A 144,179-nucleotide genomic window follows, 5' to 3' on the forward strand; every position below is an offset into this window, starting at 1 on the left:
GATTATCTTTTCCAGAATCTTCCCAGGTATTGAGGTCAGGCTGATAGGTCTGTAGTTTCCTGGATCTATTTTTTCCCCTTTTTTGAAGATGGGAACTACATCAGCTCTTTTCCAGTCCTCTGGTAGTTCCCCAGTGCTCCAGGATCTTTGAAAAATATAGTTCAGTGGTTCTGGGATCATGTCTGCCAGTTTCTTGAGAACTTTGGGGTGTAATCCATCTGGTCCTGGTGATTTGGACTTGTCTAGGCTGGACAGGTGTTCACTTACCATTTTTTGCCTATCTTAACTTGCATTTCTATTCTGTTTTTTATGGCACTGGTTTTGGTAGGTTGGACTGTGTTTTCTCTTTGTGTAAAGACAGATGCAAAAAACGAGTTAAATAGTTCTGCTTTCTCCCTATTGCTTGTCACCTTCTTGCCACTTTCCCCCACTAATGGACCAATCATTTCCTTAACTTTTTTCTTGTTTCTTATATGTTGAAAGAAGCATTTTTTGTTATTTTTGACTTTGGTCGCAAGCCTTAGTTCATTTTGAGCCTTACCTTTCCTCACTTCATCTTTGCAGGCACGGGCTATTTGCTGATATTCTGACTTAGTTATGTGCCCCTCTTTCCACTTTTTATAGTCCTTTTTATCTTTCGATTTATCAGAGAGTTCTTTATGCAGCCATGCTGGTTTCTTTTGAGAGCTGTTATTTTTCTTCTTCATTGATATTGTGCTAGGCTGGGCTTTTATAAACTCACCTTTCAAAATTTCCCAAGTTTCTTGAGTTGCTTTCTCCTTAAGGATTCTCATCCATGGAATCCTTCCCAAGCTCTCTTTAAGTTTATTGAAATTAGCTCTCTTAAAGTCCAAGACTCTAGCTTGACTATGTTGTATTGCTTGTGCTTGCATAATATTGAATTCCAGTATTGCATGATCACTCCCTCCCCACCCAAGGTTCCTGTGGCTTCACAACTTCTATCATTTCATCTCTGTTAGTGAGAATTAAGTCCAATATGGCTGATCCCCTAGTTCCCTTCTCTTATTGGGAGACAATGTTCTCCGCTAGGTTTGTCAGGAATCTGTTTGATCTTCCACTTGGTGCAGAGTTTGTCTCCCAGATGATGTCAGGGTAATTAAAGTCTATTTTATTCTGCCCTGTGAACCGCCCTGAGTCCTCAGGGAGAAGGGCGGTATATAAATATTATTAAATTAAATTAAATTAAAGTCCCCCATTGCTATTGTGATGTGCTTCCTATATACCTTAGCTAAACGACTAGCAAAAAGCTCATCCATTTCCTCGGTTTGGTTGGGTGGCCTATAGTATACACCTACCATGCTTCCCAAAGGAACAGCTTCGTTCTGCAAGACATTCTGGCCTGCATTTTGCAGTCAGGCCTTTCCAGAAGGCCTATGCAGCCGAGTACTGACTATGGATTCAATCCATAGATCGGTCCTTGGCTGCAGATGCCTTCTGGAAAGGCCTGAGACTGAGAAATGTAAGCCTGGCTGCAAAGCACGCCTCAGAAGGAGAAGGCTGGCTGTCAGGTAAGTGGTGCGGGGTACATGAGGCAGATCTATCCCCCCACCCCCACCCTAGCTTGATTTTTAAGTGTGCCTTGCTCTAAAACTAGGGCTTATTTTGGGGGTAGGGCTTATATTAGGCCCATCCCCAAAATCAAGCTAGGGCTTATTTTTGGGGTAGGCCTTACTTTCGGGAAAACACGGTATGGCAATATTATTTTCCCCCCCTTTTATATCGACCGAAATGCATTCAAGACAGTTTTCATCATTGTTGTGCTCTATTTCTGTAGAGATGTAATTATTTCTTATATAGAGAGAAGCTCCACCTCCTCTTTAATTTGCTGTTTCTTTTAAATAATTTAAAGCCCTCTAGCTGTGTATTCCATTTATGGGTTTCATCCCACCAGGTTTCTGTAATGGCAACAATATCATATCCGTCCTCATTTACCTGAATTTCTAATTCACCCTGTTTATTGCTCATACTCTGTGCGTTAGTGTATAAACATTTGAATCCTTTACGACTGACCCTATAACCTGTGTAGCAGCAGTGCTTAGAAATGGCGAAGATCACAATTAGTCTTGTCTCTCCAAAATCTAAAGTGGGCAATTGAAATGTTCTAAAAAAATAGATAATACCAATTCATATTCCTGATATGCATTTTCTCCCTTTGTTCATAAATAGCTCTGTACCTTTACTTGCAGCACTATCGCAGAATGAAGGTCAAAACAGCCATCACAGTCAAAGTCCTCCCCTTCTCTATGTGTATGTGATATTGATGAAGGTACAAGAGGGATGGGCTTTTGATATAACTGAAATAATTCTAGATTATATTTTTTTTTCACCAACAATCTGCCACCCTGAATAAAATAAGACAATGTTAACAACTAGTAGTTAAAGACAATCTTGTATTTATTGCACAAAGTTCCCCTAAAACTGGGAAGTTATTATAATACAAGTGCACATCTTCAGATATGTATGTACATTTGTGTATGTATGTGTGTGTGTGCATATATATATACACACACACGCACACATATATACACATATATATGTTTACACACACACATATGTATATGTATATGTATATATTACAGAAAACACAAAAGATAACAATTATGTACATTTTATCCAGCATATAACACATACCACCATTTACATAATTTAGAGAAGACTGAAAACAAGACAGTTAAAACCATTTTAAAAATATCTGTTATAACTCATAGATTTTTAAAAGGCTACATTGAAAAATCATGTTTCAGATTCCCCTTTCCCTTTGTTTTTAACAACCTTGCATTTGCAAGTTATCAGTGGAAATAAATTTGTTAGCATTTATGTGCAATATACTTAAATATTTTCAGCCTTAAAATTAAGACATATCAATGGGCATTAGAAATATTGCAAAAATCAAGATTAGTCTTGTATGTACATTGTTCTGAACAGCATGATATGAGGTCAATGCTACAGTGCTGTTATACTTCCCTTAGAAAAAGAATTAAAATCCAGATATATCTATGCAGTACCTTGATATTTCATGTACCATATACAAGTTATCAGTCACAAGAAAGCATGCTCTCATGCCATACTTTTTGCACAGTAACTATTCCCGTTATATAATTCAAATGAGTAACAAAATTATAAAAATAAACCAATTCAACCAAATGCTTGAAATTATCTAAGGATTTTGGAGAAATTCACCAATGGTAACACAGAGGAAATTACTTGAGGAAATTACCAAGGTTTCTTGTTAATCCAGTGTTTCAACCATAGTAGCTTGAAAAAGTGTGGAATTCAACTTCCAAAATGGCAGGTGAATTTTGGGAGTTAAAGTCCACGTCTTCAAGCTGCCAAGGTTGAGAAGCATTGGCAATACAATTCTTTAAAATTGCCGGTGAGTATATAGTTCACTACTGCAGTGGAAAAACTTCCCATTTAGAGGCCCTGCTTAGAGTTCACCCAGGAAGCAGCTTCAATGGATGCCTCCAAATCACCAATAGCCAACATCAAGAAACATAACACAATAACTACATACGCAGTTGTCACACAATACAGAAACAGAGAGGGAACAAATAAGCAAATTCTTTGCTCCAACAAGATTTCCTGTATTTCACAACATGAAAATACCGTAGCAGGATATTTTAAATCCACATGTACTCTACAGAACACTTTTGCAGCTAAGAACAGAAACCCTAAGAGGAACAGGAGAGTTGTAAGGCCAGGCAATAAAGTTGCAATCAACAGCTTAATTTCTTGATACCTCAGGAGGAAAACTAAGATGGGACATTGTTTCTAGTTTTAATTTAGAAATTAGAAGACAAATTGTTAAAGGCCAATCTATATGTGGCAAGAGCAGACTATCCTAGCTTTACATGTGAATCACACAGGACCACTTATATATATGCAAATGATTGCTTGTCTTCTACCATTTTTGAGTATTTACGACCTTTACTTTGGAATAATGGAGAAAAGAAAATTGACTGGAGATAACAAAAGCTTACGGTATAAACTGTTCTATCCTTTTGGAAAAAACTGTAATCACAGAATCTGGCATGAAGCTGCAGTGTGGAAACCCCTGTGGGACTTAACATTTGTTAAAATTATGCCTTTCAGTAATGCAGACTTTTATCAGCACGCCCAACACATTCATCACTTTTTTCAATGTGGAAATCCTTGAGACCTGCAGTTTCTTTACTAAACACGTTCAAGGTGATTGTCTGCAAGATATATTGGAGGTGAGCCGGTGGGAGACAGATTTATGTTCCAACTGGAATGCAAATTATTTCTCAACTGGGGAAGAACCGTAGAAAATATCAATCAGGTATCCTTGACTATTGAAAAGCCCTTTTCCCTTTCATAGTTGTAGCTTCTGTTTTTAGGCAGGCTTTAGATCCCATTGTTAAAAAATTTAATTGTAACAAAATTATAACATCAACTCTAGCCACTTGATGAGAATCGCCTAAAAACCTAACCATACCTAACCAATTTCTTTTAAAATTCTTTGAAAAAATATATGAGAAACAGTTGAGCCCGTGTTTGCTGTTCACTGGGGCTACTTTAATGACCAGTCCAAGCCTGATTAATTTTAACTACAATAGGCAAATCTATGTCCACTTAATTGTGTTAGTGCAGCCATTTGTGCCCTTGGACTGCAAGGCGATCAAACCGGTCAGTCCTAGAGGAGATCAACCCTGACTGCTCTTTAGAAGGCCAGATCCTGAAGTTGAAACTCAAATACTTTGGCCACCTAATGAGAAGGAAGGACTCACTGGAGAAGAGCCTAATGCTGGGAAAGATTGAGGGCAATAGAAGAAGGGGACGACAGAGAATGAGGTGGCTGGATGGAGTCACTGAAGCAGTAGGGGTGAGCCTAAATGGACTCCAGAAGATGGTAGGAGGAACGTTGTCCATGGGGTCGCGATGGGTCAGACACGACTTCTCAACTAACAACAACGACAAGCCATTTGTGAGTGACATCTGTATTAAAATCAACCTGAACTCTCAGTGTTCACATTATGCTTACTGGAGAGACAGCCTGATTTGCAAAACTTCTTATCTTTCAATTTGTTCTGAAGTAAAACAATGGCTCAACATTTTAAATGCTAAACCCACCCACTTGCATCTACCACTGCAAAGGCCCAGCAGACTGAATGCCAAATTATGATTACACTGTTAGCTAATGTGCAGGTGTAGGGATGAATTTTTATACTAAAAAAAACCTCTTGCTAGAATTTTTAAATGTTTGGAAAGCTTAGAGGATGTGTAAATGTAACAGGTAGGTGAAAGGGAAGGCCACATTTATTTGTGTGCTCCAATGGAAACTGAATATTGTTTTATATGGATTTCTATTCACTTCTTCAGTATGCTACTAGAACTGTTCCTTGACTGTCAAGCATATGTAGCATAGCAGAATAGTCTGCACATATTATTGTGACTTGCTTTATAATAAAATCTATTAAAATAATAAAAACTAAATTGTTATTCATTTTAACAAAGAGTTGTTTCTGTAATATTAGCCCCAATCCTGTCTATTGTGGCAAGCATCCAAATATAACAGAGTTAAAAAATAATTGAAAATGAAAAATAAAATAAAATGGAGAAGTCTTGCTGCTGTGTAAGGTAGTGATCTTGTCCAATTTAAAAAAAAACAACAAATGCTGGAGAGGTAATCAAGTAGTAAGAAGTGGGGAAGCAGGCATCCTTAAACTTTACTACCAAAGTTAGTTGTAGGCTCTGTCCAATTATTTTTTAAAATTTTAATAGGCAACACAGGCCACTGTGCAATAAAATACAGTAAATGATTATTTGTAAAGCTGCCCTATACCTTCTCCAGTTGGAACGGTTTTAAAGTTCTCAGATGAACCTAAGTTTTCCTCCTATTATTATTGATGTCACTGACCTAATACAGTCATAGTATATAGCAACAGTGTTATCAAAATAGGACCAGAAGAACTGTTTACTATGGACAAGGGCAATGTAGATATATTTTGTGGTATGCTTTCCAGCAAAGGCAAGGAGAAACAACTCTAGCAATCTCCAAAAACAGACTAAAAAGAAAAAAACCTCAACAACTGAAAGGCTTCATGAGTGTATGAATTAGGAAAAAATGTGTTTTGATTTCAGCTGAATCAAAATATCACAGAATAAAGCAATTCACTATGTTGTTGATGCTTGACTAGATACAGGGGAAAGTATTAAATGTTTTTAATGCCATTTCCCCTTATTTAACTTGAGGTAGTAAAAATGATTCAAAATAATATCATCATCCTCAAATTAAAAACCACTACGTTTTGAACTACAACTCCCAAAAATCAAATGTTGGTTGAGAATTCTTGGAATTATAGCTGCAAGACATCTAGAGGGCTCTTCAGATTGATTTACAATATATATGTTTATAACTTACAGGTCCCATACCAGAATTCTTTATTACTTAATCATGACAAAAATGATAGCATAGGATGAAAGGGGATGGCACAATTGCTTTTTCTTTTCCATAAATCCACTCCATATTTCCAGATCTTCTCCCAAAGAGTGTAAGTGGGCACAGAGTGGTTGCCAGAGGCCACAATTGGATAGAACTTGTAAATCCCATTAAACTCCCTGGGACCTACTTTGAAGCAAACACGCATAGGATTAAATTATAAACCAGTTCTTAATAAACAGGTTAGAAAAGTGGTCTCGTCTGAATACCCTAATAATTAATACAATGCAAACAAATTGAGTTTTAAAGCTTAAAATTTGTCTGGATAGCTAAAGAATTATTTTCCAACATTCTAACTCTGTATTATAGAAATTATTTAGGTATAAGGTATAAATTCTCAGAAAAATACACTGAAATTAATGGAACACCAATATGTAATAAAGCTCTTACAACATCCTCTTTTTTAAAAAAAATAGCTTTAAGAGCAACTAGTTTTTCTTTACAGCATCCCAAATGAAGCATGATCAAGGGGAAGAAATTCTTGTTAAAAAAACTAATAAAATATTATAGAACATTTGTTCAGCTTCTTCCTTTTTTATATAAAAAGCAAGTATTTGTTTTCTGAAGTCTTTAAACAGTAGTATCAACATCAGAACATCAACAAACATGTCAATTTTGCACTCATATATATATATTCATATTCATTCATTCTCAATCAATATCAAGCATTCATACAAATATTACACCCAGGCCTTCTCTGGAAATTAATTGCACACTACCTTCCCAACTCCTACTTGCCATTAACGAATTAATTTCTACACTTCTAACACAGTTGAATTGGTTGCAATCCTACCTGCCTTTAACAAATAAACATTTTATTGTAGTTCTAATGAAGTTGAATTGGTTATAAAAAGAGCTTCATCATTATGCATTGTAAATATACTATTAATTGGCTTCAAACATTAGCTGGTTCCAATCCCTTGTACAAGCATCAACAGCACTTTGCAGGCCACAAAGGAGTTCTTCATTCTGGTGATTCTGTAATTCAACAGTCTGCAGTTACAATCATTTTGGCAATCCTTGTCCAAACCATGTACAGTACTCCAAAATCTAGTGTCTTCTTTAGTAATCTGAATCTCTGTTCTATTGGTTGGTTGGTTGATTTTTAAATGAATAGGCAAGCAAAGAAAGGGAACATGTTTGTACATTTATGTGTTCACTTGCAGAGGCACATTATCAAGCTGGCAGGTTGTTCAATTCACTTGCCTGCAAGCAAGGAGTCTGGAAAATGGAAGTTCACGTCTGTTTCCTTGTCTTCCGTTTTATAAAAATAAAATTATTGTTTTTGCCCTTTTGGTGTTTTAGAGAAGAATCTGGGCAACATATGGAGAGTGGGTGCTTGCTACAGCTGCCAATAAAGGGAGATCACTGGATTCAATCCTATAAGACAAAGAAATATCATCAACAACCATTGTGGCTTGAAAAGTTCTGAAGCTCATTATAATTTTCTCATGTAAAAACACTTATAGTTAGCTTATTAAAACATAAACAGCTTGTGTATATGAACTGTCAATGTACTTTAAATATATTACAGCAACCTCTGAATATTTCTGTAATTGAAGAATGCAAACACTTATTTCATAAATACATATAATGGGACTGATGGTCACAAGAAGCAATTCCCCCAGGACCAGTCTGACAACAGATTTGCTTTGCTAAAGATTTAATTGTTTCAGCTATCTTGGAAATCAAAAGTGGATGGATGCAATTCAGAATATTCTCAAGCACACAATTTTTGATCACTGGGTTTAAATTTGGAGTGCTTTCTTAAAATTAGAGATGAATAAATAGGAACCAAAGAAAAGAAAATATATCCTTTGTATTGGCCTGATTTTATATGCTGCCTACAATATAGCTTTAAGGACTGGTCTTATAGTAGATTCTTATACTATGTAAGAACAACATATTGAAATATACCGTACATACAAACGTTTGTCCTTCCAAAAATTACCCTTTAATTTACCAAGAGTCGGCTCTAATTGCTGCCTTTAGATAGATTTTTTTGTCTAAAGTTATCTTTGTTTCTTATAGTAGTTAATAGTCAAGCAGCTGATAATCCTGAAACCTATCTTTCCTTCTCCAAGTAGGTTATAATTTAAACTCTGCAACTCAGTACAGATGCTTTCCTAGTAAAAAGTTCAGTGTGAAAGCAAATGAGATCCAGATTGCAGGTCAAGTCAGTCAGTAATGCTGTTCCTGACTATGAAACATTTGTTGCAAATAGCCCTACAAGTTGTGTATTCAAAATAAACAAGTAAACAGGACCAAGAATTGGATAAAAAGCATACCCCAGTACTACTCCCAGCTCCTTCACATGAACCCGCATTTGGCCTTTGAGATATTCCGACAACATTTTGCTCTTAAAATACAGCTCCTGCAACCGATCTTCTAGGTGCATGATACACTAGGGACAAATGTATTTATTTTAGACACATAGACACTGAATCTGCTTACATGTTGTAGTCATTATAATTGGTAAAGATATTAGACATTAATAGCATTAGGTAAAGTAAAGGTAAAGGTTCCCCCACACATGCGTGCTAGTCGTTTCCAATTCTACGGGCCGGTGCTCATCTCCGTTTCAAAGCCGAAGAGCCAGCTCTTGTCCGAGGATGTCTCCGTGGTCATGTGGCCGGCATGACTAGACGCCAAAGGCACACGGAACGCTGTTACCTTCCCACTGTAGTGGTCCCTATTTTTCTACTTGCATTTTACGTGCTTTCGAACTGCTAGGTTGGCAGAAGCTGGGACAAGTAACAGGTGTTCACTCTGTTACGTGGCACTCGGGATTCGACCCGCCAAACTGCTGACCTTCTGATCGACAAGCTCAGCATCCTAACCCACTGAGCCACCGCGTCCCTTTTAATAGCATTAACTCTTAATAATTGTCTAAGTTTGATAGTTAATTTAACCAAAGTTAAGTTTACCAAACAAGATTCTTGTACAACTTTCATTAAGTAAGCTTATTGAGTGAGGAAGGACAGGGTACAGTGTCGGGGGAGGATTATTACTCCCCTATCAGAGGGCGACAAACCGTGGTTCATTTGATGCATGGTGAACATCAAAGAAAGAAATCCAAGGCATATTCCCTAATTCTTTATTAGCAATTTGAATAATTTACACAAATAATGAACTGTCGTAAGTTGTGACTATAGCCTGCAGATAGCCTTGGGTTAGGCTGAAACAGGAAAGAAGATTTAACCAGCAAGGTATTCAAAAGTCTTGACAAATACTTCACACACACACACACACACATGTATGCATGTATGTATGTATGTATGTATGTATGTATAAAACTAGTGATAATCTCAAACAAGGAGGAAGATGCTCAATGGAAAGCTTTCCCGCTATAAAATCATCCTGCTCCCTATCCACAAGTATTTCTGAAATAAAGCAAAAAAAAAATGCAGTGAGGAATTATTCCCTCTGATTTAGTTTCATGAAGATAATTTTAACTGATTTTTTACATTATCATCAGTTTTCAAAATAGTCTCTGATTGGATGCATGCCATTCATACTCTTTAAATTTTCAAAATCTAGAATGTTGTAGGAAAAGTGGGAGTGTATGTGAAAGGCAGAGGAAGAAATAATGGAAAAGAGACAAGCAATGAATAAATATTGAATTGTTCTAAAGCAGGGGTGTCAAACTGCCAGCCCGTGGGCCGGAAGTGTCATCAGGAAACTGCGTCCACCCCATTGACAGCAATGGAGAAAAAGCTCCAATACATTGTGCGACGTCACATGACATCGAGAGTTTGACATGTCTGTTCTAAAGTGACTAGTTGTTGTTAAAGGGGAGTTAAAGCACATTATGAATTTGGTTAATTGTATATTATGTATAATTTTTATTTAGAATATGATTATTATAACTATAATCCTGTATTTAGCTCTGGGAAGGGGGGGGAAGTGGGCGGGTTTGGGGTGTGGGGGATTTGGGGATATATTGTAAAATCTTGTTTTTGTAAAACTCTTTAATAAATGAAATAAAATAAAATAAAGTGACTAGTTGTGTCCTATGGTGGATTTTGTAACATGTTTTCAGTCATTGGGGTTATAAATTCAAATATGCAAGCTAAATAATCTGCAGTCTGCAATTTCCTGTTTATTCAACATAAGAAACAAAAATTGAAAGTGGGAGCTCTGGATGTACTGGGAATCACATTTTTAGACTATAATCGCCATCCACTTCTGCTGTTCTGTTTGGAAACATCAGTCTTGGGAAACAAACAGAAGTTGAAGAATTGCTAAGTTTGCCGGGAAGTTTCAAAGTTTGCATGAATAAGTAGAGTTCACATAAAAAATAAATTCAGCTGAAGTCAAAGGAACTAAAAACATTTTGCTTTTTCTGGGAGAGGGCAAATACAGTAATGTAGCACAGTGTCAGAAACTGCAGGATTCCATTCAAAGTTCAACTGCCCAAGTACTTACGAAATTTGGAGATAAATTATGCTTATAAAGTTGAAGAGTGGAATGAAGCAGGTTAGAGACAAGGTTAGAGACTAGCACATCTTTCCCAAGTTTGTTGTCAATGATTCGTCTCTGGCTACTGGCCACTTGCACTGTCCATTTATCAGTATCTGCGATAATGCAGACAGCTTCTGCAATTGGTTCGTCCAGAACAGGATGCTACAAGGCAAAGAGATACATGCCATTTAACAAATGTGACTTTGGTATTAAAGATATTATAGCCATCCACCAATGGTGTAAGAGAACTTTTTGTCAGTAAACTTGATTTGAGAATGAAAATCTCAAAATAATTTAGCATCAGAGGTCAAACAATGTATCAGTAACAATAGAGATGCAGCGTTTTGGGGAAAGCTGCAATGCCAAGAAAGGCAATATATAATCTAATCAAACAAACAAACTCTTAGTGTATTCACTGTAGTCAAGACATAGGACATTGGTGGCGAACATATGGCACTCGGAGCCCTCTCTTTGGGCATGCATGCCGTTGCCCCAGCCCTGCCTCCCCCCACAGCCCCCTCCTCACCAGCAGCCCCCACTGGAGAGTTACTCCCGGGTGCGGCCCATGCAGAGCAGCGCAGCCAAGCACATGGCAGCTGGGCAGCAGATGATGCTGCAGGGCACAGGCAGAGGGCGTGGCCACCATGGCGCTGCAGGGCCGCCTGGGCGATCTGCAGTGGGCCATGGATGACCCTGAGGGTGGGCGGGGTGAAGGCAGGGGTGGGTGGGTGGAGCGGAGTGGGGGCGGGGTGGGGGCAGGGCGGTTTTTGGGCACTCGGTCTCTAAAAGGTTCGCCATCACTGACATAGGATAGCCCGTAACCAACTACAAAAATCAGTCTACACGTTTGAAGAACAGGTGGTGATATGGCAGAGGATCACATGCAAGCTCTGCAACTTATTTAAGTTTCTCTTTCTCTTCCTTTCTACTTTTGTGCAAGAGTGATTCAGTTTACATCCACTAAATTGACGTAAATCAAAGCACCTTAGAAAGGTTCCATCTTTTTTAAATTTTTCAAATGGAGTTGCCTAAGGATGTCATCTTCCAATTCATATTGAGAAATTGTGAAGTTGTAGCCACAAGCCTACCTTAGGCACAAACACCAGCAGAGGGAGCAAAAGAGAAGCACTTGTAAAATAATGAGTTTGAAGTAGTTCTGAAGCAGATCAAATGTATCCCAAGTTGTTTACGTTTGAACCAGAAAAGGCTAAATGATTGAGGCCCTCAAATCACCAATATTATATCCGCTCTCTCTCACAGCCAGTGTTATGTATGGAAATATATGTCAATGTATATGGGGTCTATATACAGCATATTGTCTCATCACCCTTTGATGTTGGAAATTATAAAGGTAGTCCTCAACTTACAACAGTTTGTTTAGTGACTGTTCAAAGTTGCAACGGCTCTGAAAAAAGTGATTTGGCTTGACTTGACTTTTCACACTTACAACCACTGCAGCATCCCCATGGTCACATGATCAGAATTCAGACACTTAGCAATTTACTCATATTTATGACGGCTGCAGAGTCCTGGGGGTCATGTGATCCCCTTTTCTGACCTTCTGACAAGCAAAGTCAATGGCGAAGCCAGATTCACTTAACAACTGGTTCGGTAACTTAACAACTGTAGTGATTCCCTTAACAACTGTGCAAGATAGGTTGTAAAATGGGGGAAAATTCACTTAACAACTGTCTCACTTAACAACAGAAATTTTGGGCTCAATTGTGGTCATGAGCCGAGGACTACCTGTAGTCTGAGAAAAAAAAGTATTCTTTTTTTTGTTTGAAAATAAATAGAAAACATCCATTTCAAATCACAAGCCAGAGGAGAAAATGATGAGTTATACTTCCTGGTTAATTTTAATCTTTAGGCCACGACTGCACAGGAAGTTGTTGGACAAAAATACAACCAGCTGCTAACCTTACAAAGCCAAGGCACATGTAAAGTTAATTTTAAGGTCTTATTTAATGTATATGTTCTTGTTCATAGTTCATTATTACTTGTCTACATTAGTAACAGCAACACCCTGTTACACTTTTTAGTGCTGATAAGAAGTGGAAAAACTTAAATAATAATTAAAAACATAAATGTTCCCTTTGTAGATCAGATTATGAATCCTATTCATGTAGAATTCAGATGCCTCTAAAAACCTTCCAAGCAGGATATGAAGATGAGTTCTTTACCACTCATACCTATTACTCAAACATAAACATTTTAATCAATGGTTACATAAATATTATCACTAAATAGTGAATGAAATAAGATGAGCCTCAAATTTGAGAATTAAATGTGACCTCAAGCAAGAGAACATCCAAAGACTCTTAGCCAAAGCTGAGCAGGTCTTTCATTTTTCTGTGAAATGATAAGAATCTTTTCTGAATGAGATCGTGAAAATTGAAAAAAAAAAAAAACCAACCTCCATGCCTGCTCTAGCAAGCTTTAGAAATATTTCTTTTTTGTTGGCTATTGAGATATATTTCATCTGTTGAATATAGTTTCAATTACCTGCACAGCATGCGACAAATCTGACATCAAACAGTGTCTCAGTTTCTCATCATTTCCTAGTCCTTGCAAAACAAAGTCAGGTACGTAAGATGGACAGTAGCCACCTAGCAAGGACCTTCCAAAATTGGCAATACTGGGCTGGACAGAGTTCACTTCAATTAATTTTGACCTGAAAAAAAGGTATAACATGGGCATATATACTATAACTAGCACTGATTTCTCTCTACTTCACCAAAACACTATAGTGGGCAACTCTTGCATTAATGCCACCAAAATTTCAGTGGGACTTACTTATATATAAGCTCCTATACAGCTCATGTCCTGTTATCCTATACTCTCTCTAAGGATACTAGGACCCACCTTCTAACACCTTACCTGGAAAAACACCTGGAAAATTCTGATCATTTTTTATGCAGTTAAGATTATTACATTTTAATAATGACTGTGTTTCCTTGAACATAGCCAAATTTCATAGCCTGTAAAATTAGAATAAGAATGTTACATGGTGGAGGATTCATTGATAGACAGTTGGAGTATAACTGTAACTGTAACCATGTAACATTCTTATTCTGTTTTGTATTTTAATCTTACTTTTAACATCTTTGTTTGCAACTGTGGTCTGTGACCATAATAAAGTCATGTACAAGCATACGATGATTTTTAGTGCAAATTGGGTCATCTTCACTGTTGATCAAGGTTAGAATATGGATTAAAGAAACTTCCAGTTGGATCACAGAATAGACATGAAGAAGCTATATAAACTACTGCTGGTTAATAATGGTCATACGGTACTATTTTTTAAACAACCATCTTTCTTTAAATAACCTATCCTAAATTAGGGTTATACTACATACTACATATACTACACGAAGTAAGAAAAGTAATTAGATACTCTTTTAAATTGCAGCCTCAGTGAAATAAATATTATTTGCATTACTGCATTTCTTAAAGAAATATCAGGAAAGAAACCCAGTTAAAATAATTAAATATATAATATTTTCTCCATAGCGTATGTGTTTAACCATTACACACATACACCTACAAGTCTGGCTACTATCTTCAAGACCACTATTTGGGAGGAATGTAGCAAATCATGGAATAGGGAAGAGGGAATGGCCTTGAGGAAAAGGAGGAAAAGTCACTACCATGACAATAGTCAGATAAAAGAGGGTCGAGTCCAAGACAGATAGTAACTTGAGGAGACATCTCAGACAAGACTCTCCCTAGTTCCCCCAAAGATAAAAGGAAGGGAGGGACGGGGCAGCACATTCAGATTTGCAAGATTCTGTTATTATTATCTATACAATAAAAATATTGGCCTACAAGACTTTGGTTTCCTCGTTTGGTCTACTTTGAAGGGCTGACAATCATTCAGATTTAAGAAAATGTAAGTTGCTACCAGAAACACGTACCCAGGAAATGGTATGTCCTCTTCTTCTGCCCATTCTTCTTGCTCTGCCCCATAATAATTGCTGCTTGTCCTTGCAGCATCATGAGCTGCATCTTCACTTTCACTGTCACCGAGAGCACTATCAGAACTCTCATTTCTTGGAATGTCCCAATCCACACCTGGATCAGATTTTTTTTCTAAGTTCTCTCTTTCCCCATGGGGGATAAACATGGAGAGTTTTTCTCTTTGGTCCTGCTCTGCAAAACAGTTTTTACAAGTCTCTTGATGAACAGATTCCATAAACTTACAAAATTCACTAGGGGATTTATTATTCTTTGTACTCAAAGTTTTGGGTGGAAATTCTAAGCTACTATTAGAGTCTAGAATGTCTCTTGCTGTTTTCACTGGAATATCATCTATAGTCCCGGTTGCAACAGAACCTTCTTCAGTAAAATATTCGGTAAGCAAATTTGCACTTTCCACTCTGTAAGGATTCCAATTCTGGACCTCAATGGCAACCTGAGGGAACTTTTCGGGCATATTCTGATCTCTTTTTTGGTCCTCAAGGGTTTGTTTTTCACAGTTCTGCTCAGCAGTTGTTCCTTCTTCAATCTCCATATGGCTGCTGTGCCTGGTCATTTGTTCTTCAGCCACTTGACTTCGCACCTCAATATCTGAATCAGGAGACATAGAATCTCCAATGAGGAAAGTCACCTTTGTTTGAACTTCAGCCACACTACAAGGAATTGCATGAGATGACATTTTATCAGGTGGTTTCTTCTCTACCATTGTATTTGTTGATCTCAACAGTTCAACAGGCTGATTGTCAGAATCTATCAATTCTCTATTCTGCCGTAATCCACCAGCTGGTTCCAATCTGGATTCTGGCAACACACATGTTTCCACGGAAGCCGATCCTGTGAAGACTTCTCTTTCTAACTTTATTCCTGCACAAGGCATTGGTGTTTCTTTGCACTTAACTTCAACAGACTTTTCTTGAGAATTAGAAGGCTCCACACTGCTTTCACATGAAGCAGCTTTATGCATTTTTGGGGTGTTCTGTGAATCTTCTTTCTCCAGTCCTGAAACAGTATCTGCACTTTGACTAGCATTAACAGGGCATTTGCAATATTTACAACTGCAATCAGAAGTTCTCAATTCTTCAGACTCTTGAAAGGATAGGTTGCTTCTGTTCTTGTGCATTGTGACGAGCACGTATTCAGATTCCTCCACCTCTCCTTTTGCTAGTGTGGTGGTGATGACTGTACCAGGCATTACTATGGCTTCATCCTCACCATTTTCCAAAAGATGAGTCTCTTGCAACTCAGAGCATCTTATGAAGTAAGTAAGGAAATAAAGTAAGCGTTGCACAAGATCTTGCCTTTTGCCAACCACAACTGTTTTTGATAGTCTCACAGGTGATCCAATGGCTCCATACAGATCTCCTGTGAAGCAGAATATAAAAAGAATATAAAAGCAGAATATAAAAGGAGAGAGAAAGAGAGAGAGAGAGAGAGAGAGATCTTTATCTCCCAATTTTTAGCTTACTGTTAAGGGACACTATCATTGTTTAAATTTATGAGAAGGCGGAATATCTTTCTATTTTTCAACACTTAGAACAGAAATAGCCATCTGGAGAAGAACCAGTGTGTATGAGAAAAAAAGCAAAAAAACAACGTGGCTTTCCTATCATGAATTTAACAGTGCAATTAAGAGAGAGACAGACAGGAAAAAATCCCCACCAAACCAAATTCTAGGGCTGGGCAAATCATACAAAGTCACTCCTTGAAGCCTGATATAGCATTTCTGAGATTATTTATACATGTCTGGGCATTCATAAAAAAATTGATTAATGGAGGCTACCTCACAGAAGAGTTTGCAGAGAACCCTGGTTGTATTGACTTGTTATATCTCAAATTGTTACTATCAGATCAATCTGTTCTACCTCGATAGCCAAATATTGTTCCACAGTATGTACAATATGTCATGACTTCTCTTCAAACACCTTTTAGACATTCTCTGTTTGGAACTATTTCAGATGCAGCTGTTCATCTGGTTAGTACTCTATGACAATGTACTATGGCCTTACTGTCAACTGATTCTTACTCCTATCTTTTTTCATTAATAGTTGGCAGAATCATTTTAAAAATAATCATTAAAACTGGACTCTAATTTTTAGTTTCTAAAACAATCACTCCTTATGCATTATTCTCCTTTATACACTATATCATTACATTTAACTAGATATAATATTACATTTTCTCTATGGATTCTAATAGAGTCTATTTTTGCAAAAAGAGTGGCTATACAAATTTGATAAATAATTAATACTTCTGTACTTTAGGTCAATAATTTTGTTATTATTTTATTATTATTATTCTATAAAATCATTTAATTGCTTTATTCCAATTGTATAATGCCTTACAATATTATTTTTTGCACCCAAACTTAAATTTATAATGCTAATAAATCTGATATATGTAATAATAATTTATTAACCTGACTCCCAGTGTCTCTATTACTTGCTTTATTCTAGTCAGTTTCCATGGTGTAAAGGCTGCATTTGCCTCAAGAACAAGAATACCAAAACATAATACCGAACACAGCATAAACTTTGAAATACAGGAGCTCATTTTGACAATCACTACAGATATGGCCCAGGCATAATAATAATAAAAAATGGGCAGCTGTGTTGATACTTTGTATATAAAAATCTCACAGAGCATGAATTGCTTAATGCATAACAATGCCCAATCCATTAGGATCCGCTGGATAAAATTCCAGGCTTTTGCACTCCAGAATTCCGAATTTACCATACTGCTATTTCTGAATAAATATGAATAGAATCAGGCTGTAAGAACCTTGAGTAACAAACTTGGAAGTAGAATTATACCATAAATTAAACTTCATTTTAGAGCAGGGGTGTCAAACTCAATTTCATTGAGGGCCGCATCAGCATTGCAGTTGCCCTCAAGGGGCCGGGTGGGTATGGCCAGGGTGGGCGTGGCCTACTGGGTGGGCGTGGCTAGAGTGCATATGGCCTACTGGGTGGGCATGGCCAGCTCTACATCGTTCGCATCAAGGATCCCTATGGGGGCCTGGGCAGGAGTGGGACAGATCTGAGGGTCTCTGGCAGAAGGAGGGTCTCTGGGCCAAGGCAGTGGGGGCCGTTCCCTCACTGTTTCCAGGATGGCTTCACGGGCCACATGAAACCACTTTGCGGACCGGATCCGGCCCCCGGGCCTTGTGTTTGACATGTCTGTTTTAGAGGAACACGAAGGAAATAAGTGGTAACACGGGGGAGGTGGAGAAAAACAACTATTAATTGAAAGTTTTAATATATTTTGTTTTATCTAACTGATAATTGTTATACTGTCTTTTTCTTTTAAAAAATACAGTTTTATGTTTTTAGCAATCAGGAATTAAACACCTTAGCAAATGGATATTTTGTTCATGAAAGAAATATACTGAGTGTTGTGATTCAGCGTCAGCCTGTGGTATCGGCAGCTGAGTCTGATGATTCTGAAGAGGAGGAGCGGGGGTTTGGAGAGCCTTTGGTGTCAGAGGGAGGCTCTGATGCACTGCAGGACTCTCAGCCTGTTCCTCATCAGACTCAGCCATGTGAGCACGAGGTATTGGATGTAAATGATTCACAGCTGGATCTATTCAGGGATGCTAGGAGCAGGAGGCAATCCAGCAGAGCAGAACAGAGAAAGGCAATGAGGCAACTCAGTGAGAGGAGGAGAAGGCAATGAGAAGCCACGCCTTGGGACTGCTGATAAAAGGGGAAGGTGTGGGAGATGCTGGTTGCTGAAGGCAACCTTTTGAAGATCTTCTGCTAGAGTCCTGGTCTGTTATTCCTGTTTAACTCTTGTTTGAACTTTTGGTTTAACTCTTGTTTGAACTTTTGATTTCTTTGCAAATAAATTTGGTTGGGTTTTTTCCAGCCTGTTGACTATAAAAAGGGGTTGTCCCTGACATTCAAACAGGGCCGGTCATAGGCTGGAACAGAACACTGAGGTAGTTTAAAACATACCTAATTGTGCCCACAGTGGATTGTACGGGTGACTCTTTGCCAACATGTCCACTGTCTGTGAGGAATGCTTCTCTAGAAATATTCGAATTGGTGGCTGGCCATTTGGCATGACAGTGGGAACCCAGGCCAGATGGTTTGTCAAAACTGCAGTTAGAAGAGCAGGTAAAAATCTGGATGGGGGAAAAAAGGCACGCACTTTAGAAACTGAAGAAAACAACTGTACAGAATTTTGGATGAATTTACTTCTATTAAAGGAAGCCTGTAATACACAATGTCCCTTATTGTAAGAGAGAATTCAATTAACATTTCCAGATCAGGGAACAGAGTCTAAGGTACTTCCAAAACTCTTAACATAGTATCATGTTGTTGTTTCTGTTTCAAAAATGGTGCACCAGGAAACAGAATGCAGATGCTGTGTCCTACCAACACATGGAGTTTCTGAACTGGAACCACTAAATACAACCCATTTGGATCTTTTTTTTTAATTCTATAATGTCAGATGTTTGTAAGAAACTAAAACGTGTAATGCTAGAAATTTTTAAAGGCAACTAGAATTTCAAATGTACTTTTTTGTTCTTTTCTGGAAGAGAAGATTATCAGAACTTTAAAAGGACTTTTGGCTTGGCCTACATCACACTGGGCTCTCAAGTAGCACAAGAGGATCTTCAGTCAGTCATGCCTTGGTTACCTCTTGACTGGATTAGTGTAACTTCCTTGCTACTTCTCAAGCTGCACTAGCTGACAGTTGGCATCCTGGTGCAATTCAAGATCCTGATTATTGCCCCTAAAATCGTGCATGGGCCTGGTTATGAGAGAACTGCCCCTACCCATATGTCTCTTGGTCCCATTAATTAAACAGTGTCATCATAGGGAACCTCAGAAGCATGCCTTCTTGGTGATAGTTCCTGCCCTTTGGAATGATATCCACCTTCATCCCGAGATTTGAACTGCTCCCACCTTTTTGACTTTCTACAAATTGCTAAAGATCTGATTGTTTTCCCAGGCCTTGGTTTAAGATTGTGCTTGTTTTGCTGTTTGGTTCTTTGGGTTTTGTTCCTAGTCAGTTGTCTTCTTTTTTCTTGATCTTAATTTTTTATCGGGAAGCCACTCACAGTTGCAGGTATTTGGGTGTCTTCAAAATTGAATTAATAAGTAAATAAATAATGTTCTTAAAGAAGCTTTGAAATCTAGATACAATACACCATGGAATTGCATTAGTTCAGCTGTGAGTCCTTTGATTTAGGCAAATTCAAGAAACATGGAAGGCAGGAATTTCAGGAATCTTCTCCATTGTTGGAGTATATAATAAAATCTTGAAAGTAGATCAAGATGGATTTTCTCTATGCCCCATGTTATACCAAACAAAATCATAATTTTTATTTAGCTAAGTTAAAACCATAATATAGTTTATTTTGACTTCCTTTCTTGTGGTTTCTTCTTTCTCATGCCTGAGTAATTTTTTTTAAGTTCCCCCTTAACGGTTTGCTCTTTCCTTCACCATTCCCAAGGCCAAGTCTACATTCCTTTCCCCCAGCTAAGAAAACGTAGTTAACATATGATATTGGGCAGCTGGTAGATTTCCAGCATCTGGTTACTGAGCACTTTGGAGATTATACGGTTTGGCAGTTCATCTTAAGTTTTCCTTCCTGTTTATGCAAATCTTTATTCTTTCAGTCAGCCAGCAGGTCTCATTGGCTAAAATCTTTTACAGCAACATTAGTTTTTGTTTTTTTTAGAAACAGAATTGAAACGTAACTTAAAGAGGCCTAAAAAAAGACTTAAAAATATTTATAAGTTGTGTTTCAAGTTATTGTTGGCTATCAAGTTTATATAATAGTATCATTATTAAGCAACTGTATTCTGTTTCATTTTTTGTTGTTTTAATGGTAGTTTTTGGTTTAGAATTAAACAGAGAATGAGGTGGCTGGATGGAGTCACTGAAGCAGTAGGTGTGAGCTTAAATGGACTCCAGAAGATGGTAGAGGACAGGAAGGCCTGGAGGAATGTTGTCCATAGGGTCGCGATGGGTCGGACACGACTTCGCAACTAACAACAACAACAAATAAAGGTTTCTAAATGTTAACTCAGCAGTTTAAATTTGGCTTCAAAGAGAAAATTGAAATTAGTTATCAACTAAAGTAACTTTCTTTTAGGTTTCTACCCTTCACTGTCACTTGAGGGTACATTTTTCGACTCTGATAAATAGCGTCCTTTTCCTTTATGGGTTTGAGGCATTTTATGAAGAAAAAAAGACACTGTTACGCATATCATCCTTAATAAACTGCTACAAGATTTAAAAAAGCATAATAATAATAATAATAATAATAATAATAATAATAATAATAATAATAATAAATAATATAGGAATGCTTTACTGGTTCTTGGATGCCTGTTCCATTAGGAAAGTAAATTCCTTCATAAAGTGATGGCAGAGTTGGTTCTTCTCGGGCATCCCCGACATCATCGTAAGCCAAACTGGTTCTGTAATCCGTGGCATAGTATAGAGATTGCAAATTGTTGTTCTAAATGGCAAAAAACACAAGATTACGTTACCAACATCTTACATCACATGGCTCAAAGAGGCATTTTGTATATAGGCAAACTGTCATTTAAAAAAAAAAATTTTAGTCCCAATCCTGAGAGGCCTCACCTCCCTGCTTCCAGCATCTCCTTCATACTGAAGATAGTAGAGCATCCCATTCAACCTTAGAACTACGTCGTCTTCTAGCCAGCTTTATATCTCCAAGTGCTTCTCTGATATTTCTGTCTGGATGCCTCATTGTCATCTCAAGCTCAGTACGTCAAAGACTGAACTTCTCATCTTTCCCTTCTCTACTCATTCCATCTCCTTATCCCATGTCTTTCAACTTGCCACTAATATTTAGTTGAATGATGACCAGATAGCATTACTTCAAAGTAATTTATATTAAGATTATTTCTTTTTTTAACAGTATAAGCCCTTTAAGAGCTCTCTGCAGACCTAAGCAACTTATAACCATTTACTGTAGAACATCTTCCTTTTCAAGAATCTAAATGAGATTATTTAATATATGTTAAAATATGTTAATCTTCTATAGCCATATTAAATATAAAACATGAACACTGTAACTACATTAATCAATTAACCATGTATGAGTACAAGTACAATTATATTATTAGTAGCATTTAATATGACTTCCTATATAATGCCACAGTGAAGTGATAATTTTTGTCTTTATACTGAGTATTTGTGTACGTGGTCACATATGAAAAATGGATCAAACGAGACTCAAAGCAAGCAAGAAAGGAAAATACATTTCTTCTAGATTTCAGGTTATGCAATATATGGAGAATGATACCTTCAAAGAAAAAACAAGACAAGGTGTCTCAAACAAGTGAAAGTCCCTATGTAAACTAAATGAAACAATGGCACACCAACAGAAAGGTACAAGGATGTAGAGTATGAGAAATGAGAAAAAAAGTTATAAAAATGTATAGATTTAAAACAAGGTATAGTGCACGGTAGACATCCCAATTCAATTATTGTAGAATCCAGTCCTAGCTTGACTACCTAGACTTAGAGTTGGATAGATAAGCACAGTTATATGAATGTGCAAGTAAGTAGAGTGAACAACAGAAATTGTAGAGCTGAGTTTCAATGTGTTCTGAGATTTGGGATTTTAAAAAAAGGAATAAATAACACTGGAGAAATTCTAAAGATCTTTATAATAGTGTGACTGCTCATCTTGAACAAACAACTCTGTTCTAATTGACTCAATAGAGATTTTCTTTGTATTATTATGTAGTTATTGGTTCAACCTAACAAGCTTTTGTCTATTGTTGTATCTTATTTAAGCAGTAAATAAATACAATTTACACACAGTATCATATGCTGTCAGTAAATTTAAAAGCTACAGACAAGTTTAGATGCGCCTTCAATATTTTATCATCATTATCATAACATTCATCATGTCTATGGAGATTCTCAGTCACCCAGGTCATAGTTGTCCCAAAGATGCTTTTTCACGAGGCAACTGGACTTTCTTTGGGATAACATTCATCATTTCTGCAATGTTTATCAATATTACATTTAATCTTTTTTTTCATGGCCATGTTAGTTGGAAATACAGGGAGTTGAATTCCAACATATCTGCAGAACACGAAGCTAAACGTAAGCTACTCTACTATGATTAAAATAGCTTATTCATCATCATACTAACTGCTTATTCTTTTTCCTGTTCACCTTATGTGTTTTCCTTTCTTGTTTCCCTTTTTTCCCCTGTTGCATCTATTTTTAGAATGTTACTCACCTGGGGCAGGGTTTATCATATTTAGACAGCATCATGTAAATAAATCAATAAAAACAACTTTTCTGTTTAATAAATTCATGTAAAATGAAACCAGTACATAGAAGGATAGAAAATCATTCTGCAGACTAGAGGACATTGTTTGAAAATCTACAAATCCAAGAAAAAAACAATCCCAAGAATGGAATACAATTAGCATAATTACTGTTCCATACTTTTAAAATCACACAATCTCTCAAGCTTTATGTATTTCAATTTTCCTGTTACCACTACATGCAGTTTAGAAACTGCCACAGTGACCTGTTTGAAGTTCCCTTCCCAAATACTAATGCAGTTTTCCATCATCCTTAACGATTTCTGAAAAAGTGTGTGTGGGTTCTATGAGCTCTGTACTATCCAAACTAGAATTCTTTAAATGAGAAAGTGAGGGTTTCTCACAGGAAAAATAGATTACAACAAAGTCTAGCAAAACTGGTAAATTGTTTCATCTTAACAATAGCAATGTGATTCAAACTAAGCCCGTGTAAAAGAGAATTAATATTAGCAATTCTAAAAGGTCCTGGAGATTATGAAGGTTTAGATAGAAGACATAAAGACATCATCATTAGAAGGTGTTCTCCAAGATAAATTGGCAAGGTCCTCAATTTATAATAGTTTGTTCAAAGTTACAACGGCACTGAAAAAAAGTGACTTATGAATGTGTTTCACACTCATGACCATTGTACCATCCACATGGTCACATGATCAGAATTCAGACGCTTGGTGACTGACTCATATTTCTGATGGTTGCAGTGTCCCAGGGTCAAGTGATTACCTTTTGCAACTTTCTAACAAGCAAAGTCAAAGGGGAAGCCAGATTCACTTAACAGCCGTATTACTAACTTAACAACTGCAGCCATTCACTTAACAACTGTGGTAAGAAAGGTTATAAAATAGGGCAAAACTCACTTAATTGTTTCACTTAGCAACAGAAATTTTGAGCTCACTTGTGGTCATAAGTCGAGGATTACCTATAGAAAGTTATTCTGTAGTATTTTTTTCCTATGAAGCACAATATTGTTTACTCTTTGATTACCAAAGCCTCAGAATTGGAGAATTCTGGGAGTTGAAGTCCACATACCCTCATGAGGCCAAGTTGGGAAACACTGGCCTAGACTCACAGTTAAAAATATAAAACAGAAGAAAACTACAGTTCTCTCAGGCTGACTTTCATTCCTTTGGCTTTCCTTCTCTGCAACCCAGATCTGCCATCCATCTGTCAGAATTCCCACCACCACCACCACCAAAAAATATAAAATAAAATAAAACGCTTGAAGTGGAAGCTGTAACTTGCAAAACAGAAAATCAGCCCATTCTGCCAAGATGAGGTGGGATTCAAAGTTCAAACCAGCCTTCTGGGTCCCATTTCAGCACATTCAAACCCCAAAGCAAGGTTTCAGAAAGCTTCCTCAGTCTGAATACTCCATAGGTACTTCTAGGGCGGGAGAGCAACAGGAGGAGAAAGCAGAGTTTCTGTTTTAAGCCAGAGATATTAAACGATTTGTTTTCGTTGAAAGGCTAGCTCCAGTCTTGTGACTCTTTATTTACTATTCTGGTAACTGTGGCTGCATCTGCAACTGATAGTGTTTCCTCAGAGAGATCAGATTCCGCTGGCCGCTCGCCAGCAGGCATGTGACTGCAGCGAAGGGAACCCTCCGTGCCAGATATAGAAGCAATTTGCACAAAACACTAGGCAGAGGATTAACTGGCCAAGGGCGAGTGGACAGTCTGCCTTGCATTTCTCCCTGGCTCTCTCAGGATAGGCGAGTGGCAGGCATCGATTCCTTCCTTCTCCTCCAACAGCATCACAGGGCACAGCCAGAGATTATGTAAGGCCTAAAGCACGTCACAGACTGTTTCCATTTTTTCTTTACATTTGCATCTTAACAGTCTCTGGGAAATCTCTTTGCCCTTTTTCTGAGGAAGGTCCAATCAAGGCAGCGTGGCCACTACTCAGAAAAGAGAGTGGGTGTGGTGGGGACACGGTCACCGCTGGAAAAAGGAAGCTATGCACACCCAAGAAGAGGAACTGGGATGAAGGGACAAAGGCGAATTGTAGAAGCACACATGTATGTACAAGTCTAAGCCTACCTATAGTTAATGGTGGTGACTTGTAGGGCAGCTTAGTCACTTTTCCAGGTGTTGATTAGTGGAAAGCAAAGTCAAGGCCCTTGGAGTTACTTCTTTTGGTTCCTCAGGACTATATAGTTTTAGACCAGAAAGAAACCATTCCTGCCCCCCCCACACTATTATGATAATTATATTCATGTATAATTAAAAGGGTAGGGTGGAGGCATCCATTCATGTAACGACGTTTGGAAACAAGGCCACATGCTTTTCACACTGCTCATTATATAATCATACCATGTAGACAGCGGTATAATATGGATGTTCATAATCCAGTCAAGCTGATTTTTGTAGAGAAAATCCTCTCAGAAGATAAAGTTCAGAGCTTATAGCTGTGCTCTGTTTAAAAGCTCTGATACTCCCGACCTTTCTGACAGTTGATAGGACAAAATCTCTGCATTATGAAGGGAATGGGTTTGTAGCAGGGCTTTTGCATTTCTACCCTGGACTTTTCAAAAATTATGGCCTTAACTGGCCTTAACTCAGCATCCCAACTCAGACTCTTCTGGAGATAATTTCCATCATCCCAGATATCGTGGTCAAGGATATTTAGGGACTTGGATAGCAACAGTTAAATCTGTCTAGCAAGAAAGGGACAAGATTGGGGAACATTACTTCAAACTTGACCACATTCAAACTGAATAAAAAGAGATTAAAGGTAAAAAGGTAAAGGTTCCCCCGCACATGCGTGCTAGTCGTTTACAACTCTAGGGGCCGGTGCTCATCTCCGTTTCAAAGCCGAAGAGCCAGCGCTTGTCCGAGGACGTCTCCGTGGTCATGTGGCCGGCATGACTAGACGCCAAAGGCGCATGGAACGCTGTTACCTTCCCACTGTAGTGGACCCTATTTTTCTACTTGCATTTTTATGTGCTTTCGAACTGCTAGGTTGGCAGAAGCTGGGACGAGTAACAGGCGCTCACTCTGCTATGCGGCACTCGGGATTCGAACCGCCAAACTGCCGACCTTCTGATCGACAAGCTCAGCGTCCTAATCCACTGAGCCACCGCGTCCCTAAAAAGAGATTAGTATCATGCAATTCTTAGCATACTAATTTACTTATCTCCAACTTAGTATCTAATTAGTTGAAAAGTCTGCAGCTTCCAATCATAACACAATTATACAAAGTTGGGGAAGGCTATTTTAGGCAATAATTTATAAAAAAGGAAAGCAGGCCTAAATTAGGTACTTAGGCAAGGTAGGAATTGGAGGAAAGAACACTACTTATATCCCTTTTAGAATACCCCCTTAAGTTTTCTGTGATGAAGGTCAACCAACTTCACAGACTTCCCTACAGACGATACAGGAGTGAAAGGTGCCTATTTAATGAAGGCCAATCATTTTGAACTTGGAAAAGCCAAAGTGCTGTTAATAACCTGATTTGCTTTTTTCCCCCCCACTTGTTCTGATCTTAGCCCAAAAGCTGAGAAATGATGTACATTTATTCTGGAAAGGAATAATTAATTTCATAATGTCGAAGTGTGCACAGGAAGGTTGTTAATTAAGGAAGAGGTTTTGTTTTTTAATGTAAAGATTCTCAAGATAGTGGTAGGGTGTGCTTTAAAACATTGTGCACTCTGGCTTTCAAAGCTCACAAGATGTTTCCCATTTGCAATGTTTCTTCCTTTTTCCTCTCCCCATATGGTTATTATTTAAAAATGTAATAGTTACTGAATGCACATGCCAGCAAAATTGTTGCATAGCCTCTTGAGTGCTGGTTGCTTAAAGCCTAGATGAACTCATCTTTTATGGCCCTCTCAGTGACTGATTTAAGTTCTGAAACTTACTCCCTGTTATGTTTTGATGACAAAAGCTCCTTTCCTGTTTCTTTAGTACTTGAAACACTTTGGTGCAAACCAACGTTTTTCAGATTTTTGTCAGCAACTCCAATGAATCATACCCACCCACCAATTTGCCTCAAACCTGATAGAAACATTCATATGCTAAAAATAAAGCTTGTCTTTATATAAGGCTGGTTTCCTTTAAAAACTAGTTTCTTTTGAAAGCAAAGCAGACTCACACCAGCTGACAAACTCCTTCTCCTCTGCCAGCATAGTCAAATAAACAAGACAAAAAATTGTAGTCTCTCTCTCTATATATATACATAATCAGTGACGAATGGAAAGGTAAGAACGACGCAAAGTTACGACCGCAGTAAAAACAGGATTCCTTATATTAGAACTCTTGGCATTCTAGTTCTTATTTTTACATTTTTCAAGCTATTCTGTAACTTGTGGTAGGTGAAAATAAGATTATAAGACACTCCCTTGCAGAATTTATGAAAAACCTATGCTTCCACAAAGAACAGGTCCCCACAAAAGATGAACTGCCTTCTATGCATATGTGTTTGTCTAAAGAAAAGTGCAAAAATGGAAGCAACCAGCAATACTATCTTGAACCATTCTTGCATTGTATAAGAACATCTATACAGGTACAGGAATGGGCACCATTATCTGCTGCTTCATTTGCGAATAAAGGGTTGGGCAACCTGCAGGTCTACAGCCATTGGCAACCACTTTCGTCTTTTTCACAGCACTCCACTTTGCATTTGATGAAAATATCCGTTAGTTCCCCATCATGTGAAAACAGAAAAATACTAGTTTAAGTTCTGATACAAGCTTGATAGGGGTTTTTTTTTAAAAAAGAAACAAATAAAACATTGTACGCCTTGGTCAAGCTGACTCTTTAAGAAAAAAAGGTTGGAAAGTGAATTAGCTGCTCTACTGCTAATATAAATACTTGATAAACTGTGCAGTTTGCAGAACTCCAAAATTCCCACTAGAATAGATTATCAAACACTCTGACAACAGTAGCTCTTCTACACATTAACATGATAAGTTAAACAGTAAAATAACTCAGAGGTAGTTTCATCTCTATAATATTTTGGTTTCTATGCACCCAGCTGTGCTGCTGTAGAATATTTACTGTACTTCAGAAACTGGGCACATTACTGACCAAGCACTTCTTATCCCCACCCCCCACCCCATTACATAATCAACATGACATGTGTTTAAAGATTTAGTCAACAAATGTCTCAATTATATACAATAAAGAGGACTGATTTTTATCTTTTTGCCATGTTTTCGCTTCGGTTGCTCTTTCACTTTAGTAGCAAGTTACCCCTTTTTATTTAACATTCTCCATGAAGATAAAGGGAGTGAGCAATTGCAAAAATCAGTTCCTAAACACAATCCAAGGCAAGCCCAATCCAAGATCAAATGAGAACTGCTCCTTCTAGAGATAAATAAAGGAGGAGTTAGCAATTCTAAGCCAAATCAGAACTGCAGAGAAATCCCATGGCACTGGAGTGCTGCTTGTCTTGTATATGTCTACATGGCAGCAGAACTATTAACTTTGAACTATTTTAACTATTAACTATTAATATTAACTATTAATATTTAAAAAATGCAATACGGTACAAGAAAATATATCCTCTTTATCAAAACCTCCTGAAGTCCATTCCAGGATACAATATGCTGCAGCTTACAGATACTCGCAGTTTTATTCATGTTAAGCAGCCTTTTTTGGGGAAGAATGCCAGACCCCTTTAACTTCACAAACACTGGTAAAAACAACAATTCTCTAAAGCCGTCATCCTTTCCTTGTAGTCATCAGCAACAATTTCATACTGGAGGATAAAGAGGAGGCTAGGAAGACAGTACAGTACAGTACAAGGGGAAGTAATGTTCCCACTGAAGCAGAAACATTCAGCCATTAGCACGTGTTTCTCTGCCAAATCCTAACAGTTTCCTTGTTGCATCTACTTTTGCAGTGAAGAAGAAAAAACCAAAAACAGAACGTGGGGAGCACACTAAAACTACCATTCCAATAACTTCTACACAATGTCAAGACACTGTGGTACTTTGGCTTCAGGAATAAAGAAAAAAGCATCTCAGATGTCAGCAGGCAGAACTAAAAGGAAATTCTTGGCAGTGGGATCCTGCCAGCCCAGTTTTCTAGAGAAAACTGGTCTTCAAAATTTCCTCTGTAGCATTACCTAGGCCAGGGGTAGGCAACCTTGGCTCTTTTATGTCTCATGGACTTCAACTCCCAGAATTCCTGAGCCACCCTGGCTCAGGAATTCTGGGAGTTGAAGTCCATGAGTCATAAAAGAGCCAAGGTTGCCTACCCCGAGCTAGGCTGAAAGTTAATTAGCAGAAGCCTTCAGAAGCCAAAGAGAACATGGGAACACAGGGATGTAGCAGTAAACCAGACTGGCATTGTTTAGCCTTCCTATGTGGAAGGAATTATGTGACATTAAAAATTAATACACTGACAATCTCCAGTGACAGATTGATTGTTTCCACACAACCCTAGTCCTAGCTCTACATTCAAGGTGATAATGGATTGACAATGGGTTGTCCACCTTCCAGGGGAAAAGTCTCTTTTAAAAGTCATGGCTACACCTGCAAACATGGCTCAGATCAAAGGCATCAAGCGAGGATTCTGGCTTCAAAAGGAGTGGCCAAAGGAATTCAAGCGCTGCACTAAAATAAAGTATTTTCTGTTATGTTGCAATTCCACTGAATAAAGACTGTAGCAAACATGATGGCCTTGTGAAACGCTTTGTCATTGTGCTGTGCACACCTATCTATGATTGGATTGTGTTGACCCATCGAAGTCTGTTCAGCTCTAATAGTAGCTCTCCAAACTAAAATCTAAAATCCTTTGAATGGGATATGACAAAAACAGAAGCTGGGACTGCACATACTTTCTGCTCTATTCCTAAATAATGACCCCATTAGGCCCTCTTCTGCTTTTCACTACCTAGAAGCTGATGGAAACCATCCTCAAAGCGCCAAGTCTGTTCCAAGCCTTAGAGGAAGACACCACAGATCATCTGATTTCTTGAAACAGGACATATGTTTCAAGATTCAGATTTTAAGAGGAAGCAAATAAAAGGAAGAATCAACAAGAAATTAAATAAGAATAAGAATCCAAAATCCATTGTATCTCATGCTTTTCAAACAAACACCCCCACCCACACCAGAATGGCTGGCTCAAATTTATTACAGGAATACATTTTAAATCCATAATTATTCCTTTCTCAACCATGAAAGCCAACTTTGCAAACTATGCAAATTAAAGGCAGCTAGACAGTAGATGACAGGTTAAAGGCTTTGCACACAAAATATACTTCTGAGGTAGTTGATCTGTGCTGAATAGCTTATTAACTGCTATAAAAGCAATCATTCTATTTGCATTATTCCTTCTTAGGAAAGTTGGATTCATTTAAATATCTTTAAGAAAAGGCAACAGATTTGCTCACACATGACAACTAAATACTGAAACTGACTCACTGCAACTGATCACATAAAAGGCATTCATACGCATGAAGGTGTTTCTCCCATTCTCTAGGAAAGTTCTTGGTGCTTCTTGTTGCACTGCAATCTTCTAGGATAGGGGTGTCTGCAGGATCCACACCTTTTGTCATGATGATGAAAGCAATGTTGCACTGTAAACTCCCACTTCCTAAGTGCATGCCATGGCTCTACACTTGTGGAAGAGTGATGGGAGACTGTGTGCAATTCTGCTTTCATCATTTGCCCCCTCTTCTGCAGAAACCTTTGTTCCCAGGGTTCTCATGCGTTACAGATTCACTATAGACTACCCTGATTACAGGTATTTGTCCTAGAACAGTAAGAGGACTGAAAGCCTGAAGTTCTCTACATTAAAATTTCCTTTAGGTCTAAAAATAGACAACCAGAAGCCCACTAGTCTTCCCAGCCAGAACATCTGGATTCAGAACATACAAAGGATGCAAGTTAACCACCTCTGTTCTAAACAAAAGCTGACAATGGTTTAATTACTGCTCTTCATCAAAGAATAATGTGAATTGAGAGTTTATTTCCCGCATTATACATTTGTTACCAGAAGCATTTAAACACTTGTTAGAACTGAAAAACGGTAAACAAACTCACCTGAATTCATTTAAGGCATCCACAATCCTGTTATATGCCAAACTACGTTGGCTGGCATCAGCTGACCGACGGCTTGTTTTCATAGCCTTGAAAAAATTGTTTAAACTAATATCAGACAAAATTCCAAGTCATATGCTATGTTTTATCTAAAGTGGACTTGAACAGGCAAACAGAGAATGGGTTTCTTTTTTTGTTATGTGGGTGGACTTTTTTTTAATGCAATAAATATTGTCCCTTGATAAGTGTCATATCAAGATAGAGATATGTGAAGAACAAGTATTTACCCTGTCCCTTTTTTCTACACTCTTGCTTGCAAGACGCTATAAAAAGGCCTACATTTTCCCACACTGCAAGAGCAGAGTCCACATTTGAGCAAATCCTTCATCTAATTACCTACACCCAATAGTAAATATAATTCATTGTAAGAGAGGTAGGATTTGTTCTCTGAACAAAGGGCAGAATGCAGGTTAATGTGAGTTATAATCCTGAAGTAATCGGATCCATTGTTCTCACCTCTTTATCTCTTTGAAGCAAGCGACTAGGACCCAATTCAGAATTCACATGGTGTTCCATCATGTGCTCCCCACTATCACATAGATATTTCCATATCTGATTTAAGCTCTCTGTTGCTTTGTGCAAACAGGAATGTGCACAATGGACTGTATTCATGTAGGACTGCAACACAGGGCACTTTCTGCCACTAAAATAGGGTGCAGAAGCTTAATAGACCTAGTCATCTATCTATCTATTGTCTATTTTACAGCCTTAGAATTCACCCTAAAGCCCTGAAGGATTTCTATGCAGAAGATATAAGAGGAGGTCATGGGTTCAAGGAAGAGGAAATCTTATTTTGCAAGCAGAAGTCAGTTCCCACAGCTGTGGATTTTGTATAATTTTCATTTATGCAGAGGAGAGAGAATGGCAGGACCCTTCCTTCAACTCACTAAGGCTGATTCCAACAGCCATGCTCTTGTTCCATGTTAGAGCTAGCTGGAATCCAACCCACCCTGAATTTAAATTTGGCAACCTTTGTCTACCAGGTGCTGTGCAATCATAGTCAGTGTATCCAGTGCTGCTGACTGTGTATCTGTAGTGGATACCAAAGCAAGACTGCAGTTGGTTTCTGAACCAAGACTGATGTCATCTGCCTCGGTCAAGGATATTGCCAACTGGCATACTGACTGCTCTTCAAAGGCTTCTTGTGTTTATTTCAGATGGGCTGCTGATGACGTGCCCTATCATTTAAAAAAGAAGGGGGAGTGGCTCTGAGGTACAGCCTCCCCATACAGGTCAAACAAGAATGGGCAGTGGGATCATAGTGGTCAGGGACTAGAGGCAAGGGAGACAGTCCAGGATCACAGTGAAAAAGTCCACAAAAGACACCAGATCACTGATGCAGAATATGGTGTGGCAAAGTAGCTCTTCCACTCACATCAATGCACCCCACACTGTCTGCATGGAGTGCCCACCATTTGAGTGCCAGAAAACCTAGATCTGTCTTTGGCCTGAGTCAGCCACTGGTTGGCCCCTAGATATAGAGGAGGACATGTGGACACAGGTTCATGGAAGGGTTGCAGAGGCACCTTCACATCAGGGTGCGGAGAATATGCTAATGCACCCAAAGACACCTGTCTTTTTCAATGGCAATGACTATAATTAATATGCCTGTTTTTTGGATGTAAATAGCTTTCAAAGGGAAGCCCAGCCTTGGCAAGATAATTGAGCAGAAGAATTTAACTCGGACATCCGTAGTCATAGTTATTATAAACCATGTAACTCAAAAGTAAATAAATCAGGTCAGCACAGCCTTTCCTTCTTGACTACTTAAGGGTGATCTCAAGACCTTTATGCATTATCCTGAAATAAGACCACTTCCCGATGTTAGCATTATGGAGTCTGCATGTGCATCGCCAGTTTGATCTAATGCAGTTTTTCTCAAAAGACTTAAAGATATGTGGACCTCGAAGTCCCAGAATTCATCCAGCCAATATGTTTAAATCCACACTTTATAATGTGGTGAAGGTTGAGATGCCCTGGTCTAATGCCTCTAAATGAATTCTGACGAGCCTCAACCTTGCAAATTAAACTGGAAATGCCGTATTGTAAAATAGAATTAGCAAATAAATTAAAAGTATGTATAGGTGATGATAGTATTTACCTGTTCTATTGCACTCTTCAGCTTATTCATATGGCTCTCAAAAAGAGGGAAATGTGAGAAAAAGAACTCATTAAATTTGCTATTTTCTTCTTCGTCCTTTGAAAGTGAGAATATCACCCCAATTGCTATCTTCTTTTTCCTGACAATTCCTGGGTTTGGGCTGGAGTTGTCATCTGACAAGTTAAAACTTTCTTCCACTGACCTTTATAAGAACCAAAAACATAGAACTGTAAATCATTTGAAATGTTTCCAACTATACAGCAAGTAGAACTTTGATACAGTAAAATAACCACCACATTTTTTAAAAATGGTAATAATCTGAAGTTAATACTAGACCTTAGTCTCATCATCAAAATCCAGCAAGCTGACATTTTTATTTATTTATTTATTTATTTTATTATATTTGTATAGGGCACATATAAAATGCAAATTACAAAAGTTAAAAAAGAATTAAATAAGAGCCCATGCTAAAACAATAAATAATAGTATAAAAAACCCATAGTAAAAACCCCAACATATCCCCCATCAGGCCAGGCCGGCTTGTTCAAATAAATAGGTTTTCAGACCGCGTCGGAAGGAGCGAAGTTCAGGCGCTGTCCGGAGCTCAACCGGCAACTGATTCCATAAGTCCAGGGCGCCCACAGATAAGGCCCTCCCCCTGGGGGCCACCAGCCAACATTCTCTGACTGGTGGCACCCTGAGGAGGCCCTCTCTGTGGGAGCGCACAGGGCGGAGGGAAGTTGACGCCGGCAGCAGGTGATCCCCGAGGTACTCCGGACCCATGCCATGTAGGGCCTTGAAAACCATAACCAAAACCTTGAATCTCACTCGGAAGACAACTGGTAACCAATGCAGCTCGCGGAGCAGAGGTGTAACATGGGAGTATCGGGAAACTCCCAAGACAACTCTCGCGGCTGCATTCTGTACCAGTTGGAGCCTCCGAGTGGTCTTCAAGGGAAGCCCCATGTAGAGAGCGTTGCAGTAGTCCAGACGAGAGGTCACGAGCGCATGAGTGACCGTACACAGGGCATCCCAGTCTAGATAGGGCCGCAACTGGCGCACCAGGTGAACCTGGGCGAAGGCCCCCCTAGTCACAGCCGCTATATGGTCTTCCAAGGTAAGCCACGAATCTAGGAGGACTCCCAAGTTGCGAGCCCTATCTACGGGGGGTAAAAGCTCACCCCCCATGGAAAGGGGTGGAATATTCTGAATATCCCGGGATGCCGGTATGCACAGCCACTCAGTCTTGTCGGGGTTGAGTTGAAGTCTGTTCCTCCCCATCCAGACCCGAACCGCTTCCAGGCAACGGGACATCACGTCGAGGGCATCACTGGGGTGGTTTGGGGTCAAAATATAAAGCTAAAATATAATATAAAACCACGAATTTAGAGAGGTTGTTTGGGGCATCTGCTATAATGCCCGGAGTTCTAAATATCGTAGGATTGTGGAGAACTATTTAAGTCACCAGTTGCAACCCTCTGCTGTGTATAGAAATCCAATTCAAGTAATCACAACAGTCCAACCTCTAAACATATCCTGAAAACAGCTCTTGCAGGTAAATTTTCCACAACATTCAGCTGGAATATGTTGTCATTTTAAATGTGTTATTCCAAATAGAATCTGTACCACTACCATAGCTGCATTCTCTCTTACATCATTTCAGCAATTTGAAATATTCCATCACATTTTTTTCATCCTTTCAAAGCTAAACATTCCCAGTTCTTTTCATTTTTCTTCACGGGACTTAAATTTTCATTGACTTTGTTATTCTTTTAAGAAACAGTTCCATTTTCTCCAATTCCTTCTTTTAGTCCTTGGAACTGGTCACAATAATGGAGGTGGAGCTGACCCAGTAATAAATTTAGTAGAATGATAATTTCCCAATATTTGGAAGCCATCTCACGGTGCCAGCTTTCTCATAGGTATCTTTGCCAGTCTCCTCCATTTCCTACCTGTGCTTTTTGTCTCTTTGCCCCTTTCATACATTTGAAATAAAATAATTTGGGAGTGGGAGACGTAAACTCCACTGAATTAAAATAATATGGAGCAAAATATAGAGCAAAACAACTGGGGTAATTGTGTTTCAAATGTTTAGGTACATAACTCTAATGCACAAGGGAAACCCACAACATAAAATGAACATCAAGCTATGTTCTATGCTCGCACCATTATCCTAAAACATTTACTCTCTTGCAGGTGCATTGAAAGATGCACCAAGATGTTGGATTCCAGGCAGTCAGCGAATTACACCTAGACACATCAACGTGGAAATTCAAACAGGATTTCCGCAATCTGCTCACCATCTAGGGAAGACTCCATTCTCCAAGCTTGTTGTCTGACTGCGACGCCAGCGCCGTTGGTAACTGCTAGCACAGCTTCTGTTCAGTGAAGAACCGGGAGATGGAAAAGGAGTGATAAGCAGGCTGCTAAGAGATGCTGCAACGATCACAAAAAAAGGAAATTGCATTTAAAAAAACATTTCATTCATGAAGCATAGGTTTATTTTGTGAATGTGAGAAGCAAAATCTGAATATATGTAACAGTTATTGCTTAAAAGGCTTTCTCCTTTCTGTAGTAGTTATATTTTTCTTCATTTTCTATAGGTTTCTTCTTCTTCTATAAAAGAGACTATAAAGTAACCCAGATATCCGATATAGACTCCCATCCATATTATCTTTTTTTTTGCATCCTGTCTATACACTGATATGTACAGGATGCACTGGAAGAAATGTTGTTTTTAGCAGCTGCCTCCACTGTCAAACACATTTCTTGAAATTATCTAACCCCACAGTGATATCTTTTTAATAGAATATTTATTTCCGTTAAAACAAGATCGAGTCTTTTCAAGCTGCAACATCCAGCAAAATATTTGGCAAGTTATTCTTAAGAATGCCTAATGCATTTTATGCTTTTATTGAACTAGCAAGGAATATTATGCTAAGCCATAGTTTGCTTATCATTAATGAAAGAAGAATTGGCTAGGTTCAGTATTACAACAGAAAAAAAAACCACATCAAGCCTTGGTAGTATAACCAAAAAGATATACAATGGCAAAATAAATGTACAATAAAGAAAATCCTGGCCCTTACATTACTAATAAACAACATTACCAGATCTTGCAATTCCACTGTCTCTGTCTTCATTCAGCTCTCTGCCAGGCATGTCCATAGGGTTGCTGTGAACTGTGTAGAGACGACCACCCATTAATCCAAATTCATAAAACCTTATCACCATCTCATGCTCCATTTAATTTACCAAATAATCATGCTCATTGGTGACTTCATTTAGAACTTTGAAAATAACAGCAAGGCATACCCTTCACCAAGGAAGGCTGCAAAGCAGATCTAGTCATACACAGTAGCATCTACAAAGATTCAGGCAGTATTTGCAGTCGACCTCTTCATTTCAACAGAAATGAAATATTATTAAAAAAAAGGAAGGTTAGCCATGGAGCAAAAGCACTTGGTACCAAGCTATAAGCAGTGCTAAAATAAAAAGAAGAGTATGACAAGCACTATATGATGGGTGCTCTATGACGCATCAGATCTGGATTTGCATTTCTATTGCTTCTTCAACTAAGCATGACACTATCTGCATTTGCAGCCAATTCTTATTAAACAGAGGTGAAATTCTAAGCAGAAACCAGAACTCCAATTTGCCAAATCAAAAGTTTCTTGATCATAATTATTTCGGAAATCATAGATTTGCAGATCCACGAAAAGAAAAAATCTAAATCAGCCATGGAAATAAAACTTGGATAATGGAAAGCCAAACAGGAGAAGCTTAGTTCAGGTTTAGGCAAATGGTGAAATAACATGTTTTTATCATTAAGATTAATTCAGTCTTGCAGAAGCTAACGAATAATCCCTATATTGTTAGGGATTTCCAAATCCAAATGATTGCCTCAGTTTGACGTGAATTAAAGACAGTGGTTTCACTTTTGGAAGGGGTGGCGGAGAGCTTGTCCTCTCTTCTGTGACCAAGGGTCTTATTTCCAAGGCCAAACTACAGATCCACTCAGTTTTGTCAAACCAACTAGACTATCCACACAGCACATAGCAAACCTGCAAAGAAAGAGGCGCTCCTGATCAGGCGGAGCGGACCTTGTTCAGAGAACGCCCGCCTAGGGCTGCAAAGCTGTGAGAAACCTACATGGCAAAATGTAAAATACACATGAAAGAATGAGGTTAGTAAAGCAGAACAGAGGGGAAGGGAAGATGTAAGCCAACACAAATGCAGACCCAGGAACACAGCAAAACCCACACCTTTTACACTTGAATACAGTACAGGATTTCAAACTGCACTGCCTTCCCAAATTTACATATGAGTTTTAATACAGGTTTCTTTTTTCCATTCTGAATAAATCAATACATGAGGTAAAAGCTTCAAATAATTATTAATTACGTGAGTCCACATTTATTTATTTATTTATTTATTTATTTATTTGTTTTTATAAACCGCCCTTCTCCCGAGGGACTCGGGGCGGTGTACATGCAGACATTCTTGATTTTTTGCATACTTGTAAAGGACTTATATTAGTTTGATGATACATCAAGCATCTAATAATTTTATAACCATAGAAATATTCTCTTTAACTACCAAAGCAGCTATTTTCTTGTTTTCTGGGCTGAAGGGATGCCTTTTGCTTTAAATGTTTATATGTACCTGTGCACAGAATAAAACTTAATTTAATAAAATCCTCTTCAGAATTCTTCCCCTCCCCCCACCATTGTCTCAATTCACAAATCGCCACAGTAAACCCATAAATAATCTATTTGGAAAGTAGCCTGGAGATTAAAATCTTTTAAAGGAACTACAGGTAGTCCTCTATTTACAATAGTTCATTTAGTGACCATTGGAAGTTACAATAGCACTGAAAAAAGTGACTTTTGACCATTTTTCACACTTATGACCATTGCAGCATCCACATGGTTACATGATCAAAATATAGATGCTTAGCAACTGACTCATATTTATGACGGTTGCGGTGTCCTGGAATCATTTGATCACCTTTTGTAATATTCTGACAAGTATAGTCAAAGGGAAAGCGAGAGTTACTTAACAACGGTGCTGTGATTCACTTAACAAATGTGGCAGGAAAGATCATAAAATGGGGCAAAACTCAATAAATTTCTCACTTAAATTTTGGGCTCAATTGTGGTCATAAGTTGAGGGCTATCTGTAATTTGCGTACTCACGCATCCACACACATAACTTCCACATATGAAACACAACATGAGGGAGGCAAATCACTGGGACATACTGTTCCTCAGCCCACATTGTAGCCTTCTAACAAGAATGGCCTTACTGCCCTCTCACCATTTCCATGGCAATAGAGCCGGAGTTAGCAGAAAGAAAGACAAAAGCTCTAGGCCCTAGGGCACCATTCTATATCCCTTTGACATATCCCCTACCCCAAAGTCTCAGTTCAGCCTAATTTTCCAGCTCTAATGAATGACAGAGAATTTTTTTCTTAGCCTACTCCAAACCTTTGCATGATTGATTTATTACTGGAAAATGAAATGAAGGGAGACCTTTATCTCTCTTATGCAAAGAATTTCATATTCACATGTTGCTTCTAACCAAGAAAATGTCATAATATTTTCACCAAAGCAAATGGAAGCTAATACTGCATGCTATGCCTGGAATATTCTGGTCCTATGTATGAAAGTTATTTTTTTCCTCTTGTAAAAGAAATAAAAAATGTTTTGAGTTGAATGAAAGAAAAACATTCCTTGTGCCTTCTCTTCTGCCAAAAGAAAATAAGAATGGTATCCCTTGATCACAGACTTTAGGTGTAAATCACTAATAGTTCAGGCAGTCCTCAACTTATGACTGTTCGCTTAGTGACCATTCAAAGTTACGATGCACCCCCCCAAAAGCTATATATGACTCGTTTCCAGAATTCTGATGACTACACAGAACCCTGTGGTCATATGACCACATATGCTTGTCAACTTGCTCACCTTTACAGCTGGTTGAAGCATTTTCTGGTCATGTGACCACAATATATGATGCCTTTTGTCAGTTTCTGGTATTTTGGGCTAGTTTCCAGCAAAAAACAGCCATACCTATTGGTGACTTAGCATTATATAACTGTATTGATAATTAATAATAACATAATATATATGGGCTGGTCACATACATGCCTCAAGTTATGACCATCATTACTTATGACAGAAATTCCAGATTCCATTACAGTCATGAATAAAGGACTACCTCCATTTATTAATAGTGTGATGACTATTGAACCCAGGATTTCTCTTCACTGTGTGTGTGTAACCATGGATTTTAATATTCAGACAGCTGCACAGTAAGAAAAATTCTTTTCTAGTTGCTTCAAAAAATGGTAAGCAGAAGTACTACGTGTTCCACCAGGAAAGAGGTGGGCTGGAAAAGGTTGGCTAGCCCACATACAAAAGCACATAATAATCTTCTAAAAATCCAAGAATTAGCAAGAATCAATGAGTCATAAGTATTCTTTCTATTTGATTTAGCTTCCAGAAATGCTCTGGTTACAAATTAACTCATTTTTGCACTGCCTGACTCTGAAGCATGGACTGTAAACAAATATTGATGAGCAGATTATGCATTAATCTAGGTTTGTAAGGTTTTTTACATGCAAAACTATAGAAAAATAATTATCTTTCGTAATATATTGTATCAAGTGATGTATGGAAGTAAAATCAGTACTTTTCTCTTTAGGTTTTAAAAATACATATAAATGGGCTATTATTAAGTAAGTACAATGGTTAGCAAAAAGCTATTTCCTTTTTTCAGGAGACTAATTAATCCAGTGTGTATATATATAATCTTAGACATGCTAGTATTGTTTAATGAAGGTCCAGAATTATTGCAGTCTCAAAAAGGGTACTTTATGGCCCATAAAGAACTTCTGCCTGTTGCAATATTCCCCCCCCCATGGTCACATGATTACAATCTAGGACCTTGGAAACCTATTTGCACTTATGACTGGTTGCCAAGCACCTCATGATCATGTGATCAGCATTTGCCATCTTCTCTTATGGCTTCCCCAAATAATGAATGGGAAAGCTGGCAGGAAAGGGTGCCAGCTGCTGCCCCCCACCAAGATGAGTTCCCCTCTTCTCTGGAGGCTGGCTGAAAGACTGCCTGCAGAGAGGAACTGAACTCATTTGACTGGGTGCAGATATGGAGCTGAAATCCTAAAGTTTCTTCAGAATTTCAGCTCCATTTTTGCACCCTGTCAAAGGAATTCCCTTCCATGCAGTGAAGGAGCTGAATTCCTGCAGCAGGGTATAAAAAACAGAGTTGAAATTCTAAAGATTTTAGCTCCATTCTTACACCCAACCAAAGGAGTTCCCTTCTGTGCAGGCAGCTGTTTTAGGCAACTCCCAGAGAGAAGAGGGAGCCAAAATCCAAGCAGAAAGTGGAGAGGCAGCATAGGTGTGGAATGTGTCAGATGGGTGGGGGAGGACCTGGAAGATCCAGCCTAAGCCACACACAAGTGTCTCTTTATTCAGGTGCTGAAAATGCTGCTTGGATTTTGGTAGGGAGGTTTTCAGCTCCTGAGTAGAACCTCCGGGGTCTCCCCCCACCTGAGATACCCCACATTCCTTCCCTGGAACTTCATCCACTTAACCCGTGAGAAGGGTTAAAGACCACAACCAGAAGTCCCAGAATCACAGTTGTTGAGAGAAACAGTTGTGTGTGTATTTCTCTTAATGACTGCTTTGCACAACATCCAAGATCCTGGTCCCAACTGTAAACATAAGTCAAAGATTATCTGTAATTCAATCAGGTATTTTTTACTAGCCATTCATTTTCCATTTCCTTTTGATATTACAAACTTGCATAACTGTTAAGTCAACAACTCTTAAGCTGGACTAGATAAGTAAGCAGCATTAAGGAATACAATACCTAGCAGCTTCAATTATGCTACTTTTACATTATGTAATTATAGTTTAACACTCATTTTATAAATCTAGATTATACTTGTAAATCCTACCACACTGACATTTTTCCATGTATACAGTGCCTAGTGCATACAAAGCTTCCTTTCCATGCCATTGCCCTCAGTACCAAAACATTTGAACATACACTTTAAATCAGAATTGCAACCTTTGTCCATTGTGATCAGCCATTCTCGGGTGGGGAAGTTTAAATTTAGTAAAGAACAGAGAGGAAGGACAGCAACAGTTAAGATGAACATGTATATTGTAGCTTGCAGGGATCATAAAATTATACTTCAATTATTTCAAGATGTACATGAAAGCAATAGGGTTCCACAAGTAAAAATAAATTGTTTTGTTTTATGTTCTTGATCTTTCGCTTTCTATTAAAATCAAGTCGGTTTCTAAAAGGGGAGTGATATTGATTAAATAAATGGATCAAAAGGGTGTTGAAATCATTCATCCAAGGATGAAGCAATCCCAATATATAAGTTCAGTATGTATTGATCTTTCAGCCAACCTATGGGTTTGGCACTAGAAAGCCAAATAATTCATTTTAAACAGTAAGCAACTAACTACATAAACTGTGGGTGCTTAGTCTGAAATCACTCTGCTCAAGCAGATGGTGCCTTAGGTAACAAATATAAATGATATGCCTTATAGGAAAAGGAAAGGATTTTGTGTGGATCATCATATTGTTTTACTTCTTGGCAGAGTGCTATTATTGAAGATTAATTAGGCTGCTGAGGATCAACTGTATGAGTAAGGGCAGCAAATGACAGCCAAAAACCCCAGTAAACATAATCATGGTTAATAAAGCTCATTCTTCTCATTTCCTCTTTGTGTGTGTGTGTGCATATATGCCTTTGATTCAGTCTTGATTTCTGGCAGTCTGGACAAGTCTCTGCGATTGTCTTGGCAAATATTTTGGATATGGCTTGCTTTGCCTTCTTTGCAGGGCTAAAAGAGAATGACTGGCCCAAAGTTACCATCTGGCTTACTGCCTAAAGCAGGAATAAAACTCACAGTCTCCTGGTTTCTAGCCTGACGCCTTAAACCACTGCACCAAACTGACTCTCTTCACATTTTCTAGGTAACACTTAAAAATAAAGGGCAATTAAATCAAAAGTGGAAATGCAAGGCACCCTGCAGAATTTCTGTAGCTTCTCTGAACAATTATACAACATTACAAAGGCTCCTTGAATTCTGAAGAGCAGTATTTGTAGGGGCACAGGAGTCTTGCAGCAGGATACAAAGTGGGGGAACATCTGAGTTTAGCTTGACTGTCTCCCAATTCAACTTGAAAACTTTGAGAAAAACAAGCCAGTCTTCTTGTTTGAAAACAACTGTGCTCATGTTAATTTTCTTGCTCCTGCTGTCATGTGTCCAAAGCAGCTGACATGAGTTATATCATGCATATGGCATATAAAATATATTCATGGATCAATAGATCCATCATTGTCTCTGCGGGCTGTGGTGACAATCAAGGTCAGTCAGGATAACTTTTATCGATGGCAACTAAGTTATCGCTGCAGTCCTTTCAGGAGATTGATAGTCTTGATCTACACACACCCTCACATCCACTTGTTGTGGCTGCTGCAAGGCCCAGAAGGTTCAACCTATGAAGAATACAGCTGGCACAATTTTAATTACTAATTGCTATTATTATGCAAACTTTGGAGGGAATTGTCCCATGCCAGGTTTTAGCATCTTTTTCTGAAGACTTTTTCTTTATTGGAGCTACCCGAAAATAAGACCGGGTCTTATATTAATTTTTGCTTCAAAAGACACATTAGGGCTTATTTTCCAGTTAGGTCTTATATTTGGGGAAATATGGTACTAAATGCATCCATCTGGCTGATGATCTTAACTGGGGCTTATCTTTGGGGTAGGACTTATATTATGAACATCATGAAAAATCATGCTAGGGTTTATTTTCCAACTGAGTCTTATTACTGCGCAAACACGGTACATGACTATCCTTTCACCATCTATGGAGTTCTAAAGACACCTGTCTGTATTACAATATTTTACAGTCAGGTGAAAATTCACTTGCCAGGCATTTTTATTTATTACCAGATTTAATATTTTTAAGATATTATTTTTATATTGTGATTGCTCTGAAATGCAGAATGAAAAGTGAAGTATTTAAAATAAACAACTGAACAAACCAACTGGTACTATGAACTATATTTCACATATCATATTCTTTACATACAGTATTCACATGATAATAAACATAAGACAGCATTTTGTTGACATGCACATGTATAAATATTAAAAAGCACAGTTTTAGCTAATTAGAATATAATTCTAATAAGGGGAAGATTTTCTGGTTTATATTAGATTGTTGACTATTCTCACCATAAATGGATTTCAACGAACTTCATCAATTTCTTCCAAATAATCATACAGCAGTAAACCTTTCTGGTTTTCAAATGTCATGAGCTGTGTTTGAACTGAGAGTAATGGCTGCCTTAGCCCCAAATCCACAGCATTTTTTTTAAAAAAAAAGATATTTTAGTATGGGTCAGATTAATCTGTGTCAATCGTTAAGGGTCTTATCTTGTAAATAAGAAAATTACCTATGTTCATAAGCAGTCCATTCATAATTGTGGTATGATCTGGCTTCAAAGTATTATTATCTTGATTAATAAACTCAAGACTGTCTTGAAGCCTACAGGAAAAAAAGAAAGAAAGATAACAATCTTGTGCCAGGACGTTAACCTTTGGTTATTAGTTGTGTCTTACTTTCCTTGCCCCCTTTCCCCACCTGCACCCTTATGTCTTCTGAGAATGAAAGAGGAATCCTTAGAGGAAGAAGGAACTAGCAAGAGACAATCTATTCTCCTGAAGAAACCGAAAGCACCAGTCTGTCATTTCCCAATGATCACATGCTCTTTCTAATGTACTCACGTGTTCAAACTTCCATAAATACTGCTTCCTGTTCGAGCTGTAAAAACTTTGCTCAGCATAAGCTGTGGAGGAGAGCTGTGAAGCAAAGAGAATAAGAATGAAAAGGTGTCCTCACCAAACAGCAATCCCTATTCATCAAAGCACTAGAGTCATAGTCTCACTAAGGGTGTGCTTCTCAACTTCAGCAACTTTTAAGAAGTCCATACCTCTTAAAAGTTGCTGAAGTTGGGAAACACTGTTTTAAGGTACTAAATTCTAGTAAAATCTTTACTAAATAAATATTCCAAAGCATTAGTGGGCTAGAGGGGGGAAAATATTTCATTATATTAAAATAAGATTAATTTGCTTTTTTAATATGTCAGTTAATCATCATAAACATATCGCAAATTTAGGCATGAAACACATAAGCACATAAAAGCAATACTAAACACCATTAGCTAACAATCCTGCCCTGAATTTTAAGAAACATTCATGTGATAATACTTTCCTAAGAATCTTGTTTCCAGAAAGCTCATTATAAAGTTCAATTTTATTTTATAAAATTATTGCAGGATCCAATTTCCAAAATATATGGGTCTACTATTGTTCTTAAATCCCATCAGAATCAAACTTAGCTTCTGTAGACAGAACCTACCCTGCGAATGAGCTTAACAGATGGCAGCAGTATTTTTTCTGTAAAAATTACACATTTCATGTTTTTCCACACTGAAGGACAACTAGGGTAATAATGGAACAGCATGTCTATTTGTGAACTGTGGGATTCTGGCTTTAAATGAATACAGATGAGAAGCACATAAAGTAACTACCAGTAGCTGGGGATAAGCATATCGAAACTACATAATTAATAAAAAGTATTCTGCAAATACTCAATAATATAAAACATAAACATCTGGAAAGAAGTACTTGACTACAGCAGAAGTGACTGAGGGTTTTGATTTCATTAAGGGAAGGAAGGCTACAAAATGGACAGGATCACCTGGGAGGGTCTTAGGAAGAATTTTGGAAGGTTTAGACCACTTTAAATAATTACGTGCTTATTTAGGATTTACATTCCATATTTCTTATTTCCCGCCTCATCTTTCCCATAGCATCCAAATGCGTTGTCAATTTTCAGTAATCACAATCAATTTGGGTTTTTGGCCTAAAAAATGCCTCTGGAACATCATGCCCACTGGACTGTCCATCTCTGTCCCACACTGTATACAGCCCAATACACACAGCTATTGAATTTACCATAAATACCTGATAAAAACTGAAGGACAGAAAATATACTCCATTCGGAAGGTGTATGGGAATCCTCCCCGTCCCAGTTTTAAGGCATGCAGAATCCAACACCCCCAAATCCCAGAGAGATCACATTTCCTCTCTCCACACTGTCATTTCTATATTAGTTAATATTAGCCCAGAAGTCTGGTTGCAAGGTGAAATAAGATTCTAACTTCTTGGGAGAGGTCTGAGAGGAAAAATATATGTAACAAAAAAAAGAATCTTTACCGGATCTGGTGGATTTTTAAAGTTGAACCCTTGTAGCTCATAGCCACAGAACCAAACATCATCTCCCCAAGCATGTTGGCATCTGAAGTACATCGAGAGCCCTGAAAAAAGACACTGCTAATAATTAAAAGTATTCTTCAGGTAGGGCATGGAAAATGGAGGAACATCGCAAACTATAAATACGTTCAACAAAGGATATATTTATATTTATTAAATTTTTATACCGCCCTTCTCCCGAAGGACTCAGGGCGGTGTACAGGGCAATAAATATTAAAAAACAAAGTACAAAAGTTAAAAAAACAATTAAATAATTTATGCCCGATATATACAATAGTTAAAACCATATTAAAAACCCAACCCAATACAAGTGTTACATGTATGACACACACATAAACCTCATCCTCAGGTACCAGGATGTTTATGCCGGTTCATGTTGGCTCTTTAGATTCAAAGATCCAAAAGCTGCTGTAGATGGCAGTTGTTGCTCATGCTGAAAATAATCTTTGGCCAGAATCAAAACCTTATGCACCTGCTGCTGCTCTCCACACATTAACTGTTGTGATTTTATAGCAGGTGTGGATGCCAAGGGCTCCAACATATGTGATGTAAAATGAATGGGATCACATCACACATGTCGCAGGGCCAAGATTTTATTCAGTGTTTGAACATGTGAGCAGGCTTTGTTTTCAGGGTTGTTGTTTTTTTTTCTTTCTTTCTTTCCCTTTCCCTTGTTTTGCACTAAGCCTGCTTGAGGGCTTACATTGCAACTTTCAGACTCAGCACTTCAATATAGTAGGAAGAGATGCGCCTGACATTTGGGACTTATGATGTTATATGAAGTCCTGGACTAACAAATTGTTCACCCCTATTTTATGGCTTGCCTTGGAGGACATCATGTGCCTCAAAAGCCTGATCTGCTGTCAGGTTTCCTGCTTGCATTTTATCTTGAGCAAATACTCCAGCCACATGGACTTTGATACTCTCTTGGTATTTGGCCATTCTGTCTTAAACGATGTAATTTGATTTGATGGGAGAGGTGCATATTGGAACTAAATCCTGTGAGAAAAAATAACAAACCCAGTGTAACGTAATAGCCTATTGCCCCATAGATATTTCTGCCTGTGGATTTAAACAAGCAACACAGAAGGCACAACTCTTTGAATAGCTTAGTTCACTATATTGTATCTGCTTTTAACATGAATGCAGCAGCTTCTTCACTCAAGGGCTTGGAATTTCGCACGCTTTTCATACCTGGTGTCAAAGCACTTAAAATTGTCAGGCAGTAATCACATATGTCACACTACAGAATAATGTATTCTTTGATTATACTGTAGGTAACGGTATTTTGTACCATAATGGGAGAAATGTTTCTAAACTAACAAGTTGCCTGGTAGGAAAGAAAAATATTTTAATGGTAAACAATATTCTAACTTATTTTTCCATCCTGACTATAATAGTTAAAGGTAAAGGTAAAGGTTCCCCCGCACATGCGTGCTAGTCGTTTCCAACTCTAGGGGCCGGTGCTCATCTCCGTTTCAAAGCCGAAGAGCCAGCACTTGTCCGAGGACGTCTCCGTGGTCATGTGGCCGGCATGACTAGACGCCAAAGGCGCACAGAACGCTGTTACCTTCCCACCGTGGTGGTCCCTATTTTTCTACTTGCATTTTTATGTGCTTTCGAACTGCTAGGTTGGCAGAAGCTGGGACGAGTAACAGGCGCTCACTCTGTTACGCGGCACTCGGGATTCAACCTGCCAAACTGCCGACCATCTGATCGACAAGCTCAGCGTCCTAACCCACTGAGCCACCGCGTCCCTATATATTTCTCTCAGTTACAATCAAAACTGCCATTTACACAAATTGTAAAGTCAAATTTAACAAGATGAATTGACAAAATGTAAAACAAAATAAGCTTGTATTTGGATATTCTGTATAAAAGCATGTGATGTTTTTAATACATTGTTTAAGACAACAGCCGCCTGAAGATAATATTTAAGCTATAAAAAGATTTTCAGGGAAAAAAAATACCAGAACCAAAAAAAACAACTCCCAAATAATAAATCCTTAGGCATCAAGCAAGAAAACTTGCTAGATTTTTCTCCTTTCAGGAAGAAAACCCAGATGATTGAAAAAAGTGAATTTGCATGGATTACTATAAAACCTCTTATAGAATCTATGCATCCCATGGTGCACTTCATCTGTTCTAGAACTGCATTAGGAGATAATGAGTTTCAGCTGATCTCATGGATAGTTAAAATTTTCCAGTTCACCCAATTTTGCCAATTTCAAAGTTGTGTGAAACTTTCCTTACAGGTAATTTTTTTTTAAAAAAAGTATATAATTCTTACATGTCCAGTGCTGTCCAGTCAGATTAGAAACAGAATCTGCACAGTATGCAAATAAAACATGTAGACATTTACAAAACTTGCTGTTATACTAATGAACACAAAAGTAGCAACAAACACCTATATTTTAGTCTCCTGCAAAACAGATTTTAGCTATTTTTCTATGAAAGACAAAACATAGATGAATAAATTTATAACAATTTATATTGGCTATTGCATATTAATATCTCTGCCATTGCTTCATCCCATGACTGTTCTATTCAATGAGAAATGCCCTATCGATGTACATGTGAAAAAAAGACCTATTATCAATCCTTCCTTGTTGTTCTTACACACATCTCACCATCACAGTATAGGTATAGACCATGAGAAAACACACTGTCTATTGCCTCGTCGTTTCATTGTGGAATGAAAAAAAAATGACACACACACACACACACACGTAATAGAACATAGAACAAGCTGGGCTGGGATAAGAGAGGTTTTATTTATGACATTTGTTCTGCTACATAGATACTAATTCTACTATTAACAATGACTAGCTATGATGGCTGTTGGAATCTCTGATTCCTGAGACTAGATCCCTGAAGATCAGTGGCTGGTAGACAACAATAGGAAAAAGCTTTAAGTACTCCCTCTGCACCTCTTAAAGTATGTGTTTGGTCTGCCTCTTTAATACTGGATACAGCACATCCATTGATATGGGTCCACTCAGAACCTGTGGCTCAGGAAGTTAAAACAACTGCCTAATATATAATCAGCCCAGGTTCGAATCTCAAATAAAGGGTATGACTGACTGATGAGAACATAAAGAGTTTGAAATGATCATCTCAGCCTCCCAAAATTCTTTATTAGCAATTTGAATAATTTGCATATATAACCTTTATATATACACATACACACACACACACACACACACACACACACACACACACACACGTTTTCGTAGATTTTCATGGGTACAGGTATGTAGGTCTTGGCGTATTCGGGTCTTTTCCCGTGTAAGATTACACGGGAAAAGACCCGAATACACGGGAAAAGACCCGAATACGCCAAGACCTATATACAACAGGCTGCAGAACATTATTCTTATTCTCTATTCTAAGAACAGAATTCAACATAATCCCTGCTCTTTCTTCACCAACCCATACATTTGTCCTTGACGAAGAGATTTTTTTAAAAAATGAAAAAACTACAATTTTCAATTTCCCTAGCGCAATACAAAAAAAGATATTGTGTATTTGAGAGGGAAAGACAAGGTATAAATGATGCCATGGGGAGGCTAACATTTCATTAGCAAATTTTTACTAAGAGATCAGGTCCACTGGTGTCAGTCAAGAAGTCCTGCGGAATGTGTCCAGAATGTGCTATGTTAGGATCAGGCTGTTTTAAGCAGAGAACTACTCCACTGCAAAGAATAGAAAGGCTCAATTCTATTTTAGGAAGGCTTAATAGAAAACACTTCTCTCAGCACAAGGTGAGATGACAGAAATACATCAGTCAGATGACTGGCTGCACTAGTAGCCAAAACCTCTCTTAAAGTGTAACTCAGGTTCGATAAATGCCAGTCCATAACCCTTTTAGAGTGGCAGCAAGCAAACATCTATCATTTAACATTTCCAAACTACTTTCCATACAATGAACCCTATTGTACAAGCCTTTCTAAATGTTTGAAAAAAGAAAACCAGAGACCCGTGACACTAAGTGAGAGCAAAGAGTCACGAATAGAGGCTAATGTGCAGAATGTTGGACTACAGTTCCCATTATATTTGACCAACTAGGCATCATGGCGCAACGTATTTCTTCAGCACCAGGTGAAGGAAAATGAATGTGGTCAAAGAAATACAGATATTTCAGAACTGAAATAGAAGTTGGCAAATAACTGTTTTTGTATTTTGATGAAACACATTTACCCAGAATTCGGATATAACTTTATAAATCAATATTTATCATTAAAATTATAAATAAAAATCTGTGAGAATGTGAAGACTTTTACACTGGTAAGAACGACATGAAATTAAATGGAATATTTATGCACATAGCACAGTTCTGATTAAAAATTGACAGATGAAGCAGGTCTTTGTAGGCATCAATATTAGGGGTGATGGGCTCTAAAAATCTAAAAATACAGGTTATAAGCCCTTGTTATCTCTTTATTCTTTTAGTGTATTCCTGGTCTTTCCTATTCTGGTAGAATTCAAGAAGAGAAGAAATAGGGGTACAAATTTAATATCCCCACATCTCAGGCTTTCCACAATCACATTGCACTCATGTAGGAGGTGCTTCTGGGTTGAAAGTATTAGCCACTGACATCAACATTGCCCAGGGAACACCCAGTTGGGGACTCCTCATGTCCCCAGCAGAAGCTGGAGCGAAGGAAAGGAGCTCACCTGCCCCACGGCAGCACTCAGGTCTCAAAGATGAGCATGCTGCTTGTCAAGCTAGCACCCTAACCACATGAGCCACCGTGCTCCTTTCCACAATAAAGTTTTAGGGTATGCGTATTTTTAAAAAGCTAAATTTATTTCCACAAGCCTCACTTCCAGTTAAACATGGACTGTGAAACTGGCTGTAGAACTGGTTGTCCACTAGCTGTTATTCTTCATAGTTAATGTTCAGTTCACTGGACAACATCCATTCTACAGGTAATTGTCTTATTGCAGACTCAGATGATATCAACCATCTGTTCTATTGGACAGTCACCAAAAAAGTTCTTCTTGGCTTGGAACTCTCTGCCCCAAAGCCCCAGCCACTTCTAGCAAGGTGATGCTTTTAGCACAATTCAAAGGACTCTCACCTGAAATTTTGGACAGTGTTCTTTTGTTTCAGTAGAAGAAGAGGAGGAATTGATTGAACTGTCCAAAGAGGATGAACTATCTCCTCCAGGCTTGAGCTGGCAACATTTTCCAAAGACTTTCACCGGTGCATCACTGCACAGCTTCTGATGGAGAAAAAGATGCAATTGCCACATTATACTTAGCAATCTCCAGACCATTTGTTTAATTTAAGGAATTCCTCCTGCATACAGTGATAACCAGGAAATTTCATATGAACAAAAGCATTTCAATGTTATAGAGGAGATCATTAACTAAGATGAGCATTCAGTAAAGTTTTACTTGCTTACCATGATATGACTCTTCTACGGAGACACCAGAAATGCACCTTCTCTCTACCAGTGCCTGCCCTCTGGAAGAAGGTTCCTCCCAAGACCCAGATATGCTGTTATTTAAAATAATTTTAAATGACTTCTTTAATTAAGAATGGCCTGACTCTTAAGGAACAATGAGGTCTTTGCTTCATTGCACTTGCTATGTTTTATTTTTATCTTTTATTTATTTATTGTAACTTTTTAATTGCTGTGAACCACTCAAAGTCACTGAGAGTCAGGCGGCATACAAGGTTAATAAATTATTATGGTTCATCATACAGTCAGCCAGATGTTTAAACTGAATTTGGCATTATTATCCACCTATCAAGTTCTTCCCAAGGACCTGGGATAAGCAAATGTTGTTTGAAGGTGTTAAAGGTATTGTTGCAAGATGTAACCTGTTGCAAATAAAGCTGCTTTTTGCAATTGACGGATATTCATTTTGTCAATCCTGATTGCATTCAAGTGGTGCTACAAATGTTGGATTGCACCCAAAGTGCCTATTACTACTCATATTATCTTTGCTTTCATTTGCCATAGTTATTCTACCTCTTTTTGCAGGTTTTGTATTTTGTGATTTTTCTCCATTATTTTATTATTGGAACACTATTTGAAAGTAACACATTATATCTGAGGAATACCTCAAATTCAGTTTTGAATATGTACAGGAAGACAAATTTAGTATCTACTGGAACTCATTAAAACAGCTGCATCTTTTCCCAAGATGTCTTTAAAACATACACATCTAATTTAAATGAGTTGCCAATAGCTATTGAATTTGTACTCCGGTACATTCCAAAGTACATCTTCTAAATTAAATCAAATGTACTGTATGCATTCTGGCATAGATAAACATTTTCTGGTTTTAAATGTAGATTAAGGAGACCACCCTAAAGGAAAAACAATGTTAATTCATTCTATATCACGGGTTCCTAAACTTTTGGCATCACACCTCTTTTTACTGTAATCCTAATGTACACACCTTTCCTAAAAATTCATACACCAAAATAAATACAACTGAACAACAAAAACAATCCAACAAAACTTTGACGAAGTGGTTTTATTGTAACAGTATAACTAAAACATTCTTCCCTTGATTCTGTCTTTACCTCCCATTTTGGGAAATCCTGTTCTATCTGATCTCATAGATACTGTACTTAATGACACTTTTTTATCTATTTATTTTAAATATAGTCTACAAACATAATTCAGTGCTGCCATTACACTGACGACAAATATGGCAGTCAAGAACAATTTGCAAGCACGTCTTTTCAAGTTGATGTCACAGTTATCTTCCCATTTGTCTCTGGCATAAAATGACTTTTAAAAAAAATGATAACAATTATAGCCACCAAGTGAATGCTCTCTGTGTATTCTGTTATAATTTAAAGGTGGAATCTATCCCCATTCCCCCAAATATTCACTGTCTTCTCCAAGAGCTTCCCCATCAAATTGTAACTTTTAAAAATGAAAGAAGAGCAATGATACTTAAAACACAGGAAATAATCACATTGTATCAAATTCAGTATTGATTATTTTATCCTGATCTTTTTGAATGCATTCTCCGACTTAACACTCAAAGCCACACAAGGATCTTAGCTCTCCAATTAAGTTAATAAGCCTGGTTTAAGAGATGGGGAGGTAAACCAAAGATCCCATAATATAATGCAAACTCTATCTACAAGTAGTTCTCTACAAGTAGTTAGCTATTTATGACCAATCTTCACATTTATGACCTTCAAAGGTCTGTAAATCAAAGAAAGCTGAAGTAAGATCAAAAGCAAAGTTGTGGTTTCACTTAGTGACTGCTTTGCTTAACAACTGGGTTGTCAGTCCAACTATGGTCACTGAATATGGACTACCTGTGTGCTGTCAATGAATCCTTAGCTTTTGGTGGAAACAGCTCCAGCATTAAGGAAACATATGCTGAACAGGCAGAAAGTAGCAATGAAGAGCTACAGGTTGTCATTCAGCCCCACAAGTCAGTCTCAGTGGGGTGTCCCACTGCAAGTCCTGAAGTTGAAATTTAACTACCATATTGTCTTTCTTTTCAACCAGCAAGTATCTTAGCTTGTCCCTAAATTCAAGTCAGCGGTTTTTAAGACAGTAAATGATACCAGCAAGAAAGATGATATGCAGGCTTCCCTATTCCTTGAAATGGAGAAGCTATATAGAAACATGAGAAAACCAATTCCTAACCAAACATTAAAAAAGAGCTTTTATTCTTGAGTGATCTGACATTGCCACAAAGTTTGGGATCAGAGGCTGATTTTTTTTTAAAACAGTCTTCAATTAAAATGATTCACAAATATTTGGACTGTATTTAAACAGTGGAAGTATTTAATCACAGATTGTTCTCCTAATAATAACATTTGCAAAGGAAAACTTTATCGGGGTGGAAGGGAATAAATCAATATGTAATTTTTTTTAATGTATGGATTTTAGTTCCTCAAGAAATTGTTACTGAAACTCGGGTGGAACAATCTGAACATCTGTATCAGAAAAGATCAGGAAGAAGCCTTTTCAGCCTTTCTGCTGTCAAATTCAGTTGAGAACTGGAAATTACCAAGGCCAGCTGTTTAGAGCCCTGAACTACAGTATTATTGCAGAGAGAAACAGACACTGATTTTATGAAGGAAACATAAGCCATTATTCAAAATTCACCCTTCTAATTTCTACCACCTTCAGGGCTATCTTCTTACAACACTTTTCTCATTCTTTAATTGGAGGCAAAGCTAAACACCACTGGGGAATTTAGTCCTATAGTTTCAGAAGGCTGGTCCTTTTTTCTTTTTCCCCCCCATAGCTAGAACTTAAGATTGCACTACTTCTCCCAAGAACAACCTCTTATTATGACAGGCTGATGATTAAAAGGACAAAGCTGAACTCGTGCACTGTTAGAATTGCTACTGGCTTCAGTTTTTTTGGCATGCAATAGCCAAAAGCATGTGAATAGCTATCATATGATTTCACTCGGAACCCATGAACTAGAATTGCATTTTATCTCTGACAAACAACAGCGTCTTGGACCAGGCTCTGCATCATGTGATAAAACCACACTGAATCTAAGAGTTACAGCATTTTTGTTCAGGCAAGTCACACTATAGCATTCAGCTGATGTTGAAGGCTTGCTTAATCACGCTTGGATGCAAGCAGGCATATTTCAATATGAAAAAAGGAAAAGTACTCAACCTAGAATGATAGAGTATATTTCCCAAACCATACATTTCCCACCTTAATCTAGCAAATCTGCAGTATATAATATATGAACTGTCTTTAAAAAGTTTTCCTAGATATTAGTTTTCTACAAAGCTCTCCCTGAGCACTGTATCTTGAATGCACCTTTCTTGACCAAAAATACTAGGAAATGTTATATCCTTGGCCTTTACAGTGGAATGAGATGAACTTCAGAATCCCCATGGTTAAAGAGAGGTCAAATGGTCACCATCTTTTGGATGCCATCTGTCAGCAGCTTGCCAGATAGTTAATCATACTGAAAATGTGGAACCCAGACAAATTTTAGAACATGGAAATTTAGAACCAAACATATGCTCAAAATCAACTCATTAGACACCTGTATCAAATATCTGAGGTGTCCCTTTTTTTTTCTTTGCAAGGTTTTCAATTTTGAATATCGATGAAATACACGATGCAACAAATTGCCAGAGATGATGCAACAAAGGAACTGGCTGTTTGCTGTTTCAAGCACAGATCAAGCTATGTTTCCAAAATTATAAGGAGATTAATGACTGAATGCTACATATAAAGGGAACTGGAATTTCTGCTCCTAAACAAAGATATAAGTGTCTCTCATATGCACATAGACAGGTTCCCTGAGGATGGGCTCCAAGCACAAGTCCAAAAGTTTGGAAGACTAAATTTTGGGTCCCGGTGACTGCCTCATTCAAAGAGGACTAACTAAAGCAGACATGTCAAACACAGGGCCCGGGGGCCGGATCCGGCCCGCGAAGTGGTTTCATGTGGCCCGCGAAGCCATCCTGGAAACAGTGAGGGAACGGCCCCCACTGTCTTGGCCCTGGCCCAGAGACCCTCCTTCTGTCAGAGACCCTCAGATCTGTCCCACTCCTGCCCAGGCCCCCATAGGCACCCTTGATGCGAACGATGTAGAGCTGGCCACACCCACCCAGTAGGCCATACGCACTCTAGCCACGCCCACCCAGTAGGCCACACCCACCCTGGCCATACCCACCCGGCCCCTTGAGGGCAACCGCAATGCTGATGCGGCCCTCAGTGAAATTGAGTTTGACACCCCTGAAAGCTTCATATAACTCCATGCACCAACTCCGGAATGTCCTCTTTTAAATCACAATTTTTAAAATACCCCTCTTTCTGTATGGGTGAACTGGCAAGAAGCACATGGATATCGTGGAGTTTTTACACTGTTTAGTTATAAGAAAGCAATGGAAAGGCAAGGCATAGGTATCTCCTTCATAATCAAGACACTTGAATGATGAAAAACAGAAATTCCCAAGCTCATATTCTGTATGCCATGGTCATCACCAGATTGGAACCACTGTTCTCTGCTGCCCAACAAAGCTTTAGTTAATCAAGGATTTCATGTCACATTTTGAATAACACAGAGTAGATGCAGACTTGGTTTCCAGCCTTAATCATATCCATGCCACATGCAACATTCCCTGTTAATGACAGTGGTTGAACTGGTTAACTTTGGAACATTTTAATCAAAGTATCACAGGCTCACCCAAGCCAAGTTTTACCCTAGACACATTCACACTATTTTATGCAAGGTAGTATTTCTAAACTGGAAACTACTTTGTAACCAAAATACTGTTGCTCACACTCACCAAAAATGTGGTACATGCACTTATACACCCTATGCAACAATTCTGGTGTTGATGGAACAAGCAAAAAAAAACCCCTTGTAAACAAATAAGTTGTCATGCAGAATTTCTCAGTCCATTAGAAAACAATGGACTACTTTCACATAAACTCACATTTTAAAAGGGCAGAGTTTGATATTTTTTGTGAGGGAAAGAGGGAGTATGCAGGAGAGATTTTCAAATGGAACACTGTTCAAGCATGCACCTGCACAAAAAACAGTAAGTCAAGGTTTTTACAAGGTTTTTCTTTCATCTACATAAACATTACAATATTTAGCATACATGTTGAATACATCTGTATAGTATTTCTCTTTAAAATTACAAATGTATGCATCTTTCATGCATATGTTGAATTTCCTTTTGGAATGCAACATATTCCCAACAACTTTAGTACTTGTACAATTAATTAAAGCGTGGCACAAATGCTAAATAGTTCACACACACACAAAAACACAATTACATGTCATTTAAAACCTTAAAAATACACATTTTCAGAATTGGCTTTCATGAAAATATTGTATGATCAAAATCACATTTTTGTTACCCTCCTTGCAGAATTTCTCCAGTTACTCACTGATTAATTACAGTGATTGCAAAGATTTGAGTTTTTTTAGTAGAGAGAAATTCATGGCAGGAATGTGCTGGTTGCACAAATGTGACAACTCCCTCAAACTCAGGTCCTCTTAACTTTGAAGGCTGAACACTTCTTTGTGTCCAAGAGAAATCACATGAAATGCAGGTGATAGGAGAAGACAGACCTATTTACACTCTCACTTCAACTACAAGGCAACTGTGAGATAATAAAAATAACAATGATGTCAGGATGACAGTGAAACTAAGTGGACACAAGTCCAGCCCACCACAGGCACAGTGATCAAACACGGCAAACATTCCATTGAAGATGTTATACTTTTCAGGGCTGTAACCTTCTTCTCAGAAGTGTATGTAATTCATTAGGACATACTCCCCAGTTAATCTAGTACAGGAACAGAGTGACATTCTTGGTTTCCTCCTTTCACTGTGACTTGAAAACAGAGGCATTGTGTTACACTCCTTGAAGGAAAGCCCAATACTCTAGTGCTATAGAATAAGGAAGTCTTGTGAGGTTTGCCTTTTGGACTCTACTGTTTTGGAAGCATTTTTAGATGAACTTTGGAAACCATCATCTGCTCATGACAGGAGATTTATTGTAGTATGATATGATATAGTCCATAGTTCTCTGTTTCTTTTCACTTCAATTTCTTTTTCCTTTTGGTTATGATTTTATACTTCCTACTCATATGTTGTCTTGAATCAGTGTTGGCATGGAAATGCTGGACTTTACCAACCAACTAAAAATCAATAAGCAAGGTAAATACGCATAGCATATCCTTGATTGGTCTTCCACTGAATAAAACTGGAAGTTGCTCTCTACTTATCAAGTCAAACATTTATTATGATCAAGCAACAGCATAAGGAGGATGGAGTGCACTCAATTAAAAACATTTAAAAAATCATCAAAGTCTAAAAATAATAATTATAAAAAGGAAAAAAATAAAACAAAGAAACACACACACACACATTTAAAAGAAGTCTAAAAAGAGAGACAGGAGCATTAAACGGGTATAGCTTACTATGGAGCAGACTAGATCTATAGCAATACAGAGCACTCTAAAATGATAAGCTAGATGTTTGTTAAGATTGGTTTGTGGTATAGGTCATTTTGTGATGGATTTTAAATGCTGTTGTTCAGAACCTGGCAAAATTATATGTTGTAGCAGGGTTAGAATCTGAGAGTAGCAGCGAGGTACAAAATTGCTACATTTCCGTCATCTTATATCTCTACTCTTAATTTTTGTTTAATAAGAGAAGAACTTCATATTTGTCTTTGTTAAATTTTGTTTTGTTCTTCAGCTCATTTTCAACACAGTTAGGCACCTCTAAATCGAAACAAAACCTATCAAAGTCACTTTGAATCTTATTTCAGTCTAGCTAACCCACCCAACTTTGTATTATCTACAGATCTGATAACATTTCCTTCTACCTTATTATACAAATCATACATGAAAATGTTGAGGAATAAAGGACACAGAACTGATCTCCATGGCTGATTCTTGAAACTTTCTGAGATGCATGGCATTCATTCCCAATCTGGAAGAGTGTGACTTGGACCTTGCAGATTTTACTTAGAAGCAAATACTAAGCAAACCAAAGTTTAATCCACATATGTTCAGTACTAATATGCTCAGTACTGATATGTCATGCACAAGCATCCAATGGCACTGTTTCTATTTTGACTCTCAAAACTGGAACAGGAGTGGTGACTCTGGAAAAGATCTGTATTATGTAAACATCTGTGGTCATAAATCACCTTTTAAAATTTAATTTACAGTGAACTACTTTTGGCATGAGTCAAAAATTTAAGAAGTACATCACATGGTTTCTGTGGCATGGAAATGTTCTTTTTATCAGAACTGGTTTTAAATGCCATACGCTGAAGTAGTTTCTCTTGCTTTGTCATAGCTAAGGTGGGCTTTCTTATATGATAGCATGTCCCACCAAGCAAGAAATTTCAGCCTAGTAGTAGTTAAGAAGAGGGCAATGCTTTGTTGAATGGGGAAAGAAATTAAACCGTGCTCCAAAAATCTCTTCTGTCTTATTACTGATGAACAATTCCAAACATAGCTGTGTTTAACGCCAAATGCAGCAAACTCTCTTTAAAAAGGCAATATAAATCACTGAGTATGTGGGGGTCAAAAAGCAAAGGCATGAAATTCTAAAATTCAGTTAACAGATGATCTTTTCACAGCAAGAAAACATTTGCCCCACACATTGTGTTATTTCAAAGGGCAAAAGTGCTGTGGGTTGCTGATGGAACTCAGTATATGTTATCAAGTGAAGGTTAGGAGACATTTGCCACTTAGTTGAGATATGCAATCAGAATATTTCTACTTCCTACCAGCAGACAATTCAACTTTGGTGGCCACTTATTGGCTTATTTTTGTTTTAAAAAATTGATATAGATGCAGATATAGATTGTACATTTTTTTTCAAATTGATAACATTTTATTGGATTATAAAATAAAATACAAAAACAAATAGTAGGACCCAGTGGGGAGGGAAAAGGGAAAGGAAAGTGACGGAGAGAAGGGAAAAAGAAAAAAAAAGACACTGACTTCCGACTACCTATGTTGTAGTAGAATAAATCATTAACATTGAACCTCCACCTTTTACTTTTCCAAAGTAGTATCAATCTAATCAATAAAACCCCAAATCAAAGTTTCATTTTTTTTCCATCTTAAGCACAAAATCCAGAAGCGGTCTCCATGTCAAAACGAAAATACTTATGTTATTTTCTTTAATCAAAACTTTCAATTTAGCCATCCCTGCCAACTCCATCAGCTTCTGTAGCCATCCATCCATAGTGGGAACTGAAATGTCCTTCCATTTTTGTGCATACATAAGTCTTCATTTTAAAAATTTAGCCTTGCTGCTTAAAGAAATATAGTCAACAATCTGTATTTCTTCTATCTGTTTACAGCCAAACAATTATCACCATCATTTAGGATTAGCGGTTAGTAGAGTATGCCCTCAAAATTTCTACAGTACTTTTGATTTATTTTTTATTTGAAAGTGGCGGTGGTGGTGGTGGGGAAACCTTGATGTTAACCAAAAAAAGGAATCAAAGAACTAATAAAAGAGTAGATTAAAAGGAGAGTAGAATTACAGTTAAGCCATTAAAGTCAAGAAGCATTACAGGCAACAGCACCAACCGACATTTGTTGATCTCAAAACAGCTAAGCAACGTTGGACTTGATTAGTAGTAGGATGAGAGATCACAAGGAAATAGCAGAGTTTTAGTCTACGCTGTCAAAAAAAAAATCTACCCTAGAAGAAGACAGTCACAAATCACCTCTGACCTGTTGCCAAGCAAATTACATTGAAGTACTGTATCCAGGATAATTATCTGGAATCAAACTGTATTCAAGAGAGACAGTACCTAACCCTTAGAGCGGGGGTGTCAAACTGCCGGTCCATGGGCCAGATGCGTCATGCCGAAACCACGCCCACCCCATTGCCGGCAATGGGAAAAAAGTCATGATATGTCACAACATGTCACATGACATTGTGAGTTTGACACCCCTGCCTTAGAGCATTAGCCTTTCATGCCAATTTAGAACAATCACTGAAACGGTAGTATGTTGTGAGATTGTGCAAAGCTTGCAGATTCAAGAATGAACTTTAAGTGAAGTCTTGGCATATTTTATTCCCAGTCCAGACCATGACAAACTTCCTCCACACAAAGCCATTCCAGGAACAATTTAGTGAGTTTTATGTATTCCTAATGGGTGGATACATTCATTTTCAAACATAGCAATAACAAACATTTCCCTTAGAAGTGCAGTTACACAGTGCAAAAAATCAGATATTAAAGCCCATATGGATTAAGCACACATATTTGAAAAACAGTGTGCAAAATATATTAACTTTTAATTAATTAGGTTGCTCACCGAGATTGACACGTCTTCTGTTCTTCTCTTGGCATTGGAATCAAATAAAACATTTCGCCCTCTTCTTTCACAGTCTTGGTACACAATTAGTCTTATCTGACTTGGATTAAACTCCGGCAAAGGCCAGCTTTAAAAAGATAGGAAGAGAAAAAAGTATTTCACATTAGTGGTGGCTTCATTAAGTACATTAACTAAATGTCTTTAGATATACTATCAAGAAGGGATGATGGTGATAGGGACAATCACAACAATGAATCACCCAAAAAGGATATATCTTGTTGAACATTGGTGTAAATGGATCAAACTCCATCGGTAACTTTAAATGTTGTTTAAACATTTCTAACAGTAATGTGGCAACACTCTTGTTAACACACAGTGCAAAATACTATTGTAATATATGCATTAAAAGCAGAATTGTTATTAATAAAAAGAACTATGGAGATGGAAAGCTTCAAAACAGTTTCTGATTGGATCTTTTCCTCTACATCTTTTGTAATAAATACTTTCCCATGAAGATGTTTTATGATCATAGAATTCCCATGGCTAACCCATTTGTTTCATAATGATCAAGAGCGAACAGTACACCACACTGAGATGCCCCTTGTAGATCCCATTTGAGAAAACACAAAGACAAAAAAAAAACAGTCTAAAAAGTACCAACATAATTCCTTAAGTACTTTAGAGGCCGGATTCTCCGCCATTCCAAAGAGGAAACACAACAGAATTGTACTGTAGCCTGAATAATGGGGGGGGGGAATGAAACATAGAAATGAAAGACAAGAACCAATTTAATTTTTTTAAAAGAAACAACAAAACTTAATGTCACAAATGAAGGTGTGTCTCAGGATAATGTTGCAGGAGCCAATCTGGGTCGGTCACCGGGACTATGAGGTTTAGTCATCTGAGCTTTTGGGCTTGCATTGGAGCCCATCCTCAGGGAACTTCTCAAGTTCCGGTGGCTGACCCAGATTGGATCCTGCAAAACCCAACCTGTCTCTTTTGCACGTTGTTTCACCCAATTAAGAATTCAATACACACAATACTGTATCACCCTGCATTCATTGGTTGGCCATCAAAGGGTGTCCCATTCCACTCTAAGCCAAGGCTAAAGTCATTAAAAGAAATAATGGGAAATTCCTACCAGAACCCAAGAAATGACCACTCCCGATTTCCTACCTCCAACCATAATGACAGACCCAAAGGTATCGTGTAAATAGTGGAATATCGTGCATGATAATAATGGAATCACAGAATGAAAGTTTGGAAAAAAATCTGGAAGATCATTTAATTCAGTCCTTGCAGGAATTCACTCCTATAGCATCCCTGAGAGATATTCATCTAGTGCAGGGGTAGGCAACTTTGGCTGTTTTATGACTCATGGACTTCAACTCCCAGAGTTCTGGGAGTTGAAGTCCATGAGTCATAAAAGAGCCAAGATTGCCTACCCCGAGTCTATTTAAATTCCTCCAGTGAAGGTGAGTATTCTGCTTTTGAAGGCAGTCTGTTCCATTTTAAACAGATCTTATTGTTAGGATATGTTTCCTGTTGCCTAACGAAAATCTACTTAACACCATTAATTCTAGTTCTAACTTCTAGAATGATTCTGAACAACTCTGCCCTATGTTCTCCCTGTCAATCCAATTCAGTTATTTGAAGACATGTCATGTCTCTTTCCAATTTTCTCTTGTTCTGGTTCAGAATATTCAATGCTTCTAAACAATCCTGGCAAGCTTTTTCTTCTTATGTTTCCTTCCTGACTCCTAATCATCTTGGTTGTCTCTGGACACACTGCAGTTTATCAGTGCCTTTCCTATGTTCTAGGTGTGGTCTGATAAGTACAGAACGAGATAAAAGATTATTTGTCTTGATCTTTCTTTACTTTCTTTACCTTTAATTTCCTCTAGTTCCTTGTTCTCTTACTCCATGTGCATCTGTGCAATTGTATTTTCTCCTTCTCAGTTCATCTGCCCTCTAGGTTTGTACTAAATGGCTATATAGACAGTAACAACATAGGCAACCCCATGGAATTTAACTTCACTATTAGTCATTCATCTTAGTATCTACTTCATTCTTTGGTGTTAAAGTAGCTAGTAGAAACTGAGCATGTCAAGAACATCCTCCTGACAACAAACATACAAAATGGAAAAATTATTTTTTAAGTTTAACTTCAGACCCATATATAGCCACCTAAATCTGTCCCAGATTTAGTATTTCATTTAAATTAGATAGATGATACAACTACCTATAACTGTATTTGCTTTCCAAGGAACTGAAATATTCTAAAATACTGATGTGATTTTCTTATTGTTACAAAAGAATGCAGAAAACTTGAGGAAGAATACACAAATACACACCAAGTTTGAGAAAATAAAAGAGATTAAGGTAAAAGTACAGAAATAAGTAAATGGCATACTTCTTAAGTGAAGCAAGTTAATTATTCAATATTGCTTTTTAATCTTCACTTCTAGTTTCTTTCATTCCAGAGGCAATAGAAAAAAAATGAAAGGTAAATATTATTTCTCTGTCAATCCAAAATAACTAAATGGAACAATTCAATTAAAGGAAACAGTTGATAAGACTCAAGTTATATCATACATTTTGTAAGATATCTGTATAATGAAACATTCAGATGGATAGAGGACACAGTAGATATCATCCTATAAGTTTAAAAAACCATTAGCATGCTTAGCCTTGGTGGAGCAGTGGGCTAATGCCTCTTTAAGTAACACCAGCTGCCTGCAATTAGTGCAGGTTCGCATCCCACCAGGCTCAAGGTTGACTCAGCTTTCCATCCTTCCGAGGTAGGTAAAATGAGGACCCAGATTGTTGGGGGCAATTAAGCTGATCTTGTAATAATGCCGCTTGGGGTGGGGGTGAAAGCCCTAATAAGCAGGCATATACATAGAATGAAGGCTACTGCTAAGCACATTGGTTTGTGCTTAAATTGTAAGCCGCCCTGAGTCTTCGGAGAAGGGCGGGATATAAATGGAATTAAATAAATAAATAAATAAATAAATAGAATTTGCAAGGAAACCCAGAAGCAATACAAACATACTTCAGTGTTAATGTTATAACTATGTAATTAGGAGCCATTTGCTCAGAATAAATGTTTAATTGGAAGACTTACAAAATCTTTCCACAAAGTTATAACATCTGTTGTGCATGTAAGCTAATATAATTTATTATAATTCTTTTTTTACAATTTACCACTAAAGCCAATGTAAAGTGATTATAGTGAAGTCTATTTGCATGTCAATCTAATGAAATACCTGATAGAGAGATTCCTCTTATTTTCCTCACCATTATCATCACAACTCTAATCTAGAAGATTAGGAATAGAGGAGGATTCTCTCATGGGAGTGGGGGAGAAGTGCATAAGTGAAAACTTTCTGGTGTGGTATGGAATAGAATCTAATCCAATCGTAGCAATTTTAGTTTGGAAATAAGCAGCATGTTTAATATTTCAGAAATCATGGTAGGGAAACAGGAAACTACTTAACAAGTAATGACATGCTACTGCTATTTATTTTTCAAAGGAAAAGAGAAATAAGGCAAAAAGGGTTATTGGGTCATAAGACCAAAAACATGTTAAAAAGTGAAAGACTTAGATAAAATCAAAAGGACAAATACAGTTTTATGAAACACTGGTTCAAAGTCACCCCACTAGATTACATACCTGTGGCAGAGCTAAAATTTACAGTCTCCAGGTTTTTAGCCTGGTGATTTAGCCACTGAAACAAACATCAAAATATTATTAAGCTAAGAATGACTTTTGAATTCCTTTCATTCTTTCTAATCCAATGGAAATTACTTAGGGAGACTGAACCTCTGCCTATCTCCGTATCCATTTATAACGACAAACATTCCCCAAATCTGTTATAGCAGAATCAGATTTGGCCTTGGGGAGAAGCTGGCAAAAGAAAAATCTAATTCAAAAATAGACTGTATTTGGGAATAGGAGAAAAAAAAATCACTATGTCTCCCAGAATGCATCTCCACAGGAGAAGCAATTGGGCAATATCTTATGTTAGTAACATATCATAAATGTTAGTCACTTTCCCATTCTGAGCTCCCCTCCTCCCTCCTGAACTCAAGCACACCATATGGAGTCTGTCCTGTTCTTTCCAGAATACACATACATATCAACAAATGCAGACATGAAGAAGTCCCAGAAACCTCTTATTCCAATGCAACCTGGCACAAACAGAGGTGCTTCCTATGGCCAGCACCAATAATGAGGTTGAAAGAATTCCAGAAGCAATGTTCCTCAAGATTTCCCTCCCTTGTTGTTTACATCATTTGTTTTAGGAAGCTACCTCTGATGCTCTCCTACCTACTCTAGATTAGAATATACTCAATGGACTGGCATTTGGATACTAACTTAACAGCCATTTGACAAAAAGACAGAAACGTCTCTAAAAACCTCTTCAAGGGCGAAGGAGCTAAACAGAGAATTCTGCTGCATTTATCAGCATATGTTATTCAGTTACAGGGAACTGGGCTACTTCTCCAGCTGTGTTCCTGATATTTTAACTACCTTTGGGATGGAATAAAATTATTCCAGCAGACTATTATCAGTGTTACATAACATGGCTCTTCTTTTGTCTAAAACAGACATGTCAAACACAAGGCCCGGGGGCCAGATCCGGCCCGCGAAGTGGTTTCATGTGGCCCGCAAAGCCATCCTGGAAACAGTGAGGGAACGGCCCCCACTGCCTTGGCCCTGGCCCAGAGACCCTCCTTCTGCCAGAGACCCTCAGATCTGTCCCACTCCTGCCCAGGCCCCCATAGGCACCCTTGATGCGAACGATGTAGAGCTGGCCACGCCCACCCAGTAGGCCATACGCACTCTAACCACGCCCACCCAGTAGGCCACGCCCACCCTGGCCATACCCACCCGGCCCCCTGAGGGCAACCGCAATGCTGATGCGGCCCTCAATGAAATTGAGTTTGACACCCCTGGTCTAAAACGTTCTTTGGCAACTGCAACACTATCCCAGGAATCCAAAGAAAATGAGGTGGCAAATCCAGAAAAAGAGATTCAGAAAGACAGGCAGGGATACAAAAAGAACCAGACAAGGGGATTCTCACAGCTGCCTAAGGAGCATGTTTGCAGACATGTGAAGGCGCCTAACATAAAAGCAATTATTTCAACAAATGCAATGTTAAACATCAACAAGAGATAGGATCTCCTCCAAATTTTGAATTCTACAGAAGACAGTTTGAGGTTTGGTTGTTGTTGTTGTTAAAAAAATCATATATGTGGGAATTACGAGCTTAAAAGCTTATAAATATTATATAATTAATTCCACATTTGTAAAACTTTAACATGATGTCCAAGATTTAAACTGAAAATTCAAAAGGGAAAAGCCAAAAATGGGCAGTATTTGATAAAAATTGGGGATAAGCATTATTTCTAAATATCTGCCTCCGCTTCTTAAATTGGAAATGTAGAATAAATTAATAGCCATTATATAATGTCCAGTTAAAAACTTTATCTGAACAAGGATTTTTAATCAAATCTACAAAAAAAAAACCTGAGTAATTCACCCAACTTTTAGATTATCTCTCTTGGTAGATTAAAATGAATACAATGGTACCATATCCTCACTAAAAATGGAAATGAATTTTAAACGGTAGCAAACAAATCCAACTGGAAACACAGTAGACATATCACAAATCAGAGGAACAACAATTCCAGTTTATTGTTCCCTCTTATTTCATCTTATTGGTTCATACAACACACAATATATGACAGGACTAAAGCAGTATAAGGAAGATTGAGAATAATGTGTAGCTATACAAGACCATTAAAATACTGTTGTCTGTTTATAACTTCATATCCCAAGTTGCTCAAAGTTTTTTCTCATAACAACCCTGAGAGATGGCTTGGTTGAGGACAGTGACCAGATCAAATAGAATTTAATGGCTAAGCAACATTGGTACGCGAAACCTCCCACATTTACTTCCTCTCATTCTCCATACTGAAATGGCCTAAAAAGATTTTTCAGTTCACATAGGATGTTGTTGACTCCCTACCAAAAAAATTAATACCTGATTTGTTTACAGGGGGAATTTACAAGTTATGGCAAAAAAAAAGATGCATCATTTGATATTCTGACTTGTTAAAGATTACCTTTAGCTTAAGTCTCAGGTATAAACTTTGTATAACAAAATGATTTAAGGTGCTTAGTTTAGAGTTGCTCTTACCTATCTGGTATTTTCCATATGACCCAAAAGTCAATATTCACAATTGGTAACCAATGGCTCTGCTGGCCAGCTGGGATGCTAGCAAAGAGTTCTGTTTAAGGTGTTTGGAGGGACCAGGCTGAAGAAGACTCCCATAAGATGAACGTAATTTAGGTTAATCCAATGTGGCCGTAACATTTGTTACTCAGTTTCCCTCCTGTTTCTTATCTTCCTTCATCTCTGATATGCTCTTCCGATAGACAACGGGGGCAAGGAATCCAAAGCCCAATTCTATTCGTTAAATAATTAAAATACTTTATTCTAATTCTTGTAGATGTGCAAAGTAAACAGAGACTTCCTTAAAATAACTTGAAGCAAACCATTTTAGGCATCAGAGAGAAATAGGATACAGAATTGGGTGGATCACCTATTGTCACTGTTTATCGTGTTTTTTTATAAATTGGATGTTCAACTGGCTCAAATCAACAAGTATTTAAAGTATTTGCAGACATAGGAATGGAAAAAATGAAAAAAAGAAGGCCTATGATAATTAAATACAACCATCATATGAAATAGGTGTTTCAAAATGCTTTTTCACAATAGACAAATCTTCCTATTGTCCACAGTTTAGGTCAGTGTTTTTAGAGCTTGGCAATTTTAAGCTGTGTGAACTTCAACTCCCAGCATGCTCCTTATATCTTAAAGTTGCTAATTTTGAAAAATGCTGGTTTGCGGAAATATTTAACTATTAACTATTAAATCTTTTCTGTTGGCATTTGTTTAAAGGTAAAGGTAAAGGTTCCCCCACACATGCGTGCTAGTCGTTTCCGACTCTAGGGGCCGGTGCACATCTCCGTTTCAAAGCCGAAGAGCCAGCGCTTGTCCGAGGACGTCTCCGTGGTCATGTGGCCGGCAAGACTAGACGCCAAAGGCGCACGGAACGCTGTTCCCTTCCCACCGTAGTGGTCCGTATTTTTCTACTTGCATTTTTACGTGCTTTCGAACTGCTAGGTGGGCATTTGTTTACACATCTGCAAAATATGCCATTTTCTCTTTGTATTTATCACAGCAAAATGTTAATTTACAATTATTTCAACAATTTTCTCCATATCTATTCTTCATCATATGCCTATTGTTCCTGTTCTATGGATGGAAAAGAGCAAACAGGTGTGTTTTAATTTTACAACTCCTTTAATCCAACCACGTTTCTCAACTAAAAAGTAAATATGCCCTCCAGTCAAGCTTGACTCATGCAATATTTTTGGCAGCCTTATGGAAATGGTTTGTCACTGTATTTTCCCCTTCCCAGTCTAGTAAGAGGCTGGTGGTTCTCTATCCAAGTACAATCAAGGTCAGCTGAGTGCTAGAAGCTAAAACGGGCAGCTGATGTATTCTGTCTACAAGACAAATGTTTTTAAATAATTTTGGAATATTTGCTGTATGAAGAATCCTCAAACCAGTTGTAATACTTTCAAAGGAAATCTAATAGTAATTAACATTGTCATAACGCATAGTTACAGTGGCTTTGATCTAGAAAGTTATAGCAAGCAGACTATTTGTTCCAACATAATATTAACTAAAGTTATGAAAACTGCCTGGCAATGAATCACTGGTCCAAACTATTTCTAAGAACATCTACGCAAATGTTATTTTTAGTTTACGCCAGCTTATCTGTTCTGCATGCCTTTCATGTTAGCACCTTTTTAGAACACTGATAGGAACATTTATGCCAGAACAGGTTCCTGGTCCATTTCATATGGTACCTTGGCTTTCTCCAACAATGCTCACTGCTGAACACAATAGAAAAGATATGCACTGCAACTCATCCAGCTACAATGCATCTTAATAAATAAAAAGAGCAACCTTTTGCTAAGTAGCAGTAATCTAATTACACTTTGTTTCATGTATCATTCATTTGTATTATGCTAATATATGTGCAGTAAGTAACACAGCATGGTTTAGGATTGTGAATTTGGATTTAGAATGCATTAGATTTTAAATATTTAAATAAATATTAATTCTATAACATGTATATGTACCTTTCAATTTGGAGTGTCATATTTGTGATTGGTAATATATGCAGAGGGTTTGTGGCAGAGGAATAGATAAAAAACAGGTCTATGACTCAACATTAGAGTATAGACATTGTAGCACCTTGAAAAGCTGTCCTTTCTTTGAGTAACTGCTGAAATGTAATTTGGAAATCCACAAGTGGTTGGTGAGAAAGTAGAGGGCAGAAGAATTACCCTTACAAATGATATATCAATAGTGTCAGTGGCTTTTAACCCAAATTATAAGTGCAATCCAAAAATTCACCATTAACCACAAGCAATTGGCTCGAAAGATTTTAAATTCCATGTGATGAAAAGTGATTTAATGTATGCAGCTTTAATGATAAAATTAACATACAAAGCCCTACATGGCATGGGTCCGGATTACCTACGGGAGCACCTTCTGCCAACGTCAACACCCCTCCGTCCTGTGCGCTCCCACAGAGAGGGCCTCCTCAGGGTGCCACCGGTCAAAGAATGCCGGCTGGTGGTCCCCAGGGGGAGGGCATTCTCAGTGGGTGCGCCAACCCTCTGGAACTGCTTGCCTACCGAAATCCGGATGGCCCCCGACCTTTGCACCTTCCGGCGCGACTTAAAAACTTACTTGTTCCAGCAGTCCGGCCTGGCCTGATAGCTCTTGGGGTTTCATTTGTTTTTACTATTGTTTAATTGTATACCTACCTTGCTCTGTACACCGCCCCGAGTCCCTCAGGAGAAGGGCGGTATATAAAAAACAAATAAATAAATAAATAAATAAATAAAATTCAAAACTGGCAGCATGGAGAAGGATTAATATAAAAGCAGTCACCAGATTTAAAAAATAAAATAATAAACAGAATAGGGAGAAGGTATTTATATGAAGAACGGCTATGGGGCTCAGGTTTGGCTAGTCCAGGGACAGGCAACCTTGGCTCTTTTATGACTCATGGGCTTCAACTCCCAGAATTCCTGAGCCAGCATGCCCATGAGTCATAAAAGAGCCAAGGTTGCCTATCCCTGGACTAGTCTAAAGAAAAGAAGAAATAGGGAGACATGATAGCAGTGTTCCAGTATTTGAGTGGTTGACACAAGGCAGAGGGGGCCAGGTTGTTCACCAAAGCACCAAAGGGAAGGACAAGAAACAATGGTTGGAAACTGATCAAAGAGAGAAGCAACCTGGAATTAAAGAGAAAGTTCCTGACAGTGAGGACAATCAACCAGTAGAACAGCTTGCCTCCAGAGATCGTGGGCGCTCCATCACTGGAGATTTTTAAGAAGAGACTAGACATTCACCTGTTTGAGATGGTATAGGTTCTCCTGCTTGAGCAGGGGGCTGGACTAGATTCTAGAAGACCTCCAAGGTCCCTTCAAGCTCTATTCTATTCTACTTACAACCCCTTGATTCATTTATTAGCACCCTATGCATGGTATATTAGCCTCAGTTAGCACAATCCAATGATGAAGAATGCTGCACACTCTAGTTTCTGCTTCTATGACAACTTGCAACCAGTTTTTTTATGCTTTTTAATTTCTGAGGTTCAACATACTTTTTAAATAAAATATTTTACATTACATGTTTATATCAGCACTGATTTCAGGGAAGTTCTTTGTCTATATAATACTACTTAAACTTTAAATCTACTTAAGTTACTCCCCCACAGCATCTCCTCTGAGCCAAATATACTCATAAGTCAATGGTGGTTGATGGTGAAAGGTTGTCCTATAAGCCCCTCACTTGTGAGGTACCACAAGTTTCCATTCTCTCTCCCCTCCTTTTCAACATCCACATGAAATCACTGGAAAGATCATCTGCCACTTTGATATCAATTTGGTACCATGCTGATATTTAATCATAACCTTCAATTCTAGGCCAGAGAAGTGAGGCTACTGAGGTTCTGTCCCAATGTCTGAAAGCTGTGTAGGTCTGGATGGGGAAAAGCAAACCCCGAACCCAATCCAACCAAAATTGAGTGTTTGCAGGTGTTTGGATTGCCCAGATCTGGGGATATAGGAACAATGATCTTGGATGGAGTTGCACTTCCTCATTCAAGGATGGTGTGCAATTTGGGGGGTCTTTTTGTATTTAACAATTCTTGCTCAATGAGCAGATGGCAGCTGTGGCCAGGAAGGCTTTTGCCCCGCTTCAGTTATGCCCTTTCCTAGATTGAGGGGTGGCATCAGTCACTGGTGCCCTGGTCACCTCATGGCTTAACTACTGTGTGGTCTTTAAGGGCAGTCCTTGTACATGGCACTGCCCTTAAAGACCACCCAGGAGCTTCAGTTGTTCCAGAATGCAGCGGTGCAGGCAGTGATCGGCGAGGCCCTGTATGCCTATATAAAACCTGTGATTTGCAACCTGTACTGGATGCCAGTTTATTTCCAGATGTGATTCAAGGTGTTGGCCATTGCCTGTAAAACCCTCTATGATATAGTTCCTGGTTACTTAAGACACTGTCTGTCTCCCATAATATCTGCTCAACTGGTTCAATCTGGCAGGTTGGTACCATCTGGGTTCTATCAATTAAGCAATGCCATCTGTCTAGATTCTGTCTAGAAGGGGGCTTTCTCTGTAGCAGTGCCTGCCCTCTGGAATGAGTCTCACCTATCCCAAAATTTGAACATCTCCCACCCTTTGAGGCCATTTTAAAGCACCTTAAAGATCTGGCTCTTTGCCCAGGCCTTTGTGGGGGGGACATCTGGTACCCCTTTCTTCTTTTCTGTTCCCTTCTTTGTTTTCTTTGCCACTGTCGTTCTTTTGTGTTTTTTTCTGAGTATTTTTTGTTTAAAAATGTTTTAATAATTGTAAACTGCTCAGAGTGCCTGGGAGTCAGGCCACATATGGAATATAAATTTAATAAATAAATGTCAGACAAGTGAACTTCATTCATTCATCTACTAGTTAAGCGGTATCAGCCTAACTTTAAAACCTTTTATTTGTTTCACATAGAATACAGGTATTGTGCTATACCTCATCCAACAGCCTTCTACAAAGAATTAATTAAAGATGTTTAATATGCCTCTAAATATTTATATGCCCTAAATTCTGAATATTTTCAGCCTGATTTTTTTTCTCCTGTTGTTTCCAGATCTCTCTCTCTCTCTCTCTCTCTCTCTCTCTCTCTCTCTCTCTCTCTCTCTCTCTCTCTCTCTCTCTATTGTTAGGCTCTCCCTCTCCAGTTCTCTGGGTTTTTTTTCAACATCTAAGTAAGAGTATACAAATATTTCAATTTTGAAACAGCTGTTTTGGATTTGTAATGGGTTGTTCTAACCATCCCAGAAGAATTTCAAACTCAAAACAAGTACCGTAGTTTCCGGCGTATAAGACTACTTTTTAACCCATGAAAATCTTCTCAAAAGTCAGGGGTCATCTTATACGGGGTGCTGAAAATTTAGGGACAGGGCTGGCTGGAAAACCTGGAGCGGATCTCCCATTTAGTCTGCGCAGGGAAAGCGGGACCAATTGGAGAAGAAGCTGCAGTCTGTGATTTTTTACAGGCTGGGGTCTGGGCGTCTTTCCTTCTAAAGTTGAAGAGCAGCTGTAGTATATCCCAACTTGAAAGGCAGGTGGGGAAGGCAGCAGCCAGAGCAGTGGCTTAACTCTAAGGACACATTTGACTCAGGAACTGGGCGGGCTGGCTGGAAAACCTGGAGCGGATCTCCCATTTGGTCTTTTTTTAAAAAATCTCATTTATATCCTGCCCTTCTCCGAAGACTCAGGGTGGCTTACAATTTAAAGCACAAATCAATGTGCTTAGCAATAGCCTTCATTCTGTGTATATGCCTGTTTATTAGGGCTTTCACCCCCCCCCCCCAGCAGCATTATTACAAAGTCAGCTTATTGCCCCCAACAATCTGGGTCCTCATTTTACCTACCTTGGAAGGATGGAAAGCTGAGTCAACCTTGAGCCTGGTGGGATGCGAACCTGCACTAACTGCAGGCAGCTGGTGTTATTTAAGGCTCTGCGCAGGGAGAGCTTTAGAGTGAATTAGGAAAAGTGAAAAAGTGAATTAGGAAAATAGGAAAAGGGTTGCTGGAATTGGGTATGTGTAGTTTAACGAAGAGAAGGGTGAGGGGTGACATGATAGCAGTGATCCAATATCTCAGGGGCTGCCACAAAGAAGAGGGAGCCAAGCTATTCTCCAAAGCACCTGAAAGCAGGACAAGAAGCAATGGATGGAAACTAGTCAAGGAGAGAAGCAACCTAGAACTAAGGAGAAACTTCCTGACAGTTAGAACAATTAACCAGTGGAACAACCTGCCTCCAGAAGTGGTGAATGCTCCAACACTGGAAGTTTTTAAGAAGAGACTGGACAGCCATTTGTCTGAAATGGTATAGGGTTTCCTGCCTTAGCAGGGGGTTGGACTAGATGACCTCCAAGGTCCCCTCCAACTACTTCTTCTTCTTCTTCTTCTTCTTCTTATTATTATTATTATTATTATTATTATTATTATTATTATTATTATTATTATTATAGTTTAATCCACTTGCACTGTTTTATGTTTACATGTTTGATGACAAACAGCCTTATGTTTATAAGTGACAGTTTTCCTACTAAGCACCTGCATGTCATAAACATTTGAATTAAAATTACCATATTAAAATCAAATCTGATGTTTTTTAATTTTTATTTGGTGTGCGTTGGAAGAGGGGTAGTCTTATACGGCGAGTATAGCCCAAACCCTATAATTTAACAGGAAATGTAGGGGGTCGTCTTATACGCCCAGTCGTCTTATACGCCGGAAAATACGGTATTTGATCTGAATTCAAAAGATGTCTGAAACACTCATCAAAATGGTTTGGAACAACTTGAGCCACAAAAGCTTGTGCCCAAAACATTTCAAACTCAAAACATTTCACACAGCTCTATCTACTATCCAGGGATCTATTCAAATTCCATCTCTGCTTGCCTTCCAGATTCAAGCTCTCCTGTTTGCTCTCCAATTTTTCTATTTTTAAAAAGCATCACTTAAGGTAGATTATATAAATTCTGATAAGATTCTTTTCCTATTCAACTACTATGGCACTAAACATATTAACATTATAATGGGGATTTAATCCAGCTCATGTTAAGCTTTTTTAAAAAAATTGTGTTCAAGCCAGTAGAAAAGTTAGCCACATGCATCACCCCATAATTCAGAAATGTTTAATTTCCAAAAGAACATGCCGTATAAATCAGTATGATAACGTATGAGGACTTATAAAGTATCTAGTTTATCTTTTATAATTCTAAAAGCTTTTAATGCACTCATGAACACTTTTACCAGTTAATTATTTTAGGGAATAGTCCTTGCTACATAAGCAGTCTGACCTAAACAGGAGCCAGGTTTAAAATATCTTTATAAGAACTACAGAAGATACACTATCCAATCTTCTAAATAAAAAGCTACTTAGAAGTCCCAAGGAGTTTAGGAGTTTACTTCTGAGTAAGGATTGTGCTATAAGCAACTTAATTTTAAAACAAGATTATTATTATTATTATTATTATTATTATTATTATTATTATTATTATTATTATTATTATTATTATTATTTAAAAAAACACCATTATTTCTGCTCAATTACTTAGATTAAATAAACACAGCCCAAATAGCACAGTATTTTATCATACCTGGAAAGCATCTCTGTCCCTCAGGCGGATTCCACTTTTCAGAATTTCTGCAACTCTTGTTATTAAGACCAGCTGCCAAATCAGGTTAATAATAGAAATGATCCACATTCATCCAGGACCACAAGACTGTCAGGTGACAGCTTGAGAAGCCTGAATTTAACGAAAAGGCAAGAGGTTTCCACGCTGTAGCAGAAAAAGGCAAAAAACGAGGCAACCTCCACAGATGCAGAAGGAAGCTTCTCTTGGAGTCAGGATTCCCCCAAATTAGAAAAAAAAAGTCAGCGGCAATGGGGATTCCTGAGAAAGAAAACCCCGGAAAGAGAATCTGGAAATTCAAAGATAAATGCTGATCTGTATTTTCACGATGGAGAGCCTGCCTTTCCATCCTGGGGGTCGCTCCAGAACACGGGCTACAACAAGCATGACTGTATTGTACCCCACCTCCTTTGTCTCTTCCTGGAGAGTGTGACTGCAGAAGCCCAACCTCACTCATCAGCAGGCTAAGTGCCCCTCAGCAGCCAAGGCAGACCGCAAAGGTCCATTTAATCTCTTCTGCTCCTTTAGGGAAACCAAGACAGGCAGAGAGCCTCGTGATCAGGCTCCCTGCCGGAGGGGGTCACAGTCCCACATCTCTCCAGTCTGGGGTGGGTCAAAAAGGAAGAATGAGTGGTGGGAGAAAGGCACAAAGCAGCCCCCCCTTCCTCTCTACTCATTTCCTACATTCTTGGAAGCTGCAAGATGCCGGGGACCAACCCCCTCGCTGACAAGCTCAGCCTGGGAGTGGAAAAGCCACCCTAACAGCCATCACATGACCCAGAGCTGTCAGTAGATGCTACCTGGATCTGCAATGAGGCTGCTAGCCAATCCCAGCTCCTCCTTGCTTTTATACACACATGTATATTTCACCAGGAAAATAAAGCGATTACTGTTTAACCATGCAGGGCCCTCATCTGTGCCTCATTTATTATTTAATTTATTATTTAGCACAACCCAGGGCTTTAAGCTTCCCATGATGCTTGCTCATCAGGGAAGAACTCCAAGTAAGTATTAACTTAAAGAAGATATTGTTTCCTCTCTCTCTCTCTCTCTCTCTCTCTCTCTCTCTCCCTCCCTCCCTCCCTCCCTCCCTCCCTCCCTCCCCTTGCCTCCCCTCCCTCCTCCCCCCCACACACAGAAAGCTTCTCCAAACTTGGATCTTCTATAAGAACAAAGCAGACACTGTTGGCTCTGTAAAGGCTCCTTAACGTTTCCAGCAAAAAGGCCCCAGTTTCAAAGACTTCTGCACACCAAAGATTTCCTAGCTGTAAACAATGTTTTATAACTGCTCGTTGGGGCAACACACACATTTCAGGCTATTGGGGGGGAAGCAAACCATCAAAGGCACTCACAATCCTCTGCAAGAGTGTTCCTGGGATAGTGATTAAGATACTGGACTAGACCAGGCCGGCCCAGATTCCCATCCGCCCTTAGCCACAAAAGCTCATTTGGTAACTATGGCTCAGTCACCATCTCTCAACCCAGCTCAACCCTACCTCACAAGATTGTTTCGAGGGAAATTTACAAGAATGAATGCTATGTACACACCCTTGAGTTCCTGACAGCAAAGCAGGGCAGAAGTCCTACAAAGTAAACACAATGTGCAACTCTACTCAAAAGCACGTCCAACTGAGATGAATGGGGCTTACTCCTGAGTAAAAGAATGTGCAGTCCTGCAGCCCCTCAGTATTTCCAAAATGGTTTTCATATAATTTCACTGGTGTTTTAAATCCAAAGGACAATTCTAAGTGAAAAAGATTAATGAAAAGCAAAACACAAGGGTTTTAAACAGGTATATGTCTGCACATTTGAAGCCAAAGATTTTTTTCAAAAAAAATCATTAAAAAATTATGTACTGTATTGTTATTAGAAATCATGAGTTCAGAATAATTTCAACAAGCATTTAAAATATATAACACCAACAACTTCAGAGCATCATTAATCTTGTTTCTTATGTAAATGCAATTATTTGACATCAAGATACATTTTCATCATATGTTTTCCTTTGGAAAATTCCTGAAATTTCTCCAAGAAGCGTTCCTTAATTTTCTACAACATATTTAATTTTCTACAATATATACTGTGAACAACCAGTGTTTTCCCAATGAAAAGTCTGGATAGCTGGATTAGGTCATGAACAGAATTCTAACACTGACAGATTCCACCTAAAGAATTTCCTAAATCATAGCGTGAATTCCATTGAAGAACATCAGGTGCCCACACAGACACACCTGCCCTGAATCCACACCACCAGCATCCACTGAAACATGTGTGCACGCACGCGCACATACACAAACATAGTTCTTCCAAACATTAACTACTGTATTAATATGCCAATTCCGAAATCTCTTTGTTTCAGTAGGATGTGGCCATGCTGTCACATTCTACTGTTTTGTTATTAAGATTTGACTGTAGACCCACAACAGACTGATTTTGAGGATCAGAATCTAAAATTTTGAATGTCCTATTTTAAAGCTTTAGAAATGTTTTGATTTGCTTTCCTTTTATTTTAACCTCTGGATTTGTTTGTGTGTGTGCATGAAAGAGAGAAAAAGACAGAGGCTGAGAAAGAAACGTAACAATTTTCTCTAAGCATGCACAAAGAAATAGTTCACACCATAAAACTGATATTGGTTATGTTTGGTGAATTCTGATGAATACATTGAAGAACTATGTTTGAAAGAAAAGTCAGCTTCTTTGTTTATTCAAACACCACTGAACTACAGTATATAGATTTTAGTTCAGTGAATAAAAGCTGGAATTACACAATCTTCTTAAATGAAACCCACTTAACTCCTTAAAACATTTAACTTTTTTATTATAAAGAGATTCTAAACCCTTGAACCAAGTAAACTAGATTGGTTGTTTCCTTTTAATGTGTACAAATGCATCCAAGTTTTTAAAAATTCAGATATTGTTCAAATGAATGCATATAAAAACCAATAGAATAGAATAGAATAGAATAGAATAGAATAGAATAGAATAGAATAGAATAGAATAGAATAGAATAGAATAGAATAGAATAGAATAGAATAGAATCTGGAAGGGACCTTGGAGATCTTCTAGTCCAGCCCCCTGCTCAAGCAGGAGAACTTATACCATTTCAGACAAATAACTCTCTAGTCTCTTCTTAGACAGTCTTTACTTTGATTAGACATTCTTAAAAGAGAACACACAGAGAGCATACATTCAAATACCCCTATTGCCAACATGAAGTTATGTTACCTGCAAGTTATGTATCTCTTGCTCTCAAAAGATTAATAAGATCAAATGCGAATTTTTATCTGCGGAGCTACCGTGTTTTCCCCAAAATAAGACCCAGTTGCAAAATAAACCCTAGCATGATTTTTCAGGATGCTCGTAATATAAGCCCCACCCCCAAAATAAGCTCCAGTTAAAATCGTCAGCCAGACGGATGCATTTAGTACTGTATTTCCCTAAAAATAAGAGTTGACCAGAAAATAAGCCCTAATGTATCTTTTGAGCAAAAATTAATATAAGGGGAAAACCCAGTATATCGTGGTGAGAGGTTAGTGAGCCTAACGTATTACACTCATATTTGTTTACTAAATATGCTTTTATACCATCTAACTTTTACATGGAACAACATAAAACTGTTTTTACAACGAAGGCACAAGTGCAATCTAGGAAATGATCTGGGAAGTATTCTGTCCGTCTGTCCATCAGCAGAAAAGAACATGAGAGAAATCAGGCATGGAGGAAGATGATACCAAAAAAAAATCCAGTTTGAAATGTCAAACTGCCGGCCCATGGGCTGGATGCATCATACTGAAACCGCGCCCACCCCATTGCCGGCAATGGGGGAAAAGTCACGATACATCGCGCGACATTGCGAGTTTGACATGCCTGATCTAGATCAGTTTGGAAATTGTTGATAAAAAAAAAATCCTTGGGAAAGGCATCTGGATAGCAGCTTGGAATGTTCTCCTCCCTCTTGCTCATGGGACCCAGAGCAGAGCTATCATTAAAAGTTGGAAGAATTCCAGAAACATGCTCAGCACCCTGCCCCTAACTTGTCATACTTGAATCTGATGATAGGGCTCGCAACTTGGGAGTCCTCCTAGATTCACAGCTTTCTTTAGAAGACCATATAGTAAATGTGACTAGGGGGGCCTTCGCCCCGGTTCACCTGGTGCGCCAGTTGCGGCCCTATCTAGATGCCTTGCGTACGGTCACTCATGAGCTCGTGACCTCTCAGTAGTTTGGACTACTGCAACGCTCTCTACATGGGGCTGCCCTTGAGGACCACTCGGAGGCTTCAACTGGTGCAGAATGCGGCCGCGCGAGTTGTGATGGGAGTCTCCCGATACTCCCATGTTACACCCCTGCTCCGCGAGCTGCATTGGCTCCCAGTTGTCTTCCGGGTGAGATTCAAGGTGCTGGTAATGACCTACAAAGCCCTTCATGGCATGGGTCCGGAATACCTCAGGGAGCACCTGCGGCCGGCATCAACCTCCCTCTGCCCAGTGCGCTCCCACAGAAAGGGCCTGTTCGAACAAGCCAGCCTGGCCTGATGGGTGATGGGTTTGGGTTTTATTGCTTTTTATGTATTTTAACTTATTGTTATAGTTTTTGGGCATCTTGTTTAATCTCTTTTAACTTTTGTATTCTTGTTTTTTAACATGTATTGCCCTGTTCACCGCCCTGAGTCCTTTGGGAGAAGGGCGGTATACAAATAAAATTATTATTATTATTATTATTATTATTATTATTATTATTATTATTATTATTATTATTATTATTATTATTATTATTATTATTACCCTATTCTATAGGCCAGCATTCTCCAACCTAGTGCCTCTCAGGCCTATTGAACTGTAGCTCTCAAAATTACCAGTCTGCATGGGATGCCCCTACACTTCCTGGAAATTATGGCAATTACACTGCTATGGGCAACATGTTGGAGAAAGCTGCTATAAATACTAGTATGTTTTATCTCTTTCTAAATGGTATCTAAGCATTTTGAACTGCTGTTGATAGTCTTTTGAAAAGAGACATATACTATCTGGAACCTTACAGTCCCAGGAGTTTCTTGAAGTTTTTTTTACTCATTCTAAATACAACTTTGCATCTTTGCAAGAGAAGGCATGTTAATCCAGCATGAGCACCCAACCGATATCTCTTCTTTGTATGCTGGTGGTCTGAAGACAGGAAAAGTCACCAACTGCTCTGACTGATTCTTGCAAAACACACCTGTTCTATTATCTGCAAGAATTCAATATGTAATATTTCCATCAATAAGGTCAAAAAATAAGGGAGAAGCAATTTTCAGATAAGAATCCCAGTGTACAAGACTTTGAAAAGCAATATCAAAATGCTTGAGGGTGACTCTAAGAAAAGTTATTCTGAGTAATCTTTGAGGGATGCTAAAGGTTTAGTTGGGTTAAAAGCTTTTTTTAATAATCAGTGAATAAAATCATCTACAAAATATTTATTTATTTATTTATTTATTTGATTTATATACCGCCCTTCTCCCGAAGGACTCAGGGCGGTGTACAGGGCAATATATGGGAAATAATCTCACAAATCGTTAAATTGCACTGGAATAGCAGTGTTTGTTTTGTATCTAGTTCCCAATTGCAATTCCTTATAAATAGAAACCAAACAAGTCTACATAATACCAACTGGTACTGCAAGACAAAAGGCCATTTTCTCTCCTTACCAAACAATTATTTTATTGTGTGGCCCAGCTACTCAAGGAGCTGAAAAATCCTTCCCCACAGCTATCACAAATAAAGTGTGCACTCCTCAACTGGGGACCCTCCAGATGCCCTGGAACTACAGTTCCCAGAATTCCCAGACAGGTCAGCCAACACCAAAGGTGCTTATGGAGATCGCAGTCCCTTAAACCTGGAAGGCGGTGGGTAGGAAGGACTGGTCTAACGTGCATTTAATGGAAAGTCTCTGAATGGGAAAATTCCAACACGAAAGTTCTTTTGGCCATCTCAGATTGTTATCTGTGTCTTTCAAATTAAGGAGAAAGGGATAGAGGGAATACTTGTGTAACTCAAGGTGACAATTTGACATGTCATGCTAAAATCCTCCCACCTCAATGATTTTGCAGCTTTTAGCCAAGTAGTTAAATCTTTGGTTTACCCTTTCTCACATTAGGCTGACAGTAAAATTACTTAATCACTCTGCTACTCAATTAATGAAAACATTTCATTAAAAAATATCAAATGGTAAAGTTGTCTTTGTAAATCATAAGATATTCTATCTTGTATTTTAGAAAACTGCAGCTGGGAGTGTACAATCTAAGGGGTGAAGGTGTCTAAAATGATAATCCTTCTTTAGGAGTCAGGCCAAGAAAATACAGTAAATATTTTTAAAAGAACAGTTATACATTTTATTTATTCCACTACTATTCTTTTTTGTTTCAGGGTTCAAGAGCAGCATGCAAAATCATCCCAGCGAATTCCACTTTTGTCCACAAAAAAGTTATTTAATATAGGACAGGGTGACATAGTGTCACTAGCCTAAAACCACCAAGTGAACTTTGTTGTGCGGTTTCATAGATAAATCTGTGCCGTATCTATTTTTCAGTTTCAGGTATGCACTCTTCTTAACCCATTAAACTCAAGATATTTGGAAGAAACATTGGCACACCCTGCTCACATGAAGATTCAGAAAAATACCACTGAAGAGAATCCTTATGTGCCATTTCTACCATGATTAAAATACTTATTTGTGAAGAAATGCACATGAATGAGCAAGCAGGGGAAAAAAAACCTCAGTTGCACCTACTCATAGAACTATTACTACTACTACTTGACCAGAGGGCTGGTTGGCTCTCCAGGATTTTAGCAAGAGGTTTTAAACGAGCCAGAGTAGGCATGTGGAGCATGGCATCTGCAATTCTTTCTGACAAGCTTCAACGACCATGGTACCTTCTTCTGAGAAATCAGATAGCACCTTATTTCTGGGTGTTTCTGTTTTTGACTCATGGCCAAGAAGCATGGGGCAAGTTGCATATGCTTAGCTAGGAGCTCACATGATGAGGAAGGAGGAGGGCCTGGAATGGAGGAGTGGCAGCATTCCAAACTCCACCCAACTCCCTTTCCCATAGGGATGGATGCATTGAAATCCATCCCTATGGAGCTTGAAATCATTTCTTTGCAGCTTTGTTGGCCTGGGAAGAATAAAATGGGCCCAGCCTAGGTGGTTCGTTTATACACAGAAGTCCAAATATCTAGGGAGATTCTCAGTCATCCAACTTTTGGTTGTCCCAAAAGTGCTTTTTCAAGAGGCAACTGGACTTTCTTTGTTTTTCTTGGAAGACATTTCGCTTCTCTCCCAAGGAGCTTCTTCAGTACTGGATGAGAAGCAAAATGTCTTCCAAGAAAAACAAAGAAAATCCAGCTGCCTCTTGAAAAAGCACCTCTGGGACACAGAAGTCCAGCTTTCTAGGTCTTTGTATTTTAACTAAAAAGCACAACTCTTCATATGAGATATTCACCAAAAGACGCTCTTTTGTTTTATTTCAAAAACAGTTTTGTGAACCCTTTTAAAACAATAACCCACCAGTGGGGGGAAGGAGAAGGAGAGCTATGATAACTAGGCAAAAATTGACCTGACTCTTTGGAAATAATTGTAAAAAAATATATGGGAATGAATCATGGTAAATTTTAGTTGATCTAAGACTTTCAATACTAAGGGAGGTGGGTGAATGTTAGGAATAACTGTGCCTCTTCCTGACACAGTGGACCTGATTGTCAAAGATTGGACAAACGTATAAAATATACACACATGAAAATCAGTCTATCAAAAACATTTGTTCAATGTAACTTACAAATCTATTCAGAAAGGAAGGAAGGAAGGAAGGAAGGAAGGAAGGAAGGAAGGAAGGAAGGAAGGAAGGAAGGAAGGAAGGGATTCAAAATAATAAAAATATAGCCAGTAAGTAGAATACTAAACATAACATAAAACAAACTAAAGCAGTATTTTAGTGAGCCACAGAGAAGGAGGAACCATTCCTAAAAACCTGCTAACTTAAAATGAGTAAAATGGACCATCATAATGAATGAAATTGTATTCTCTCCTCCCACCCCCAACTTCTGATACCAGAATTGAGGTAGACCTTCTCCACAGGATCAATTACAGTAAAGAGACATCTGCTGGTGAGTCCAAACTAATGCTTCTTTGTTTATTCTCATCCCTTTCTTCTCTTAACTAGATATCTGCAAATACAGATTTCCTACGAGTCCTGAAATGGTACATAAATGCTAAATAAGGGGAAAGAACTTCATTTGAGGCCTCATTTGAATCTCTAAAGATATATACTTCAAAGAACCTCTACTTCTGGGTTTGATGTTAATCTAATGCAAATACATCTGCTAAATTGGAATTGGTTTAAGAATGTGCCTCTTTCAGTACATATACTTGTCAAGAACTCCCTATATGATGGTTTGTCAAACTTCACTTCACTGTGCATGGGAAATGAGCGCCTAAATAACTAAATATGCATGAGCCTTTTTGAGCCTGCAGAAGTATTACACATGAAGCTTATTTGCATGTAATTACTCTAAAGAATCCCTGTAGCAAGTGTACATTCTTCTTTTTACTTGTGTTCCTTTCATTTAATTATATAAGCCACTCAGAAATATTTGGGAATCAGGCAACCTTTTAAATCAAGTCAAATTAAAAAAAAATTACAGGGCCATCATAAACCAGTAATCCTAAACACTGATGATCTTCTTGAATAGAAAATATACATTTAAGGTCACACAGCTGTTTAGAGCATACTATTTAAAGGATGAGCAGTGCATGTCTCTGAAATTGCACTTTTGAACACCTAGCATAGTCCCTGGGCCAGGAAGATAGGAGAAATAGTTTAAATGAGAGAGTTCTCAGAGAGTGCCACTCTGTGGTTATGTTTTCACAATGGAAAATCTTCCTTTCCTTCGTTTTAGCAAAGAGTTTAAACAGGTGCATGATAACAGTCATCATTCCTGGCAATTTACATATGGCAAAAGTTGCCATGTTGAAGAAAGCAACCTGTTTCTAGAATGGGAATTTTTTTCGAGTGGGCATACTTACTGGTCCAATATGATCTAGCAAATTGCTTTCTCTGGGAAAGCGATTGGGCTAATGGGAATCAGCCTTCCTTGGCTGTACTTCCTAGTTGTATCATAGATTAAAGGACTGTCCTTGTGCCTGGGTGATAATTGAGAAGCGTATCAGTCTCCAGACAAACATTTGTCAGTCAGAGTTTGAAAGAGCCACTGTTGATAAGAAGATATCACAGGAAACCAAAGATGATAGTAGTTCTTATATTTCACCTAGCACCAGCCAGCCAGAAGCCATGGACTGATTGCTAATTCATTTATTGTGGTAATGAATATGCTAACGATAGTAATAACATTCTAATAATAATTGGAACGATTAGTAACAATAGGTTTTTTTTAAAAAAAGTTCATTTTAAAAAATGACCAGTGTAATCAACTACTTAGTTTTTCTAGTTTAATCAAGGGCACACTGGACAATTTTTTTTTAGAAATATTGTTTTTTATTTTTTAGATGGAAGTTTTATCCCGTTACAGCTCATTCTAACCCACTGTAACTGAGAATAGGCCCACTTGAATTCAAGGGCATTTATTTCTGATTTGGTTGCATTATCAGATCTGGGCTGCAAAAATCCTTATTGCCACAAAATGGTAGCAAAGGGTTAGCATTAATATCTAGTCTTCTTCATGTGAACGTTTGCAACCCAGATCTGGTAGTGCAAGATTAGGTTTATACAGAATTTTCCAATACATTAACATAGATTTGCTGAGGCTTCGATCATGTGCTCATTAGTTTAGTATAATGTGCAAAAATGGCTCAAAGCCTAAGCAAATCTATATTAATCCTCTGGGCTGCAATAAACCAGGATTCTGACTGAACTGACAGCTGAATTCATTTTCATGATAATGCAATATCCTCCAGATTTCTCTCTTCAATCTGTGATGACCAGAGTCAAAGGCAGAATCACATACTGTACTCTAATCTCTCTCCTCTTTCACACTGAATGAGGCTTATATGTAAATCTGTGGTTGAAAGTACAAGACATGTAAGGCCTTACTGTACAATTGGTCAGTTTATCACATCTGATGTAAACTGGTAGAATCAGATTTTTTTTTATGCTAGAACTTTTTGAACAATTTTAAATTAAGTTTGGCAAAATTATGTCGAGAGTATGGTGGAAAATAAAGTCACTATGTCACTCTATTCATGCACTATATCATGGCTTGTTGAACCATGATTTGCTGAAGACAGTAAATATGTTAACACAACAAACACAACACATTTGTGTTTATGATTCAAAATGTTATGCAACCTAAAATTGGGTTAATTGAATAAATCATTAACTAGAATTGAACTGCAAATATTCAATTGTTTGTTGACCAAAGTCACGAAGGAAGGAAGGAAGGAAGGAAGAAAGAAAGAAAGAAAGAAAGAAAGAAAGAAAGAAAGAAAGAAAGAAAGAAAGAAAGAAAGAAAGAAAGAAAGAAAGAAAGAAAACCACCAGAGGATAGAAAATAGATGTATTAAGTTGGATATTCATGGGCAAATGTGCCTTGTAAATCCATCTATCTCACAGATGAGGGAAGTAGTAATCATGTGCTCTTTCCCATCCACCCCAATTTCCTTTGTTCTCCATTTCTTTTTAAAGTTGTTCTTGTCTTGCACCTAAATAGGTCAGAGACTTGGACAAAGCATAAAGTCAAACCAGGAGCAAGCTGGGTAACAATGAAATATATGCATCTGTTTGGACATCATGCTAGACCAAAATCAGTGAGTCAAAAACAAAGCCATACTTTCAAAAGTCCATTACCCCAGTAAAGGCCACACTACACTCATTGACCTTTTTCACACACATAAAAAAACAGACAAGCCATCTTAGGGCTTAGTATAATGCATGTGTCCAACCTACAAGCACATTTCAAGTGGGTAGTACTGCTACTTAAAATGCATAGAAACAGCTTCTATATAAGTGAATCCATTCATACAATTACATCAGTATTCATTATTATGGTCATGTAATCCTTGAAATTCCATTCCAGAAAGTTGCTTTGGAGCAGAAAGGTAGCATCTCTCTGCGACTCTTTTGCCCAGGAGCACGTGGGTTAATGGTGAGTTCAAAGCACCTTTGGCAGTTTAAAGCACCTTTCTAGAATCAAATGGGAAGCACTGCATGGCCCTACTGGTTACAGGAGCAGCCCTTTAGGATTATAAACTGGAGATGCAAAAAACTCATCTCAAGGCATTATAAATTCAGAGCATGAACTGTACCCTTTATTTGGCCTTTTGGACACATTCAGAGAACATGTATTTTAGGGTACTTGGCTGTTCTAATGATACCTGATACACATTCCAAAGCAAGAAAAAATGAGATGTTTCTAGATATCTGATTGTCACAGAAGAGTAATAGTAAGGTCTCTACCATTAATGCAAGAGAAATTGTTCTAAAAATTCTTTCACAGGAGAAAACAACTATAAAAAGTAGTGTTCTTGTTATTTAACAGTGACGGTTATCTACTCAGCAGTCTACAGTCTTCCTGGCTTCCCATTTTCTCAGAGAAACATCATGAAGGGACTTTTCCAACTTCTTTTGTTCTATAGCAGAGCTAGTGTCCTGCCCTTAAGAAGACTGCTAAAAAATTTCTTCTGCTAGAGAAATGTGGATAAGTCAGCCACCCAATTTCTCTGCCCATAAATTTGGAGCAGCATTTCCCGAAGTGATCTATGCCCATTCTACCTGCAACCAGGTGAAGAAGCAGTTACCTTAAGTTTCTCCCCACATGGTTAAATTGAATATAATCTATAATTCTACATTAACCCAGTGCCAAGCTGCTGAAGTGTAACAGAGCCTTGGTGGAGCAGTGGGCTAATGCCTCCTTAAGTAACACCAGCTGCCTGCAATTAGTGCAGGTTCGCATCCCACCAGGCTCAAGGTTGACTCAGCCTTCCATCCTTCTGAGGTAGGTAAAATGAGGACCCAGATGGTTGGGGGCAATTAAGCTGACTTTGTAATAATGCCGCTGGGGTGTGTGTGAAAGCCCTAATAAGCAAGCATATACATAGAATGAAGGCTACTGCTAAGCTTGTAAGCCGCCCTGAGTCTTCGGAGAAGGGCGGGATATAAATGGAATTAAAATAAAAAGAAAATAAATAAAAATAACAACTCTTGATTTAATTATATGATCACAGCAACTTGCCTCTACACATAGTTACTGGTCTCACATTGCAAGTGGCTAGACTCAGCTCAAGCAGTACTGTATATAAGATCTTTCCATCAGCAGCAATTCATTTATTGCAAGAGGGATCTTGCCAGTATTCTTTCATTCCAGATCCATGATCCCCGTAAAATATAAGCATCATAATCACATTACACAATGGATCGGGCATCTGGAACAGGCACAACCTTTTGTGTGTGCAGCTGCTCTATATGTGTGTTTATTTAACAACACAAATGTTTCAGTATGCCTTTAAACAAAAGAGATTGCGTCAAGAACTGCAGCTTCTGTCTTAAACAGAGAACACTGATAGTGAATCAATTCCCCTTGGTTATAGCAGTTTTGAGTTGATTTTCATCAGAACTGGTGTACTTTGTCAGGCTGGGGGTAGATGAGTGATTCCCTAGCCTAGAGAGTTCTTAGAAATCAAGAAAAAAGACAAAAGTTAACCCTGGGGGTGAGAGGAAGCCTATAGTAACAAAAATATAGCATGTGGGTGTTTGTTTTCAATTCTGGGGCTATTGTGTTCCACCACTAGTGACTTAACTTCAGTTCTTTTTTTTCCCCCTGCCCTGATGCAATTGATCACGTTGTTTGCATTTCAAAAGAAGCTGGAATTTACATTTGAATTAGACATATACATGAATCTGTGAATGTCAGCATTTGATTGCAAGACATAAGCCAGTGTTTCAAGATTCGCAATCAGTCAGCGAGTCCTGTCTGACTCTGTCCCTCATGTGACTGCTTCATGTTGATTCATTCAGTCATAAGACACAAGTGAGACTTGAGCAAACAAGGATGCATGGAGTAACCTCAAAGGCATGGCCATGCCTGTTCTGCCAGTTTGTTGTATTAGTAATGCAAAAAAAAAAGAAAAGAAAAGAAAAGATCTTCAAAAGGGCAGACCTATGTCAGTGGATTGCAAAAGTCACTTCAGATCTTGTTTAATTCTCTCTCTCACACACACACAAGATTCCTTTTAATTTTATTCTGGAGCTGCTTTATTGATTAATTTGATTAGCTTATACTGTCAGCATTTGATCAGCCTGGCTGTTGTCCTGTTCAGCCTTCAATCTCATTAATGTAACAGGTTTCATTCCTCATGCACAGGATGACGTTACACGCTATATCTTTCATTTCTCTCCAACTAAGGCTCAGCATTTACATACTGTCTCACCAGGGGGAAAAAAAGATAAAATACAGAAGAGACATACTTGAATTCTTTGCTTTCATGTCCTGGATACCAAAAATTATACACTGTATTGTGCACAAAAATAGGTGAAACACAGAGTCAAGAATGTCTGCAGTGGTGTTTAAAAAAAGAAGTCAAGATGGCGTCTGAAACTGCACAGCCCCATCTTTTTAAAAAAAAAATGTGCTGCACATTAAAAAGGGACGGGGTATAATTGGACATTCACCAACTGACTTTTTAAATTTCCTCTCGGTGGACATCCCAGGAAGTCAAAATAGCCTTCTAGAATATGAGGTTATAAAACCATTTCTTAATTTGGGGAATAAACACCCAGGGGTCTAAATTTAATTTAAAGATTCTAATTTGGTCACATTTATATTTATATTATCTCTCATAGATATAATGTAACTTTAGCACTGAATTATAGGCAAGCCGTTGTTTCTCTCAGAAATACTTCTTCCATGTTCAAAACTAAGTGTGACCTAGAACACTTGTCCTTAAAAACACCTTGTGGAAAAAGAATTAAAGATGACACAACATCTCACGCGTGCGCTTGCTTTTTCCTAATACACAGAAATCCTTGGTCAAGAGGAGCTCATGACTTTGGCTATAATAATACAGTCCCTAATCACATTCTACTGGTCAGTTGTCCTTCCAGAAGGGATCTAGATTCTAAGTTAGGAGTTTTGAGTGACCTAAGACTATTTCTGACAAGATGAAAATAGAAAGGATACAGCAAAAGGTTTTAGTTTAACACTGTTATTATGTAACTTTAACAACTTCAATATAAACCAAGAACAAGAGACAGAAGGAAATCTTGGCAAGAATTCTGCAATATTCTGACAATCTTGAAGCAGACAACCATTTTTCTCTTCTATAATTATAATTATCCATTAGATTTCTATTGTACCTTTAGCTACTATCTTGCCATTTTGGAGTCCAACTTAAACAAAAGATGCTTCATAATCCTCCTGACAGGTGACCTCTCTTCATATTCCTACACCAAATGTAATTATTAGGTAAATTTGCCTGTTGTTGTAAACATATTAAGAGGCTGCCAAAGACATGGGAATGCTTTTCTAAAGAAACCTAATGACTAAACATCATACATTAATTACAAATAGGACTGAAACATTTTTCAATTGTAGAATGATGTGTTCCTGTTTTGGGGCCCATTCCATGCCACTCAAAATCCATCACTTCATTTCACCTCCCTCCTTGTTCTTTGTTGACATTCACTGATAATCTCTGTGTATGTTTAATCCTCCCTTTCTGGGTTTACTCTTGTCACCTCTCCTTAGTTTCTAAACTTTTTCTCTTGCCATCCATCATGATTTCCTGAGGGTGGTCAAGCTTCCCTGTTCACGTAGGAATGGGGCTATTTAGGCTACAATGTGATCCACACTTGGAAAATCATTGTGAGCAACAGTTTTAGCTTGTCCCGAGCAATTTCATTTTATGCCAAGACACTTGGCTGCACATCAGAAGTTTGATATGGCCGTGACTTCACAGACAGAAGCCTTTTCTTCTTCCTGTCTTTCCTGAGCAGCAGAATAAATCAGTTCTCATGCTGCTGGAAGCCGCTTGCAGCAAAATGTGAAGGTGCTCACAATGTATTCTAAGGGAACAGGACATTCAGCTCTCCCACCAGCTTAGAAACCTAAGTAGGGTTTTCCTGACCATTTGAAGGCAAACAGGAAACTCTAACAAACTGCTGGCAGCTCTTTGCCAAAAGCCACAAAGAAATGTTCAAAAATGTATGTGAATGAAGGACAGAGGCAAGGATTCAGGGTTGTTTCCCCTGTTTTGTTTTTTTTAAAGCCTCTCAACATAATTACTTCAGTTCCTTATACGGTCTCTAATGTAATGATTGTTGCTTGAGATGATTTTATAACAAATGTGCTAATGCTAATAAACTATCAATACTGTAGTGTCAATAAGACTTGGGAGATGGGGAGAGACTGCCAATCAAGCCAAAGCATAGAACAGTCAAGGAAACCTATAGGCCAGGGGTGTCAAACTCAATTTCACTGAGGGCCGCATCAGCATTGCAGTTGCCCTCAGGGGGCCGGGTGGGTATGGCCAGGGTGGGCGTGGCCTACTGGGTGGGCGTGGCTAGAGTGTGTATGGCCTACTGGGTGGGCGTGGCCAGCTCTACATCGTTCGCATCAAGGGGGCCTATGGGGGCCTGGGCAGGAGTGGGACAGATCTGAGGGTCTCTGGCAGAAGGAGGGTCTCTGGGCCAGGGCCAAGGCAGTGGGGGCTGTTCCCTCACTGTTTCCAGGATGGCTTCGCGGGCCACATAAAACCACTTTGCGGGCCGGATCTGGCCCCCGGGCCTTGTGTTTGACATGTCTGCTATAGGCCAATTAGGGTATCAGTGTGTATATTTGTTTATTCCTGTATTAACTTTTCCCAACATCAAGGGTTCATTGTTTAAAAGTGGTCACTTTCTTTGCAGGGCTGCACTGCCCTCTCCATAGTTCAGCTAAAATAAAATGCAAGATGAAATCTTCAACCTAAAACTCCCATTGAAAGGGTGAACTCATTGTAAGTGTTAAGAGGCTGGGTAACATGATGACTAAGGAAACGGCATTCCCCTCCTGTCTGTGGAAAAACATTCCCCTCCTGCTCGTGGAATTGTAGAATCAGGCATGTATCTCACTGGAACAGAGCCAAAGAGAAAGGAAATCTAAGATCATACCTATCACACCTACAACAGCTCTATTCAGCTCTTAGGCACAGTACATGCCTGTGGTGCATACATTTCCGTTGCCTTTTTAAGCTTTTAAATGTAGTTCTGGCTTGAATCCAAAGATGCATATTGAAGACAAACAGATATAATCAAACCACGGCTTGCTATTTGAGATGCAGCAATTTCTCAGCTACACACAAAACTTTACTCAAGTGTTGCTGTTGCCCGTTGTTGTTACGTAGATTAAGAAACACGATTGCAGAAACAGATGATGAAAAGTACAGCTGCATATAGTTCTCCACTTGTGAACATATCCCTCTGAACACCAGCCAACATATCTATCTGCTTGTACATGCTTACATAAGACACTCTGTATCTATGACGCTAAGCATTATGCATATACTTTACAATTACTTAGCTGTGCAATGACAAGTGGGTGCTAAATTGCACACAAAGTTCCATCTAATCCAATAAAACTTAATTCATGCTGTCTTAAGGATTTATCCAAGAAAAGCATATTGGAAATGTTATAAATCTGAAGGTGGAATGAAAAGTAATACATTTCATGTTGTAACTTACACTTGTAAGTACTGTAAGATGCTCTGATCCATTGTTTAATATCTGTTCTTTCACTTCAATTTGGTGTGGGAAGTTGCTGTGCAAAAAATTATGCAACTATTATTTTAAAAACAATCCTATAGTAAGTACTAATCAGTGTGCTTGAATCAATATGTCACAATTGAATGATGAAGGAATTCCTGTATTTGAATTTTCCTATTAAGAGCAAATGGTTCATGATGATGATTAACAGATGGAAACTGTTAACAAACAGAGAAGCAACCTAGAACTAAGGAGAAATTTCCTGATGGTTAGAACAATTAATCAGTGGAACAATCTGCCTCCAGAAGCTGTGAATACTCCAACACTGGAAGTTTTTAAGGAGAGACTGGACAGCCATTTGTCTGAAATGGTATAGGGTTTCCTGCCTGAGCAGGGGGTTGGACTAGATGACCTCCAAGGTCCCTTCCAACTTTATTATTATTATTGTATTGACACAAAAATTACGCATCACTAGACCAAAAAAAATGAAAAAACATAAACCATGAACAGTTAGCTTATGTGTTTAAGAATAAACTAGGCGACCTACGATAGAAAATTAATGAGGATTATGTGCGAAAAGTTTAATGAAGTGATTAAAGATAATCAGCAAATCATTCAAAGAGAAATTGCTCTCAAACCTGGCATGTCACATTATTGATGTTCTTCATTACGGGAAGGTATGCATAAGACAGATTCCTCATGATAATGACAGATATAAAAGTTTAAGAGAGTTCAAATTTGTGAGCAATTTGAGGAATTTCTTCATAGCAGCTGACAAAATATGGGCTCATCATTATGGCCATGAAGCAAAGCATTAATCCCTGGAATATCATCACAAAATGTTACCTGGAGAAAAATATAATTCAAAATACAGGTCTTAGCAGGAAAACTCAGGGTTATAGATTTTTTGGAAAACTGTATTAACACTGTATTGTTACTCACATGGATTTCCTTAAACCTACATCACTATTAACTCACTATTAACCTGGATGCCATGATTAAGCAGAGTGCAGAAACACAAGAAAGAAAATGTTGTGCCTCACACACTTGATGACCCACCCAAGAGCGTTTTCAGAGTTGACTCTCACTATTTTTTCCCCATCTACAACGCTAGACCTGACACCTGAAAGTTCCACCTTTTCCATCTATGTTACTTAAATGAAGAAAAAAAAGGACTGCTGAATCTGGATGAACAAGCAACGTGCAGAGTTCTTTTGTGACAGCTTTAACAAACATGTCCATCATTGGCTGAAATGGGTACTGAGTGATAGCGATTAGGTAGAGAAATAAATATCCAATGGGTAACAAAAGAGCTCATTTCACAGATTATTTTTCTGTTTCACTTATTAAATTATCCCTGTTTAAAACTACAGTTCTGGAAGCAGGGGCATTACTTTTTAATTCAATCCTTGAACATACATAAAAATATATTGAAAGGCACCGTCCTAATAAGTGATGATGTCAAACAAACTGCTTCTGAACAGTCCCAGTTACCTGCAGAAGCATCTCCTTTTTAAACCAATGCTGGGATCTCAAATCTGCTGTGCTATGTTTGATCTTTACATGGGGCAGAAAAAAACTACTTTAGCCAATATCATTTTGGTTATCGCCGTCTCTTGATTTACCACTTTCCCTTCCTTTATGCAGTCTTTGCACAATGAAAGCAGCCAGGAACTCCCCTATTCTCCAGATTGTAGCACTACAGGGTAAACCAAAATAGCCAATCTCCTATTTATGGCCATTGCTGATGCAACAGGGGAGCAGAAGAGAACCTACTAATCAAAACTGCTGCTTGCAGGCAGCCTTCATTTCAGTTGTGTTTACGTTTACGTTTTACGTTTTATTTAATTTGTATACCGCCCTTCTCCCTAGGGACTCAGGGCGGTTCACAGGGCATATAAATAACAATACAATACAATACAAAAGTTAAAAAAAAGATTAAATCAGTGCCCAGTTAAAAACAATAATACTATTCTAAAACAACAATTTAAAACCCAACTCCCCCGTCAGGCCAGACCAGCTAATTCAAATAAATGGGTCTTCAGGCCACGATGGAAAGTTCGGAGGTCTGATGCCATCCGGAGCTCCACCGGCAGTTGGTTCCACAAAGCCGGGGCACCCACAGAGAAGGCTCTCCCCCTGGGGGCCGCCAGTCGGCATTCCTTGACAGGAGGCACCCTGAGGAGGCCCTCTCTGTGGGAACGCACAGGGCGGAGGGGAGTTGACGCCGGCAGCAGGTGGTCCCCGAGGTAACCCGGACCCATGCCATGTAGGGACTTAAAGATCATAACCAAAACCTTGAACCTCACCCAGAAGACAACTGGTAACCAATGCAGCTCGCGGAGCAAAGGTGTAACATGGGAGTACCGGGAAACTCCCAAGACAACTCTCGCGGCCGCATTCTGTACCAGTTGGAGCCTCCGAGTGGTCTTCAAGGGAAGCCCCATGTAGAGAGCATTACAGTAGTCAAGGCGAGAGGTCACGAGCGCATGAGTGACCGTGCACAGGGCATCTCGGTCCAGATAGGGCCCGGCTTGCTACATCATGAGGTTATCTGTCCTCCCACTCTGTGCTTTCTTAAATTGCTCTTTCTCCCAACAGTGTAGATTAAAAGTTTCTTTCAAGTCAAGATTAATTCTGCTGACTTCATGAACACATCCAACAACAGAGCCTAGAACCCTGGCATTTCCTAGTGTTCTACCAGCCAATGCCAACCAGATCAAATCCTGCTTAATTTTTTTTTAATTTACCAAGATGAACTAAGCACTGCTACTTTGATGGACAATGTATATTAGGCCTACAGTATTTTAAGGCAGACCTAACGTATCTCATCCCACTCCACTATTTCTATGCAACAAAATACTGACCTTCGTTCCCTAGAGTTTGCATTGTATGAAAATGTTAAGTACTCTTCAAAGTTAACACTGGCACTGACTGACAATCAGTGAGAGAATTAAGATGTGCCCAATAACACAGGTCACTTAAAAGTGTACAGCTCGTGCTCAACAGAATTAGACAGCTGGGTCACAATGGTATAAAAATAAAGATTTCTAAAGATGCCTGTTGGGTCACTATCTGAAAATAAAAGCTGAATTAAGTCCAGTCCATCCAGGAACTTCAGAGGAGATGGCAGGAGTGGGGAGGATGGCCAAATGGCATCAGCTGACATAATCCAGCAATGTTAAGCTATTGTCAAACTTGGCCATATTATTAGACCCACCTCATTTATTTCTCTAATCTTCTCAGACAGGTGGTAGCTTAGTGGGATTTGACTCCCCCCCACCCCGCCTGTTATAAAGCAAATGGATGCCAATGCAGTTGAGGAAAACAAAAGACATGAGGGCTGGAGGCATTTCACTGCTAACCTGAAGGTTAGCAGTGAAATTTGTTGTTGTTGTTAGCTGCGAAGTCGTGTCCGACTCATCGTGACCCTATGGACAACGTTCCTCCAGGCCTTCCTGTCTTCTACCATCTTCTGGAGTCCATTTAAGCTCACGCCTACTGCTTCAGTGACTCCATCCAGCCACCTCATTCTCTGTTGTCCCCTTCTTCTCTTGCCCTCGATCTTTCCCAGCATTAGGCTCTTCTCCAGTGAGTCCTTCCTTCTCATTAGGTGGCCAAAGTATTTGAGTTTTAGCTTCAGGATCTGGCCTTCTAAAGAGCAGTCAGGATTGATCTCCTCTAGGACTGACCGGTTTGATCGCCTTGCAGTCCAAGGGACTCGCAGGAGTCTTCTCCAGCACCACAGTTCAAAGGCCTCAATTCTTTGGCGCTCAGCCTTTCTTATGGTCCAACTTTCACTGCCATACATTGCAACTGGGAAGACCATAGCCTTGACTATACGCACTTTTGTTGACAGGGTGATGTCTCTGCTTTTTAGTGTGCTGTCTAGATTTGCCATGGCTTTCCTTCCCAGGAGCAAGCGTCTTTTAATTTCTTGGCTACAGTCCCCATCTGCAGTGATCTTGGAGCCCAGGAAAACAAAATCTGTCACTACCTCCATTTCTTCCCCATCTATTTGCCAGGAATTGAGAGGGCCAGATGCCATGATCTTGGTTTTCTTAATGTTAAGTTTCAACCCAAGTTTTGCACTCTCCTTCTTCACCCGCAACAAGAGGCTCTTTAGTTCTTCTTCACTTTCTGCCATTAGAGTGGTATCATCTGCGTATCTTAGGTTGTTGATATTTCTTCCGGCAATCTTAATTCCAACTTTTGATTCATCTAGCCCTGCCTTTCTCATGATGTGCTCTGCATATAAGTTAAATAGGCAGGGCGACAGTATACAGCCTTGCCGGACTCCTTTCCCAATTTTGAACCAATCAGTGGTTCCGTGTCCAGTTCTCACTGTTGCTTCTTGACCCGCATATAGGTTTCTCAAGAGACAAATAAGATGGTCTGGTACTCCCATCTCTTTAAGAACTTGCCACAGTTTGTTATGATCCACACAATCAAAGGCTTTAGCATAGTCAATGAAGCAGAAGTAGATGTTTTTTCTGGAACTCCCTAGCTTTCTCCATGATCCAGCGTATGTTGGCAATTTGATCTCTAGTTCCTCTGCCTCTTCAAAATCCTGCCTGTACTTCTGGTAGTTCTCGATCCACATACTGCTGAAGTCTAGCTTGTAGGATTTTAAGCATGACTTTACTAGCATGAGAAATGAGTGCAATGGTGCGATAGTTTGAACATTCTTTGGCACTGCCTTTCTTTGGAATTGGAATGTAAACTGATCATTTCCAATCCTGTGGCCACTGTTGAGTTTTCCAAATTTGCTGGCAAATTGAGTGTAGCACTTTTACTGCACTGTCTTTTAAGATTTTGAATAGCTCAGCTGGAATACTGTCACCTCCACTAGCTTTGTTGTTGCTCAGCTTTTCTAAGGCCCACTTCACTTCACATTCTAGGATGTCTGGCTCGAGATCAGTGACCACCTCATTGTGATTATCTGGGACATTAAGCTCATTCTTGTATAGTTCTTCTGTGTAATTTTGCCACCTCTTCTTAATCTCTTCTGCCTCTGTTAGGTCCCTGCCATTTTGGTCCTTTATCATGCCCATTTTTGCATGGAATGTTCCCTTCATCTCTCCAATTTTCTTGAAAAGATCTCTGGTCCTCCCTATTCTATTGTTTTCTTCTATTTCTTTGCACTGTTCATTGAAGAAGGCATTCTTATCTCTTCTAGCTATTCTCTGGAATTCTGCATTCAATTGGGCATATCTATGTTTTTCTCCCTTGCCTTTCGCTTTCCTCCTTTCCTCAGCTATTTAGCAGTGAAATGGTTCATTACAATTCAGGAAGATATTACTAAAAGATGAAGATGAGTACAGAAACTCACATTCTTTCGGGGCACTTATTAGAACTCAGTGGTTTCATACAGAACAGGGAAGATTACACACACCTTGCATAATGCTGATAACAGGTACAAATGATAGCAACAACAAATTAGGATCTATAGAAACACTGAAATCTTGGGACTGTTTGCAAACCAGAATTTAAGTGAACTATAGTCCTTCAAGTCTGGATGTCACAGGAAAGTATTTAGCATAAGGTAATGAATATGACACAGAGAGGGGAAAAATATGACCCAATAAAAGCTTCTTGTAATAAGAAATCGTGGTTTCCCCTGGTCTAAACTGCTCTTTGTTTCCATTCAATTGCTTTTAGTTCTGAAATCAATCATTAATTTTGCACAAAAGTTCAGAATGCGAGCAACGTAACATTGAATCAAAAGTAAATTATGTGGTCTGGGCACTGACGTCATTGCCCTGCTCATTCCAAGGGGGAAAGCCTGCTAAGAGACACATGCAATGCAAAGCACTAGCTAGGCTATGAAAGGCCTTTCTAGAGGAATGTCCAAATTGAAGGGTGCCATTTCTCAGCAGCCCTGACTATTCCTTGCAATTTAGATCAACTCTATACATCATAATGGGTGCAATTTCACTATGAGCGAGCTATATCCCTGCAGGAGACCATGCAGCCTTAAAGTAAAAACACCTACCCTATCTACTTAAGTTTAACACCAAGGAAACAAACTTGCTCTGCAAGCAGCTGACTGTGTGTCATTACTTCCCTTTACAAGACATACAGTACTACAGCAAAAATAGTTTCATGCAAGTCAACTGCAAACTGATAAGGAAGCTGCAGAATAACGAGAACGCTGTGAGCCTGTTGGAGTGGGATACATTTTTCCTCCAATGAACCCATCCTTGGTTGCAATATACCCTATTACATATTTTCAGATTATTTGTTTTCATGTTTTGGAAGCTGAATCCAAGCCAAGCAGAAGCAAGCCAATGATAACAGAAAATCATCAGTATTTCATAAGAAAATTTCAGAAGGAAGATTCCTGAAGATATGACAGGTGTTTGGATTTGGCAAAGGTTCAAAGTAATAGCAAGACAATATTCTCATAACAGTTTTAAACAGAAACAATGAAAAGTTTCCCTCTTGTCCAGATTTGGTAGAGCAGAGGTGGCTCTATACCACAGATACAGTTTTATTTATCATATACATATGAGTTAAAGCTAAATACAATGACAAATTATTGGTAATTAAGTAAGTTGAAAGCTCTGGTTAATTTTAATCCTCAAAGAAGCTTTTAGGGAGAAATGAATCCTCTGGAAGCAGATATTTCATTATGTTTCAACTTCTATCCTGTTGGTGGATGAATGCAAGAAGGGAAGGAAATTCCCCAGAAACCCATTTGCCATTAAAATTTGGAATGAAAAGAAAGAAAGAAAAAAACATTCCTACCGCTAAACCTGAATGGCATCACAAGAAAAAATGTAACTGTAGAAGGAAGAGGAAAATCGCAAAGACAAGTACCAATTTTCGATTTCTAAAGTCAAGCACAGAAGGTGTTAAAATCTGGGTAAATATTGTCTTTAAAAAATGTCCACAGTTCCTTGAACATTACTACAATATTTAGAGTAAACTTTGATCTGAATGGAAATTGGTAAGAAAAACTGAGACTCTTAATAGCTATCTTAAGAACTGGTCACTTAAAAGTACATCTACTTTTGTTTTTAAAAACAAGTGAACTGCCTTCTCAAGGGGGGAGCCCCTTCTGAATGGAATCTCTAGATCTCAGTGAAGAATGAATATTTCTGTTTCATGCATGTCTCCATGGAAAATCAGAAAATGAGGTAGCCAAAACTCAGAACTTTGCATGTACTTATGCTGCTCTATTACAGGAGTCTTCAAACTTGGCTCCTTTATGACTTGTGGACTTCAACTCCCAGAATTCCTCAGCCAGCCTGGCTGGCTGAGGTATTCTGGGAGTTGAAGTCCACAAGTCATAAAGGGCCAAGTTTGGAGACCCCTGCTCTAGTAGCATTGCAACAACTTCTTCTCCAGTCACTAGAATCACTCAAGAAGCCCAGAACATGTCTATGGAGATTCTCAGTCATCCAGGTCATGGTTGTCCCAAAGGTACTTACCAAAAGGTAACTGGACTTTCTTTGTTTTTTTCCTTGAAGACTTTTTTCTTCTCATTCAAGAAGCTTCTTCAGTTCTGAGTGAATGATGGGGAATGAGAGGATTTATATTCGGGTTGTTAGCTCACTGAGCCATTGAGGCCACTTGGGGGTCACCCAAATCACAGAGCAAAAAGGTTCCACACCCACTTGCACTCTGATTCAATTGATCCTGAGGATACAAATAAACCCCCAAGTAATCTCAAGGACTCTCAGTGAGCTAATTACCGACCTTCAGAGTGCTAACAATCAGATCACTCCAAAGAATATAAATCTTTTCATTCTCCACCATTCAGTCAGAACTGAAGAAGTTCTTGGATAAGAAGAGAAATGTCTTCAAGGAAAAAACAAAGAAAGTCTAGTTGTCTTTTGGAAAGCACAGAACATGCAGAACTACTAATACTAAAGTTAATTCCACTCAGTTCTTGGAAGATCAATGCCTAAAACTAAGCTCACTTAACATTCTAAATCATGACTTAGCCAAGATTTGTTGAATGAAGCACAATGGCCTGAGTTTTTACAATACAATACAATATTCAATTTCATTGAGGGCCGCATCAGCATTGCGGTTGCCCTCAGGGGGCCGGGTGGGTGTGTACTGGGTGGGTGTGGCCTACTGGGTGGGCGTGGCTAAAGTGCGTATGGCCTGCTGGGTGGGCGTGGCCAGCTCTACATCGTTCGCATCAAGGGTGCCTATGGGGGCCTGGGCAGGAGTGGGACAGATCTGAGGGTCTCTGGCAGAAGGAGGGTCTCTGGGCCAGGGCCAAGTCAGCGGGGGCCGTTCCCTCACTGTTTCCAGGATGGCTTTGCGGGCCACATGAAACCACTTTGCGGGCCGGATCTGGCCCCCGGGCCTTGTGTTTGACATGTCTGCGCTAAGCTATAAACCATGCTTTGCAAATTACAATGGCTGGTTTCCCATGATGCAGTAAAATCAAGCAAATTGCACTGAGGCTTAGCACACAATGTATGGGCTCTTATCAGAGATGGTACAGAGATTCTTATGTTATTCCAGTGGCAGAAATGTAGTCATGCAACTGGAATTTAATACTGGATATAAAGTCAATTGATTTTAGTAAGGTGTAAACATTCCCAAATCATAGTAATAGGTTTGGTTGGATTGATTGTACTTAAATGTTACCAGAAATAACATTTTAAAATATTATATATCACTTTAAAATGTTATCTTTCTGTAAAATATGAGGTTAATATCAAACAAAAACATAATTTTAGTAAATTAATGTGTAGTGTGATTTAGAAAAACTGCATTCTTGATCATCCGAAGCACACTACGTTTCTACTTAAAAGATACTATTTCATGTAACCCTGTCTAGGGAAGTAGTAAAATTGTTCTAAAGAAATAGCAGGTTTTTAGCTGTGTTACACAACCCAAAGAAAAATTAATGTGTTTTCAGATCAGTTAATCCATATCAAGTGATCTTGGAAACACGCCTGAAATGACAAGAGGCTGCTTCCTCTTATTGAACTTGGAACATTTTATCTTACACTGATTTTATATATATATATATAAAAATAAAAAAAATTACACAAATATGAGCTGTCACTGTTGTGACTACTGCCTGTCGATGGCCTTCGGTTAGGCTGAAACAGGAAATAAAGATTTGTCCCATGTTTGGGGCCTAGCAAGGTAATCTAAATAGTTAACAAGCATTTAACACACACACACACACACACACACACACACACACACACACGTGTGTGTGTGTGTGTGTGTGTGTGTGTGTGTGTGTGTGTGTGTGTAAAACAACTGCCTAATGTGCAATCAGCCCAGGTTCGAATCTCAGAAGGGTATGGCTGACTGATGAAAACAAATAAGTTTGAAATGTATATCAGTCTCCCTTTAATTCTTTGTTAGCAATCTAAAAAAATTTTTTTACATATATATCAACATTTCATTAGGATCAATTAAAAGAAATGGCTTTTTACAACTGGAGTGAATCAAATGTAATTCAAATTCAGAATGATGTTCACCCCTAAAAGAAAGTACAAGTTCCTTCTTTGAGTTACTCAGAAGCATGTGATCTTGCACCTACAGTTAAATGTAGCAATAAGAGATCCTGTGTAATTATGAAATCATCCAGCTGGTTATTTTCTTCTTCCACAAACAAATCCAGAAGCAGCATGTAAAAAAAGAAAAAAAAAGAAAACTCTCCATCCAAGAGAAAGGATAATGAAACCAATTTTCTAAAAACAAACAGAAGATGGTACATAATTTGAAAAAGTCATTCCACCATGACTCTTTCTGCAAAAAAGGGGGAAAATTCTTTTAGATTCAGACTTTCAGGAAGAAACTTTGCAGTGAAGCATGAGGAGAGAGAAAAACTAGAGAGCTTTGCAGCAGGAAGAGAATGCTTTCAAGCCAGCCAAAGCAGGACAGGAAAGTGCAAAAGGGACAGTGATCAAACTATCCCACGCTCATTGGGATGAACCTGAAGGTCAATAAGAGAAGTCAACCACAAGAAAAATTCACATGGGTCTGTCTGGAAGAAGACAGAGATCTGAAACTTCAGGATGTCAGTTCAGTTCTCAGTTGCCTCACATTTTTTGCTTCCCACAATTGTGCACCTTGGGAATTCTAGAACCCTAACTTCGTTGAGGGTCATTGATTGTGCTCCTGCTCAGAGCTAGATACCTGGACGACACACATTACAACATTTCCCACAACACACAGCCTGGGTGCAGTTCAAAAAGAATGCTGCAATGAGTCACTTCTCTTCTTTTGTATCTATGAGAAGCGGGATGTAATGGAAAGGCGGCAGGGTGGACACACAGTATCCTCCGATAGGGAGATTCCTTATAGCAGTGGTTCCCAACCTTTTCTATACCCCGTACCCCTCGAACGCTTTTGATATATTCTCACACCCCTTACAAAAGTTTGACATAACGAATTATGCATAAACACTATAATTTTGTAACTTCTAAACCCAAGTTTTAGCACCCCCTGGAATATTGTGTTGCACCCCCAGTTGGGAACCCCTGCCTTATAGGATAGACTCCTTGGATATATAAAGGTAAAGGTAAAGGTTCCCCCACACATGCGTGCTAGTCGTTTCTGACTCTAGGGGCCCGTGCTCATCTCTGTTTCAAAGCCAAAGAGCCAGCGCTTGTCCGAGGACGTCTCCGTTGTCATGTGGCCGGCATGACTAGACGCCAAAGGCGCACGGAATGCTGTTACCTTCTCACCGTAGTGGTCCCTATTTTTCTACTTGCATTTTTATGTGCTTTCGAACTGCTAGGTTGGCAGAAGCTGGGACGAGTAACAGACGCTCACTCTGCTACGCGGCACTCGGGATTCGACCCGTCAAACTGCCGACCTTCTGATCGACAAGCTCAGCGTCCTAACCCACTGAGCCACCGCGTCCCTTCCCTGGATATATAAAACAATCGTAATGGCTTTAGAGGCCTAAGCCACCCTCCCTCCTCAATGTCATATCCTTTGAATGTCCTGGACTAAAATCCTCCTCAGCCTCAGCTCTTCTAACAATCAGATGGTTATTAGAAATTGATACTCCCAGTTGGTAGAGAAGCTAAAAACAGTGACGCAGTCCAGTCCTAGGAATAAATTCCAAGCAAGTACAGTTGGCTTACTCCAAGTAAATGTGTAGATTTCTGCAACTTAATTCATTGTGCTGTCTTTGCTGATTCATTAATTAGTAGTCTTCCAAGCAAAACGCCAAAACAGGAATCCCAACTTATCTTCTGCTATAGTAATGGCTTCTTTAACTAGGCCAGTCAGTTCCCAATACAACTGACTTGGGAAAATACATTCCTCTATCTCTGAACAGTATATAAGCCAAGATGAAAGGTAAAGAAAAATACAGGCAAGGAAAGAAAAAAAGGGAGTTACAGTGAAGTTTGTTCCTCCATATCTGGAACAAAGGATTTGCAGAAAGGCAAATTATGTTTAGTGTTAGATTCCCATTTTTACGTTAAATGCGCTATCTTCCTGTTAAGTTTCAGCTAAGAAGGTTTATTGTTGTTAGCCTGAGAACAACTTTTATGAATCTCTGGTGAATCTGCCAAGGGATCCTAGAAGCATTTTGGCAGAGAAATGAAAAGAGATGTAACAGCTACTGTAGACTTAAACAAATTCCTCCTAAGAAATAAATTGATTAAAGAATCGTTAATCAAGAAGTCTGAACACCCAGTTATAGGAAGACATATAAATGACCTCACAAAAAACTGCCAGGTTTTGAACTACTGTATCAGCAATGAACAACCCTGAACAGAATTTGTACCCATACGGCATCTGCCAGGACCTGTATAAATGGGGCATAGTATCCTCCCCTCAATGTGACTGAGGGACAGTGGTGGGATTCAAATATGTGAACAACGGGTTCTCTGTGTGGATGCCGCTTCCGGAAGTCCATTCTGGGCCTACTGGTTCTGCCGAAGTGGTGCGAACCGATTGAATCCCACCACTGCTGAGGGGTCAAATGTTACACTGTATATCACCTCACGACCGGCTGTAAACTGAGGGCATATAACCGACCAGTATCTGGCGTTTCTTTTTTTTAATATAAACAATGCTACACTTCAATGGTTAGACAGCCTAGAGTCTAGACATTGATATTTGAACAGATATTTTTGACATGTATATTTTACTGGGTCCTACTAATCTAGTTGAAATGTTAATTTACATTGCTAGTCCAAGTATGATGTGCCATATGCTAAATAAATAAATAATAAATCAACAAGTCAAGCCTTACATTAGTATGATAGACTATGACAAGTCTTATTACTCTTTCTTCCTACTTCCCCAGATCTCTGTAGTCACCAGAGAACTGGAGGAGAGACAAGGAACTTGTTTTATATTCCTGTTGAAAAAGGGGTTACCTGAATGCCAGGCAGATGGCTAGCTTCTTAGAAAGGCCAGCATAGAAGTGTAGGAGGCATAGGAAACAGGCAGTAGTTGCACATAAAAAAGCTTTGACGTAAAAAGCTCCTCCACACAAATTTGCAAACCTCATAGGTTGTGTAAATAAAATGGAAGATAAAAGTGGCACACATGTAATCTCAAACTAAGCTCTTTTTGACAAGAAACAGCTAACTGAAAGTAATCCAGAATTATATAGCTTCTCTGTCCATTTCATAGTTTATGAAATAACAACTTCAAATCCAATACCAGGGCCACACTGGCATTACAAAGCATGCCCAAGCCCAAGGCTATAGCACAGAAGCAGCATTTGCTCTCCCCTACTCCAAAAGGAACAATATATCCAATAAAAACTAGAGAATGCAATTTCTTGGCAATATTGTAACCAGGGTGAGAGACAGGGTGGAAATACAGATGGCAGGAAAATTACATTTTGCATTTTTGAATGCCTTTTAAAAAAGATTTTTAAAAATAGGACATTTTTAAGTAGTTTCAACATTTCAGAGAAGGCTATAAAATACAAGCTGATTCATACATATAAATAGTCCTCGACTTAAGAGACCCTTCAAGGACTGTTCCAAATTATGATGCAATAAATGAAAGGATATATGACCCACTCCTCAAGTTCCAAACATTGCAGCACCCCTGCAGTCACGTGACAAGAATTTGGGCACTAAGTAGTGACTCAACCCACTGTAATGACTGCAACTGTAAGCCCCCTCCCCCGCATGGGCTGGGAGGCCTCAACAGTCTAGCCCAGAAGTCACCAACCTTTCTTGGTTGGCAGAATGAAGGGAAAGGGAGGGGGAAGCATTTTACACACACATATGTGTGCATGGGGCCATGGGCATGCGTATGATGCAAACGAGGCAGGGCTAGCACCTGTGTGATGCTCACTAGCCCTGCCCCATTCTTGTGCGGCGCAGTGCCATTTTCATATCCTGAGGTGCGGCAGCAGCCCATTTTCATGCACCAAGGCATGGCGGTGGCCCACTTTTATTTTATTTTATTTATTTATTTATTTATTTATTTATTTATTTATTTATTTATTTATTTATTTATTTATTTAAATTTTTATACCGCCCTTCTCCCGAAGGACTCAGGGCGGTGAACAGGGCATATCATAATACTACAAAAATACAAAAGTTAAAAAAAGAATTAAATTATTGCCCACAGTAAAAACAATAAAAATATATATAAATATTAATATAAATATTAAATATTAATACCTTGCAGTGCAGCGGTGGCCCATTTTCATGCCCCGCAGTGCGGCAGCATCCTGTTTTCACGGGATATGGCCATGGCACTAGTGAAGTGGGGGGTGCACGCACATGTGCTGCGCACTGACCAGCCTGTCCCATGACCCAGTGGCCAGTAGGCCATGGCCCACTACTGGGCTATGGCCCACAGGTTGGGGACCCCTGGCCTAGCCCCAGCAGAATGCAGAAATCTACCTCAGGCTGGAAGACCTCACCCAGTTAAACTCATCAGCACATGGTCTTCTCCTATCCCACCACTCCTGGGATCTTGGGCCTTCTCCCCCCAACCACATGGGATCACTTATTTTTCCTTCCTGTGCAGCTATTGATAAGTGCGCCCAACCAATGCAAGGTACAGCTAAAAAACTACCGTATATACTTGAGTATAAGCCGAATTTTTCAGCCCACTTTTTGGGCTGAAAAATTCCACTTCGGCTTATACTCCAGTCAACAAAAAAAACTTACCGAGGACTTGTGCGCGGCCGAGGCTTTGGTGCTTCCGGGATTGCGCGCACCTCTCCCAAGCAGCCGCCGTCCGGAGACCTGCCGAAGTTTGGGGAGGTTTGGGGAGGTGCGCGCGCACCTCCCCAAACCTCCCCAAACGTCGGCAGGTCTCCGGATCTCCGTGCCTTGCCTGCCTGCTTCTTTCCGCTGCGGAACGAAGCAGCCTGCCTGCTTCTTTCCGCTGCGGAACGAAGCAGCCTGAACGAAGCAGGCTGCTTCTTTCCGCTGCGGAACGAAGCAGCCGGTGGCGGAGGCTTGCAGAACGGCGGATCGGCTTATACTCAAGTCACCAACTTTTTCCAGTTTTTGGGGGTGAAATTGGGGGTCTCGGCTTATACTCGAGTCGGCTTATACTCAAGTATATACGGGTAACTTTCATTATGTTTCGGAAAACTAGAAAGAGCCTCAGAACGTTGCAAAATGAGCACCAGCCCTTGTGATGTTTCTGAGACTTTCTATCTCTGGAATTATTTTATTTTCTACAGTAGCTGCATTTCACATCAGCTGGGCGAGCTAAGTTCTTCCAGTTTGTGACAGGTTTTTGTGCGCCAATGGATACCAGCAGTGGTGGGATTCAACTCTGTGTGGATGCTGCTTCCGGAAGTCCGTTCTGGGCGTGGGCAACAAAAAATTAGCTACCGGTTCTGCCAAAGTGGTGCAAACCAGCTGAATCCCACCACTGGATACCAGGCCACCCAATACCTCCCTCACCCTCTGAAGCAGTCTCATGTGGTCACTTAATGAGCTGGGATTGGGATTGTTAAGCGAGGCATTCACATGGGCACCTTGCTTAACAACCATAATGACTTATGACCCAATTGTGGGCTCAATTGTGGTTGTAAGTTGAGGATTACCTGTAACATTCTCAGAGTAAACCTCAGGTCATGATTTCTAACTCTGTCTGCAGGTACAGTAGGTTTTGTAGTAGTAATAATAATAATATTCTCACGTAATCCTTATACAAATTTTCTAGAAGAAAAGATTTATATAATGGTAAGGAAAACAGAAAGTTTTAATACTCAATGTATTAAATTCAAAACAGGTTTGCAGGAAAAGTGAGCTTAGAAACATTCAGCATTGTGAAGAGTCACAGAACTTGGTGTCAACTTTTCACTAAAGCAACCAAAAGTCCTCCAATGTGGAGTGATTCTGCTGCAGGCTGAAGATAAAACATCAAAATGTAATGCCTGAACCACCTTAAGCTCAACTCTGTAACTATTTTCCTCAAGAAAGCAATCTTTCGAAATAATAAAGAACTTAAACATATGGACAATTTTTATCACTGTTGTCTTGTTCATTTGTCCTTTCACAGAATAAGTAGTAGGCAACGACTTTTGATCTGTGAACCAGTTAATATATGGGCTTTTAAGCAGACTAAATAACGAAGTTTAGTATATCCAAGGCATTAACAGTAAATATTGCAACAAATACACATACACACATATGCACACACAAACCTAAAGAATATTACCACTGCCCGGTTGAATTAGGCCAAGATAATTTATTGCTACTTATGCTGATTTACTGTCCACCAGATGACAGCATTAGCAATTGGGAATTCTGAGAGCCATAATGCCATTACAGTCCATCTGGTTGGAAAAAGCTGGACAAATCCCAACATGCTGTTTCAGTAACAAGGAACTAGATGTCTCTGGCAAAGCACATGTAATATATGGTGATTTGTCCCCAGTGTCTGAGAATCAGAAAATATTCATGTAGGGATGTCTATAGCTATCATGTCCAATAACTACTGATTTGTTTATCCCCTACGATGTACTTGGCTTGCAAAACTGTGCTATCTTGTTTGGGTGTGTACGGGCATATTTGTACATAAAGATACAAGGTGATCCCCAACATTAATTAATTAATAGGGTTCTATGATCATCCAAGTGTAATTTTCAGACAGTAGATTTGCTACTTCTTTCCCTTCCACTTGGAATCCTCCATAACTGACCAAAAGCTGTTTCAAAAGATCCCAAACAATCAAAAAATATTTGAGGAACATTTAGCAGACTGTTGAGGAGATGAGACTGTGAGTCTCTGTTCCACCCATGGGATAGGATAAGTGAATATGGCATATACAGACCTGCACATAAAACAAACTATGCCACATATAGACACATGTACGTGTACTGAATGACGTATACATAGCCTTGTTTTGAGACAATAATAAAAAGAACAATTTGCATTGCCAATATCTATGGTGCTGAGAAGCAAGCACCCTTACTCAGAGCCTTTAGCTCTATAACCACCAAGATTTGGTAACATATGTTTAAATTCCAAATTTCTGAATGCTTCATTTGTATCAAAATTTCACCACCTTAAATGCTTATCCTGTTACTTAAAAAGACAGAATACCAGTGAGCAAAATTTGCAAGCAGACGGCATAACTAACGAAGCTACTGGTATTAAAGGTATGAAGGGTTGACAAGCTAGGGACACATTAACAACTATGTTCATTCTTTAGACCACAAATACTGCAGGTGCAAGCACACACTGAAGATTCCTCAAGGTCCACCTCAAAAGTGGTGTTCCCCGATATCTGCATAATGTTTATTTAGAGTTGTCATACAAAATTGCCCATTTTTAAACTGATTCAAAAAGCTACTTATTAAAAATAAGCTCCAAGTTACACTGTAACAGGAAATATTCTGTTTAACTAGAAGTTTAACTTTTATTGTGCGTATTAAAAAGAAAGCCTTTGCGTTTCATTACCTTATGGATAGTCCTCGATTTACGACAATTGGAATTAGAATTTCCATTGCTAAGCAAGTTGATTAAGTTAACTGTGCCCAATTTTATGACTTTTTCTACCATAGTTGGTAAGTGAATCGCTGTGGTCATTAAATGAATCATGTGGTCGTTAAATGAATTCAGCTATCCCCATTGCTTTTGCTTGTTGAAAGCTGGCTGGGAAGGTTCATGTGACCCTGGGACATAGCAATTGTCATAAAGTGCCAATGGTTGCCAAGCGCCCAAATTTTGATCATGTGGCTTGACAGTCATAAGTGTAAGAGCCAGTCATAAATCCCTTTTTTAGTGTTATAACTTTGAACAGTCATTAAACGAATGGTTGTAAGTCAACCATATGTACTGGCATACATACAAGTGTTATACTATCCTTCTAAGGACTTACAAATATTGAGCTAATATGGTAATACAAGGTAAACCATTCAAGTTCTCTCTAAATACAAACACTTCACTCAGAAACCTAGGTTTAGATTAATTTTATTTGTATCTGTTCAGGGAGGAAAAGCCCAACAGAATCCAGGAGATTCTAGATAAGGAAGTGCAAAGTTTGTAGATGTAGATCTTTAGATTTATGGGGAGACACTGACCGCAGGCTGGCACAGCCAATTAATGGGCATCAAACTGAGAATGGAAATGTGAGAAGCAAAGATGTCTTAAATTTAAGAAGGAACCCCATGATGCTTAAATAGTCTTTTTTAAAAATATATCAATCTTGTACAACACAAAATCCTTCAAAAGTGCAGTGACAGTTTTACGGAGATAATACAGTAGACTTATATAGTAAGAATATTTTCAAATAAATTTAACATCCAGTGCTAACAAAATAACAATATGGCTATAATCAAAATTAAACAAAGCTGATAAATGGTTCCTCATAGCCCTGAGGCTATATATTTTCATTTCTAACATGTAATTAAACTGGAAGATGGAGCACCATAAAAGGAAAGGCAAGTGGCCAGTTTTAAGTAGGAATGCCATAAAAATAGCTAAATACATGTTAAAGTAAATAGCAACAACCTAGCAGTTTCCACAAGGCAGGAAAGAATGTCTTGTGTAATTTATGCACGTAAATGTAGAGACACAGTGAATTTCATTTGCATCAAGATTTTAATACTAAATTTCAACTTTGCAAGTAATTCCTATTCTAGCGGCAAGACTCCAGTTGCCAATGTCAATGCAAGCTTATATTTTCAAAAGCTTTGGCACAGCAGAAACGAATGTTTTTTGCTCAAATTGGTATTCCTCTTAATTCAAAATATTTTACTCCCAAGCCATTGTGAATGGGGTTGCCTCAGGTTTTACAAATCAACCCTTATTCAGGGTTGCACACACAGGTCCAAGAAATATGTGCAGGACGGAGCCCCCTGTGAAGAGGCAAGGCTGGACAATACAGCAAGGCTTCAGAGTCACTGAATGAAGCTCAATTCAATTCTAAATACAATCCTTATCCTTGCCATCTCTAGGCAAACAATAGTCATATGACTGAACTGCATCACGCATAGATAATAATAGGCTCTAAGGCTCTTTTAATGGAAAAGAAAGGCCACTTTTTCTTCAATGAGACAGCCCAAACCAAAAGGATTAAGTATCACATTTAATTAATAATAATCCTTGTTGTAAAGCAACTTTCCTCAACCTGATGCCTCCAGCGATCCCATCTATGAGGCCTGGGAATAATGGACTACTGTAGACCAATTCAAAGTTTGAGGAGAAGGCTGCCATTCAGTACAGGTGAGAAAAAGGAGGGGGAAATGGGGGGGGGCAGATCTAGCCCACGCCTGCAGCCTTACAGCACTGTGTTGTGACTCCATAAGCCTACCCACAGCTGGCCACCCGGCCATCGCCTTTTGCCCTTCCTTAACATTTTAAGGTGGCTCTCGCCAAACGGCAACCCTCCTCCCCTTCTCCTTGCAAGGCAGCCTTTTAAAAAAAAAAAAAAAAAAGCGCGACAACCTGTTCAATCAATACGCGGCATCCAGGCAAGAAGAAAGAGGAAACGCCGGGCCAGTGGAAGGAAGAAGAGGCCGAGTGAAAAAGAAGAGAACTTCAAAGGCAGCCGAAGCGGGACTGGGAGGAGGAGGAGGAGGAGGAGGAGGAGGAGGAAGAAGAGAAAGGATCCTTCGGGCTCTTCCAGGCTTTGGCAACCGACGGAAAGCGATGTAAAACCCCGCTTTGCGCAGCCTTGCCTGCACGTGATGCGCCCGATTCTCAAGAGGGGTGGGGGGCAAAAAAAAAAAAAGAGAGAGAGAGAGAACGAGGATCGCGTTTAGACGGCGAAGGAGGAGGGGAAAAAAAACACAACCCCAGAAGAAAGAAAGAAAGAAAGAAGCTCGCACGAAGTTTTGGCGCACAGCGAAGGCGCATATCCGTGTGATTTCCGCCCGAGAGGGAGCCCGGCGAGGCGGGCGCCAAGGCAGCGCACGGCTTGCCAAGAAAGAAATCCTGCGCGCCCGCCGCCTCCTCCTCTTCCTCCTCCTCCTCCTCCTCCTCCTCCTCCAGGCTTCTTCGGGGAAGCGAGATGGGCGGAAAGTCGCTAGGCTGCCCCGGACCAAGGAGGTGGGGAGGAGAAGGATCGATAACCAGGCAAGGAGGGTTGCTGGGGCGCAGCAGGGGAGGCGATCGAGCGGGAGAGGAGCAACAAACCGAGCGGAAACCGAACCACGCTTCTCTCTCCCCCCACCCGCCGCCTGAGACGAGCTGGCAGCCGCTGCCTCGCCCGGCTTTCGCCTGCCCTCCGCCGCCGCCGCCGCCGCCTACCTGAAGCCCGCCTCTTCCTTGAACTCCTTGCAGGGGGGAATCGAGCCGTTCTTTTTGTTGAAAAGCTTCTGCAACAAGGTGGGTGTGGGAGGCATTTTGGGAATGCGACGCTCCGTCCCTGGGTCAGGGAACAGCCCGTGCAGCGATCGCCCTTCGCAGCCGGAGCAGCCAGCTCAGTTCCTCGAACCACCCGACTCCCTTCGGTGTGACAGTCATATGACAAAAATTAATCACTCGCAGCAGCCGCGGCTGGAGAGAAACGGGAGGGCGGGGGTGGGGGGTGGGGTGGGGGGTGGGGGGGCGGGGAGGCGGGGCTTCGCGCGGGTTTCCCCGGCCGCCGATTGGCTGGCCGGGCCAACCCACGTGGGGCAAAACCGTATCCCTGCTTGGCTCGGCGGCGCGGCAACCCTGGGATGTTTTGGTGGGAGAGAAATCGGGGGGAGGGGAGCGGGGAGGGGGAGGGAGAAGAGAAAGAACGCTTAATTCGGATTCCTCCGCCAAGTTTAGCCCCGATTGGCTTAGCCCAGGGGTCGGCAACCTTGGCTCTTTTATGACTCGCGGACTTCAACTCCCAGAATTCCCGAGCCAGCTATGCTGGCTCGGGAATTCTGGGAGTTGAAGTCCGCGAGTCATAAAAGAGCCAAGGTTGCCGACCCCTGGCTTAGCCACATCCCATTAAGCCCAAGGGAATTTTGCTCAACCGGAACCAACTGAGCATCCGTTTCATAAATCTTTTTTAAACAGCGATCCAGATCGCCGGAAGGCAGGGAAGACAAAAATGCTCTATAAAGATCATTTTTAAATATCTGTTATGGGGAGCTCCCTCCACTCCCCCCCCCCCTCACAAGTTTCTGCTCTGTTTCAATTCTGTTCACTTAGGAGATGCCTCTAATTACCTTGCTCTAGAAGTCAAAGAGATCAAAACTGCCAAGAAGAAGGGGGAGGGGTGGGGTCCCCATCTTTCGTTTATGTTAGCAGCTGACTGAAACGGGTTACAGAGTGATCGTGCCAAAATATTAATTGTGGGTGTTATGAAAGGCATTTCCCTAAAATAATCCTCTGTTAACAAATTACCGGGAATCAAAAGTCTAGATGGGCAAGAGCTGCAGCAATTGAAGCCGAGCGCTTTTCCCTTGAGAGCTGAAGACGGAAGAACCTACTTCGTTGATGTCCCGCAAGCATCACCATTTAATGTAAGTTGCTCCAAGAAAGGGAGACTGGGGAGTCACCCAGAAAGTTCAACATTTCATCATCAGATAGGAGTGACCTTACATTTTTAGCTTCTCTTGTCCAATACAAATGGGGGTCCTTGACTCCAGTGGTGTGCTAGGTATGAGTGTGCCAGTGATGACAAAACTGCGCATCCAGTGATTCAAGGTGCAAGTGTCGCAACACAGCTCTGGATGTAGTGGACCACACACAAATGCAGTCTGCTCTTCAGGAAATCGATCCATGCATTAGACTGACTATGGTGATGACACACGATGAGCACATTTGGTCAGTTATTCATCTCCTGGTTAGCTGCTTCCAAAAAGAATTTGTGTCGGGTGTGTAAAAATCCCAGAAAAATATGGAAAATCCCAGCACACAAAAGTGTTGATTTCTCTTCCCATACACAAAAAGTTCCTAACCTTGGTAAAAGGATCATGAAAGAGGACAAGGCTGAAAACAGAATAATTCATATTGCAACATTTACTTTAGATCTCCCTTTCATCCTCTACCTTACAGGCAAGGCATATAGCAATAGCAGTTAGCACTTAGACTTATATACCGCTTCACAGTGCTTTACAGCCCTCTCTAAGCACTTCACAGAGTCAGCATATTGCACCCAACGATCTTGGTCCTCATTTTACCAACCTCCGAAGGACGGATGGCTGAGTCAACCTTAAGCCAGTGAGAATCGAACTGCAAAACTGCTGGGAGTCAGCCATCAGCAGAATTAGCCTGCAGTACTGCATTCTAACCACTGCGCCACCACGACTTACATCCATTCATTTAACAACTGTTCAAAGTTCTAGTCCTGCTGAAAAAAGCAACTGGCACTTCCACATATGACCACTGCAGTATCCCCATGATTATGTTATTAAACTTAAGATGCTTGGCAACTAGCATGTATTTACAATGGTTGCAATATCCTGGGGTCATGTGATTCCCATTTGCAGCCTACCCAAACAACTTCCAACAAGCACGTTGGTGGAAACTGGGTATGCTTAGTAACAATGTGATTTATTAAACAACCACAGCAAAAAAGATTGCAAAATTGGGCATAACTCACTTTATCACATTGCTTAGTAATGGAAGTTCTGGTCCCTACAATTGGGATTGTAGGCCAAGGACTACCTGTATACACAAAAGTTAAAGCATCTTGGCAATTGAGACACAAATCCTTTCCTCCCTGGCAGTACATCTACAATTAAAATAAAATGATTAACAATCTACATCCCCTTTCTGATTCCAAACATCAAATGCCCGAGTTGGCCAAATAGAAGTCTTGATTCTGGAAGTTCCTTCTCTTCATATCTTTGTGGCTACATTTTCTAGGTGGAGTTGCTGCCCATTTGGAAAAATCTAGGCATCGGCTGAGAAGATGATGCTGTACTGATCTGGGAAGACACTACCATGCAATGGCTTCCCCATGGCAAAACTAAGTGGTGAAACTCTTAGCCATTTCTAATCATAGTAAGCAGTCCAAATCAAGCCATTAGTTCTCTTATTATATCCACCTGAAATATAAACATAAAATACTGCTGTGCTCCTTTGGATGAGCTGCTTTAGGAGATGTATGAATGTATCTTCTATGTGTTGTGTAAGCGGTACTATTCTGGTCATTCAGCAAACCACCATTAAAATCCTAGCTTAATACTTAGAGACAATTAAAAAAATACAGGTGAAACTCAAAAAATTAGAATATTGTGCAAAAGTTCATTTATTTCAGTAATGCAACTTAAAAGGGGAAACTTATATGAGATAGACTCATTACATGCAAAGCAAGATAGTTCAAGCCGTGATTTGTCATAATTGTGATTATGGCGTACAGCTCATGAAAACCCCAAATCCACAATCTCAGAAAATTAGAATATTACATGCAATCAATAAAACAAGGAGTGTACATAGAACAATATCGGACCTCTGAAAAGTATAAGCATGCATATGTACTCAGTACTTGGTTTGGGGCCCTTTTGCAGCAATTACTGCCTCAGTGCGGCGTGGCATGGAAGCTATCAGCCTGTGGCACTGCTGAGGTGTTATGGAAGACCAGGATGCTTCAATAGTGGCCTTCAGCTCTTCTGCATTGTTCGGTCTCATGTCTCTCATCTTTCTCTTGGCAATGCCTCATAGATTCTCTATGGGGTTCAGGTCAGGCAAGCTTGCTGGCCAATCAAGCACAGTAATCCCACGGTCACTGAACCAGGTTTTGGTGCTTTTGGCAGTGTGGGCAGGTGCCAAGCCCTGTTGGAAAATGAAGTCAGCATCCCCATAAAGCTCATCTGCGGAAGGAAGCATGAAGTGCTCCAAAATCTCCTGGTAGACAGCTGCATTGACCCTGGACTTAATGAAGCACAGTGGACCAACACCAGCAGATGACATGGCTCCCCAAATCAACACAGACTGTGGAAACTTCACACTGGACTTCAAGCATCTTGCAGTGTGTGCCTCTCCATTCTTTCTCCAGACTCTGGGTCCTTGGTTTCCAAATGAGATGCAAAAGTTGCTCTCATTAGAAAAGAGGACTTTGGATCACTGAGCAACAGACCAGGTCTGTTTTTCTTTAGCCCAGGTAAGACGCTTCTGACGTTGGTTGTTGTTCAGGAGCAGCTTGACAAGAGGAATACGACATTTGAAGCCCATGTCCAGGATCCGTCAGTGTGTGGCGGCATCAGCACTGACTCCAGCCTCAGTCCACTCCTTGTGAAAGTCCCCAACACTTTTGAATGGCCTTTTCCTGACAATCCTCTCCAGGCTGCGGTCATCCCTGCTGCTTGTGCTCCTTTTTCTTCCACTTTTCCTTTCCACATAACTTTCTATTAATGTGCTTTAATACAGCACTTTGGGAACATCCAACTTCTTTTGCAATTACCTTTTGAGGCTTTCCCTCCTTATGGAGGGTGTCAATGATGTTTTTCTGCACAACTGTCAGGTCAGCAGTCTTCCCCATGATTGAGATTCCTACTGAACCAGACTGAGAGACCATTTAAAGGCTCAGGAACCCTTTGCAGGTGTTATGGCTTAATTAGCTGATTAGAGTAGGACACTTTGAGCCTAGAACATTGCACCTTTTCACAATATTCTAATTTACTGAGATTGTGGATTTGGGGTTTTCATGAGCTGTAAGCCATAATCATCACAATTATGACAAATCACGGCTTGAACTATCTTGCTTTGCATGCAATGAGTCTATCTCATATATTAGTTTCCCCTTTTAAGTTGCATTACTGAAATAAATGAACTTTTGCACGATATTCTAATTTTTCGAGTTTCACCTGTATTCTTCCCAGTTTGAGTTAATCATATACATTAACTGCCTCTGCTTCGTATACCCTTACGTATTTTTATTTCTCTCGGTTTTCCCATTTGCTCAACTTCTAGGAGGAACAGTCTCACTTCCCAGTTTTGAAACAAAGAGGATATTTTGTCATTGTTGCTCCAAGTCCAAGAAGCCAGATGTGGGTGGAGAGAGTGGTTTTAGAGGTGCTCAAAACTTTTTGCCAAGATTTTAAGTCTATCACTTATCTTCTCCAAAAAATACTCTCTGAAGACCATGATTGCTCACCATCCTTATCTTGAGGGACCCAAATCTACTGATCTGGTGATGAAAAAGTCTGGAAGATTTTAGTACCAGTTTGGACATAAGGTTGGTTTTATGATTAGGATGTTTTTCCAAGCATAGAAGTTAATATATGCGAGAAACTATGCTATGTTCAATTGTCAAAATAAGGGAAAATATATTCTATAGACTGAAGGTGACAGCTGAGATGTGTCTTAAATGCAGTGTCAGGGGATCAAAAAGCCAAATGCTTTAATTCAATATTTTCATTCATTTTGGGTCTGTTCTTGAGTCGTTGATTCCTGGTGACTACCTGAACAAGTCCCTGAAATTTTCTTGGCAAGATTTTTGGGACATGGTTTATCATTGTCTCCTTCCTGGGGCTAAGAATGATTGGCCCAAGGTCATCTAGTTGGTTTTGGGCCTAAAGCAGTAGAATTCATGGCCTCCCAATTTCTAGAATGGTGCCTTAGCCACTATACACTCCCCTACTGAGGGCCAAGGAAATGGTCATTCTACATGATTCTCAACAAAGCCCATAGGCCTACACAGTTCTTCCTTTTGTTCTGTCCGAATAAATATCATATTCATTTTTTTGGGAACAAGTTAAAAAGTGATGGAGAAAAAAAATTGGTAAAACCTTCTATTGAGTTAGGAAGGAAAAACTGACTAAGGATTTGGTACCTTACCTACACATTTTCTCTTTGAACATCATGTATAATTTTGTAATGCTAACAAAGCAAGTATATAGAATTTTCATGTTTTTCTCTATTATATTTGAGCTTTTATATAAAGTTTTATTTAAAGTTTTAATGAATTGTTAACATTTATATTATCTTTTAAACTGCTTAAATGAATCTTTTAATCTCCTTATATACTAATGCAAGATTGAAAATGGGCTATTTTAAGGTTATGCACTGATTAGTCAATTAGCAGTCAAGTCTAAACTTAAATTGCAGAGATGAAACATGTTAAATATGATAGAAATTGATAGTTTTTCAGGTTTTATTTGACTTTTTTTTTAAAAAAAATTAAAATGGATTGCAACTTTATTGTTTTGAAACCAGAATGTGATGAACTTTGCAGTTACAAGGGGAGAAGAATCACAAATTTCACACAAATAGAATTTGTGCAAAGGGACTTTAGTGCTGATGAGAAGTGATGAGGCCAGTCAAAAGTAAAACACAAGAACTTCTTCAAACTTTTTTCTATTTTTCTCCTGTGAAACATGGTGCTATGAATATCAAAATTGTATGGTACAGAGTAAAGATTTGGTAGTAGACATAACAGTCACCGAATATAATGCTTTTTCTGCCCCACTCCAATTTATATAAGGGAACCAGTTCAGTTTACGTAGTGTTTAAGGCACCAGGCTAGAAACTGGAAGAGTGGGAGTTTAAGTCCACCCTTACCCATGAAGGCCAGCTGGCTGATATTGGGCCAGTCACACACTCTTAGCCCAACCCACCTCTTAGGACTGTTGTGGGAAAAATAGTAGTAGTATTAAATATGTTCACCACCTTCTTTATAAGAATAATAAAGGTGAGGTTTAAAATCAATGACTCAATCAATATAAACAGACATTTCTTTTTGTGTCAGCAACTGAAGCCCCCTTTTGTGTACTGCTGCAAGCCTGAACAATAGTTTAGAATACTCTAATAATAAGCAGGAATTCAAAGAAATTGAGACCCTTCTTCTCTGCTCTGTAACAAGGAATATCTAGCCTTAATGACACTTATATGCGAACAAAATGAAACTTTTTCCAAGTTAGGGACAAGCAGAATTTATACTTTGTTCAATTTCAATTGTGCGAAATTTCTATAAAACCTGGATTAGATTGCCCTCAGCCCTACTGATCTTTTGCGAGGTCCTGAAGATGTGACTTTGTCACCAGACTTGGCGATCCAATGGTGTAATAGAGCTTCTTCAATGGTTGTATTGAATTGGATTAAAGTTTTGGTAACCTGGTTTTTTATTATGTTTTACGGTTTTACTATGCTTTTCTAACATCTTATATATTTTCTCTGTTTTTATATTATACTTTGTTGTTGTTTTTACTGTTCAGAGTTTTCTTCTCCTCCTACCTGATGGAGCAAACCACTAGTATATAAAATGAGAGTAAATCCTACTCCCTACTAGCATTGATGCCGTTACTTAAGTTTGGTAATGAAATGTGTGCAAAAAAACCAAGCTCAGAGAGCACCAAGAACCTCAAAATTACCTGGAAAGCAAAACTGAAATACAGAATGGGAAATAGAATATCAACTCATGCATGAAAACAAATGCACAAGACTGGACTCCAATGCCAGAGTCAATGGCATTCCCACATAGTACATTATATACTCTCTTAACATTAGGTGAGTCACAACTAAATAGGTGAAATGATAAGGACCATGGTTGTAGATTGCAAGCAAAATTTAACCTCCAGCAAATGTCTACAATTCAAGTTTCAGTCATACCTCTAAGTTTTTACTTAGTGGTGACTAGACACACGTCAGTCAATCCTATGTTTAATAGCATGTATCTATAGAATAAATATTGTTTCCATCTAATTTTTCAGTCAAATTAAACTGAAGGCCTGGCTTTTATTATTCTATAAAGCAAGGGCTTTTGACAGGAACAATCTCTCTCATTTGCAATTTTGTGTTACATAAGATGAAAATTTGAACTGACACCATGAAGGACTACATCGTGCAGATTATTCCTGACTGGAATCAGAAGCTTGCTGGATATGTTACTGTGCTTATGTCAACACAACTGAAGACATCCATCAGAGGAGAATCTTCATTATAAAGTGACCTTGACCACATTAGATGTTTTGGAAAATAACATCAAGGGAAATCAGAAGTGAGTATTAAGCTTCTCTTTCCACTGATATAACTGTATGACAAAGGCAACAAGAGCCAGTAAAGATTTACTTTGTCTTGGTTACTTTTTCATGGAATAGTCAGTAAAATTGTTCTCCAAAAAGGTTGTACAAAATCAAACCAGGCATAATAAAGAACATTGGTTAGTTTACAAAGGGCAACTGCTGCCTCTGATCTCCTCACAGCAACTTGAAGCTTCTTCTAACCACCAACCACCCTTCAGTTTTTATAAGTATATTAGATACTTTACAAATCAAAAGGTACACTAAACATTATGTCATTAACAAAATTTTAAGAATTTTAATGTAGAGGGAGGAGGATGCATAAAGCAGAACACAGACTAGATTTCCCCAGCACACAGTGTCACCAAGAAGCAAAATACGTTTTAGCTTACTCTATTCTGCAAACTCAACCTGATTTTTTTTAATTTTATAATTCAGTGTTGTGTTAGGCCACAAAATTGGGGTGAATAAACCTTGATAAACATGTTAGGAGAACAGTACCCTGGAAGCTTCTTTATCAAAAGTAATACACAGAAGAGTCTCTTTAAAGTGTAGCAATGAAGATTAACATTTTGTCTTGGAAACCAGTTGAGGAAAAGAAGTAACTCTGTTAAAAAGAACAGTGCTAACAAAAATAATTTATTTTTTTACATATTCATAGGACAAAAGTATTAGAGCTTCACATTTTAATTTACATTCAGTATAGCTGAAACAAAAAGTAGAAGCAAACATTCTGAATTAGCTTAAATACAAATATTTCAGTTTAGCTGAATTTAGGCTAATATCTCTGAATAAGATATATCAAAGATTTTATATCTATATCTATAATATATATATATATATATATATATATATATATATATATATATATATATATATATATATATATATAAAATTAATACAAAGATATATAAAATAGTTTCAAAAATATAATTCAAAACATGAAAACTAAACCTATGATTTTATAATCAGTGAACAATATTTTTACCTATAAAAATACATGTATCCTAAAGTATATTTTCCATTTTTTAAAACAATTATCATCAGATTTCAAATTTACAAAAATTCTATTTTAATTATTTAATATCTTAATTACTTTAAGATATTTAATTATGTGCTGCCTTCCATTTTCTCAATTTCGTTTCCCCTTTTTTAACTTATTCCAATAAAATTTAATGCCCATGAATTCTGTTAATTATACCTGCTAATTATAGTAGATACTGCAGCAGGATCCCAAAGGTTCTCTAGTTAGTTTCTTCCCTGCTTTTGTGAGGGAACAACTGAAATGTTCAGCTACCATTACCAGAGGTCCAGTTTTCTGAGCTTGTAATAATATCTGGAATATAAATAATTTTGTATTGGGATAAACTATCTGTTTCACCTTTTGGAGAAAATACATCAGTACTATATTGTTGAACTTGGAAACAGCACTACAACTGTAGAAAAGTCAGAACTGTAAATGGAAATAAGTCTAAAAAATGCAGTGCCTAGTATAACAAGAAATTTGGATAGCATAAAGCAGAAAAAGCAGTTCCTATAATATATTTTTTGGTTTGGTAACATACAAGATACATAAACTGCCATCCTTTGATAGTAACAATCTCCCATATATTTTCTTATTATAATTATTTCTAGACAAAAAGGTACTTTTATGCTCCACATCACCAATTTTACCTTTGCTGATTATGTTAGACTGATTAATTAATCAATTAGACTAACTTTTAAAGGTAAAAATAAAACTAAATAGCTGTTTGTGTTAGAAATGATTTGCCCACAAATTACTCTGTGGATCTATAGTCAAGAAATAATCTGGACTCAGGAGCTAATCTCACATTTTTTTCAATTCATTTTCCAAGCAATTTGTGGTGTAGATTCACTCCAAGTCTGGAATCTGTTCTGAAGCTCTTATCCCAAACTATCTCAAACTATCTTCTGCATACAGAATCCAAAAGCATGTTACCTGTTGTGTAGCTGGTTCCTGCAGGCATTGAGCGAGACAGAGGGTTCAAACAGCAGCAGGCTTTATCAAAGGTTAGAACATAACAGAAGCAACTGGGAGCTGCTGTGTAGCTTTTTATATGGTTGGCCGGTAGGCGGCGGTCAATAGATTCAAAGCAGTAGTTTCCTGCCCAGCAACCTACTTAACTGGCTGGAGACAGCCAGTCTGGGCCGGCCCAGCAACCGTTACAAAACATACATGTGTATTTAGTCAATGGCAAAAGAGTGCAACATAAGGAAGTACAGCATATAATGCTAATACATTACACTCCTTCCCCCTGGATAGTACACACATTCATTTCGTTACAAAATCTTGTAGGTACTTTGGGGGTCTTCACGCACGTTCGGAGCGTTGGGGTGTTGCCAGAAACTCCCGGCCTACCGGCTTGCCTGCCGCACTGGGTAGACCCAGGCTCTGCAGTTCGGTGGATTCAAAGTGACCCAAGTCCTCTTGGCTGGCCTGTCCCGGTTGGCCCAACCCAAAGTCTGGAAGTGCCACGAAATCAGCAGGGCTGCTACTCGTTGTCGGATGACTGTCTGGCTCCTGTGGTACAGTCTGTCTGTGGAGGAAACACTTTTACGGCCACGGCCCCGTTCTCCTGTGCAAAGGATCCCTCAGAGCATGCAAACTGCTCTGCTGGGATACTGGCTTGTGGACTCAATGTCTGTCCCTCTTGGAAGTCCTGGGCCAGCGACTGTTCCATTAGTCACTGGCGCACCTGATCAATATGTCGGCGAATGACTTGCCCATCTTTCAGGACCACCTCGTAGGAGAGTGGTCCTGACACCTTAACAACCTTCGCTGCCACAACTGCCCTTGCCTGTAATTCTGGGTCCAAACCCGGCCCCCCACTTGTAAATTCCACAGTGCCTTCGGATGCGTTCTGTCTGAGGCTACTCTATCGGGGTGCAGTCTGTCCATTTTGGTTATTAGCCTCTTGCCCCAGCGCAGCTCTGCGGGTCTCTTGCCTGTAGCCGTGCAAGGCATTGTATGCTGGCACGCAAGTCGGCCAGCCTGTGGTGCCAGTCCCCTGTAGTAATGCGTTTGAGGGACTCTTTAGTTGTGCGAACCATCTGTTCTGCCTGCCTGTTTGACAACGGGTGAAAGGGAGCCGACGTGGCATGCCTTATGAAGTTGGCCTGAGAAAGGAGACTACGATGTCCAGAAGCTCATGCATTGCAAACAGTGACCGCAACACCTGGATGGTCCTTGCAGAAGTCATATTGGGCATTGGAACCACCTCCAACCATTTAGAGTAGCTATCGACCACTATTAAAAACAACTGTCCCTGAAAGGGCCTGGCAAAATCTATGTGGATTCCTGACCATGGTGTGTGTGTTTCCTCCCATTGGTGGACAGGGGCCTGTGGCATCTCCGGTCTGGACTGCTGACATGTGTAACACCCATGTATTCTGGCCTTGATAGCTTTATCTAGCCCTGGCCACCAGAGGTAGCTCCTCGCCAGGGCTTTCATCCGGACGATGCCCAGATGGCCTTCATGCAGAGACTGGAGAACCCTGGGCCTGAGTGAGCTGGGGACTACGACCCAAAGGATGCACCCCTTGTGAGCCGAAAGCTCGTTTTTCTGACTGAAAAAAACTCTGGAACTCGGGGCTCCCACTATTTTCCAGCCATCCTATGTGAATCCAAGCCAACACACAATTTAGGATTTTGTCGGCTGCCGTTTCTGCAGCAACGTTTCCCACATGTAGGGGAAACTCCGGCAAGTCCTGTATGGCTAAAATGCGTGCAGTTGGAACCGGATCTGGCTCCACATGCGGCAAGGGCAATCTGCTAAGGCCGTCTGCATGGCCCATTTCTTTGCCGGGTTTGTGAACCAGCCTGTAGTCATAGGCCAAAAGAAATATAGACCACCTCAACATTCGTGGCAACAGAATTTGAGGTGTCTTCTTGTTCGTTGTGAACAAGCCTAGCAAGGGCTTGTTGGTAAAGACCATGAACTGCCTCCCATATAAATAGTCATGGAACTTCTTAATCCCGGCCACGATGGCCAAGGCTTCTCAATTTGTGTGTAATTGCACTCTGCTGAAAACAAGGTCCTCGAGTAATACGTGCTGGGTGACTGTCTCCCATCCGCCAAGTGACTCAGCACAACTCCAACCCCGTATAGGGACATGTGATGCAAACTGGCAGCTTTTTGTTAAAGTGCGTGAGTACCAAGTTCAAGGACAACAGTGCCTTGACTGTCTGGAAACTCCTTTCGTGGAGCTTGGTCCACTGCCATTGAGTATTTTTGTCTAAGAACTGGTGTAGCGGCTCTGCCACTGTGGCCTTGTTAGGGAAGAATGAATGGTAAAAGTTTAGGAGGCCCAAGAAGGCTTGAAGCTCTCCCTTGGACCTAGGGCTTGGTGCCAGCTGAATCAGCTTTGACTCTGCAGGATGGATACCCTTGGCATCGATTCGAAACCCAAGAAATTCTGTGGAACCCCAATCTTGCATTTGTCTTTCTTTAGTCTAAGTCACACAGCATGGAACTGCTGAAGGACAGCTCTAAGTCACTCAGCCAGAACTTCTGCGGACTCCCTGGTGATGAATACATCATTGAGGTAGGGGCAGACCCCTGGGATACCCTTGAGCATCCGCTCCATGATCCCTTGAAAAATTCCTGGGGCTACACTCACCCCAAATTGGAGGCACTTGACCTTGAAGGCCCCCCTGTGCATAACAATCGTTTGGGCGGCTGCAGTGGCCTTATCCACCAGCAGCTGTTGATAAGCCTGTGCTAAATCTAATTTAGCGAACACGTGGCCTCCTTGCAATGATGCCAGAATATGGCTGACGACTGGGACAGGGTACGCGTGTTGCTGTAATGCCCGGTTAACGGTACACTTGTAGTCAGCACATATTCGTACCTCTCCATTGGCCTTGAGTGGCATTACAATGGGGGTCTCCCACTCCCCACTGTCTACGGGCTGCAAAAAAACCCCTGACTGACAAGCTTGTCCAGCTCTGCATCAATTTTATGCTTTAACTCAAACGGCACATGCCGGGGCTTAACCCGAATTGGCACGACCTGGGGATCAAGTTTAAAAGCTATCGGAGGGCCCTTGTACTCTCCCAAACTTGGGCCGAAAACATCTGCGAATTCCTTGCAGACGAAGGAGAAATCTGTCATTTGAGTCCGGTGAATGCCGGTTACTTGGATGCCCAATGCATCGAACCAATCGAGCCCTATGAGGCTCATAAGTTGGCCATCTACCACAATAACATCTAATGGGCCTGAAAACCCCTTGAACTTCACTGCAAGTGTGGCCTCGCCCTTGTCCGCCACTCTGGAATTCTGGAAATCGGTAAGTAGAATATTAGATGGTCGTAGCTTGACCCATCTGTTGCTATGGCTGCAAACGTGCCGAAAAGTTCCAATGGAGATAATGGCCACAGCGGAGCCTGTGTCCAGTTCCATTTTACATGGAACTCCTTGAAGTTCAACCTGCAGTCGCAACTTCTGTTGAAGAGGTCGGTGGGCCCCCGTGCGGAAAATGCTCCAGCGGCTGGAGCAGAATCCTACTCGTTGTTGCCCTGGGGCCCCGGTACCTCTCCTGAATGGCTCGTCTGGCTGGTGGTCCCTCTGGCGACCTCGATAGGCAGCGGCAATGTGGCCTGGTTTCCGACATGCCTGGCACATGGCTGTTCTGAAACGGCAATCCGCACGTTGATGGTGGCCTCTGCAGCCCAAGCACCTCAGGAACAGAACTGCCTTGTCAGATGGCCTTGTCCCTCTATTGTGGTACCGCTGAATCTTGTCGACTTCGTGGTCGTTGTTGTCTTCCAACCATTCGGCATCCTCGTAGTGGATGGTTTCTGTACATGGCAAACTTTTGGAGGACCGCAATGTCTTCACGGCCCCTCCAGCGGCTTTGTCCACCATGACCTCCTTTAAGGCCTCTTATAGCGGGAGAGTCTCTTTAGCGAAGAGCTTTTGTTGGAGCCCTCTGTTCCTGACTCCACAGACTAAGCGGTCTCTTAGTCACTCCTTTAGGTTGGAGAAATTGCAGTCTCAATGCTTGATGAAGCGCTGCAATGAATTCTGTTGCCAACTCGCCAGATTGTTGTTCTCATTGTTTGAAGGCATGCCTCCATGCTATCACCAATAGCTTCGGTTCAAAATGGTTGCACAGTTTTTTCTTGAGGTCAGCATATGTGACGGTTTCTAGAAGAGGCGGGGCAACCGAGTTCTCAGAGATATCGAAGGTGGCTGGGCCGCACACGCAGAGGAGGGTCGCGGCCTTCAGCCCATCTTTGCTGAGTTGATTTGCACGCAGGTAGTTCTCTACGTGGGAAATGTAGGACAACCATCTCTCTGGGTGCGTCACATTGAACTCTTCGAGCTTTCCAACCTTTGCCATGGTGAGAAGTCTTCGGAGCTCATGTTTCGTTTCTGTGTAGGCCCTGGGATGGATCCTCAGGGCGGGGTGGTCTCCAGTGTGGCTTGCTAGGCAAACCCGGGGGAGGGGGGGAACGCTGTTCCTACCAGGCTCTATGCTGGTCTCACCCCTAGTGACTTCAGGCTCTTATGATGAAGCAGCACATCCCACCTTCGTTGCCAGTGTTGTGTAGCTGGTTCTTGCAGGCATTGAGCAAGACGGAGGGTTCAAACAGCAGCAGGCTTTATTGAAGGTTAGAACATAACAGAAGCAACTGGGAGCCGCTGCGCAGCTATTTATACGGTTGGCCGGTAGGCTGTGGCCAATAGATTCAAAGCAGTAGTTTCCTGCCCAGCAACTACTTAACTAGCTGGAGACAGCCGGTCTGGGCCAACCCAGCAACCGTTACAAAACATACACTTGTATTTAGTCAATGGCAAAAGAGTGCAACATAAGCAAGTACTTACAGTATATAATGCTAATACATTACACCACCTATTTAAAATAGCTCATCATAATATTTTCTTTTTCTTCCTCTTACCTTCAGTTGCCTCTGGTGGGATAAAGCCTTTTTTTCTATTTGTTGGATGTTGGAGTACTTTCAGTGGTCTAAATCCTGGTGAAGCTTGAATAATACAGCAGATTTCTGGTGGACTGTGTAAATACTGAATGAAATAGAAGAACATTATTCATACAACATGGGATAACATTAAATTTACAGAAAAAGTAAATAAACATATAACCTGATAAATGGTCCTTTGGGGAGAACGAGGAACAATTGCTTCTGAATTCACATTTGGACTCTTTGTGTGTGCCAAACAGCTGTCCCTGACAGAGGCTTCATGTGTGGACAATACGTCTAACTGTACAAAGCAAAATACAAATGCAAGGGGTTATTGTTAATCATAGGGCATGCTTCTCAAGCACAATATTTCATGACCTTCAGTCTACAAGTATAGTTTCTCTGGAGTGGACAAGACAAAACAGCTTTCCCTTTGTCAAAATACTCCTGGCTTATAAAAAACTGGCTTTTCATAGATACCACTGTGGCTCTAGATCAACAAAGTAGTTGTTGTTCAACTAGATAGTTACAGGATACTTTTCTGAACTAGAAAAATGTTTAATACAAAATGTCTCAATATAACTTTCAGTCTTAATGTGCATCTCAGCTACTGATAATTCAAAATGTACAGAAAGTAATCCTTTATTCACTTTTGCTTGAGTTTCTGTTAAAAGTCATTTAAACTGGAAACTCTGGTTGATATTCCTTCCACATCAATGTTTATTTTTCAAGCCAAAACTGCCAAGCAAGTAAGGATACTTGTTTCCAGAAATAACAATGTTCAAAGAATATTAATGTTTTTGCAGTTGAGCAAATTGGCTCATTAAAAAAAACCATTTTTTTCTGAAAACATTACTAAGTGGCACACTTCAAACAGACATTTATACTGTTACCTATATGATGAAAATATTACGGTAGTTATTTTAGCCAGAATGTCTGGTGCCATTAAGATACTTTAACATAACATTTCCAGGTAGTTTAAGATTTGTAAAATAATCACACAGTAAAAACAAAACCTCATTTAGTAGCAAAGAAATAAATATGCTTATGCATTCAATTAATACCCTGCCTTTAAACTCAAATATTTAAAAGTTAGAAACCTATTGTAGGTTAAATGCCCTATATAGAGTATTAGTTCAATAAAAAATATGTGATTATTGAGGACTTCCGGTGGCTGCGCGGCGCCGGAGACAGCCTTCCCGGGCTGCCCGCGGCTCAGCTGTGTGTTTTTTCGCCCGAAACAGCGCCGAACAGCTGTTCGGGTGAATTTGAAGCCCCCTCCTCGGGAGAAGAGGAGGGGGTGAGGACCCAGGTAGGGGTCGAGTTCTCTGGGGCCGCCTGAGCTTGGAGCTTGGGCGGCTGAAGGATTGAACTCCCCCGAAGCCTGGGTTGCTCCCAGCTGGCCAGCGTCTCTGCTCCGGATTTCTTGGAGCAGAGCCAGGCGTCTGCGACCACCCCTGCCTGAAGAAAGGACTATGGATTAAAGGAGCAGGCAGAGCGGTACAAGAGGAAAAGGTGAAGAGGATTATTTTATTATACTCTCGAGCTTGATGGACTTTTTTAAACTTTAAGTGAAAGTGCGTCACAATTGAAAAGTAAAAGATGGCGGCTAAACCTCCCCCTCTTCGGAGTGGTGGATCTTCTCCGGTGCAACAATCATCATTACAGGCGTTGCACCCTCCTGATGTACTGACACCGAAGGACTTACGAGAGGCTCTGGATAAACATGCCCAGGTACTTTTGGAATCAATTAATCAATCAATTGGTGATAAATTTGCACAGATGGAGGAGAAATTGGAGAAACTGGAGGAGAGGATGGAAGAGAGGATGGAACAGAAGTTCAGCGTGATGAAGGTAGACATTTTGTCTTCAGTGCATAAAGTGGCGGAATGTGTGGAAGATTTAGATGAAAAAGTGGATGATTTGACCCAAAAGAATGCAATATTAGAAGTAAAAGTACGGGAGAATGAAAATTTAAGAGACAAAATGGAAAGGGAGTTAAGCCTTGCTCAATATTACCAGATACAGTTTGCTGTTAGAATCAGAGGTTTAAAAGAGAATATTAAGGAAGATTTAAAGCAGCTGGTTTCTGAGGCTCTCGAAGTGGTATTGAACCAGCCAGCATCTGAAATAAGAGCAGCTATGGATAAAGTGTTCCGTGTGAATTCATGGATTGCCAGACAGAGAAAGTTGCCTAGAGATGTGGTGGTTTACTTTGCAAAAAGAGAAATTAGAGATGAAGTTATACAAGCTGCCTATGATGCTAAAGTTGTGATTGCTGATCAAGAAGTCTTGGTTTTAAAAGAAATCCCTCCAACGATTTTAAGGAGAAGGAAGGACTTTACATTTCTTGTGCAAGAGCTCAAGCAACGAGATATAAGGTTCAGATGGGAGATTCCAGACGGGCTGATGGTGATGTATGAAGGTAAAAGGTATCGGCTGATTACTGTGAAGCAAGCGCATGATTTCTACAATAATGTTTTAAAAGCAACCCCATTAACACTTCTGGAAGCTGCAAAGGGATCTGGAGAAGGAGAACATCAAGAGGATGAAACAGAGGATAATGGTGCTGGAGGAGATCAAGCTATAACTTCTTTGGATGATCCTAGAGAGCAAAGAGTAACGCGTGCTGCTTTAAAACGAGCAAAGAAAATAAAAGAACAAGACCAGCAAAAGTCTTCAGAATCTTCACAACGTACTCATAGCCAAGCAGTGGGAGGAGCACGGCCTAAAGAAGATAGTCCTATCAAAGCTGTGCTCCAAGAGCTTTGGGAGGATATGCATGGCAACTAAATTCTTAACTTGGAACGTTAATGGACTAAATTCACCACAAAAGAGGAAGAAAGTTTTTCAATATTTAAAACAATTTAAGATAGATGTTATATGTTTGCAAGAAACGCATATTAGAGTTTTGGATCAAAAGTACTTATCGAACTTGAGGTTGGGTACGCAATTTGTTGCTTCTGCAGAGAACAAGAAAAATGGAGTGGTTGTTTATGTTAAAAGTGCCTTAACAGCAGGCTTAATTGAAGCAGACAAGCATGGAAGATATGTTATGATTGAGCTGCTGTTAGAAGGTAAAAAGACGCTTTTAGTTGGATTATATGCACCTAATCAACAAGCTGACTTTTTTAGTTTACTTCACACAAAGCTTACCCAGTTGGATTATAAATCTTTTATTTTTATGGGGGACTGGAATGGTGTTTTGGATGCACAGTTGGATAAGGCTGGAGTTTTCAAGCGCATTCCAAGTCATGCTAGATTGCCTAAATCTTTTTTTGAAATGAAGGATGACCTGGAATTGCGAGATATTTGGCGTGAGAGACATTTGCAGGAGAAGGATTATACTTTTTATTCTGATAGACATCAATCTTTTTCGAGGATTGATTTTATCTTGTTGACTAATGATTTTTTTTTGAGGACCAAAAAGGTGAAGATTTGTGCAAGAACTATCTCTGATCACAGTCCAGTTTGGTTAGAGATTGATAAGGAGATAAGAGACAGGCGCTCGTGGCGCGTAAATGAGAACTTGTTTAGAAATCAGAGAAATGTGGAAGAATGCAAACAGCGGATGAAGGATTTTTTTGAGATTAACATGAATAAGGGTACCTCTATGGATATGGTTTGGGATGCTAGCAAGGCCTATATGAGAGGGGTGTTGATATATATGAATAATAAACATAGACGTGCAGTGGAAACTAGAAGGAAAGAACTGGAGAATGAAATAAAGGAAAAAGAAAAGGCTTTGATTTTGAACTCAGAGGATGTGAAGACCAAGGAGGCTATTAGACTGTTAAGAGGACAATTTGATAAATTAATGGCTGATCAAGTGGCGACCAATCTGCGGTTTGCTAGGCATAATACTTTTTGCAACGCTAATAAACCAGGCAGATGGTTAGCTTATAGATTGAGGAAAAAACAAAGGGCTTCTAATATAGATAAGATTGAGTATAAAGGAAGGGTTGTGTTTCAACAGAATCTTATTAAGGATGCTTTTGTGGATTTCTATTCGAAATTATATGCTAAAGAGGAAATTAATGAAAAAGATATTGATATATATTTGGAGAATGCTAGCATCCCGGTTCTTACGCAAGTACAAAAAGAGGGGATTAATCAACTGATTACAGAAGAAATTTTCACAGCAATTAAGGAATTGAAGGTGGATAAAGCACCAGGTACGGATGGCTTGACTGCGGCCTATTACAAAAATTTACAATTAGAGATGATAAAACCGTTAAAGGAACTGTTCCAGACAATCCAGAGGGGGGGAAAGGTGCCACCGTCTTGGAGAACAGCTTTTATTTCTTTGATTCCGAAGGAAGACCAAGATGCTACTCAAGTTAAAAACTATAGACCGATATCGCTTTTAAATACAGATTACAAGATATTTGCTAAGGTTTTGGCTAATAGACTGATGAGGGTTCTGCAACAGGTGATTCATGGGGATCAAACGGGGTTTATTAGTGGTAGGCAAATGAAAAATAATGTGAGGCATATAGTTGATGTGTTAGAGTTTTTGGAAAGGAACAACCAGATCGCTGCGGTGCTAATTTTTTTAGATGCTGAAAAAGCTTTTGATCAATTGAATTGGACATTTTTGTTGAAAGTTTTAGACAAAATGGATTTTGGGGAAAATTTTTTACAACCGATTAGGGCATTATATCAAAAACAAACTGCCCGAATTATAGTTAATAATAGCTTGACGGAAGCATGTAATATTGAGAAGGGCACAAGGCAAGGGTGTCCGTTATCGCCCTTGTTATTTGTGTTAACATTAGAGATATTATTGGTTAAAATTCGGAATTCGGAAAAAATTAAGGGGATACAAATTGGAGATCAGGACTACAGATTGAGAGCATTCGCAGACGATCTGGTTGTTACAGTGACCCAGCCAGAGAACTCTGTTGTGGACCTGATGGAGATAATAACACAATATGGGAAGGTTTCTGGATTTAAAGTTAATACACAGAAAACCAAAATTTTGGCCAGAAATATGACAGTTTCGCAAAAGGCTCTCTTAGAAGGATTAACTGGATTTGAGATTGTTAAAAGGGTTAAATATTTGGGGGTGATTTTGTCGCCCTCTAATACAAAGCTATATAAAAATAATTATGAAAAACTATGGGGGAAAATTCAAAAAGAATTGGAGAGTTGGGAAAAATTGCAATTGTCTTTGTTGGGACGGATTGCAGCAGTAAAAATGAATGTCCTGCCTAAATTTTTATTTTTATTTCAAATGATACCTATTCTTAAGAAAGATTCTAATTTGGAGGAATGGCAGCGAGGTATCAATAAATTTGTATGGGCAGGGAAAAAGCCACGAGTTAAACTTAAGATTATGCAGGATACTCGTGAGAGAGGTGGCCTTAAATTGCCTAATTTTAAATTATATTATGAAGCTGCTGCATTAGTAGGAATAAGTGATTGGATTAATTTGACGCAAGGGAGGTTATTAAATCTTGAGGGCCATGATTTGTTGTTTGGCTGGCATGCATATTTGTTGTATGATAAGAAGGTAGACAACGTGTTTAGGGTGCATATTTTAAGACAGGCATTGCTGAGAGTTTGGAAGAAGTATAGACATAAGTTAAGTTGCAAGATACCATTGTGGGCAATTCCAAAACACGCAATAGAAAATATACATGCTGGCTTCAAACATGATGTGACTACGTACAAGGAGATCCTCAGCTTGGAAAGAAATGTTTGGTGTTTGAAATCATATAGCCTCTTGCGAGAAGAGAAGGTTGTTCAAAATTGGTTTCAATATATTCAGTTACGGGCCAGGTAGAAAGAAGACCAGAAAAATGGATTTACAATGACTGATGAAAATTTGATAAAGCAAATCAGAAATCAGGGACCAGCACATATCAAACGGATATATCTTGCATTGATAGAGATTGACTCAGAAACAGAGCTTGTTAAGGATTGTATGATAAAATGGGCCCAAAACATCCAGGAAGTTATCACAATGGACACGTGGGAAAAGATTTGGGTGAGGAACGTAAAATTTACTCAAGCTCAAAATCTAAGAGAGAACTTTTACAAAATGTTTTATAGATGGCATTTAGATCCTAAAAAGCTTGCAAGTATGTATCCGAATTATCAGCCTAAATGTTGGAGGTGCGGTGATGAAGATGCAACATATTTTCACATATGGTGGACATGTAAGAAGGTTAAGGCTTTTTGGATAAAAGTTTGGTGGAATATGCAGAAGATTTTTAAACAGAGGATAAAGTTTTGTCCGCAACTTTTTTTGTTGGGAATAATTGCAGACGCTACAGTTGTGGACACCAAGTTGATGTTGAACTTAATTACGGCAGCAAGACTTTTGATAGGCCAATATTGGAAGAAAGAGGAACTGCCGACCATAGAAGAGTGGACTTTAAAGGTTTCCGACCTGGCAGAGATGGCGAAGATTTCGGCCTATTTGAAAGATCATTCGCAAGAACGCTATATTATGGAATGGAGAAAATGGATTGAGTTTATCCAGAACAAGTATAGGGTTAAGAAGTTTTATGTAGCATTTGAATAAGTCTTCTTTCGTTTTTTTTTCTTCTGTTTTTATTTTAGTTTCTTTTTATACATATTCAATATTACTAAGGCTTGTTTTATCCTATATAAGCTAGAGAGTGATGGATTTTAGAGTTTACAGTTGTTAGTATATGATTGTTTATGATTGCTTTTTATATATATACCTTGTATTTAGCTCTGGGAAGTCGGGGGGGAGGGGGCGAGGGGGGGGAGGTAGGGGGGGGAGGAGGGAGGGGGAAGGGGGGATTTTTAAAGGAAAATTGTATCTTAAAACTTTTCAATAAAAAAAAATATATGTGATTATTCTGTAAGAGGGAGCCCATTGATCAAAGATTTCCAGATTCATCTACTCATATGAAAAAGAGCCAGTTTTCGATAAGATGAATTTATTATCTACATTTGCGCAAAATTTAATAAATAAATAAATAAATAAATAAATAAATAAATAAATAAATAAATAAATAAATAAAAGGAGGAACCATGGAAAAGTCAAATGAGCAAGCTTGCATTCACAAATGGGTAGAAGGCCCTTGACCTTTCTATCCAGTGTTGAATAAGTAAGCCTTAACTGATTATGCGGGTGCTCTTCCCATTGGTTTTTTCCTGAAAAAGGTGGATAAAGTCATTCTCAGTGTCAAGGTGCCAAGTATCTCATAGCTGTCGGTTTTCTGCTATTATGTCAGTATTTCTAAGCGCAAGGTTCAATATGGTTTATATACCTTTTTTCCCCTTTTATTCATACACTCCACCTACCCCAGTGATGGCAAACCTTTTAGAGACCGAGTGCCCAAACTGCAACTCAAAACCCACTGATGTATCATTGGGTGTTGGGTGGGCGTGGCCCTGTGGGTGGGTGTGGCCCATTGGTTGGGTGTGACTAAGGTGGTAATGGCAGACTGGGAGGGACTAAAAAGTTCAATCAATCAATACCAACTTTGTGAGATCTTTTTTTTTCCCGTGAGAAAAAAAAGATTGATTGATTGATTGAACCTTTTTTTTTTGCACACAGCGATGGAAGCCTAAAGCAAAAAGGTTTTGTAAAACCCAGCTGAAGGCCTAGGACTGGGGCAACAGCGCGTGTGCCCACAGAGAGGGCTCTGCGTGCCACCTGTGGCACGCGTGCCATAGGTTCACCACCACAGACCTACCCCATGGCCTTCAGGATCAGGCAGTAGTTACATACCCTGTCAGCCTCTGATAATTTGGAAGCTGCAATCCCATACATTTCCTTGGAGCTGTTTTGTCCAGATGAAGGCAATACAGGAGGAGAGGATAGAGAACTTACATCTTCAAATGTTACTTTTTTTCTACATTTCATTTTGACAGGTTGCTGATACTCAGTCTAAAATTAAGAAAAGAAAAGGTGCATCAGTATTAAATCAAGACCAGAGAAAAATGAACTCACATTTAAAATAACCTAATATAAATGAAGCATTTTGCATTTTTGATCTCATTTTTAAAAACAAAACCAATTATATGGAGATTACATTCATTTTCCCACTATTGTAAACAACATATGTTTTTGGATCTTAGCAATGAAAAGGGAGACTGCATCCTTTTTCCTCTGTTTTCTGAACATGACAGGAATCAAACCCACAGCCTCTCATTGCCTCCTCCTTTATCAGACCCAAACTGACCCTCCCTGCCCCTAAACAAAGCCCCCTGCAATCCCGTCTAAACCAAAGAATAAAAGCATAGTCATTAGCTCATGGTCTCACTCAAGGCCATTTTTGCAAGAAAACTCGCAAAGCTTCAATCAGCTTAATGACTCCAATATTCCTTCCCCTTTTCCCATGGATTTTTCTCTGTCCCCCCTGAAAGGCCCGTTTTGCCTAACAATACAACTAACTCCAGTGACACTGATAAGGGACCTGCCTAGATTCCCCAAACTGGCTCGCAAATAAGATCCCTAGGATTTCCCACTTTGCAACCCTCATCTGCTATGGAAATATTTTCCTTTATTCAGAATCTCACTATCTGGTAGAGAAAGTTGGGTGCCAACAACTGGTGGAAAAACACATGGGGTGGGTTTTTTTCCCCTCCTTAGAGTTGTGCTCTATATTTTTGAATTTTTTGTGACTTCAGTTCCTTAAGATCCTATAAGTCCATGAAAGAAGAGAAGGATGTAGACCAGGCATGTCAAACTGCCGGCCCATGGGCAGTTTCCTTTTATTCATACATTCCACCTACCCCAGTGATAGCGAACATTTAGAGACCGAGTGCCCAAACTGCAACCCAAAACCCACTGATGTATCATCGGGTGCTGGGTGGGCATGGCCCTGAGGGTGGGTGTGGTCCATTGGGTGGGCGTGACTAAGGTGGTAATGGCAGACTGGGTGGGACTAAAAAGTTCAATCAATCAATTCCAACTTTGTGAGATATTTTTTTCCTGCGAGAAAAAAATGATTGATTGAACCTTTTTTTTTTGCACACGGCGATGGAAGCCTAAAGTGAAATGGTTTTGTAAAACTGAGCTGAAGGCCCAGGACTGGGGCAACAGCGCGCATGCCCACAGAGAGGGCTCTGCGTGCCACCTGTGGCACGCGTGCCATAGGTTCACCACCACAGACCTACCCCATGACCTTCAGGCTCAGGCAGTAGTTACATACCCTGTCAGCCTCTGATAATTTGGAAGCTGCAATCCCATACATTTCCTTGGTGCTGTTCTGTCCAGATGAAGGCAATACAGGAGGAGAGGATAGAGAACTTACATCTTCAAATGTTATTTTTTTTCTACATTTCCTTTTGTCAGGTTGCTGATACTCAGTCTAAAATTAAGAAAAGGAAAGGTGCATCAGTATAAAATCAAGACCAGAGAAAAATGAACTCACATTTAAAATAACCTAATGTGAATGAAGCATTTTGCATTTTTGATCTCATTTTTAAAAACAAAACCAATTATATAGAGGAGATTACATTCATTTTGCCACTATTGTAAAGAACAGATGTTTTTGGATCTTAGCAATGAAAAGGGAGACTGCATCCTTTTTCCTCCATTTTCTGAACATGACAGGAATCAAACCCACAGCCTCTCATTGCCTCCTCCTTTATCAGACCCAAACTGACCCTCCCTGCCCCTAAACAAAGCCCCCTGCAATCCCGTCTAAACCAAAGAATAAAAGCATAGTCATTAGCTCATGGTCTCACTCAAGGCCATTTTTGCAAGAAAACTCGCAAAGCTTCAATCAGCTTAATGACTCCAATATTCCTTCCCCTTTTCCCATGGATTTTTCTCTGTCCCCCCTGAAAGGCCCGTTTTGCCTAACAATACAACTAACTCCAGTGACACTGATAAGGGACCTGCCTAGATTCCCCAAACTGGCTCGCAAATAAGATCCCTAGGATTTCCCACTTTGCAACCCTCATCTGCTATAGAAATATTTTCCTTTATTCAGAATCTCACTATTTGGTAGAGAAAGCTGGGTGCCAACAACTGGTGGAAAAACACATGGGGTGGGTTTTTTTCCCTCCTTAGAGTTGTGCTCTATATTTTTGAATTTTTTGTGACTTCAGTTCCTTAAGATCCTATAAGTCCATGAAAGAAGAGAAGGATGTAGACCAGGCATGTCAAACTGCCGGCCCGTGGGCCGGATGCATCATACTAAAACCACGCCCACCCCATTGCCGGCAATGGGGAAAAAGTCGTGATACGTCACATGACGTCGCCAGTTTGACATGCCCAATGTAGAGTATATAAAGTATTTCCTCCCTCATAAGCTTTGTCCCCATTTAAGGTGTCGGTGACATCATAACATCATAATAACTTCAATTGCCTCTTCTGGGACATCTGAATCTAAGAACAGGAGGGCAGTATCGAAAAGTATTTTCTCATGTTTTTGTGTTAATTCCAAAACTAACTGAAAATAAGACTGGCTGGACATGTGAGAAACTCGAGAAATGCTGTGGGCAAGAATAAGCAAACACAGGACTGGTTAAATAATCCTTCCTTCTATTTATCACATTCCACTGAAAGTATTCTTCTATCACCTACCATTAATGGGAAACATGTTGGTGAGAAACCCCACCCTGTCATTCTACACCTATCCTTGATTATTATGGTTGTAATCTATTACAGCCATAGAAGGGGAAGCATTTAATTAGGCTTGGCTAATTTTGAAAAAGCTAACCAGGGTTACATTTGGTTATGACTTCAATGAGGATCTACCAGGAAATCATAAGATTGTAGACCAGATTGGGAAATCTGAAAAAATTCTCAGGAGATAATAGCAAATCACTTCAATTAACTTGCCAAGAAAGCTACATGGACATATGCATGTACCAGTAGTTACTAGGAGTCAAGCTCAGCTCAAGGAAAGTTTATCTTTTTTATCCATTACAGGCCCCAATTATAATCCCCTTTTGATCATTCATACCAGCTTGATATTCCAAAAAAGCATGCAGTGCTTTAGTATTAGTTTACAATTATCAAGTGGGAATAATGTCCAATTCATGTCCAATTCTATCAATTAATATAGAAGTGTTACTACTTTGGAAGGGGTGTTTTGTTATGGTTTTTATAACAGCCTGGCAACGAATAATTTAACACTTCAGTTGAAATTCTCACAATCGTCATTCACTGTTAACGAGTAAAGATATTCTCCTTAGACTATAAAAACAGTGGGTTGTGGTAGAGAGGTTAAATACACAAGAAACTGTGCACAGAAATAAAGGTAATCACACATTGCTCAATTTATACATGATAGCCTAAGAGTATTAAAAACTGTTACCTTGCTTTTTTGTTCTTGAAGCAATAATGAAACTCCAGAAGGCTGTGATTTAAGTCTTTTTTCATTTGCAGACAAAATTTTGTACACTTGTTTCCCTGAAAAATACACTATGTTTCAAATCATCTGAAAAAACTGGCCCTATTTTTGCCAGCCATAGGTTTGTGACTCAGATCAACAGCATCATGTGCTTATTCCCAATTTCAGAATATATAATTATATCTTCACACTATATATATAGCTTACCCACTTTATTCAAAATCTCTCTAGAGAGAAGGAATGAGCTTTTGCACTTGGATGTATGTAGCCAAGGGTACCAATTACTTTAGATGAACCAGGTACTCACAACTGTTACCATAGCAACCAAACAAAATTGGGGTGCAGCCTGCAGCCAGAAATAGCTGTGATTTTGTAGCTTGCCGCCATTTTTCCCCACTAGCAGCCAATCAAAGTGTTGCAGACCGTCTTTAGTCCTTCGGATACTGGATTGGAAACTCGGGCAGTGTAGAAAGATACGCCTTAAAGGCTGGACTTCATGCACTGAGTTAAAACCAGTACAGGAATCTCTTACAAAGCTGCACTGGCTTCCAACAGAGGTAGGAATGCTCATTTTTATATTTTCTGGGCCCAATGCTCCTCACCATAGCAATCCTGTCTCAGTCACTTTAATCTTTCAATCCAGGCTCTGAGAAGAATCTGGCTTCCTTCATTTACTTGATTTCCCTGCCTCCACCTTTTCTTACTTCTCCCAAAATGGTCTCCAGATCATCCCTCTAACAGGGTTCTTTCTTTCCGCATCACGTAAATGATGGGAGGAAGGGAATAACTCTCCTCCATCTTGAGTTACTTATGTTTCCTTAATCTAACTAACATAGCTCCTGTAAGGTTTTTTTTTCCCCCTCTTTGCTAAAAATTCTGCTCACCCGCCTTTGCACAATCCTGGTCTAACTTTTTTGTGAATGTTTTATAATAGAATGCACACCCTCAGTTCTTAATTCATTTCTTCCCAGATTCCTCTGTGATTGGCTTGGAAACAGGTGCTTAATAGTGTGAGAGGAAGTGTTTGGCCCCATAATAATCTGTAGCAGGGGTCTTCAAACTTGGCCCTTTTATGACTTGTAGACTTCAACTCCCAGAATTCCTCAGCCAGGCAGGCTGACTGAGGAATTCTGGGAGTTGAAGTCCACAAGTCATAAAAGGGGCAAGTTTGAAAACCCGTTCTGTACCATGTCATTTCAACACATTCTCCTCTGGTGTGAGGACATTACTTGGTATGATCTGGAGCTTGTTTATGAATGCACATTTACGCATGCATATTTTTACTGCTTTACTGACATAGGATCAAGGCATTTGATGATACCCAACTTTTTTTCTCCACCCCAAACCAACCCAGCGATGCCCTAGCTGTGATGTCCCGTTGCCTGGAAGCGGTCCGGGTCTGGATGGGGAGAAACAGGCTTCGTCTCAATCCTGCCAAGACTGAGTGGCTGTGCATACCGGCATTTCGGGTCAACCAGACTATTCCATCTCTAACGATGGGGGGTGAGGTGTTACCCCCTGTTGATAGGGCTCGCAACTTGGGCATCCTCCTGGATTCGCGGCTCACTTTTGAAGATCATATAGGAGCCGTGACCAGGGGGGCTTTTGCCCAGGTTCGCCTGGTGCACCAGTTGCGACCCTACCTGGACCGAGATGCCCTACGCACAGTCACTCATGCACTCGTGACCTCCCGTTTAGACTACTGCAATGCTCTCTACATGGGCTGCCCTTGAGGACCACCCGGAGGCTTCAGCTGGTGCAGAATGCAGCCGCGTGAGTCGTGATGGGGGTTTCCCGATACTCCCATGTAACACCTCTACTCCGCGAGCTGCATTGGCTTCCGGTTGCCCTTCGGGTGAGATTCAAGGTGCTGGTGATGACCTATAAAGCCCTAAATGGCGAGGGTCCGGGATATTTGAGGGAACACCTGCTGCCAGCATCAAGCTCCCTTCATCCAGTGCGCTCCCACAGGGAGGGTCTTCTCAGGGTGCCGCCGGTTAAAGATTGCCGGCGGGTAACACCCAGGGGTAGGGCCTTCTCAGTGGGCGCGCCTGCCCTGTGGAACCAGCTGCCTGCGGAGCTTAGGACTGCCCCCGACCTCCGTTCATTCCGCCGGACCTGAAGACCTGGCTCTTCGAGCTCTCTGGCCCAGGCTGAGAATTTTTTAATTTTTAATTTTAACTGGGTTTTTTATTTTTTCTCAGGGTTTCATTTAATCTTTTTAAATTTGTTTTAACGTTTGTATTGTTTTTCTTTTAAATACCCTGTAAACCGCCCTGAGTCTTTCGGGAAAGGGCGGTATATAAATCTAAATAAATAAATAAATAAATTTGATTATGTCTTGTGACAAAATGAAATACTGGGTTAAAGAAAATATTAAGTTAGAAGCTACTACCAAGGGGGAAGGAAATATGCATGGTTTTGAAATGATCCAAATCAAATCAGGATGTACAACTTCTGTTTTTTATCCACTTCTATAAGAGGGGAAAGAGATAGATAGATAGAGACAGACAGACAGACAGACAGACAGACAGACAGACGGACGATAGACAGACAGGCCACTTTCTATTTATTTGGAGCATGAACCTTCAAAGAGAGCATTCTCAACAAATTAATGAACTGCCTGGGGATTCAGTTCACTTTATTATGATCAAAGATCAGCCAAGCCTGAATACATCATAGAAGGTTGCTTCGAATAGTTCTCCCTAATAAGATCTCCCTGAAAATCTGGGATGAACATTCACTAAATTGATTGCAACTGATTTTTATAGCTTCCAGAGTCAAATGTTCTTCAGAAAACAGCCATGCAATTCCCCAAAAAGGTACAACTGCTAGAAGATCAGTTTGCTGTAGCAAACTAAAAGCCAGGAGACAAGAGTTCTAGGCATCCCTTAGGCAGGAAAGCTGGCTGGCTGGTTTTAGACTAGTCACTCTTTTTCTGTTAGGTATATTCGCTGCCTTGAGTACACACAAACACACACACACACACACACAGAGAGAGAGAGAGAGAGAGAGAGAGATTATAACCTCAAACATATTTTACAACTATTTTAAAATGTTCACATCTCTAGGCTCCCAAACAAGCCAAATTTACTGATAGTTAAGTCGAGACATACATTTCTAAATCCCTGATCAGTCTTGTGAGAAAATACGATACCAAATTATTATAGGGCATGTAAACAAATTCCATGAATGACAGCAAAGCAATGCAGAGGATGAGAAGGGAACTATTTTAGTTAAGATATTTTCAGTGCCAAGATGGCAATCCAGCTGTAGTAAGGGTTTTATAACATATGATTAGAGAGTATTTAAAGGAACCACTATAAATAGGATGTTGACATAATCCTACCTCAGTAAGAGAGAGAAAAAAAAATCTACTAGGTATCTTACATATAGTAAAAAAAACTTTTTTTTTACCTGCTACCATAGCTGAAGTATTTGTGGGTTCAGAAGGCAGTTTCTGCCTGGATTGTTTTCTGCAGGTAAAAGAGTGTGGTATTAATATATATTCAAACATTATGAAAAAACTAGAACTAGCATTGCACATAAAAATCTCCATGTATTAAGACAAAAGATTTTTGTTTCCCTAATTAACCAAGTTGGCAGTGTTCAAGACAACGTCTCGATAACATTAGAAGGACAGGCCTTAAAATTTGTGGAACAATTCAACTATCTTGATAGCATCATGGATACAGATGGGGGAACAAGCAAAGCAGCTGCTATCTTCCATCCAACAAATGCCCTCAGTATGGACCATGTGCGCCATAAACACAGCAACCAAGATCAGCTTATTTAATGCCATTGTCATACCAAACGCCATCTATGCCAGTGAGATCTGAAAAGCCACAACAAAAATTGTTCATAAGATCAATATCTTCCAACAACATTGCATCAGAAGGATTCTTTGTATCTCGTATAAAGGACCATGTCACAAAGAAGGAAATTCTACAAAGAAGTAATTCCCTAAGACTCTCTGAGATAGTGACAGAACAAAGAAATTGCTTTGCTGGACACGTGCTCCCCAAGTGAGCAAAGTCCAGCAAAGATTGCAATCAATTGGATACCGAAGGACGGCTGCATATATAAGAACTGTGGTGTACGCTTGTAGTCCAATGTTCTTAGATATGGGTGGGGAAATAACCAGAAAGCACTGAACAAGTAGTCCTCAACTTACAACAATTCGAAGTTACAATGGCACTGATGAAACTTAATTTATGACTGTTTTTCACACTTAATGATTGTTGTGGCATTCCCTTGGTGGAGCAGTGGGCTAATGCCTCCTTAAATAACACCAGCTGCCTGCAATTAGTGCAGGTTCGCATCCCACCAGGCTCAAGGTTGACTCAGCCTTCCATCCTTCCGAGGTAGGTAAAATGAGGACCCAGATTGTTGGGGGCAATTAAGCTGATCTTGTAATAATGCCGCTTGGGGGTGTGTGTGTGAAAGCCCTAATAAGCAGGCATATACATAGAATGAAGGCTACTGCTAAGCTTGTAAGCCGCCCTGAGTCTTCGGAGAAGGGCGGGATATAAATGGAATTAAAATAAATAAATAAATGATCAAAATTCAGGCACTTGGGAATTGGCATATATTTATGACAATTGCCCTGTTCTGGGTCATGTGATTACCACCTGTAACCTTCCCAGCTGGCTTCGGACAAGGAAGCTAGAGTTGCTTAATGACTACATGATTCACTTAAGAACTGCAGTGATTCACTTACCTACTATGGCAAAAAAAGGTCAGAAAATGGCCCAAAACTTCCTTAACAACTGCCTTGCTTTAGCAATAGGAATTTTGGGCTCAGCTATGGTCATAAATTAAGGACTATACATGTATGCAATAATGTACACAATAAACATTTTTTAAAAAAAACATTAAAATCATCAAATATGAAATGACAATAAAATCATTAACACAAGATGGAAAAGGAGAGAGCTGAATACACTTGGGGGGGGGTCAGGTGGAGTTAGCTTTTAATTAGTCAAACACCTCCAATGTGAAACTCCCCCACAGGGACCCCAAGCCATCTGGCAGAACCAGACATCAAGGCTCTTACAAGAAGCCAGGAGGGTAGGAGCCAATCTGACCTCTGGTGGGGGGGGTTTACTACATATTATGTTTCAGCTAATCGGTCAAAATAATTCATACAGTTAATTTTGCTTTAATATGAACCTCTCACTATAGATATGTGACGGCTCAGGAGTTAAAGACACTTAGTTTGTCAGTTGGAAAGCTGACAGCCCAGCTTCGAGACCCAGCGCTATGCAACAGGATAAGCTCCCGTTATTGCCCCCTAGAGTCAGAAACAACTGGACAAGGGCAACATTTACAGATACGCTGTAGAAAATGTAATCTCTTAAAAGGGGATCATGAGAACTACAGTTCTCAGCAAGATTTCCACAATTCTTGGAGATTTCTCCCAAGCACAAATGCCAGTAATTCTAAAACTTCTATGAAACGTTCTCTGAATAAAATGGTCCTTGGAGACTGAACGTGGGGGGACACTGACTAAGTAAAATAGCCAAGACTTTGGTTGATTTCCTAACTGTAGAGTGAAATATAAATGGAAACTAAATTAAATTAATTTTAAATTTCAATTTTAATGTTATCTTAATTTTGTGGGCTTGTATTAATTTAATTGTATTTTAATTCTCTCTTTTTGTATTGTTTTTAACTTTCCCTGTGAACCGCCCTGAGTCCTTCGGGAATAGGGCGGTATATAAATTCAATAAATAAATAAATTGGCATCCAGCACACAAATGTACTACTCCGGCAAGGGAGACTTAAACCTTAATCATATAAACAAAAATAATAACACGTGTTACAGAAGTTTATACCTTCTAAGATTTTTTATTATGATCATTTTTCTCAACTGCCCAATATATTTAATTTTGTGCCATATTGTAAAATAGATGATTCCCACAATAATGACAGCACTAGTCACCTGTTTATAGTGGCAGTTTAAATTACTCTTCTGTTGTGGTTTTGGGTTATAAGAGAATACATTTGAAGTCCAATAGGATTGTTGGCATCTTTACTCTTACAAACTGTTTTGCACCAGCAGCTTTGTGAACACTACTAATATAAGGAAAACAAATTATCAAATTTAAAGAGAATTCTCTTTTACCTGGCAATGTTCTGGCCTTGGATTCCTAAAGGGGTACCTGGAAGAGATTTAAGAATATAAGAAAATGATAGTACAGTATTTCTAACTGCCTATGTCATAGGGCTCATTTATATTTTGCCTGCCCCAGTATAAAGGTACCCCATTAACCATTTGTTGCTTGACTTTGTCTGCCTTGATGAAGACCTTGAAGACTTGGCTGTTCTCCCAAGCAGTGGGGGCAGGATGGTTTGTGAACCCATGAACATGATGTATAATATATGTTTGTGTCCAGCATGTTTTGGCAAGGGGGCACCCATAAAAATTGAAGAAATAAACATGTAAGAAAGGAATACAAGTCTTTGAACCATCCTGATCTCTGCCTATCTTTTTTTGCTCTATGTCAAAAGTGGGAGTGGTGCTCTGTAGTCTGTCAGTGACATTTCATTTCCTTGAAGGCAATGTTTAGTTTGCTAACACACTGTTCTGGGCACTGCCCCTGCCCCCCACTGCTCTTGGTCTGCTGGGCTGTCTTCTCTTACAGAGAACCTAACCACAATCTGTTTTGCAAGGTATGTCTTAGGCTTTTGGGAGACCATTTATGTGCTTTAAAACACTAATATATACATGTTCCTCCTATTTATGGATCTGGCACCAATGTACTGTTGAACATTTTAAGAACTTCAGCTGATTTGAATGGGTATTGTGATTGTTGCTTTTACCTGCTGGCCCTACCTATCCTCCTAAAGAAGAATATCTCACATAAACATCAGAGGTGGTGCCATTTTTGCCTACTTTAATGCCATTTCCCCTTTTCCATGGAATACCTCTGGATACCATAGCCACTTGCTGCCAGCAGTCCCTTGTAGCACTCCCCAGTTTGAGGTGAAACTGACAAAATGTCCCCCAGATGCCTCTTCTAGCTCAGGTGACTATGGGCATAATTATAAAACTACAGCAAGCCTCTTATCTCCCCACATCTCTCTTGCAATGCATGACAAAAAGTAGAAGAGGAAGAAGATAATGGGTCCTTTTGTGTCAGTTTTTCAGCCCACAGAATTACTCCATAAAATGGGGAACTAACAACAAAAGGACCTCAGATCTTCTAATTGCAACAAAGGAAGTGTTTTCCCACCCTTTCTCTTTCCTCTCCCCTTTTCATATTCAGATATAATTCTTATTTCGCTGAGGCAAAATATGAAATACAACCAGCATTTTATTAAGCCAATATACTTTTAAGCTGGTTCCTGCAAAGAAGAGCAGGAAATGATGCTTTGTGGATGAGACCAGAGGACATGCAGAACTATCCCCAATGAGATTCCTAAGACAAATTAAGTTTTGACAAGTGTTTGGCCTTCAATGATGAGGTAATTTCCACTGGAAAC

General features: G+C 39.4%; 1 protein-coding gene across 2 annotated transcripts; it reads right to left on the reverse strand.

Moving 5' to 3' along the window:
* Nucleotides 1–2,397: 2,397 nt before the first annotated feature.
* Nucleotides 2,398–111,043, reverse strand: FNIP1 (folliculin interacting protein 1). 2 transcript variants are annotated; one of them, XM_083354373.1, is made up of 18 exons: nt 110,818–111,043; nt 60,590–60,716; nt 50,887–51,030; nt 45,746–45,846; nt 44,252–44,326; nt 43,921–44,012; nt 37,469–37,552; nt 36,515–36,586; nt 35,705–35,840; nt 33,405–33,606; nt 31,247–31,332; nt 21,252–21,398; nt 18,877–19,046; nt 14,863–16,285; nt 13,451–13,619; nt 10,910–11,107; nt 8,770–8,885; nt 2,398–7,861 (listed from the first exon to the last, which is right to left on the reverse strand). In XM_083354373.1, the coding sequence occupies exons 1-18, from the start codon at nt 110,910–110,912 to the stop codon at nt 7,783–7,785; spliced, it is 3,516 nt and encodes a 1,171-aa protein (XP_083210499.1). In that variant the 5' UTR covers nt 110,913–111,043; the 3' UTR covers nt 2,398–7,782. The 2 variants fall into 2 exon arrangements, with proteins under 2 accessions (XP_083210499.1, XP_083210500.1); XM_083354374.1 differs by lacking the exons at nt 60,590–60,716; nt 110,818–111,043 and adding an exon at nt 48,093–48,128 and having other exon boundaries at nt 50,887–51,031.
* Nucleotides 111,044–144,179: the final 33,136 nt, after the last annotated feature.

Source organism: Vipera ursinii (genome assembly GCF_947247035.1).
Source record: "Vipera ursinii genome assembly, chromosome: 2".
In the NCBI taxonomy this organism is placed as follows: Eukaryota; Metazoa; Chordata; class Lepidosauria; order Squamata; family Viperidae; genus Vipera; species Vipera ursinii.

Excerpts from the sequence above, each read along its gene's own strand:
- FNIP1 (XM_083354373.1), bottom strand. The coding sequence starts at position 110,912 with ATGCCTCCCACACCCACCTTGTTGCAGAAGCTTTTCAACAAAAAGAAC. Across the intron at positions 60,717-110,817 it reads AAGGAAGAGGCGGGCTTCAG|CTGGCCTTTGCCGGAGTTTA; the intron begins GTAGGCGGCGGC and ends ATCTTTTTAAAG. Across the intron at positions 13,620-14,862 it reads GAGGACATACCATTTCCTGG|GTCAAAATTAATTGAAGTGA; the intron begins GTACGTGTTTCT and ends CCTTTTTTTCAG.